This window comes from Uranotaenia lowii, chromosome 2 (genome assembly GCF_029784155.1).
Source record: "Uranotaenia lowii strain MFRU-FL chromosome 2, ASM2978415v1, whole genome shotgun sequence".
Classification (NCBI taxonomy): Eukaryota; Metazoa; Arthropoda; class Insecta; order Diptera; family Culicidae; genus Uranotaenia; species Uranotaenia lowii.
The window spans coordinates 27,626,546-27,770,724 of NC_073692.1; the positions used below are offsets into that span (position 1 = coordinate 27,626,546).

Genomic DNA, 144,179 nt, shown 5'->3' on the forward strand with positions numbered 1-144,179 from the left:
ATATTCTCAGAACTGGAACTGACTGAGAGAAAATAATTTCGGACGAATTATCTTGATCGTCATTAGAAACGGGTGAGAAGTCTTCGCGTTCTCATATTTATCACTAAGTGTTTTACAATTGATAAACCACTTATTATTATCAGTTCTGCTCGATATGCTTCCCTATGCACGTCTAGGTTAAGATTTGTAGAATTTCCGTCACATGTGTAAAATTATATCAAATTTCCATAAAAAAAACCTGAGTGTCGTTGAGCGACTCCTTAGAGGTTACCAGATATTCCAGGAACGGTTATATGAAATTTTCTGACTATTCCCAAAATGAGATGCTCTACAATTTCTCATTTCAATTTCTCAGTTTTGAATAGGGTTACCAGAGTCTATTAGCCGGTTAGGGTCATGTAGATCCGGATTATTGTTTTGGTTATGAATTTAAAACTGCTGAACCGATTTTCATAAACTATACCATTTTGAAATTGTTTAAGTGTCTGCTATCAGACGATTTTTGAAAATTTGAGTTTTTGTTTGAATGGTATGTATGTTGTATGTTGGTTATCCACCATGGATGCACGGATTCACCGCAGTTTCTGCCTAAGTACCTATGTGCTCACATGCATTCTTAGATTATTAAGTTCCGCAAATCTCCAATGCAGCGCGTACACCATACCCGGACTCCATGGCTTCATACGAACTGTTATGAATGAATGCCTTGTGTTGATGTAGATAAATTTTTAAAAGAACAAGTAAATCAGATGGGCTAGTTTACTTACAGGTATTCCGGCATCCGTGTATATACCTGGCCAGCTGGCAGTCTTATAATATAGTCAGTTATATGAGGAAACAACACATCTTACCTGTCGGCAACTTATGGGATTCGAAGCCAAAAGTTTTTTTGCCGATACCGGGAATCGAACAAAGTACGCCTGGCACACCAAAAACAGACTCGCGCTAGCCTATCCACTAGACCACATCGGCGTTTTTAAGTTTTGAGTTTTGATTTTAAAGGTCTTCAGAATTTGACCTAAAAGCCCAAAAGCTTTCAAAATTGAGCGTTTTGCATCAAAGATTACTCATTTTGTTGAAGTTGTATTGAAAGTCTTTGGATTGATATGAATTCAAATAGATTGAGAGCTCATATTGAAATAATAAAAGTGCTTGAATTTACAGGACACATCTGGTTATGTTAAAAGTCCCTAGAAAAAATTTCAATTATTTAATAGTTATATTTTCATGAGTATCAAGGAATTTTGACGCAAAAAACTGCCGTTTTGTTCATTTACATTCAATTTAAACCGATAGTGATGAATTAATAATGAAGAAAGACCAATTCTAGTATTAAATCATAGAATTTCAATCTGAGGTATATAGAATTTTATGTTAAGCTTTTTGCTACACTGAGCACAACTACTCTGAAATGTAAATTTTTTTTTAATAATATCAAAGAAATTCAATACGACACTTCAATTAACTCAATATCCAGCACATCTAATCCATTTAAATGCTAAAATACGGTTTAGCAAATTTCTGAAATCTCTTGTTGTATGTTTTTCGCGGCGTGTGTGGCCTGAGAAACAGTAATTCTACGAAAATCGGACTTTTTGGACTTTTCTCATTCAAACTGCAATATCTCAGAAACTACGCTATATTTTGTATTGAAATTTTGCAGAGTGATTGTTGCAATATAAAGCTAGCATGTCTGAAGTTTTTGAAAAGTTCTATTGATGGGATCAAAAGTTACGCGAGGTACAATATTTCAGGCATGAAGCTAGAAATGCGATTTCTATAGAATTTTGGATGATTCATGAGAACAATATCTTTTCCATCTTTTCCATCAGTCAAAAAATGTCTGGCAAAAGCAATGAAGAAATCAAAAAATGGAATAATCGATGCATTTGTGTTTTGAAATCAGAATCTCACGATATTGTTTAGATTTTTTGGTTGAAATAGATTTACTGGTGGTTAAACATTAAATAGGATTTTTCTATGGAAACAATCGTCCAAATTCTATAGAAATCGCATTTCTAGCTTCATACCTGAAATATTGTACCTCGCGTAACTTTTGATCCCATCAATAGAACTTTTCAAAAACTTCAGACATGCTAGCTTTATATTGCAACAATCACTCTGCAAAATTTCAATACAAAATATAGCGTAGTTTCTGAGATATTGCAGTTTGAATGAGAAAAGTCCAAAAAGTCCGATTTTCGTAGAATTACTGTTTCTCAGGCCACACAAACTCCAGGAAGCTCAAATTTTGTGATATAATAGTGTGATAGTTGATGTATTCAACGCAGAGAATTTGATAAAAAAAAATATCATCAGAGTAAAAAGTTATGGAAGTTCAAAGTCGAAGTGACAGTGCGCGTGCTTCCAATTTCTATACAATTATGAACGGTACTGTATATGTTTCTTAAGCTAAAATAGTTCTCAGAAAGTAATAAAATATGGGTAATTGAAATTTGTTTAGGAAGTCTCAATAAAACTTTCATATTTTTATACTACGAAAACTTAAGTCGAAAATGTTATAGTTCAGAGGGATTTAAAATCCGAAAGTTGAACCATTGGATAGGAAACCATTTTTTTTTGCTCAGTTGTCTTGTTCTATTTTATCCGGATTTTGTTTTTAAGCTTTAAATTCAAGGGATTCTGTTAGGATTTCGGAGAAACATCTGGAGCCATCATCCTTTGGAAGCATTTTACATAATATATTTTTCGATCGAAAAATATTAACATCGCTAGAACTTGCTCAAAGATCGCTCAACTGAACCAGATTGTTATGGTGATGCTAAGATAAAAATGCCAGATTACTTGCCCCGGATATTTGACACAACATTTAGGAAAAGTTCGGGACGGCCCGGATTTCGTAACATAAAGTTCGAACTTCGGACTGATTTATTCGCTTTATATCCACTACTCAAAAAAACTTTAATTGAATTAAAAAAGCATTTTAGAACACGTTTATCAAGAAAAATTGTGCAGCCTAAAATACGATTTAAAACCTGCTGATGTGTTTTGATGTTAAAATATATTTTAAAATGTATTCTTTTTCATTTTTCATCAAATAATTCCGTGGTTTTGATCAAACTTGCTCGGATATTGCCCGAATTTTGGGTTGAAAATTTTGAAATCTGATGCCCGGTTTTTTCCAGGTTTTTAGATAAAATTACCCGGATTCGTCCGGTCCTAATATGTCTGATAAAAATTCTGGCAACCTTAAATGCTAAGAACTAAACGAGTTATTTACTCTTGTTTTTTATAAAAAAAAAAATGCTGCTTATTTTGAGAAAACAAAACACCAAAAAAACATAATGAACGAATGATTTATAGTGTTGAACCAATAAATTTAAATTGAAGCTAAGGTTTTTTCAGTGTAAGTCGGTGAAACTTCATTAAAGTGTTACCAATTGAATTAATTTTAAATGTCATGATCTATAAGTAGGATTATTCCTAGTTTTCAAAATCATAAATGGATTAAAAAAAAGATTAGAAAAAAAGTACAGAAGTTGAATATGATCGAGGAGAGATTTTTCAAGAAGCGTTTTTCATCAAGCACTAACCAACTATTTTGAAGTGTTAATTCGAAGAGGGTTGAATCTACAACAAAAAATTTTTTTTAGAAAAAAGCGGGACATTTTGAGAAAAAAGTGGGACGGCGGGACATTCTCTAGAAAAGCGGGACATGTCCCGCTTTTGCGGGACGGATGGCAACTCTAGGTTAAATAGATACTACCTACTGAGGAATCCCAGACGGCCCATTTCAGGGTTCATCCGAGATGGATTCATAACTGACATTATTGATCTGTACATTTTTTTTCCTTGTAGGGGAGAGCCCACCTATAGTTGATCTAGTATGGTAATTACCCCGCGTTACTGTATGCTATCAAGCTCACCTGCACTATGGGTTGAAGTGACAGTTGATTGCTGACTAAGCATTTTATCCCAATCGGGTATGATATCAAAGATGTATGATATAACCTTCTTAGGGCTGATATGCAACCATATGTCTAGTGCGCTTATTAACTTTGCCCCAAGAACACGCTCTCTCCTATTAAGGAGGGCGCAGCAGTTGCATAAAAGATGCTCTGCAGTTTCTTTTTCAAACCAGCAGAACCGACAGTCGTAGTTTTGAATAATGTTTATCCTTTTGAGATGCTGTTTTGTTGGACAGTGTCCTGTCAATAGACCAGTGTAAGTACTTAACTCGTGCTTATTTAAGTTCAACATGTTTTTGGAGAGTCGTGCGCTTGGTTCAATGAATCTTTTCGCCTAAGTTGCTCCCTCTGTTGTTCTCCAGTTGGAGACAATAGTGGTGCTTTCCCAGTTCTAGAGTTCCATATTCAAGGCACTCCTAGATACTCCGCAGAAAGGTTCAGGTCCAATTAACAGGCCCTTCTCTAGCTAGCTGGTCTGCTTCTTCGTTCCCTAGGATACCGCAGTGGGCTGGAACCCAGAATAAAAATACTCTGTTCCGTATGGCCAGGTTTCTTAGTGCAACAATACACTCCCATACTAGCTTGGAGTAACATGTGAAAGTACTTAGGGCTCGAAGAGCGGCCTGACTATCAGGGAATATATAGATACTTGTGTACTTGTATCCTCTTTTCAAACAGGCTAAAGTGCAGTCTAAAATTGCTTGAACTTCTGCTTGGAACACTGTTGGCCAGTTTCCCATAGGAATTGAAATCCTGAGTCTAGGTCCGAAGTCCGAAGACCCCTGCCCCAGTTCTATTATCCATTTTTGACCCATCAGTAAAGAATTTTATTGATCCGGAAGGAACCGCAGGTCCACCTGACTCCCACACGTCCCTATCATTGATAGTTACATTGTATGGTATGTCTAGATTGAAAACGGGTTCCATCCAGTCATTGTTCTTTACAATAAGTGAGTTTATTTTAAATATCCTTAGGATTTTTAGGTGTCCTGTAAGATCCCCCTCATAGAGAATTTTGTTTTTGGAGAGTCTCAAGGCACTACGTTCTGCCTCTAACTCAATAAATTGATGTAGTGGCAGGATAGTTAGTAGTGCATTCAGAGTCTCGTTTGATGTGCTTCGCATAGCGCCAGTTATAGCTAGGGTTGCTATTCTTTGAAGCTTCGCTAGTTTCTTCCGGGCCGTGTGTCACATCTACTGATTGACATCCAAGAATAACTCAAACGAACATTTTTTTTATAACAATCTAGAGAATGCGTATAAACATTTGAATTGTTCCCTCACCAATTTATTCTCCAATCAAAAGCAAGAAATCATTTCGATTTTTTCAACTAGGAAATCTTTTATTTTCCTTCCGAAAAATACCGGGTGGACCTTCAAAACCTTCAAAAAAATGCTCAACAAAACAAAGTATGAACAATGTGAAAATTCATTTCATCAATTTAAAATGCTCGCAGATAACGCAACACATTTTGTAAGGTTAAAATATTAAGAAAATTGGATTGATCTCACCAGAGGCAGCTTTGCTAATGTTCTTTTCAGGCTTCCACGATTTCCCATCGCTCAGTCTGATTTCAAAAACACTTCTTTACGTTATTCTAACACAGACACTCAACTTTGTTTAAATAATTGTCCAAATAAATATAAAAATTAAAATTTCTTCACAAAACAAAACTTTTATCAAAATTTTCACCGGGGCACAAGCACACGCCTACTTCTGTATTCCTCTTGGACTCGAACTAAATACATGTGTTGAAAAAATGAATCAAATTTTAAATATTGGTAAGGACCTGAATACCCCCAGCGCAACCCGTCAGATAATAAATAAATTCCCCATAAGTATATTACATGGATTTCCAAAGTATGATCTAGACACGAATACCACAAGATGGTGAAGTTTCAAAAATAGAACCAAAAAAATTTGATCGAATGCTTTACATTCAATTACACAATGCAACACAAGACTTTGCAACACATGTGCGAAAAACGCACCATGTCGAGCGGGGTCTGTGATGTGTGAATTATCCTGATATTGTATATCTTCCCGAAACTTTGGAAAACTGCTGCAATTACACTCATCCATAAATCCGATAATATATTTCTACGGTGAATGGCTTTGCCTTCAACTGGGTTTGCCTTTAACGCGAGGAGCCAAGTTTCGAGAATAAAAAGCAAATAGATGCTATAAACGTGGATTTTGCCAAGGCATTTGTTCAGCTACCCCACAAGCTCCAGATCGACAAACTGGACAAAACAGAAGTCCGCAACTTCAATGTTTCTCCTGAAGTTCCCCAAGGGAGTCATCTAGGTACACCATTGTTCAACTGATTTATGAACGACCTTTATGAAATAATCAATTCTGAATTAGTATTCTACGCATATGGAGTGCATATGTAGTTAAATTTTACGCAGGGATAAAACTCCAAACACTATCAGTGAAGCAAAAATAATTTGAACTCAAATGTGTGTTAGATTTTTTATTTATTAAAAATAATTAGAGCTTCAAGTTTACAAAAATACTCAGAATCGTAGTTGTTAGTTTGTTATACAATATAATGATTTTATATGAAACCGAATAAAGAAAAGGAACTATAAATATACTAAATCTCATAGAATCTCCCACGTCTCTTTCAATCGCTGTAGTCTTCGTCGCTCTTGAGCTCATACTCTTCAACGTCGAACTCATCGGTCGAGTATTGTGCGCTGATTGCTTCCGATTCCGCATCCAATCTTTGTTCGGGTAAACAGTCCCCCGAAACTACCCGCCGGATGCACGAAACCGGCACCGAAGACACCGGAACCTGATCTTCCTCGAAATTCCACCCGGCAGCGATCTGCATCAAATCGTCACAGATCTGATTCCACTGTGCCTCCGTCGGAAAGTTCCACTGATACTCGTACTGGTCATCCTCCCAAGAATGGGAAGTGCTCTCTGCTTCGACGAACTGAACTTCGCCGGCACCAGCTAGCTCGTTGACCTCCTCCACTTGTACGTTACGAATCAGCACTTCCGGGTTTGCTACTCCTTCATCGGCGCTAGGGATGCTTTCCGTTTCATCGCTGTCCGACACCGACAGATACTCATCGATGCTGCTCGATTCAGCCGTTTCGTCGCCTTCCGGGGCCTCCGGATACTGGCCGTTGAAGTAAACGTAAGAGCGCAGCGTGGCCTGGGAACGCAGCTGACAGTGCTGGAACCACTTCCATCCGCTGATGGTGGTCTCACATCCACCACAGATGTATCGTGGAAGCTCACATCCAGCTCCATTGGCATGCGTCGAATACTCCTCGATCATCTGAAACCGGCGAAAATCTCCGTCCAAGATATCCCTCAAGTTGTCTGGTCGCAGACAGAAGCGACAAATCATCGCCTGGCGCACTTCTTGGGCACGTTCCTGGGACTGATCAGGGAAAAGTGCTTCGATGAATTCAGCCATGATGATACAGGGATTATTTCTGTTTACTTTATGATTACTTGGAAATGAAATCGATTTGTGATACTGGATTTTGGATTAACTCCACATCTTAAGTAGCGCGTTGGTAAACTCAATAACACTTGAATTGGATTCACCTGTTTGGTCAACAGGCTACGTTTATTCAGCAGGTTTCTCAAATTGATGAGTTTCGTAAGTATGTAACAGGTAAGGTAATTAGACTTCTAGGATTCGGACATTACGGGTATAGCGTCGAAAACGCCAGGTAAAACAAAATGACAAATCAAGATCTCAAGTTCAAGGGTTCTCGAAAAAAAAACGATAAATAAAAACTTTAAGCCGACTAAGCTCGTAGCAATAAAACTTTTCCGTTGTAACCAACAGTTTTTTTTCTCTCGATTTCCCAAAAATACACACCCACCTGAAGTGATTCGTCACACCTTTCCTCAGCCTTCAGTGTGGCAACAGACGCAAACAATTGCCAAAACGAGTCGTCGGAGCGCCGGAAGAAAATCGTCCCATTTCCGGTTGTTTGTCCTGTGGCACGCTCTCAGCAAATGGCTCCAATCCGCAAAAGATAAATTTAATTTAATTGAGGGTAAACAACAAGTGTCGAACTCGGAAAACGTCGCTGCTTGGCATTGGTGGTGATTTCACGAACGAAAGCTGAACCACCATCATCATCATCATCGGTGAAAATTCGAGGAAGGAGGAACAATTAATCGGTCCTTTTCCCTTCCCTTGGCCCGCTTCTTGAAGACCTCTCTTTGTTTGGTCGTTCAATTTGAACCATCAGTATCAAATACAGAGAGTTGGAGGCTATCAAAGGTTCATTAACAGCGTGGCGAAGGATTTTGTAGCTGATTTTCCACCGCAATCAAGAAATAAACCCCCTAATGATCTCCGGGAAGCGTGGGTGGGTGTCCGTGTGTGGAGGGTTTTTGGGGGGGAAATCATTGTAATGGCACCAACCTGAGGCAATGACGACCAAGTTCAAGTCAGAGGGACTGATTTACGGGCTATTTATCACCTGTTGACTGACGCAAAGTGAAGAGGAAAGGTGCCTTGAGCAAACTCTTGATTAAGTGTTTGATTGCAAACAAAGCACTATTGGTTGGGGAAAAATTGCCTGGTCATCTAGACATAAGAGTTTGTCAAAGTTCGTAAAACTATACGGTCAGGGTTAACAACCAATTTGCTAAATTTAAACGATGAGTTCATTCTTTAGATTAGCTGGTTAAAACAGCAACAAATTTCAGCAAACGTTTCAAAGAATGGGTAGTTTACCCTATCAGAGCAGGTTAAATCAGCAATTGATACAGATTGAAAGTGACATCGTATAAAAATGATCTCGAACTAAATTTTTGGAGTCTGATAACTGAATAAATAAACACTTTTGACATTTTTGACAGTTTTTGAAATTTTTGACATTTCTGACATTTTTTGGAATTTTTGACATTTCTGACATTTTTTGAAATTTTTGACATTTTGACATTTTTGTCATTTTTGTCATTTTTGTCATTTTTGTCATTTTTGTCATTTTTGTCATTTTTGTCATTTTTGTCATTTTTGTCATTTTTGTCATTTTTGTCATTTTTGTCATTTTTGTCATTTTTGTCATTTTTGTCATTTTTGTCATTTTTGTCATTTTTGTCATTTTTGTCATTTTTGTCATTTTTGTCATTTTTGTCATTTTTGTCATTTTTGTCATTTTTGTCATTTTTGTCATTTTTGTCATTTTTGTCATTTTTGTCATTTTTGTCATTTTTGTCATTTTTGTCATTTTGTCATTTTTGTCATTTTTGTCATTTTTGTCATTTTTGTCATTTTTGTCATTTTTGTCATTTTTGTCATTTTTGTCATTTTTGTCATTTTTGTCATTTTTGTCATTTTTGTCATTTTTGTCATTTTTGTCATTTTTGTCATTTTTGTCATTTTTGTCATTTTTGTCATTTTTGTCATTTTTGTCATTTTTGTCATTTTTGTCATTTTTGTCATTTTTGTCATTTTTGTCATTTTTGTCATTTTTGTCATTTTTGTCATTTTTGTCATTTTTGTCATTTTTGTCATTTTTGTCATTTTTGTCATTTTTGTCATTTTTGTCATTTTTGTCATTTTTGTCATTTTTGTCATTTTTGTCATTTTTGTCATTTTTGTCATTTTTGTCATTTTTGTCATTTTTGTCATTTTTGTCATTTTTGTCATTTTGTCATTTTTGTCATTTTTGTCATTTTTGTCATTTTTGTCATTTTTGTCATTTTTGTCATTTTTGTCATTTTTGTCATTTTTGTCATTTTTGTCATTTTTGTCATTTTTGTCATTTTTGTCATTTTTGTCATTTTTGTCATTTTTGTCATTTTTGTCATTTTTGTCATTTTTGTCATTTTTGTCATTTTTGTCATTTTTGTCATTTTTGTCATTTTTGTCATTTTTGTCATTTTTGTCATTTTTGTCATTTTTGTCATTTTTGTCATTTTTGTCATTTTTGTCATTTTTGTCATTTTTGTCATTTTTGTCATTTTTGTCATTTTTGTCAGTTTTGTCAGTTTTGTCAGTTTTGTCATTTTTGTCATTTTTGTCATTTTTGTCATTTTTGTCATTTTTGTCATTTTTGTCATTTTTGTCATTTTTGTCATTTTTGTCATTTTTGTCATTTTTGTCATTTTTGTCATTTTTGTCATTTTTGTCATTTTTGTCATTTTTGTCATTTTTGTCATTTTAGTCATTTTTGTCAGCTTTGTCAGTTTTGTCATTTTTGTCATTTTTGTCATTTTTGTCATTTTTGTCATTTTTGTCATTTTTGTCATTTTTGTCATTTTTGTCATTTTTGTCAATTTTACCATTTTTATCATTTTTGTCATTTTTGTCATTTTTGTCATTTTTGTCATTTTTGTCATTTTTGTCATTTTTGTCATTTTTGTCATTTTTGTCATTTTTGTCATTTTTGTCATTTTTGTCATTTTTGTCATTTTTGTCATTTTTGTCATTTTTGTCATTTTTGTCATTTTTGCTATTTTTGCTATTTTTGCCATTTTTGTAATTTTTGCTATATTATTTATAGTATGCAATTTCGCCATTCAATTTTTTTTTGACTTCTGAAGAAAGGCATATCAGCACTTCTAAGTAAATAAGATAAAAAAAACACATTTGCGGAAGGAAACTGACACCCTAATTTGTATCATTCTCAAGAAGTTCGGAGTGTAAACACTATCTTTTTGGAGAAAACAGTGTCCTAACTTTTGCACCTATTTTCCTCATGATCACCAAAAACCGTTTGATGACCACCAGTTAACTTTTAATTGTCTTCTTTATGAATTTTCTTCTAAAAACAACATAGCTTTGCAAATGAATTGCTTTTCTTTCAAGGCCTCCAGCGAAGGTACACACATTTCGAAAAAGTCGTACGCCATTATCTCGTAAAGAGTTTCCTTAAAGTGTAGTGTGTACAGAGATGCCTCCAGGAAGATTCCCACTTCCAGATAAGTTAATAAATCATAACAATTTTCGGCTTGCAAATGACCAAATGAACCTTTGCACAAGTCATGCACAAACACAAAACGGTCGCCCCGGAAGCAATCAAAGTGAAACATCCTCAAAACAATCTGAGATAACAAAATCCTGCCCTCAAAGCTGATGTATGTGAATGTCGACTGGGGCGAGAATGGTTTTTTTTCTTCTCTGGGGTGGTGGGGTACCCACTGGTAAATTTATACTTTGGGGAGAGAAGGCAGGATTCTGCGGAAACTTTTACCATAAAATATTTTGCATATCTCCAGCGAAACCGAGGATCGTTTTCTCAGTGACGCAGCACTTTCTGGCTGGCTGGCTAATGGTTTTCGGGGGTTTCATAATTACCGGTCTCCGGACCAGTCGGAATTCCAGCCCGTGTCCAGCCTCCCAGTTTTCCCTTCGTTTATTTAACGTAGGTTGGGCCATTCAGTTAGGTGGATTATGGCAACCTTTGGCCGATGCGATGTACGTTTCACTTTGTGGGGGTGAGTCCATGAGGGTAAAATTTCATTCCGTTGTTGAGCTGGATTGGAATTTTCGATTCTCATATTTCTTGGACGGAAGAAGAGAAACTTGACCCATCGACTTCCGTCTGCCCACACCTTCTAAGTAGTGATAGTGAAAGAGGTGCTTCTTAAATAACCTATAGTTTAAGCTCTCGAGTGCCACAGGTCAGTGGTCGATCTGACCGAGACATCATCACATAGCTTCTCTTTTAAGCAGCTTTTTGCTGTTACGAGGAACAGCTTGGGGATACTGGGAGGTAGGTTTCTAATGGTAATTTAAAAGCTCTGGCTTTAACCATTGAAGGTTCAAATTGGTAAACACATCAACAAGAGATAGCAGCAATTGTCAGGCGACTGAAAATTATTTGTCACTATGCAACCAAGAGGCAATTCAGTAAGAAAGGTTTGCAAACGTCTTGCCACGTGATTTGACACTCAACAGATTTTAACAAATAAAAAAAATACTTTGTATTAGAAGTCAGTTTAATTACACATCATAATCTTAAATGAGATTGTAGAGTTTCAGCACAGCGAACAGACGTACAAACTAACCCAAGAAAAATTTGTAAAAACGTCCGATTAACTATGTCATGCTCGAGGGAAATATTTGTTCCTTCTTCAAAATCTTTGTTTTGCCAAAACTAGAACAAAAATATAGCATTGTATGTGCATTTTTAGTTCTGAACACTATATGGCCCTGTAAGAGTTAAGAATGTTTACCGGTTTAAGTCAAACAGACTATTCTTCAGAATCTGAACCCGATCGCCAAAAATATTCATCAATATTAAAACGGCCAATCAATAATATCCCAACAAAGTAGCGGAAATTATTGACGCATTCTTTTTCTTTCAAGAACAGATGATACACATCGTGTCACAGATCCTTCCTCTCAGATCCTTCCCTCAATCTTTGGTACCATCATAAGACGAAGGTCAGACACAATCCGGCGTTGTCAACAACCGGAATCCAAAGCTGACATCTTGACACATTTGAGAAAGTATTTTTCCACCCTTTGGGTCTGAATTTGATGCTGTCTAAAGCATCCACGCACACAAAAGCGCACCATCCAACAGACGAAAGGGCCCACAATTTGTGGCCACTTGTTGAGTCCGGAACAACACAGTCTAAAACCGCCACAAGCTCAAGCCACACAAATGCTCCAACCCCTCCTCTCGATTTTACTTACATGTCGTCCCTCCTTGTTTGAGAAAATGGTCCTCCGAACGTAGGGACAGAAGAACATGTGTTCCAATTTTGTTGTGTGGAAATTTTGCCCTCCCTTTCGGACATGAATACGAGATGAAGTGAAAACCACACTCGAAAACCTCATCGCCACATCTCCCCCTGCTTTCGTATTTTCACATATCCACCCTTTTCGTATTGATAACCACAAAGCCCGACACATCAGCTCGACAGAAAATATCAAGAGAGACATGTCGTTCGGTGGTTGAGCCAGGGAAACATCATTTCGTCGAATGCATCTGCCTGCAAGTAACAAATCGATTGAAGGTTCTTTGGAAATATTTACAATTTGACACGATGTCGTTTACATTGTATGAAATTTTCGGCGGACTACATGTTTTTCTGGCATCGAAAGAAAAATAGGTTTATGAAAATATCTGAGTTATTCTTAAAAAAATGAATGAATAAATCCACAAAATATTGCTGAACGATATTATGCTGTGTTTTTCCAGAATAACATTCCAAATGCATTGAAAAACAATGAAAAACTGGAATCTTCAAAGTACAATGTTTACAGTTTCATTGGGTAGACGGGAATTTTGTAGCTTCCAAATCCTATAAAATATTTCTTTTTTTACTTTCTTTTACTTTATTAGAACTAAACATAAATAGCATATCATAGCATAGCATAGGGTGACTACACACATCTTGCATTGGCTGATACACGAGGTACAACTGATAATCAAGAGCAACGCAAGATGCCAAAATGAGTATCTGGATTCAATATTCATTCCAAGTGCTGCTCTTGAAGATCAGTGTGGTACCATGATGCACACCGTGACAAGTCAATGTAATCATAGAAGGGATTATCTGAAACAGCAAAAAATAACTCTTTAGGTGCAGAGAACTCATACGACCCATAAAGCTGTTTCAGAAAGGAATGGAAGGGATGTTTTAGTGGGAAATCCTACATGGCAAATAGGATTGACAAAATATGTTTAAATATAATCAAAATAAAATGAAACAATCTCACCAAAGTCCATTGATAGGCGATGAGGGAAGGAAGCAGCGTGGGTTGATTTCTATTTGATGGTCCTGTTGCACTAATGATGGTAATCCCTGCACCTTCCAGTCACTGTTGTTTGATAATCCAGCAAGTGCTTATGGATGATTTTTCGGGATTTGAGTGCTTCTTTTCTTCTGCTGATTTTTTTTAACACAATCGTCACTGCTGCCCTTACACAGATTTCGAAAAAGAAGCCTTTATTAGAACTAAACATAAATTAAATTAATTTCAATGGAGTCCAGCAATAGCCTTAATATTGAGAAGAAATTTGAGTTGTTGAACGAGGTCATTAATTTTGTGAAAAGGTTAATAGAATGGTGCTTGGGATAGGCAGTACATCCTGAATGCAAAAATCTGTGACCTTCTGTCTTTAACCAAGGTTGGAGGTTGAATGGTTTTTTATGACATTTTTTCTTAAACTATTCATGAATAAAAAAAACTTTGAAATAAAATGTTTACTTTTTGGATTATTTATTTCGAAATTCTATTAAATTTGTAGTTTCTAGTTTTGAATCGCTTTTTTAAAATAGGTACGTATTAAAATCTTGATAATAATAAGCTAAATTTGGTGTTTTTTTTTAAATTAAGTTTATGAACAATTTTTTTTCGTAAAACTAATAAAAAACGATTCTGTAAAATTCGTTTAAAATATGAATTTATTAAAAATTTAGAAGGAATAAGGAAATAAATATATCTTACCATTTCAAAAACTTATTGAAATAATAAACAGCATTTGAAGCCTTTGTTTTAAAAATTTGATAGATTTTGGCGTCCTGAACTCTTATCTTTTGTCAAATTTTTTCTGTTGTGTCTAGTTTTGGTGATATGATGTTAATAAATTTGAAAATGAAGGTGAGTTAAGTTTTGAGTGGAATCTAAAGTGAATGAGTTCTTATTTTTTTTAATACGCTTCATTCAATTTTTTTATGAATAAAATTGAAAATGATCTTTAAAATGCTAAATTGTACAGTTTTCAAAAACTTGAAAACATATTTTTATTATAGTATTACTGACATTACTGAAGAATGTTCGAAAAATGGTTTTATTTCTTTGAACAAATTTGATAAATCCTGCAAAACGATTTGATGCGTTAAAAAATATCTAAAATTCAATTTTATTGAAATTTTTTTCAAAAAATCCAAAAAATACATCCCTTGAGAAATTTTCACCTATTTTCAAAAGTTTCTTAAAAAATAAATGCTGATAGAAAAAAATACTAATTCAGGGCACTCAAATTGATCATAAAGTTCTTAAATTCTTGCACCTCGAAAAATGTGAATTTTGTATCATTGAGTAATTTATCAAAACCTTTTTTAATGTGAATTTCAGTATTAAAAAATAAAAAAAAAATATTGAGCTTGAGCTTGAGCTTGTTATCAACTACGGTCCACCTGCGGCCCCATGGCCAATGGCATAATGGTTGCACTCCGTGATTGGTTCGAGATAATCAACATTGCACAATGAATCAAATGAAAGGCATTACAAGCATTACAATCTCACTGTACAGTTTTGAGAATCTCACTATTCAATATGAACCAATAACGACGCCGGCCAAGTCCATGTAGTCGATAGGGGGAAGGGAAGTGCAGCACATGTGATGATTTGTTTTGCGGAGACCGGCTGTACGCCATCCCTCCACAAATCTCACGCTGAGTGTTTGGGGGTAAAGGTAATTTGGCATGGACTTTCACCTTGGTAAGCGACGTAGCCACTGAAGCCTACGCTCCTATGCTCCTCAAATTCCTAAGTTTCCTATCGAAACTCCTATTTTTTCCTATTGAGGCTAATTTAGTAAACGATGAGATTTTTATTTTCAGAGAGTGTAAGCAAATTTTAACAAATCTTACTAAGGTTTTTTTTCGCAATGTAATATTGTGTAGCTCATTCCCTAAACTTATGGAAACCAACTCCAAATAGTGCTTTATTTATAACCAATGTTCTTTAGATAACACATTTATGCAATTGATTTGATTGGGTTATATCAATTTAGAATTCTATGGTGCTATAATTTATCATTTTAATCAATAAATTTTTCGTTGGAACAATTACTTTAAAAATCAAGGAAAGAATTATCATTCATGAATCAACCTAAATCAGAATCATATTCGAATGCTGATTTATTATTCATTTACCATACTCAAAATAATTCATAAGTTTTACGATTATTTTATTGAAATTGGTTTTCCATATGCTATTGTAACTAATCTTGGCCTCGTTTAAAAAAAAAATACTCAGAGAGATTAAAATTGTTTTCGAATTTCAATGTAATGTATAATAAAAAGTCCTCCAATCGAAAAACTGAACTATCGAATGTCTCTTTTTTCTAAAAGTTCTTGTAAAATTTTAAACAAAAAGATTTTTTATTAAAAATCAAAATCTTCCTTCGGAGAAGGGTAATTAGAGCCGTGTTTTTCAGAAGAACGATTTCGCATTTGATTTCTTTATTTTTAGTAAAACAGCAAGATGAATAAGAAAGGCTATCGGTTAGCAAGATCAATAACAAACGGTTTTTTTAAACGTATGTGATCGTGGTATTTTTTTTTATAAAATAATAGATGATATCATTTGCCTGATCTGATATACGAAATTACTAGGAAATGCATCACGACAAAGCCTAATATTTTTTTATATATTTTCGAATAACTATTTTTACTTATCCTTGGACAAAATTGCCCTAATACCTCATAAATCTTTCAAGTCCAATCACAAATCTGCGTATGGTTCTAACGATGATATTTAATTTGAATTAATGTCAATCAAAATGGGATTTTCGTTTCTGGTAATTTAACTTGATATCTGGATTGGTGTTGATTTTTAAATGTTGCTTTTCATCCCTTGTAATCAATCACTTGGAACTTTTACTCTCACCTATTTATATGTATTTGCACGTTTGGGATTCTTCACAGTTCAAAAACGAAAAATAATAGGTGTAAAAATATTTCATGAAATTATCATATTTTTGAAAATGTTGTATTCAAATCTCCTAAGTTTAGAAAAAGTAAAAACCAAATAAGATTTCACCGAGAACTCTAATTATGCAATTTAAATAAAAATTACAAAAAAAGAACTTTCCTGGCGTATCAGTAAAAACTAGAAAGCAATCAAAGTAAGCCGTTGGACGATTTCGCAGAACGCACGTGCACACACCACACATAAAATATTTTTCTATTCGAAACCACACTTTCCTGCCGTTTTACGATGAAAGCGTACCTACTGGCAGATTCATGCCTTAAGAATAGTTAGAATAATCATGCTTATAAAAAAGATCATCAGTTGGGAGAAAAAAGTTGAAATTTGAAATAAACTTAGCTTGTTAATGGTGTTAATGCCAGTAGGCCTCCATGGTTTGATGATGATCCTTCGCCTGTATTATGTTACTCAGCAAGCATTTCACACTCACTATCTGGCATCATTGAACTTAACACTTTCTAAATTACTGGTTGATTTGATCAAATGATTCTAAATCGCAAATTTCGATTAGCTTTAACACCATTATGCAGCAGAAACAAACAAATTTACACCCGTTCGACCGAATATCCAAATCGCAAAAATGACGACGTCCATTCGTAAAAGTTTCAATTTTTACTTTTTGTATATTTTGCACTTTCAACTTTCCGTTTCTTCTCTTCACATTGTATCATATCATACTTCATTTCCATTTTATTGCATTTTTCACAATTCAAACAATGAGCATCGTGGAAAAAGAATGCATTTAATACACGAACGCTGTTCTCGAGAATCCGGGGAAGGAAAAAAAATACGAGGAATAACGATGCAAAACGCGACCGCCGAAAATAAACGCGACTGCACTCGAGCAAGGCCAACTTAGTCTCTCGGTTTCTTGAAGAATATTTCATATTGGCGATTTGCAGCTAGAAACGACACTCAGAGGGCACTGCGATCAAAATGATGATGTTAGAAGCTCTAATGTCAAAACGCATATTATTTTTTCAAAACAAAGTTGAAATTTTCAAAGTTTCGGTCTCAAATATATTTAATATTGGATTTGACAACACAATAAGGTAAGAAAAAGTGAATTACGTTGATCTGTTAAAAATTAAATCTTAATCTTATTTTAGTTTCTGAAAAGTTTGGGTGCCAGGAAGTCTTCCTGTGGTAATCGTGTTTCTGTGAAAAATTTTGGAAGCAAGGTTATTAGAAGGGACTAACTTTTTGAAGAAACAACTCTAACAAAATGTTCTAGTTCGAAGCATTTCAGAGGCGCTGATTACATCACTGGTATTCTTGAACAACGATAAAATTCCTAAAAAACTATTTTGTAATTTCTGGAACGTTCACTTGTAGATATCCACCGAGTTTACAAGAAGACATTTGTTTGGACAAAAAAAAGCAACCAAAAGCATTCGGGTAGCAAGTAATTGCGTGTGTGAACGAACAACTTATTTTGCTTTCCCAAACTAACGGCAACTGGCTATATGAAAAGTAATCAAAATGTGAAAAAAAAATGAATTGGATAGTAACTACCTTAGGATTAATTCGAATCATTATTATGCGCGTAATTCCAACAAAGGTACACTGATTTCTTTAATTATATGCAGTTGAATTAATACGTAATTTCTATCCGTAGCATCGACTTCTTCAAACCCCTTCGCCAAAACGCTCATTAAACTTCGAAGAAAATAACATAATAGCGAAGGTGGAACATGAAATCCAAAACTTCAATCATGGAGATGAAAATTGTTAATTGTTAATTTATTAATATGATTTGGAAATCATATAATTTTATGTTGAACGTTTTTTCACTAGTTTTATAACAAAGGAGATTTTCTGAGGAAGTTATTAAAATTTTGAAACCAAATTCTAGAAATAAACTAAGAATCCAAAGCCGTCATGCGTATTAGTTATGCAAGTTAATCAAAATTGAAAATAGTAAAAGTAACCTAAATATGACAAATTTTATCAGGTTTTTGGAGAAAGAGCGATCAGAGATCTTTTTTTTTATTTTGAATTATTATTCGCATGATATTTTTGAATCTTGAACCTTAAATATCTCTGAATGAAACAATGATCCGTTTAATCGTCATGTCACTTAGTCTTTTTTTGACGATTTAAATGGCCAATTTCTAGTCTTCTCTTCTTAATGGAGATTCTTCAGCGTTTTATGCTATCCACTCTAGTGCTGAATGTAATGTTCTTTTAAACGTTGTCCGGTATAAAATCACGCTATTTTTTGATAGAAAAGGGACCAAATTGTCAAAAAAAAACAATTTCTTCTGAAATAGATTCTTCATGATTCGAATTCAAAATCTCGATGGATTATTATTAGAAAAATCACAAAAACCTTTATTTACAAATGCAAGAAGCATTGAAACTACTAAATTAAAGATTTTCTAAAAAGATTCAGTCATTTTCATTATCTGAAATTTTGCAGTTTTTTTTAGAAATCTCCTTTTTAGAAGCCATTTGTATTCACAGCCGTGTTAAAAAACAGCTATCGTCACCCTTTTGTTAGTTCTATATGTGAAATCCAGTTGGCGTTGCAAGTCAAACAGCTTTGCTGCAAATCGCCAATTAGCTTAAAATTTATAATGTCATACACGATTATTTTTAAAATCAAAAAGATAAGTAACAATGTAATGGGTATTATTCGATGAGGATCCGAAAAAGCAAGCGAGGTATTCTACTCTAAAAACACTGACAATTTTAAATTCAGATACAAATTATGATAATAGAGTAAAGTTAATCAAGAGTAACAATCTAGACTAAAAAATAATTCCAAAACCTCGAAAACCTATCCCAAGCTCAAAATTCTACTACACTTTTACACTTTTTCAAAATTTTCTCACTTGAATTCAGGACTGAATATCAAATTTTAAATTCAATTGAACCCATTTCGGAACCCACTTCTGATACCATAATTCTCATAACCAAAATTCAACTAAGTCTGATCTACCAGACTACACCAGACAGATTTTAACCATCGTTGAAAGCGAATTTAGCTCACTTTTAGGTTTAGGACAAATTATAAAGTTATAATTTAATACATAGCTTCCAATTTGTTTCTATATAAAATTATTTTGAATTAAAATTTTGAAGTTGATATGTTGGGTTTCAAATTCTTAACTTTTTCAGTTACACTTCATAATAACAACCCAATCTTAAGATAGGGTTTTTGTGTGTCAAGATTTGATTTTGTATACAACAGATTTGTGGAATTACAATTCCAAACTTACAATAAAGAATAAATTTCGATTCGAGAAGGTCAAATACTTAGGTATAATAAAAAGTCTTTCGCCTAGAGTTATTGAGGACTAAAATCCGCCGGAGGGAAGCCAATTTTCTTACATGTTTGTTTACACTTATTTTAGGACACTTTTGGGATCAAGAAATTTCTGGTTACTATAGTAAATTCATCTTTTGATCTGAAAATTTTAGTTGGAAAAAATCTCCACCCCGTTCGCACGGCGTTAGAGCGAATTCAACTCTATGATGTCAACTAAAGTATAGAGCTACAGCTTGACTAATTTACTTCTGACGATTTTGACTATTGGTAAAGTGTCGAAGGATAATCAGAAGCATTAAAATTGCAATTAGAAAACATTCACAATGAAATTCAAATTTTCATATTATATTGATGGAATTATCCAACAATATAATATGACAATTCGAATCTCTTTTTGAATGTTTCCAAATTACAATTTTAAAACTATTCCAAGAAGAATTTTTGCAATTAAAGATTTTTTACTTAATTTTTTATTTTATTATGTTGCATGATTCAGGTAATCATGGAAAATGACTTTGATTTCTTAATGTGGATGTGGAGATGAAACTATTTTCTTATTTAAACATTTGCTATATGTACTTAACCCTTCATTTCATGATTTTTTATTTTTTCTTAAAAATCATTTTTAACAGTTGCAAATGATGAGTACATCAAGAAAAAAATTTTAAATAAAACACGATTTTTCACTTTTTCCATACATTAATTGTCTCAAATTTGTTACTTTATGAAACGAAGGGTTAAATACTTAAATGTCTGTTTGTCAACTGGATCGTTCACACAGCGTGAATATCATAAAAATGTAAACCGCTCGATCACCAAGACCAACCGAGTAAACTTTGATGAAAATCTCGACATTTGGTTCGAGAAGTTCTAATCTAAATCAAAAAAATACATTTTGTTCGGGCCACCTGAAAAGTGCTAAATAATTCTATGCTTTTCTAAGCTATTGAATTTATGTAGCACATCACTGAAGGTCATGCAACTCTGCAAATGAACTGTTCAAATCACGTTGTTTTTAAATGGGATGTATGCATAAGTGAATCAACGATTTGATTGAAATCAATGAAATTCTAGTAAGTCAACCTTAATTGACTTCTGATGAAGCACGCCAGGAATTCACAAGAGAAAAATGGTAACTTTCCGTGACTTATCAACACCGTAGAGTGGAGTGGCATTTCCGATTTAAAATTGTTGCAAAAAAAACGCCCAAATCTCTCAGCACTCGCTCGCTGGGAGGGCTCCATCCATAATTCGATTCATTTCAATTGCTGGGGCCGGTCATCCATAAATCATTTCCCAATTAAATTGACCATATCATTGCCCGAGGCGGTGACCTGACAGCCGGGGACAGCCAGAGCAGGGATCGAAAAACATAAACGTCCAAGCGCGATGGAGGAAAAAATAAAAGCGCAAGCAGCCCTCGTCAAAATCTGTTCGGCAACAGCTTCAATTATATTTTTTTTATCTTCACTTTACTGTAGGGAAGTTAGCGGAAAAAAAATCATCAGCCCGATATGAAGCGGAGCGAGAAATGTTCGTCCCAACTCACCACCCAAAACGGAGAAGCATCAGTTTTTCAACGTTTTTACACGAATCAAGCGGGAAAAATCTGTTCAGCCAAAGTACCACCACACCGCGGCGAACAGACAGTTATTCCAAACAGTTTAGCAACAGCAACGAAGAATTTCCATACAAGTCATAAAGTGTCAAAAGTTTCTTTTGCCGTTTTTTTTCTTTTTCGTGGGTCGTCGTCGGCGAGAGAGATTAGCATGATCGCCGTTGAGGGGAAGAAGCTTGGGGGAAGTTTAAAAGGAGCTCGAAAAAATTCATAGGGATTGAAGGATTTTTTTTCTCCAAAGTTTCCCTAAAGGTGACATGTTTAGACGGCTTTTCCATGTACTTTCACGTTTTCTTTAACGATTGAGGTCTATTCCTTTTTTTTAAATATAGAGTGGATTTAAATGTCCCCTGATAAGAATGTACATACTGGGATTTTTTTCAAGATACCGGCAAAGCCCCACAGGTGATCCATTCAGCATTAATTGGCACATATTGAAGTGTAAAAAAATAATGGTATTAAACTCTTCGAGGTTCTTACTTCCTTAAACCGTTATTCTTGGCACTGTTGGAATTTAAAAGTTTAGTAATTTTTATTACACACATTTTATTTTCTCGGTCCCTGAAATTGGAAAATCATTGATGATGTATCTTAGCTTTTTATGGACCCTAGGAGCTCAGACATCAGCTCAGAGAGCATCTCGCCGATCTGAGAATTTTTACTTGTTTTAAGAAAATATTCTTCTTTGGTAGTTTTTTTTTTCTATTATTCTGTGTCGAAGAATAAATAGAAATACATCAATTTAATTCTGTAGTGCGAAATTGACACTGCTAGATCTGATAAGGGTGGCGGAGAATGGTTCTAAAGGAATTTTTTTTACAATACGGACCCTAAAGCTATTTTGAGCCCTTCTGGGAAGCCCTGAAGGTTCTTAACGGTTTTAGGAAGAAGAAGAAACCACTTTGAAAATAATTCAATTTTTGTCATTTTTGTAATTTTATAATTTTTGTAATTTATGTCATTTTTTTGTAATTTTTATCATTTTTGTCTTTTTCGTCATTCTGAATATTTTGACAATTTTGACGATTTTGACAATTTTGACAATATTGACAATTTTGACAATTTTGACAATTTTGACCATTTTGACAATTTTGACAATTTTGACAATTTTGACAATTTTGACAATTTTGACAATTTTGACAATTTTGACAATTTTGACAATTTTGACAATTTTGACAATTTTGACAATTTTGACAATTTTGACAATTTTGACAATTTTGACAATTTTGACAATTTTGACAATTTTGACAATTTTGACAATTTTGACAATTTTGACAATTTTGACAATTTTGACAATTTTGACAATTTTGACAATTTCGACAATTTTGACAATTTCGACAATTTTGACAATTTTGACAATTTTGACAATTTTGACAATTTTGACAATTTTGACAATTTTGACAATATTGACAATTTTGACAATTTTGACAATTTTGACCATTTTGACAATTTTGACAATTTTGACAATTTTGACAATTTTGACAATTTTGACAATTTTGACAGTTTTGACAATTTTGACAATTTTGACAATTTTTACAATTTTGACAAGTTTAACAATTTTGAAAGTTATAACAGTTTCAGTTTTGACAATTTTGAGAATTTTATTTTTTACAATTTTTTTTTAGTTATGATGATTAGTGGAAAACAACACCACCACAAACATCAAAAATCAAACGAAATCACATGCCAAATTAGGAACACCCACCCTAAAAGTAGATGCAAATCTAGTTCACTGTTCAAAATATTCGTTGCTATTTAAAGACATAGATCCATAACAAAATGAGCATTTAATGATTGTAACAGTCAATTCCATTGAAATAATCACTTTGTTTGAAAATCTGCTACAATAACCATGAATGGAAAAATAACTTATTCCCTTTTTTTAATTTTCCACCGGTATAACAACCGTGATTTGGAGACCCACATCTTAACGTAGGTCCCCCAAAAGACTTTCCCTAAGCACCGCTTTTCAATGAATCGGAATCAGTTCAATTTCACTCATTGCCTTCAAAAGTATTCGGGGGTGGTTTCATGTCGTATTTGTGTGGTGGAAATTTCAAATACAAACGGGAACAAAAGGTACCCCAAGTTGAACCGTCTTCGCCTCAGGAGGTGTTGAAAATCCCGCCAACAGTTTTGACATCAACCCAACCTGGCGCACAAAGTTGATGGTGATGATAATGGGACCCCCACCATCCCCACCGAGTTTCTTTGAGAGGGATCAATTGCTGCCCCAAATTATATGGTGAGTCAAATTTCCTTGAATGTTTGAAAATGTGTTGTTTTCAAAGCTAAGATTAAAACTAGTTAGAAATTCATTGAAATTTATTCTAAAAATATAATTAAACGAACTTCGCGAAAAATATAGAACGGAAAATCAAGATAACAAAAACTCAAGTAAATATTTTATGTTTTCATAAACTGAAACATCCTACGCTACAAAATGCCAACCGTAATTTTCCACTCCTGGACCATTGCCAGCATCAATGGAACTCAATTTATGTATCTTTTGTCGGGGAGATGACCGTTAGCATGGTTGGCACTTCTGTCAAGATTCATGAATGGAGCCGAAAAAGGAGCTTTGGAGTGGTTTACGCTGGTTTCTAGATTCGTTAATTAAGTTTTGGTACGAAAAAAATCATTTCGAAAATAGTAGATTGAAAAGGCTTTGCATTTTTAAACCTTTCAAGCACATATTTTCCGAAAAACCATCATTGAAGATGATCGATGAACATTAGACTGGCAGCTCAAATGGCCGTATATAAATTTTAAAATTCCGACCAAAATTGTTGATTTTGCCAAAAAATGACTAGTGAAAAGTTTAAGTAAATGTGAAAAATGTCAAAAATATCAAAAATTGTCGAATATAAAATAGTTAAAATGTCAAAAATGTCGAAATGTCAAACATGTAAAAAATGTCAAAAATGTCAAAAATGTCAAAAATATCAAAATTGTCAAAATTGTCCAAATTGTCAAAATTGTCAAAATTGTCAAAATTGTCAAAATTGTCAAAATTGTCAAAATTGTCAAAATTGTCAAAATTGTCAAAATTGTCAAAATTGTCAAAATGGTCAAAATTGTCAAAATTGTCAAAATTGTCAAAATTGTCAAAATTGTCAAAATTGTCAAAATTGTCAAAATTGTCAAAATTGTCCAAATTGTCAAAATTGTCAAAATTGTCAAAATTGTCAAAATTGTCAAAATGGTCAAAATTGTCAAAATGGTCAAAATTGTCAAAATGGTCAAAATTGTCAAAATTGTCAAAATTGTCAAAATCGTAAAAATTGTCAAAATTGTCAAAATTGTCAAAATTGTCAAAATTGTCAAAATTGTCAAAATTGTCAAAATTGTCAAAATTGTCAAAATTGTCAAAATTGTCAAAATTGTCAAAATTGTCAAAATTGTCAAAATTGTCAAAATTGTCAAAATTGTCAAAATTGTCAAAATTGTCAAAATTGTCAAAATTGTCAAAATTGTCAAAATTGTCAAAATTGTCAAAATTGTCAAAATTGTCAAAATTGTCAAAATTGTCAAAATTGTCAAAATTGTCAAAATTGTCAAAATTGTCAAAATTGTCAAAATTGTCAAAATTGTCAAAATTGTCAAAATTGTCAAAATTGTCAAAATTGTCAAAATTGTCAAAATTGTCAAAATTGTCAAAATTGTCAAAATTGTCAAAATTGTCAAAATTGTCAAAATTGTCAAAATTGTCAAAATTGTCAAAATTGTCAAAATTGTCAAAATTGTCAAAATTGTCAAAATTGTCAAAATTGTCAAAATTGTCAAAATTGTCAAAATTGTCAAAATTGTCAAAATTGTCAAAATTGTCAAAATTGTCAAAATTGTCAAAATTGTCAAAATTGTCAAAATTGTCAAAATTGTCAAAATTGTCAAAATGGTCAAAATTGTCAAAATTGTCAAAATGGACAAAATTGTCAAAATGGTCAAAATTGTCAAAATTGTCAAAATTGTCAAAATTGTCAAAATTGTCAAAATTGTCAAAATTGTCAAAATTGTCAAAATTGTCAAAATTGTCAAAATCGTAAAAATTGTCAAAATTGTCAAAATTGTCAAAATTGTCAAAATTGTCAAAATTGTCAAAATTGTCAAAATTGTCAAAATTGTCAAAATTGTCAAAATTGTCAAAATTGTCGAAATTGTCAAAATTGTCAAAATTGTCAAAATTGTCAAAATTGTCAAAATTGTCAAAATTGTCAAAATTGTCAAAATTGTCAAAATTGTCAAAATTGTCAAAATTGTCAAAATTGTCAAAATTGTCAAAATTGTCAAAATTGTCAAAATTGTCAAAATTGTCAAAATTGTCAAAATTGTCAAAATTGTCAAAATTGTCAAAATTGTCAAAATTGTCAAAATTGTCAAAATTGTCAAAATTGTCAAAATTGTCAAAATTGTCAAAATTGTCAAAATTGTCAAAATTGTCAAAATTGTCAAAATTGTCAAAATTGTCAAAATTGTCAAAATTGTCAAAATTGTCAAAATTGTCAAAATTGTCAAAATTGTCAAAATTGTCAAAATTGTCAAAATTGTCAAAATTGTCAAAATTGTCAAAATTGTCAAAATTGTCAAAATTGTCAAAATTGTCAAAATTGTCAAAATTGTCAAAATTGTCAAAATTGTCAAAATTGTCAAAATTGTCAAAATTGTCAAAATTGTCAAAATTGTCAAAATTGTCAAAATTGTCAAAATTGTCAAAATTGTCAAAATTGTCAAAATTGTCAAAATTGTCAAAATTGTCAAAATTGTCAAAATTGTCAAAATTGTCAAAATTGTCAAAATTGTCAAAATTGTCAAAATTGTCAAAATTGTCAAAATTGTCAATATTGTCAAAATTGTCAAAATTGTCAAAATTGTCAAAATTGTCAAAATTGTCAAAATTGTCAAAATTGTCAAAATTGTCAAAATTGTCAAAATTGTCAAAATTGTCAAAATTGTCAAAATTGTCAAAATTGTCAAAATTGTAAAAAATGACAAAAATGACAAAAATGACAAAAATGACAAAAATGACCAAAATGACAAAAATGACAAAAATGACAAAAATGACAAAAATGACAAAAATGACAAAAATGACAAAAATGACAAAAATGACAAAAATGACAAAAATGACAAAAATGACAAAAACGACAAAAATGACAAAAATGACAAAAATGACAAAATGACAAAAATGACAAAAATGACAAAAATGACAAAAATGACAAAAATGACAAAAATGACAAAAATGACAAAAATGACAAAAATGACAAAAATGACAAAAATGACAAAAATGACAAAAATGACAAAAATGACAAAAATGACAAAAATGACAAAAATGACAAAAATGACAAAAATGACAAAAATGACAAAAATGACAAAAATGACAAAAATGACAAAAATGACAAAAATGACAAAAATGACAAAAATGACAAAAATGACAAAAATGACAAAAATGACAAAAATGACAAAAATGACAAAAATGACAAAAATTACAAAAATGACAAAAATGACAAAAATGACAAAAATGACAAAAATGACAAAAATGACAAAAATGACAAAAATGACAAAAATGAAAAAAATGACAAAAATGACAAAAATGACAAAAATGACAAAAATGACAAAAATGACAAAAATGACAAAAATGACAAAAATGACAAAAATGACAAAAATGACAAAAATGACAAAAATGACAAAAATGACAAAAATGACAAAAATGACAAAAATGACAAAAATGACAAAAATGACAAAAATGACAAAAATGACAAAAATGACAAAAATGACAAAAATGACAAAAATGACAAAAATGACAAAAATGACAAAAATGACAAAAATGACAAAAATGACAAAAATGACAAAAATGACAAAAATGACAAAAATGACAAAAATGACAAAAATGACAAAAATGACAAAAATTACAAAAATGACAAAAATGACAAAAATGACAAAAATGACAAAAATGACAAAAATGACAAAAATGACAAAAATGACAAAAATGACAAAAATGACAAAAACGACAAAAATGACAAAAATGACAAAAATGACAAAAATGACAAAAATGACAAAAATGACAAAAATGACAAATATGACAAAAATCACAAAAATGTCAAAAATGTCAAAAATATCAAAAATGTCTAAAATGTCAAAAATGTCAAAAATGTCAAAAATGTCAAAAATATCAAAAATATAAAAAATTTCAAAAATGTCACAAATGTCAAAAATGTTAAAAATGTCAAAATTATCAAAAATATCAAAAATGTCAAATATGTCAAAAATGTCGAAAATTTCAAAAATGTCAAAAATATCAAAAATGTCAAAACTGCCAAAAAATTTACAAATTGTCAATAAATGTCATAAAATCTACACAGAAAGACAGAAAAACGTCAGAGAGAGGTTATAAAAATGTTAAAGTTATACCAACAAAATGTCACCCAAATCTTATGAAATTGTCTCAAAAAATGAGTCACAAAAATTAATTTTATTTTTTTTTTAATTTGGTATTAACATTGTAAGTGGCATTAGGAACAATGCCTAAAACACAGAGATCAGACGTACAAGCTAGCCCACGAAACTTGTGTAAAAATCTCAAAACTCTTTTTGAATCAATTTTTGTTTCTTGGCTGGGGAAAGTTAATAGCATTTTCCTTCAAATTTGATAGAAATACAAAGTTTTAAACAGCGGGATGCTAGAATGATAAGTGAAAGCAACCCGCGTGGAGGTGCCTAGATTCAGTACTGCTAGGTGAGACTGATCGTCAAGACTGTTCTTATATTTGACTGGACATAGGCGATGCGTTTTCTAATGCTGATTTAATCAACCCAGCAATAAATTAAAGCCGTCCATTCTACTGAGACATTGGATTGATTTTTTCTGATGTCATACAAGATTACACCTTTTCGAAAACTACGCACTTTAAAGTTGATTTGTAACTTTTGAACGGCGCAATAGATGGCACTGTTTGTAGTCAATTTCTAACGTATTTTTTGGTGATTGGTGAAATTTTACACAATTTTTTGTCGATTTTTTGTTCGAACTTGTACGTCTGTTCTCTGTGCCTAAAAGTATCGTTGTGTCCTGAAGGAACTTGAGGAAGCTCAACAAGTCAGACATTAGTGTATGGACAATTTGTTGACATCATTTTCAAGACTCATAAACTTATAACTCAACTTATAAACGGGTATATTTATGAGTGAAATAATTATTAATTTTCAAAGATGACAAAATGAAAATATTGTACTGACGTTTAAGCTTGAAAACTAACCATTATGAACGTTTGGCGCTAAAATTTGTTCTGCACAGATTTTTTTTTGTATTCACAGTATACGTAACTTTTGAAGGATTCCGTTATAAAACTTTGTATTCAATTTTAAGTGATATTACAAGTTTTGTTTAAACATCTTAAATTTACTTGAATGGGAATCACGTGCTACTTTTCTTGGTACAAAAAACAGCAGCAAAATAATGTCGCTCTTTATCCACACAAAACTCAACGATCATACTCAAATGGTTTTGTTCCGTTTAGCCTTTGCTATCTTTACAGCTTGTTGATACACACACCTAAATGTAGACGCTAAACTTTTCAATGGACACACGCGGAGATGTCCTGCGAATTTGTTTCTCTTCACTAACAGCCACATATGCATAAGTATAAAAACGATCTCGAAAGTAGATACAGGCGAAATAAAACCTACAATTGTGGAAAACTCTTCCGGATCCGTTCAGGAGCTGCCACTAGGGAGATTCCTACTAGGTTATGCATACCCCGGCACTTTGTCGCTCGAAATCGCTTGGGTTTTTGTGAGCAATATCCTGCCGCTTCACATATTCATGGAGCAACAAGGAAGTGAAACTGCAGCAACGAAGAGAAAGCAATTCAGTTCAATGCACATTTTGCAGCTATCAATTCGGTATCCTGCTGTGGGTAGTTAGAGAGAAAGGCAATGCAACGGAGGGTGAAAAAAGCGGGCTGGCATCCGAACCCTCGCAATGCTGATAGAAATTGTAACAATACCAAATTGGAAAATGATGTTTGTCAACATGTGGGTTTGCTCTCTTTTGTTTCAATGTACGATTTTCCATTCCCATGGGGGTGAGAATTTTATTTTAGTGTTTTTATTTTCGTGTATTTTTTGCATATACATAGCTATTTGACGCGGCTCAATCGAATCGGGTGGCTCCAGAGAGTGCTCTTTAAATCGGAACAATCGTCAATTGGTGCCTAGGTACATGAGGCTCTAGTTGACAATTATAGTGTTACGATTGATTTTCTTTGAAATGTGATGTTTTGTAATCTTGTTTGTGAAATTAAATCCGATAATCGATTCCACTGCAATTCCCTTATCATTGATTTGATGCTTTGAAAGTTGGAAGGAATGACATTTTTTGTTTGAAATTCTGACTGAGTTGATCTCCTTTGGCTTAGCTCATGCTTCTGCGACATTAACAAATAATAAAATTTACCCTTCTCGAAATTCAAAGAATACGTCTGTCTAAGACTGTGAACACAGTGGAGGAAATTTCGCTATGCAATAAGAAAATCGTTCATTTTTCTGAATATTTACATGTGGAGTTCATAAAAAAAAACTCAATCAAATGCTTCTAAGAAAATCTGAAATATGTTAATTTTGTAATTTTTGTCACCTTTGTCACTTTTGTCACTTTTGTCATTTTTGTCATTTTTGTCATTTTTGTCATTTTTGTCATTTTTGTCATTTTTGTCATTTTTGTCATTTTTGTCATTTTTGTCATTTTTGTCATTTTTGTCATTTTTGTCATTTTTGTCATTTTTGTCATTTTTGTCATTTTTGTCATTTTTGTCATTTTTGTCATTTTTGTCATTTTTGTCATTTTTGTCATTTTTGTCATTTTTGTCATTTTTGTCATTTTTGTCATTTTGTCATTTTTGTCATTTTTGTCATTTTTGTCATTTTTGTCATTTTTGTCATTTTTGTCATTTTTGTCATTTTTGTCATTTTTGTCATTTTTGTCATTTTTGTCATTTTTGTCATTTTTGTCATTTTTGTCATTTTTGTCATTTTTGTCATTTTTGTCATTTTTGTCATTTTTTTCATTTTTGTCATTTTTGTAATTTTTGTAATTTTTGTCATTTTTGTCATTTTTGTCATTTTTGTCATTTTTGTCATTTTTGTCATTTTTGTCATTTTTGTCATTTTTGTCATTTTTGTCATTTTTGTCATTTTTGTCATTTTTGTCATTTTTGTCATTTTTGTCATTTTTGTCATTTTTGTCATTTTTGTCATTTTTGTCATTTTTGTCATTTTTGTCATTTTTGTCATTTTTGTCATTTTTGTCATTTTTGTCATTTTTGTCATTTTTGTCATTTTTGTCATTTTTGTCATTTTTGTCATTTTTGTCATTTTTGTCATTTTTGTCATTTTTGTCATTTTTGTCATTTTTGTCATTTTTGTCATTTTTGTCATTTTTGTCATTTTTGTCATTTTTGTCATTTTTGTCATTTTTGTCATTTTTGTCATTTTTGTCATTTTTGTCATTTTTGTCATTTTTTGTCATTTTTTGTCATTTTTGTCATTTTTGTCATTTTTGTCATTTTTGTCATTTTTGTTTTTTTTGTCATTTTTGTCATTTTTGTCATTTTTGTCATTTTTGTCATTTTTGTCATTTTTGTCATTTTTGTCATTTTTGTCATTTTTGTCATTTTTGTCATTTTTGTCATTTTTGTCATTTTTGTTATTTTTGTCATTTTTGTCATTTTTGTCATTTTTGTCATTTTTGTCATTTTTGTCATTTTTGTCATTTTTGTCATTTTTGTCATTTTTGTCATTTTTGTCATTTTTGTCATTTTTGTCATTTTTGTCATTTTTGTCATTTTTGTCATTTTTGTCATTTTTGTCATTTTTGTCATTTTTGTCATTTTTGTCATTTTTGTCATTTTTGTCATTTTTGTCATTTTTGTCATTTTTGTCATTTTTGTCATTTTTGTCATTTTTGTCATTTTTGTCATTTTTGTCATTTTTGTCATTTTTGTCATTTTTGTCATTTTTGTCATTTTTGTCATTTTTGTCATTTTTGTCATTTTTGTCATTTTTGTCATTTTTGTCATTTTTGTCATTTTTGTCATTTTTGTCATTTTTGTCATTTTTGTCATTTTTGTCATTTTTGTCATTTTTGTCATTTTTGTCATTTTTGTCATTTTTGTCATTTTTGTCATTTTTGTCATTTTTGTCATTTTTGTCATTTTTGTCATTTTTGTCATTTTTGTCATTTTTGTCATTTTTGTCATTTTTGTCATTTTGTCATTTTTGTCATTTTTGTCATTTTTGTCATTTTTGTCATTTTTGTCATTTTTGTCATTTTTGTCATTTTTGTCATTTTTGTCATTTTTGTCATTTTGTCATTTTTGTCATTTTTGTCATTTTTGTCATTTTTGTAATTTTTGTAATTTTTGTCATTTTTGTCATTTTTGTCATTTTTGTCATTTTTGTCATTTTTGTCATTTTGTCATTTTTGTCATTTTTGTCATTTTTGTCATTTTTGTCATTTTTGTCATTTTGTCATTTTTTGTCATTTTTGTCATTTTTGTCATTTTTGTCATTTTTGTCATTTTTGTCATTTTTGTCATTTTTGTCATTTTTGTCATTTTTGTCATTTTTGTCATTTTGTCATTTTTGTCATTTTTGTCATTTTTGTCATTTTTGTCATTTTTGTCATTTTTGTCATTTTTGTCATTTTTGTCATTTTTGTCATTTTGTCATTTTTGTCATTTTTGTCATTTTTGTCATTTTTGTCATTTTTGTCATTTTTGTCATTTTTGTCATTTTTGTCATTTTTGTCATTTTGTCATTTTTGTCATTTTTGTCATTTTTGTCATTTTGTCATTTTTGTCATTTTTGTCATTTTTGTCATTTTTGTCATTTTTGTCATTTTTGTCATTTTTGTCATTTTTTGTCATTTTTTGTCATTTTTGTCATTTTTGTCATTTTTGTCATTTTTGTCATTTTTGTCATTTTTGTCATTTTTGTCATTTTTGTCATTTTTGTCATTTTTGTCATTTTTGTCATTTTTGTCATTTTTGTCATTTTTGTCATTTTTGTCATTTTTGTCATTTTTGTCATTTTTGTCATTTTTGTCATTTTTGTCATTTTTGTCATTTTTGTCATTTTTGTCATTTTTGTCATTTTTGTCATTTTTGTCATTTTTGTCATTTTTGTCATTTTTGTCATTTTTGTCATTTTTGTCATTTTTGCCATTTTTGTCATTTTTGTCATTTTTGTCATTTTTGTCATTTTTGTCAGTTTTGTCATTTTTGTCATTTTTGTCATTTTTGTCATTTTTGTCATTTTTGTCATTTTTGTCATTTTTGTCATTTTTGTCATTTTTGTCATTTTTGTCATTTTTGTCATTTTTGTCATTTTTGTCATTTTTGTCATTTTTGTCATTTTTGTCCTTTTTTTCATTGTTGTCATTTTTGTCATTTTTGTCATTTTTGTCATTTTTGTCATTTTTGTCATTTTTGTCATTTTTGTCATTTTTGTCATTTTTGTCATTTTTGTCATTTTTGTCATTTTTGTCATTTTTGTCATTTTTGTCATTTTTGTCATTTTTGTCATTTTTGTGGAGGTCTTTTACCACGGCCCTATGCACCGGAGGATCGGCGCGGGATCATTAATTAATTAATATTGTCATTTTTGTCATTTTTGTCATTTTTGTCATTTTTGTCATTTTTGTCATTTTTGTCATTTTTGTCATTTTTGTCATTTTTGTTTTTTTTGTCATTTTTGTCATTTTTGTCATTTTTGTCATTTTTGTCATTTTTGTCATTTTTGTCATTTTTGTCATTTTTGTCATTTTTGTTATTTTTGTCATTTTTGTCATTTTTGTCATTTTTGTCATTTTTGTCATTTTTGTCATTTTTGTCATTTTTGTCATTTTTGTCATTTTTGTCATTTTTGTCATTTTTGTCATTTTTGTCATTTTTGTCATTTTTGTCATTTTTGTCATTTTTGTCATTTTTGTCATTTTTGTCATTTTTGTCATTTTTGTCATTTTTGTCATTTTTGTCATTTTTGTCATTTTTGTCATTTTTGTCATTTTTGTCATTTTTGTCATTTTTGTCATTTTTGTCATTTTGTCATTTTTGTCATTTTTGTCATTTTTGTCATTTTTGTCATTTTTGTCATTTTTGTCATTTTTGTCATTTTTGTCATTTTTGTCATTTTTGTCATTTTTGTCATTTTTGTCATTTTTGTCATTTTTGTCATTTTTGTCATTTTTGTCATTTTTGTCATTTTTGTCATTTTTGTCATTTTTGTCATTTTTGTCATTTTTGTCATTTTTGTCATTTTTGTCATTTTTGTCATTTTTGTCATTTTTGTCATTTTTGTCATTTTTGTCATTTTTGTCATTTTTGTCATCTTTGTCATTTTTGTCATTTTTGTCATTTTTGTCATTTTGTCATTTTTGTCATTTTTGTCATTTTTGTCATTTTTGTCATTTTTGTCATTTTTGTCATTTTTGTCATTTTTGTCATTTTTGTCATTTTTGTCATTTTTGTCATTTTTGTCATTTTTGTCATTTTTGTCATTTTTGTCATTTTTGTCATTTTTGTCATTTTTGTCATTTTTGTCATTTTTGTCATTTTTGTCATTTTTGTCATTTTTGTCATTTTTGTCATTTTTGTCATTTTTGTCATTTTTGTCATTTTTGTCATTTTTTGTCATTTTTGTCATTTTTGTCATTTTTGTCATTTTTGTCATTTTTGTAATTTTTGTAATTTTTGTCATTTTTGTCATTTTTGTCATTTTTGTCATTTTTGTCATTTTTGTCATTTTTGTCATTTTTGTCATTTTTGTCATTTTTGTCATTTTTGTCATTTTTGTCATTTTTGTCATTTTTGTCATTTTTGTCATTTTTGTCATTTTTGTCATTTTTGTCATTTTTGTCATTTTTGTCATTTTTGTCATTTTTGTCATTTTTGTCATTTTTGTCATTTTTGTCATTTTTGTCATTTTTGTCATTTTTGTCATTTTTGTCATTTTTGTCATTTTTGTCATTTTTGTCATTTTTGTCATTTTTGTCATTTTTGTCATTTTTGTAATTTTTGTCATTTTTGTCATTTTTGTCATTTTTGTCATTTTTGTCATTTTTGTCATTTTTGTCATTTTTGTCATTTTTGTCATTTTTGTCATTATTGTCATTATTGTCATTTTTGTCATTTTTGTCATTTTTGTCATTTTTGTCATTTTTGTCATTTTTGTCATTTTTGTCATTTTTGTCATTTTTGTCATTTTTGTCATTTTTGTCATTTTTGTCATTTTTGTCATTTTTGTCATTTTTGTCATTTTTGTCATTTTTGTCATTTTTGTCATTTTTGTCATTTTTGTCATTTTTGTCATTTTTGTCATTTTTGTCATTTTTGTCATTTTTGTCATTTTTGTCATTTTTGTCATTTTTGTCATTTTTGTCATTTTTGTCATTTTTGTCATTTTTGTCATTTTTGTCATTTTTGTCATTTTTGTCATTTTTGTCATTTTTGTCATTTTTGTCATTTTTGTCATTTTTGTCATTTTTGTCATTTTTGTCATTTTTGTCATTTTTGTCATTTTTGTCATTTTTGTCATTTTTGTCATTTTTGTCATTTTTGTCATTTTTGTCATTTTTGTCATTTTTGTCATTTTTGTCATTTTTGTCATTTTTGTCATTTTTGTCATTTTTGTCATTTTTGTCATTTTTGTCATTTTTGTCATTTTTGTCATTTTTGTCATTTTTGTCATTTTTGTCATTTTTGTCATTTTTGTCATTTTTGTCATTTTTGTCATTTTTGTCATTTTTGTCATTTTTGTCATTTTTGTCATTTTTGTCATTTTTGTCATTTTTGTCATTTTTGTCATTTTTGTCATTTTTGTCATTTTTGTCATTTTTGTCATTTTTGTCATTTTTGTCATTTTTGTCATTTTTGTCATTTTTGTCATTTTTGTCATTTTTGTCATTTTTGTCATTTTTGTCATTTTTGTCATTTTTGTCATTTTTGTCATTTTTGTCATTTTTGTCATTTTTGTCATTTTTGTCATTTTTGTCATTTTTGTCATTTTTGTCATTTTTGTCATTTTTGTCATTTTTGTCATTTTTGTCATTTTTGTCATTTTTGTCATTTTTGTCATTTTTGTCATTTTTGTCATTTTTGTCATTTTTGTCATTTTTGTCATTTTTGTCATTTTTGTCATTTTTGTCATTTTTGTCATTTTTGTCATTTTTGTCATTTTTGTCATTTTTGTCATTTTTGTCATTTTTGTCATTTTTGTCATTTTTGTCATTTTTGTCAATTTTGTCATTTTTTGTCATTTTTGTAATTTTTGCCATTTTTGTCGTTTTTGTCATTTCTCTCATTTTTGTAATTTGTGTGATTTTTGTCATTTTGGGTATTATGGTTAATTTTGTTATTTTTGTAATTTTTGTATTTTGTGCATTTATTTTATTTGTAATTTTTGTTGTTTTTTACGTTTTTGTTATTTTTGTATTTTCTGTTATTTTGTTATATTTTGATTTTTTGTGATTTTTTGTAATTTATAAATTTTGTTATTTAAGAATTTTTTGTCATCGATTAATTAAATTTTTGTAACTTTTTTAATTTATGTAATTTTTGTTTTTTTTTTTTGGAAATTTTTGTAATTTTTGTAATTTTCATAATTTTTGACATTTTTAACATTTTTGACAATTTTGACAATTTTGACAATTTTGACAATTTTGACAATTTTGACTTTTTTGACAATTTTGACAATTTTGACAATTTTGACATTTTTGACATTTTTGACAATTTTGACAATTTTGACAATTTTGACAATTTTGACAATCTTGATAATTTTGACAATGTTGTCAAATTAACAATTTTGATAATTTTGACAATTTGTTAATTTTGACAATTTTGAAAATTTTGACAATTTTGCCAATTTCGCCAATTTTGACAATTTTGACAATTTTGACAATTTTGACAATTTTGACAATTTTGACAATTTTGACAATTTTGACAATTTTGACAATTTTGACAATTTTGACAATTTTGACAATTTTGACAATTTTGACCATTTTGACAATTTTGACAATTTTGACAATTTTGACAATTTTGACAATTTTGACAATTTTGACAATTTTGACAATTTTGACAATTTTGACAATTTTGACAATTTTGACAATTTTGACAATTTTGACAATTTTGACAATTTTGACAATTTTGACAATTTTGACAATTTTGACAATTTTGACAATTTTGACAATTTTGACAATTTTGACAATTTTGACAATTTTGACAATTTTGACAATTTTGACAATTTTGACAATTTTGACAATTTTGACAATTTTGACAATTTTGACAATTTTGACAATTTTGACAATTTTGACAATTTTGACAATTTTGACAATTTTGACAATATTGACAATTTTTACTTTTTTGATATCAACATATTTTAGCAAAACTCTGGTTGGGTTTAGGCAAACATTTCGTGTTAACAAATGTTTACAGGAGAGGATTTCCGGCTTCCATCACACCTCCAGAAGGTATGTAATTTTCGCTGATAATTTAGAACCCGCCCCAAGGTCAAATGACGACTATCAAATCTTTTTTCGGTTAACCATACCTACATGTTGGCGATCCATCAGCAAACCGCCATCAGCTAACCAACAACACCCGACACTTGATTATGTTAGGACAGCGAGCTGCCATTCGTTAGTGCTGCTGTTGGTCACGTTGATGTTGATGGCGCTGACGGTGATGATGATGATGATGATGTGTGATGTGCAGATGGCCGCTGGCTGACACGGGCAAGTGTGATGACAATTATCCCCTCTCCTCTGTCAAAAAAGGACATACGCCCTCTGATGATGATGGCATGGCATGGCGGTCAACATTTGCTGTCATCAAATGTCCTGCGACGACCACAGATTTCCCGCCTCGTGCTTGACATGCAAGTGGACACGGGTCAGATTTACTTTCCCACCCTACATGTGGCCCTAAGTTTGAACTTGAACATGTATGCATACATATGTTAGGTGGAACGTATTCTGATGGTCACTTACTTGTAACTTGTTGAACGTTCGGTCGTTCGTAGCAGTTTTCGGAATACAAAATCGTTCCGGAATGGTGGTAAGAATGGAATTTTCCTTCTTTCCTCGGGCTTAACGGTATGATTTATTGCCGGGAGACATTCCAGAGCAGAATATTTCACAAATATTCCGTCAGTTTTGTGTACCCGGTAGGTACCCTACTCAAATATTGTCACACAGACGGGCTTCTTCTTGAGTTTGCAAAGTGACATATTGCTCGGTATTAAAAGTTACCGGCATCAATGAAAATAATGAAAATCATTGGAAACAAATTTTACTTTGCTTTCCTATGTGCATCAGGTTTTGCTTTGTCTACCAAATTACGATAAAATGTATTCTTCATATAAAAAACTTCAGTGACAAACGAGTATTCTATCGAAAAATCGAACTGAAAACTTTTATTAAATTTTGTAATATGAATGCTTACTACTCACTTTGAATCTGTTGTTGGATGTACAATAAACGATAAGCTTAGTCCGGGTTTGACAAACTTTCGAGAAAATTTTCATTACATAATCTGTGTCACAGAATACAAAATTTGGAAAAATCACAGATTTCATAGATTTTTAAGAAACCTTTCCAGTTGGCTGTTGTATGGATCCAAATCAAACGTTTCACACAGGGGTAAATGTACCTAAAAAGCGATCAAAATTATTTGCGGGCAAACGGTAAACGATAGACAATTTATGTCTTTGTAGAGAATATGAGAGTAAAGATTAACGAAAGTATGAAAGGAAATAAGACTTCTTGCGAAATAGAGTTGTTCACTAAATTGTGAATTTATTCAGTAACTTCACATTTGAGGGATATGTCATCTATGAACTCACGAGTGACTTTCACGTATACTATCTTGCAAAAAACAGAAAAAAACCGCTCGAATGTAAGCGAATCGGGTTCTTAAGGGAAGAAACTTGACGAAATGAAAATAAGACTGCATGTGTGTACTCGAAGTAGAAAAATATTTCAGATCTCTGAAGATTGACGAAAGAAATCAGTTCAAAGAATATTGTTGAATCGAACGCGTAGTACGTAATTTTGCCCAAAGAAATAATTGCAAAACTTGTGAATATCGGGATTTAAAAAGAATCCGCCGGACTCGACAGTCTTCAAGGCATTTTCATATTTTTTGATGATCTCTCAAATTCTTGAGGGGAAAAAGTGATTTTTCCACCTGGAAGGGAAATAATTTTTTTTTAAATAAATAGTTTAGAGACTTGATGTCTTCACTAAAGTTTTAGATCTTATTATTATAAGAAATTGTGTTGAAGACACCATTAGATCGCATAAAAATCATAAAAGTTACGACCATTTTATATCAGTAAATGGATTGGCTTCAAAGCAGCACGTGTCTCCTTAAATTTGGTAACTTTGTGCCTAGCCTTTTTTTTTTGTATATTTCATCATTTACCTGTTACGATGAGAAAACACATTAAAATTTAATCACGATGCAATTTTTGCAGTTGCATAAAGAAACCAAGGGGTCTCAGCTGCAATAACATGAGGGTATTTTGTTTGTTCGAGATGTAAAAACAAAATTTTTTTTTCTTTTTGGCACATGAGTGCTGAGACTATATTTAATCAAAAACAAAGGTGGAATAAAATAGATCTACATAATGTTTAGCGTTTATCTAAAACAAATATGTATATTGTCGAAAATAGGAAGAAAAGTTTACACTTTTGATCCTTCAGCTCCATTACGGATTTTTCATCTATTGAAAAAATGACCAAATATCGATTATTTGGTCTGCGGGTAATTTTGTGGACCTTCCAGAAACGGACATCCAAAAAGCGGTTTTGTTTCGCTATGGTTTGGAGAAAGATTTTTTCGCCTACCTTTTCCAGCAGCGGAAAACCTGGCACCGTTGTCCTGGCTTGCCGTAACGGTGGAAGCGGCGAAAACGGCAGCACGACCAGGTCAGGAATTTTCCCATTCTTTTTCAGTTCGGCCAAGGTGTTCCTCAGCCATGTAAGACTTTCCATTTCGGCCGCATGGTACCATCCGATTCCCGATAGAAACCCAGATCCGTAGAATCTCGACTGGAAATCGGTTTCAGCAATCATCTGAATCAATCTAACGAGTTCTGCAGATAGGTACCCGATCGAAGTACCGTTGGTCGATAACAGCTCCGTCCATGCGCTTTATCGTTAATTTCAATTTCATTGAATTACACGTACGAGCTTTCTTGTCCCTGTTGGCGGCTGGAGACTTGGCGGGGCGTTTGGCTGTTTCTTCACACGGATTTGCGAGTAGTTCGTCTTCACTAACGGTGTCTATATTAGGATCAACTGAAGACATTTAAAAGTTTCTAAAGATTTCAAAACTACTACTGCACACCTTTTCTCGAGAAGGATCAAAGTACTAATGAAAGCAATATACATTGCCACGTTGGGCTCTCAAATTAGTTGTTTACAATATGTAGCAAAATGGATTGATTAAAACAGCAACACAGTGCAACAACTTTGCATACGCCTACCTCGAGTTGACAATAGTAGTGCCTCACTACTAAATCTCACAAGGAGAGAGAATCCAAACTCAATCACAACTCACAAGGTGAGTTATTGTGAAGAGCTGAACGGACGCTCGGCCCACGTTAAGCATTAAAGCTAATTCCTACGAATAATGTTTTTGTTTCATGTATCGGCATGTAGCTTTTCTTCAGAAATATGTTTACACATATTTTCTATTTCCACATTTGGGTTGAAATTATGAAAATATTTAATCAACTTAAACTGTTGATCAAACAATCACTCGAAATGTCGGCGGTATCGAAACCTCATTTGTACCTACTAGAGTGAATATCAAAGCTCACTTCTCGCCACAAGTGGAAACTCACAAGGTATTTCATATGGAACACCAATTTTTTTGGAATCACGTAAAACAAAAAGGATGTTTGCCGTAACTATAGCAACTTTACACTTAACGATGGGATAAATTATATTGCCCGTTCACTTATTGAAACAAAACCGACGAAATTACGCAAGAACACACATTTTATCAACAGTAAATTGCTATTGTTTTACCGCGACGCAACAAAGCGACCATGACCGGGTTAGTATAGGGTTACCATATGTACTCTTTTAATGGGCGTACTCTTCTTTTTGTGAAATTTTGGGAAATGTACTCTTTATATGACAGCCATTTAATCAGAAAAATGAACTTGTTTGTTTCATACTTTCAATACCTCTCCTAAATATTCCGTATTTATGAAAACATCTTTGAATCGTAATTTTTAGTGAGCGCAATAAGCGCCTTTGAGTATGCAATGAACCTCCGAACAGTTAACAAAAAGCACATAAGACACATTCCACCGTGACGTGAAATCGCTTTTCCGGACTTTTCTGCACTGTTATCGTTCTAGAAGTCAACCAATTTACTTGAAAATGAAAAAAATTATAGCAAACAGTCGCAAATAGTATTTCCTTCAAAATGAATATAATGTACACTTTCAAAAACGATATTTTGTTGTTCCGACTTTTACAATCATAAATTTTTAGTATCTGCACCTAACTTTTTCCTTATTTTGATTGACACTTGAATAGCAACATATTGAGGGATCATATGTTAAAATAACTACTGTCTTTATTTAAAGATTCACAAAAAAAAAATTATTTTTTTTCAATCTTTTTATATTTTTATTTGAAAATAATGAATTTATTAAAAAATTAACTAAATTATGCTCGATTTGTCAAAATCCGACCATCTGGAGGGTCAAAACAGCTTTCAGAGCACATTTTCATATAAAATTTAACGAAAAATCAAATTTTGTGTCGTGAATTCACTCATTCGCGCTGTTGTAACTCAGCTAGATTCCAACCGATTTCTATAAATTTTAGTGTTTCAGAATCGTCTTTTCATTTTTAAAGAAAATCTCATTTTTTTATTTAAAAAAAGTCAGAGTTTTCTCGTAAAATTAAAAACTTCCCTTTTTTGTGACGTGAATTCACTCATTTGCGACTGTTTTTGTTCGCTTTTCAAACCAACCATATTGGATATAAACAAATTCTTTTTTCTACAAAATGAAGCCGTGTTTTTTGGCTTCTGAACATACTAAAAATATTTCCGAAAAATAATCATCAATATATTAAAATTAATGATTTTGTAAAAGTTGTCAAAAACACCACTTTTTTCAACAAATAAACTGATTTTCAAAATCATCTAACACATCCCAGACAACCAGAAGTCGTATTTTCTTTTACAGATTACATCGTATAGAATGTTATTTATACTCATTTTCGTATATCTGCACCTATAATGTGCGGTCCATGCATATTCTTTATCGTATTCAAAAGCATTGCATGATTTTATTACGACAAGAAGAGAGACTCGTATTTATGTACATATGAACTCGACCTTTGTGTACGACAATTCGCAAAAAATCCGTGAAACGACCGATATACGGTAATCAGCCGTGACTGAGAGATTTTGTCGTGCTATGCATTAAATAATTCGAAATAAAAAACGTATATAACTACATTGATTCGTAATAATGTGCATGCAATCGTATATCTGTGCAAATTGTCTGATTTTCGTAAAACGTATTTGCTGGCAATCGTAAAAGAATACAAAAAAGTTCAATAAAATCGTTTATGATAATGGGACATCGATGATTGGAATCGAATTAAAGGAGGCTTCAAAATGTTGGTCTATTTTTAGATCATCGATGGCGTGTTCTACGATTTAAAAGATTTAAGTTATAGAAATATACGATTTGCTTTTGGTTTAATGCCTTTGAAGCAAATCCCCTTGAATTTATATATTCCAGATAGCGTCGAGGAACCATCATGAGCTGCAGATCGTATGGTCAGGGGATCAAGTCCAGGTACTAACAATAAAATCACCAATCAGGCAAATAATAAATTTGTACGATATAAACTTAAATTTGACAGCAAAAAACGCATTTCTTTGAAATAATCTTATTTTTATGGATGAATAAACTGATTGGTTTAAAGTATAAAAAATAATAATAATCTTATTTTTATTCAACTGACGGAAAATGGTAGCCCTGCACTCAAGTCGCAAAAGACGACCAAATAAGTCGTCAAACTTTCCATATTGTTACGAAAAATGTCGTATATTACAACCTCAATCATCTATATGATGATGTAAATTGTCATAGTATATTCCAAAAAGAATCAGGGTAGTCGTAAATGATGCGCATGACAAGTCGTGCAAATCGTAATTTAATACAATCCAAATCAAGAATATGTTTGCTAATACACCTATATGGCCTCCAAAATGATACGTATATACTGGTTTTGCTACATTATATACGATATGTTTACAGGTATAATTGCATGTATATTTGCGTTGCAAATTCGAAATACCCACCAAATGGTTGTTTGAGATGTGTAAAAAAAATTTTTTCTCTTTTTTCCGTTGGTTTTGTGTGATTTGAATTATCAAAATTATAGACAATTTTGAGATTTTTTGATACGCGAATGGATGAAAATCACTTTTGAGCGGTACAAGCGCGTGGAATGTGTCATAAGCAGTATACTCGAATGCTTCGTTGAGCACAAATCTAACATATTGAATGTTCAAAGAAATAAACGCGCCTTAAATCTTTTTTTTGAAATCAAGCATTCTATCGGATTTTCGTGTGGTTTGTCAGTATAACATTAAATGCTTCTTTTTCTTCGAATAATTCAAATAGGAATACTAATTCCCTGACTTTCCTCTTTTTATAACAAAAAAAAATTAAGACAAAATTTATAATTTTCATATACGTCATACCTAAGCCTGCCAGAATTTTTTTCTGAGCGTATTCGGGCTCGGCAAATCCGGGCATTTATTACACAAAAACCGGACAAAATGCGGCCATTGGATTTTGAAATTTTCAATTAAAAAACCGGAAAATAACCGGGAAAATCTGACAAAAATGCAGGCTTTTCTCATGTAAATTCAAGATGTTCAATTTATGTAAACTCTTTGTTAAGAAAATGTAGTTTTGATTTGAATTTTAATTCTATTTAGGATTAATCCGGAGATTTTACGGACCAGAAAAAAGCAGATAATCTGAAATGTTTGCTCATAATAATAATAAAAACAAATTGGCAGTATTTGAATGACTTCAAATAGCTGTTTTTTAATTTTTTCTTACTCTTTTAGATTTTTTTTAAAAATTGTTCTCTTTTTAGCATTGCGAGATATGGTAACCATAGATTAACAGTCAGTGAATGAAATGAAAAGTTTTAAATCATATTATTATAAGAAATTGTGTTGAAGACACATTAAGATCGCATGAAAATCATAAGAGTTACAACCATACAAGAAATTTTAAGTTTTTTTATCATCTTTTTAGAAAGGAGATATACTCCAAACAATTAAAAGGAATCCTTAGATTGCTTCGATTCAGCAAAATTTCAAACAAAAACAAGTGTTGTTTGGAAACACTGAAAATAATGATGACCAATATCTGCAAGTTGATGTTCGGATAGATTAACTCTTATTTTAAAGCCATCAATTCCAATTTTTCTGGTTTCAGCTGGATTACCAAACAAAATGATTGATTTTTCATAATTTAATACTAAAACATCTCATTTCTTAACAACTTATCTCTTTTCAAGTATTTTTTCCCAAAATAAAGCAGAGAAATATTGCTAAAAATGTGTGAGTGAAAATTAAATGAAAATCCAAATGATTGCTTTGTTTCTCTGGCGTGTAGAATTGGAAAATAAGGAATCAAAACAGGAACTACGAAGTGTCAAAAACAGTGAGGTCAGCCAGAGTACACCAATGTGGTACAAAGAAGGTGATGAACAAACACGCACACTATTACAGAACTCGTTATTCAAAAAGTAAAAAGGTAAACAAAGCCTACGTCACTTGCCAGGATGTTTATGTATCCTAGGCGAGAATCGTAAACAGCAGTTGACAATGATTTTTTTCTCTAGTTTTTGCTGGGACAGCGATGATGGTTGTTTGTTCGAAAATGCAACTGACGTCACGATGGTCATGGTTACGATGTTTACAAAAAAAAACTTTTACTAACATTTGGCACGGGATTTCCATCGCCACCTGAGATGGGTATACAGGTTGAGAGTACCCTACCCTAGTAACAATTTTATTGTCAGCAAAATATCGTCAGGACTATAGTATTAATCTTCATAAAAGCTAAAGTGCATTCACCAGCAACTCTAATAAAGCTAAAATCTGGCTATTTGGCCTTATCCTAGAAACGTCATCATCACCAATTTTTTAAACCTCGATGAAATCATTATGCTTTAAAATTTTGGTCACCAAAGCTTTTATAAAGCTATATTAAACATGTTAGCAAGTTTTGTTTTTCTTTCGATTCTGTAAGTTATCGGAATTTTTTTATGAGCATTGTATCTACTGCCAGTCAAGATTTTGGGTAAAATGTGTATGAAATAGTATCTTAAAATAAATGCGACTTGTCAAATCTGATGACCAATCATGATAGAATGATGGAAAATTGGCCTGAAAATATATTTTCAAATACTTATATTGTGAATCCATCAACATGGCGTCATTTTGTGCCCTTCGATTTTCCAATTCAATGCTTAATTGCTTTGTTATGGTCAGATAAACGGCATATTGGTGGTTTATAATGGTTGTTTGTAAGAGCCATATAAAAAGCTAAAATATGACATTTCCTTTGCAAGCAACCAATTACACGCTAAGAATGAGTTACTCATTTCATCATTAGAACAGTAAATAAGGACAGACTTTTTAAATGAAAAGGGATTTGTTGTGAATGGCCAGTGGAATAATCATGACTTGAAGTCGAATTTCGTTGTCTGACGCCATTTTGAAATTCAAGATGGTGGCTTTCGCTTAACTATAAGATGTTGTAAATGACGGCATTTGAAGTTAAGCGAAAGCCACCATCTTGGATTTGAAGATGTTGGCTTTCGCTAGCGAAATTTGACTTCTACTCGTTTAGCCCTTTCACCCAATTCTAATATTGTTGGGATTTCAAGCGATTCTCAGTGATTTACAACATTTTAAAGTTCAGCGGAACCCACCATCTTGCATTTCAAGATGGCGTCAGACAACGAATTTGACTTATACTCGTTGATCTCTTTCAACTAATACCCATATTGTAAGGATTTTATGCGATTCAGAAGCGGAAGCCGCCATCTTGGATTAATGATGACGTCAAGCAACAAATTTGTGTCCTACTAGATGGGCCCTTTTACTCAATACTCATATTGTAGAGATATTCATACCACTTCCAGAGTTCTAAAGTATTCAAAGATTTTTATATTTTTTTGTATTTTAACTCAAAACCAACACACATAACTTATCTAAAATGTGTAAAAATGGGAATTCCAATTCAAATATGTGTAATCTAACCTGAGCGTGTCCTAATTTGACATCTTGATCGAGAACCGTCACTAAGTTTTATGGTGGTTTAATAATTACGCACTGAGTGCTATTATAAACCATGCAAAAGAAAAATTGGAGCAAACTTCTAATTTTGTGTGTTATTGAAGTTTTAACAAAGCATTGATATTGCTTTAAAAAAAAACAGTTCGTTTAGTAAAAACTTTATTAGCGTTTTTAAAACTATCTGAACACATATGGTCGAAATATAAGCATTTTGCATGACTATAACAAAACTGTCATAAAACGAGCTGCACAAAAAAGCTGCGATTCCTAATGCTAGTTGGCTTATTCTGTTTTACTTGGGTATGATCATGGGAAATAAAGAAAAAACGAAAGCAAATATTCATAGACCTTGAAAATTTCAAGTTAATCCTAGCATAATCTAAGTATTAGTCTTTGCTGGAAATTTGGAAAAAAAATTATATGACTATTTTCTGCCTCTGGAGTTCTTTATTGATTGTCCACGCTCTTTGACAACTCAATATAATTCAGATTGGTTACTTCATCTAAGCTCAAAACTATACTTTCATAAATTAAAATCAAATCTCATATATACTTCGTTGAACAATCTTCAAGACATATCAAAGGTGTTTAAAATTCATTTCTTCTAAAATTTCTTTATTTGAAACAGCTCGGACCTATCGGCTGTTTAAAAATTGATAGCTGAAAATCCTTAATATTTTTTAAAAAATTCTTTGATGTTCTTTTTATAAAAGCACACACAATCAAGCAAACCATGGGCTGAAAAAGCTAAATTTGATAGAAATATAACGAAAAAAAAATCCGAAAACTGTCCAGATTCGCCCCGTTTTACGGTTAGAAAATGCTGAACGCTGCAGTACATTGAATCCCAATATGAAGTTCCTCAAAGCGAAAGAGTACATCTACTGAAAACATATTCAAACGCTAATCAAAGTTTCATCCAAACCAAAACATACAAAAATGTACATCATAAAACTATCGAAAGCGCCTACATACTTTTCACTGAAGGAATCTTCTCCGCAGATTTTTTTTCGAGCAGTTTCCATCCTAATTCATCCAGCTAAGTTAATGCTTCCGATGCACTGATTGGCCGTATCGTATGATGAAGCCAATGCTTACGAAGCATATCACCAAAAGCATCCCGAACTGATAGAACTACTAGAGTGACATTATCGTTTCAGCTCTACTATCTACTATCTACTCAGCCTTTGAAATGGAGAAAGAGTAAAAAAAAACCCATCAAACTGCAGAGAAAGAAATGTGATGATGCTTCTTCCCTCCGATAGATAGAGAAGAACTGAGTGTATCTTCGAATCAGCTCAGCTCAGATTCCTTCCGAGACCCAAATTGATATTGATGGTTTGCAATGTGGACGAATTATCCTAGTTCGAAATTGGAATTTGTGAGCTTCGCTGGGATAAAAGTCAAAAGAAAACGATAAACCGGAAGTTGCGGGAAAAAAGAAACAAAAACTTCCGGAACAAGAAAGAAAAAATATATGGTACAAACTATAAAACTTACCGATTCTTGGAAGTACGGATTGCTGAAAAAGAGAAAGAAACATTCCATAAGTGATAAGCTTAGTTCATAGTACTCAGTAGCTGAACTGTTAACAGGCGACCCAGGAATAACAATTCACTCCTAAGTAGTTTAACAACTCTTGCCGAATTACCCTAACTGGCCCAAAGTTTCAACCAGTGCAGTTAGATATGTATGTTGGAACGTTAGCACTGTACTATTGGGGGGGTGAAAATTTCCAACTACAACTAGCCAAAACTCGTTGCTTCCTGCATTCATCCAGGAAAGTTTTCCTTCGAGCCACTGAAGCAACTGGAAAACTGTGTGCAGTTCTAACCATTTTTTGCTTCCTTCTACGTCTACCTCATGATAATTCTGTTTCCTTCCTGGTTTGAAAGCACATTCACACATACGATACGACACGGAAGAACCACTTCTGTACAATCTAATTGTCGTACCAAAAGCGAGAGCTGAGTTTATCTTCCTTCCGGCAAAACCGCACGGTCCGGTTTATGTTTCCATCCATTGCATTGGGGCAAAATCTGGCCAGTAATTTGGTTTTGGATTGTGTGTAAGAATAAAACCAACAAGTTGAAGTTGAAAAATCGGGCACAGGAGGACACACAATCATTTGTCTGACTTTTGCTGCTGTTGGAAGGTAAAGTTTTGTAAAGATTTCTGATTCTTTTGAAGTTTGCTACCGGTGAAGAAAATTGCTTCAAGATGATCTGATCGATAATTCATTCATGATATGGATACCAGAAGTGAATGAAAAGCATTCTCAGATATGGAAGATGATTGATATCCACAGATTGATACTGATCAGATGAGCATAAACGATATTTTTGGAACAAGATTTCTCAAAAAATTTATTGATTCAAGTTTTTTTAATTGAACAGTTTTTATTTCAAGAACTTTCAACCACGTTAAAACCTTTAATATGAAACCAGAATCCACTAAATCGTCAAAACTTTGAAAATTTGAATATTTTTTAAGGAAAAAGCATAAATCAATGACCTGATTTTAAGTATAAGTTTGTAAGAAATCGATGGACCGAAGACATTAAAGCATTGCCAAAATCTTTAGCCATCCCACCATGTTTACCAAATTATGAATATGAAAATGTCTGCGAACTCCGAGAATGCCTGATAAGTAATCAATTCCGAAAAGCGGGGAACGCAGCAATTATCTTTCTCATTTAATGTTGATGTCAGTTTCGCGTGCTGTCAACTTTCATTATCACTTCCAGGTAGATAGGAATAAAAATAAATAAATCTAGAGGGAGTGGCGTGAAAACAGTGAGAAAGATATTTCTCCCAAAATATTTTGAGGTAGAATACCTATTACATATTTGTCAACAGAACATTTTAAATGAAGTTCAGCGTGACTTAAATATTGAAATTTTTTAAATTTTAATTTAAAAAATAAGCGAACTCAACTACCACTTGGCTGACACCACTGTGCGACAGCAAAATAAACGGTAGCAGTAAACACCTGTAGCAGTTAATTTAACATCATTTGCGTTTCCCGGTCCTACCACCACTGCAGGTTTTTTTCGTGCTTCGGTCTTCCGGATTCCGGCGGCTGTTTCGGTTCCCATCGAGTGGAAGTAGAGCGAAAAAAAGCCTACTCCCGAAAGCTTCTGCTCACAAGTGGATTTATCGGATTAGCCACCCCAAATTGAATGAACTGTTCCGCTTCTGGTATCTTTTTTTTTGTTCATTTTTGCCGTTTGACACCTCTTAAATTGTAACGGAATCCACTTAGCGTGTCGCTTAAACGGTCGGAACCTTTTAAATCGTTGATAATTTCTGTAGAGAAATGTGTGTAAAAAAAATCCTTGCCAGAAATAAAGAGAAGTATGACAATAAATGTGTCCTTTATATCTTTCATTTAATGAGATTTTTTTCGTAAAATTTGGAATTAAAACTGTCAATCCAGCCGAATATGCAAAAAAAGTTATCAACAATAGTGAAATATGAAAAGTTTAAAACAGTTGAAAGAGCCGTAAGTCAAACTGTAAAAGATGGAAACTAGAATAACCTTTTTTTATTCGAGCATATTCCAAATTTTCGATTAAAATGACTCGATTTTTCGAATTTGTGCAATGTAGATTATACGCATTTTTGTTGCATGCAAGCTTCTGTCAAATTTATTCCAATTTATTGAAAAATTAAATTAATTTCTATTCAACCACCAACCCCTTCCCCCTCTCCCCTGATGATGTTTCAACTCGAAGTTACAAAAAGAGGATTTCAAATTTGTTCCGGTCTTGATTAAAATTCTCACGAAAAAAAAATAGAATTTTAGAATATGTCTAACATAGGGTTGCCATCCGTCCCGCAAAAGCGGAACATGTCCCGCTTTTTTGTTGAGTGTCCCGCAGTCCCGCTTATTCCTCAAAATGTCCCGCTTTTTTCTTAGAAAAATAAGTTAACTGACTAACACTGGAAGAAATCAAACTTAAGTCTCAACTTGAATTCTGTGATGAACAGAAAATCTTTCAAATACATCTTTTCCAAGTAAAACTGATTGATTTATGAGAATCTTCAGGCCACATATGAAACTTAAATTTGGTCTTCTAGCCTGTTATGAAATGTTGCTTGATTTATCTCAAAATAAGCAGCATTTTCCATAGTTTTTTTAAGGCAATACTGAATAATCCTGAAGCTCTAGCATTACAGTAAGATTCTGATTCAGTTGAGTTCAACCAATGTATGAAAAAAATATTGTTTTACTTACTTAACTTAATGATCCCGCGCCGATCCTCCGGTGCATAGGGCCGTGGTAAAAGACCTCCACTGTTGACGATCCGGAGCCAGCGTCTTCACCTGGTCCCAGTCAAGATTCTCGTCGACAGTTCGGATTTCAGCGGCTAGGCTTCGCCGCCACGAGTTTCTGGGTCTGCTTCTTCTTCGATGTCCTTCTGGATTCCAGTCTAGCGCCTCCCTGCAAATCTCGTTTCCATCTTTTCGCAGCGTGTGCCCCATCCATCTCCACTTACGTTCCCGAATCTCGATTTCTAGCGCCCTTTGATGACACCGGCGATGTAGTTCCTCATTCGAGATCCAGTTGCCAGGCCACCAAGCGCGGATGAAGTTCCGCAGGCAGCGGTTTACAAATACTTGCAGTTTTCGCGTCGTCACCGCATATATGCACCAAGTTTCGCACCCATACAGCAATACGGATTTGACGTTTGAGTTGAAAATTCGGATTTTTGTTCGTAGAGAGATCTGACGTGACCGCCAGATGTTTCGGAGACTCGCAAACGCAAATCGGCCCTTTCTGATCCGGATTTCGATGTCTTTCCTGGTACCACCATCAGGCGTTATCTGGCTACCAAGATACTGGAAGCACTCCACTTTCTCAACTTGTTGCCCAGCTACCATGAAACTGGAGGGATTTCCTGTGTTGATCTCCATCGACTTGGTCTTTCCGACACTGACTTTGAGACCTGCTGCCTTGGAACTTTCGGTGAGGTCGTCGAGTTTGCTCTGCATGTCCGGTTGTGTTTGGGCGAGCAAAACAATATCGTCAGCTGGGTCAAGGTCGTTCAGTTGCTCCATTGTTAAAGGATTCCACGGCAATCCTCGGTTCGGTGCACAGTCGATCGATCCAGTCAGAATCTCATCCATTACGATGAGGAAAAGTAGCGGTGATAAGATACATCCTTGTATCACTCCAGCAGTTACCGGGATTGGTTCGGACAAGACACCGTCGTGCAAGACCTTGCACGAAAATGCCTCGTATTGTGCTTCGATGAGATGGACTAGTTTCTCTGGGACCCCTCGTCGTCTAAGAGCAGCCCAGATGTTTTCGTGGTTCAGTCGGTCAAATGCTTTTTCGAAATCAACGAACACCAGCAGAAGAGAGTCCTGGAATTCGTTGATTTGTTCCAGTATTATTCGTAGCGTTGTGATGTGGTCCACACATGATCGTCCGGATCGGAATTCAGCTTGTTGCCGTCGGAGTGTAGCGTCGATTTTCTCCTGGATCCTGTTCAGGATCACTTTGCAGAGTACTTTAAGGGTTGTACAGATCAAAGTTATGCCACGCCAGTTACCGCACTCTGTCAGGTCTCCTTTCTTCGGGACCTTTACAAGGATACCCTGCATCCAGTCGGCCGGGAATGTTGCAGTATCCCAAATGTCAGTGAAAAGACGATGCAACATTTGTGCTGACAAGGCAGGGTCGGCTTTGAGCATTTCAGCAGAGATGCAATCGATCCCAGGTGCTTTGTTGGATTTCATGTTTTTGATTGCCGCTTCTATTTCAGCCAGCGAAGGCGCTTCCGAGTTGACGCCATTTATGCGACTTACTGTTGGCGCTTCGAGCTGCGGATTCTGTTGGCCATCGCTATTCGTCACTCGGAAGAGTTGTTCGAAGTGCTCTGTCCATCGTTTGAGCTGATCTGTTCGATCGGTCAATAACTGACCTGCTCGGTCTTTCAGCGGCATTCTTGCCTTAGTCCTTGCACCACTGAGGCGGCGAGAAATGTCATAAAGTAATCGGAAATCTCCATTGGCGGCGGCTCTTTCTCCCTCTTCGGCTAGGGAGTTTGTCCAGGCTCTCTTATCTCGTCTACAAGCTCGTTTAACTGCCTTTTCCAGCTCCGCATATCGTAAGCGGGCGGCTGCTTTGGCTGACCCGGTACATGCCTGCTCAATTCCGACTTTCGCCTTTCTCCGATCATCGACCATCCTCCAAGTTTCATCCGACATCCATTCACTTCTTCTTCCACAAATTTTACCGAGAGTACCATGGCTCGTCGTGATAAAGGCAATTCTTGATTCCACACCACTGTTCTTCGACTGTTCCGTCTGTCGGCAGCTCCGAGGCTCGGGATTCTAGCTGTTCAACGTATGCCCTTTTCACCTCTGGATTCTCCAACCGGCGAACGTCGTATCGACACCCGACTTTCTCCTCGCGCCGTTGGACACGCGCAACTCTCAGTCGTATCTCGCCAAGGACAAGGTGATGGTCAGATGCAATGTCTGCGCTTCGTTTGTTGCGGACATCAAGAAGGCTCCTTCTCCATTTTCGGCTGATGCAGATGTGGTCAATTTGATTTTCTGTTCGGCCATCTCGGGATACCCAAGTGACCTTATGTGCTGGTCGATGGGGGAAGAGCGATCCACCGATCACCATGTTGTTGTTGCCACAAAATTCTACAAACAGCTCTCCGTTTTCGCTCATCTGTCCTAGGCCATGGCGCCCCATGATGCACTCAAGGTCCTGATTGTCGGAGCCAATCTTTGCGTTGAAGTCGCCCAAATGGATTTGAATGTCACCCTTCGGAATTCGCTCAACCACGCTGTTCAGTTGACTGTAAAACTGCTCTTTCTCCTGCAAGTCGGCAACGTCAGTTGGCGCATAACACTGGACCATTGTAAGGTTTCTAACCCGTGTTCTGAATCTGGCTACGATTATTCTTTCGTTTATCCCATCTAATGAGGGCCGCGTAGGCCTGCGGGCTTAACAGGAAACCAACTCCTCGTTCCCGAGTAGCATGTTCTCCTCGTATGCCAGAGTAAAGCAGGACTTGCCCGGACTGTGTCTTGTGTTCTCCAGTGTTAGGCCAACGGACCTCGCTCAGTCCCAGAATTTCAAGCTTGAGGCGGTTAGCCTCTCTAGCAAGTTGTTCCAGTTTGCCTTGTTGGGCAAGGGTCAAAACATTCCAAGTTCAATTCGTGTCCGTGTTTTCATGCTAAAAGTCGTCGCCAAAGTTCCAGGTCGGTCATTTCTTTCGGATTCCGTAACAATTTCAAATCGGGAGCAGTAGGTTATTAGCCTAAAGTCCCTATCCCGCGATGGGGCTGCCATCTTGGACTTAGCTGGCGGGAGCCGCATTTCATAAATTCAGCCGCTTGCTGCAAGACAGACGCTGTTTGAGCCGCCCCTGACCTGGAGAACAGACGCTCGTTTGTTGTTGCACGCCGCCCCTGACCTGGGGAACAGACGCGTGCGGCCACCTTCTCAGTCTGCATGCGACCAAAGCATCCACCGGGGTTGGGTACCCGATCTTCGCTTAGGTTACTCGCATCCCAGCCGGCACCGCGGGGAGGTAGAGATAGGAGTTGTGAATAAGAGGTGATATGACCACTATGGGGTCTCGTGTTGCACATTATCCACCGTTTACCAGCCAGCTTTACAGTGTGATGAAGTAAACATTTGTATCGTATCATCGACAGTCGAACAGTAGACGAATTGACCAAAACAAACGTTGAACCAAAACAATGTGTTTTGGTTTGTCGACGGTGCAGCAGAATCTTCTGCTCCCGGAATACGTTTTCCTCTGGAGGATCCGAAAACCGTAAGTTCAACAACAACAAATTCCTTTATAATCATATGAAGCGTTTGTCAGGGAACTCCACATTTCATTCCTCCCTCGTTTCTGTAGGTATCTCTTGCGTTTTTCATCACATGGTTGGGTTGGCCGTTGTAGTTTCTGCAATGCATATTTTATGTATCAGATATTTTTAAGAACGCAGGTTTCTCATTGGCCAGAACGCATACCCGTTTTTGTCGTGTTAGTATTACAAGAAGAAAAAAGTAAAATTAAGGACGTACACGAAATTATTGCGACACATTTAACAGGGCATAACTTTTTTTGCCATTGGGTAAAAATCAACCAAATTTTGCACACTTTCTCATTTATGTGTATTGTTTACATGCTGTCAAACTCGAAGTCGTGTTTTTGATTCAACTAAAATGGATGTGAACCAACTCGAGTCGAGAGAACAAATTCTTTCCAAACTTTCCAGTTGGGAAAAATGTTGAAAATTCACCATACAACCGTCTCCAGAGTTTTGAAGCGATTCCAGGAGCAGTTGACGTTGAACAACGGCAAAGGAGCTGGAAGAAAACCGGAACCGGAGAAGAAAAAGACCGAGGGAAAGGTGAAGCGAATGATTAAAGCAAATTCCATCGTCTCTAGCCGTGATTTGGCTAAAAAGATCAACATGTCGCAGAGCTGCGTCCAGAATGCAAAGAAGAGAGCTGGACGACATACATACAAGATACAGAACTTCCCAAACCGTGATGAGCGGCAACAATCGACGGCTAAAACTCGGGCACGGAAGTTCTACGAGAAGATGCTGACAAAATATTGCTGCTGTGTGATGGACGACGAAACGTATATAAAAGCCGATTTTAAGCTAATTCCGGGGTTGGATTTTTTCACCGGCAAGAGCAAGTTTGATGTGGACGACAAATTTAAGAAAAATAAAATGTCGAAGTTCGTCCCCAAACGTCTTGTTTGGCAGGCCATCTGCTCTTGCGGACTTAGGTGAACCCGCCAAACTTTCCATAGCTGCGCCAGGTGGGCAATAATGAAGCGGGAAGGACATGTTAATAAATTGGAAAAAAAAAACTGATAAACTGGTACCAGATAACACTGTAAATTTTGATTCGATTCTAAACATTATAAGAAAATTGGCATAAGATTTTCGGTGTCGCAAAAATTTAGTGTTCGCTTTTTATAGTAAAAAATTCAAAAACAAGCAAAATATAACAAAACATCATGAAAAGTAAAAAATAACAGTAACAGGTGAAAAATTCTAAAGACTAAAAACTGAAAAAGGAAAGCAAAGACCAAAGCAGCGAAATATCAAACCAATAGAAAATCAATAAAATAAAAAAGTAAAAAACGAAGTGCGGATAAATTTGTCCTTGTTTTTTCTCAGGAAGGTAAGAGTTTCACTTCAAATGTTGCAAAACTGCAGAGATACTGATTTTTTCCCAAGAAAAATTTGAAAAAAGGCCAATGAAGGAACAATTATAAGATGTTTTGATTGAAGTTATTCTTTACTAACATTTCGTACAAAATTAGAATATATCATCCTATACAGAGATTTAATAACCTTTTCGAAAGACATGATACGAGTTGAAATGCTAAAATTTCAGAATTTGTGGTAATCTTCGAATGTACCTCTACTAGACTACGCATACATACATACATACATACGGTTTGATTTCCACAAAACCACAACACCACGTTTCAACCTTTTGCCACCGGGAGACATGGGAACATGGGAATGTAAATTACTCCCGTGGCGAGAGATCCGACTCGAAAACCACTCCGGACCTAATTTAGCATATTCTTGCTTAGCGAAAATCAACCCTCGACGGGCTCGCGCAAAATTTCCCTTCGAGTTAAACCATTCCCACTTGACTTCCACAAATGGTTGTGCGCGTTTTTCCACCGCAAGCCCACACTCATTATCATATTTTCATTAAAAAGTTAACCACAATCATCTTCAACCGGCAGCAGAGTCGAGCTGGGCACAGAAAACATCATCAGTAACAACAATTCAACAAATTAACTCCTCCGTTTGGAACCCAGTTAGTTCGTGCTCTCTCACGCAGTTTGCAGCACGTGCCTTTTCAACTTTTGTGTTTCATTTTTCCCTGCGCTTTGGTTTTGGTTCTGCTTACGCAATTGCGAATTGCGATGGCGTTTGTGTTACCTGGAATTCGCCAACTCGTGGCATTATTTTTGCGGTTGTGACTTTTCAGGATTTCAAGCGTTTAACCGCCAATTTGGGACTTCGGAAATTGCTTGTTTGCATTTTTCTTTTAATTTTGTAATTTCCGTTTAACAGATTTAAAGCTATAATTTACTTTGCTTCAAAATTTTCTCAATCCTTGAATCACGATTAGAGATGCATTAGAGATGCATAAGTTTTCAAACCATTCTCTTAAAAAAGATTCCTCGTGGCAGCATAATCCAATTGAAGTGAAATTTTAACTCCCAAAAAGTGGTGCTCGTTAAAGCAACAAACCGGAAATCGTTTGCTGAATGAGTTTTTCCTCCTTTCCACCTGTCATCTAGTTTGTTTTCCGGACCGGTATTTGCTGAATGCATTGCTGGAATTCACCGGAACCGAAAAGAGTAAACATTTTGGCTGCTTGGTATCTACTGTTTCAAAGGAAAAAGTTTGAAACGAAACTAGATAGCGGAAAGCGGAAATGTTTTGTTTGTTTTGGGAAGTTCAGTGAACAGTTCACTTACAGCTGGTCGGTCAAATTGAACTCTGAAAGTTTTTATGAATAAGTCACATAATAAAATTAAGTTTGAAACCAGATAAAATTTAAAAAAAAAATTAAAAACAGAGAAAAACGATAAACCGATTTATGCCAAAAAGGCATATCAGAACAAAACAAAAATAATGTCATAAAACAACAAAACTCCAGAAATTTTGAAGAATATTAACATGTCAAATGTGTGAAATCTTTACAATGTCAATCATATAAAAAATGTTCGAATGATCAAATCTGTCAAAATTGTCAAAATTGTCAAAATTGTCAAAATTGTCAAAATTGTCAAAATTGTCAAAATTGTCAAAATTGTCAAAATTGTCAAAATTGTCAAAATTGTCAAAATTGTCAAAATTGTCAAAATTGTCAAAATTGTCAAAATTGTCAAAATTGTCAAAATTGTCAAAATTGTCAAAATTGTCAAAATTGTCAAAATTGTCAAAATTGTCAAAATTGTCAAAATTGTCCAAATTGTCAAAATTGTCAAAATTGTCAAAATTGTCAAAATTGTCAAAATTGTCAAAATTGTCAAAATTGTCAAAATTGTCAAAATTGTCAAAATTGTCAGAATTGTCAAAATTTTCAAAATTGTCAAAATTGTCAAAATTGTTAAAATTTTCAAAATTGTTAAAATTGTCAAAATTGTTAAAATTGTCAAAATTGTCAAAATTGTCAAAATTGTCAAAATTATCAAAATTGTCAAAATTGTCAAAATTGTCAAAATTGTCAAAATTGTCAAAATTGTCAAAATTGTCAAAATTGTCAAAATTGTCAAAATTGTCAAAATTGTCAAAATTGTCAAAATTGTCAAAATTGTCAAAATTGTCAAAATTGTCAAAATTGTCAAAATTGTCAAAATTGTCAAAATTGTCAAAATTGTCGAAATTGTCAAAATTGTCAAAATTGTCAAAATTGTCAAAATTGTCAAAATTGTCAAAAATGTCAAAATTGTCAAAATTGTCAAAATTGTCAAAATTGTCAAAATTGTCAAAATTGTCAAAATTGTCAAAATTGTCAAAATTGTCAAAATTGTCAAAATTGTCAAATTTGTCAAATTTGTCAAAATTGTCAAAATTGTCAAAATTGTCAAAATTGTCAAAATTGTCAAAATTGTCAAAATTGTCAAAATTGTCAAAATTGTCAAAATTGTCAAAATTGTCAAAATTGTCAAAATTGTCAAAATTGTCAAAATTGTCAAAATTGTCAAAATTGTCAAAATTGTCAAAATTGTCAAAATTGTCAAAATTGTCAAAATTGTCAAAAATGTCAAAATTGTCAAAATTGTCAAAATTGTCAAAATTGTCAAAATTGTCAAAATTGTCAAGATTGTCAAAATTGTTAAAATTTTTAAAAATTGTCAAAATTGTCATAATTCTCAAATTGTCAAAATTGTCAAAATTGTCAAAATTGTCAAAATTGTCAAAATTGTCAAAATTGTCAAAATTGTCAAAATTGTCAAAATTGTCAAAATTGTCAAAATTGTCAAAATTATAGAAATTGTCAAAAATTTCATTAAAGTCGAAATTGTCCAAATTTTCAAAATGGTCAAAACTGTCAAAATTTTCAACGTTGTCAAAATTGTCAAAATTGTCAAAATTGTCAAAATTGTCAAAATTGTCAAAATTGTCAAAATTGTCAAAATTGTCAAAAATGTCAAAATTGTCAAAATTGTCAAAATTGTCAAAATTGTCAAAATTGTCAAGATTGTCAAAATTGTTAAAATTTTTAAAAATTGTCAAAATTGTCATAATTCTCAAATTGTCAAAATTGTCAAAATTGTCAAAATTGTCAAAATTGTCAAAATTGTCAAAATTGTCAAAATTGTCAAAATTGTCAAAATTGTCAAAATTGTCAAAATTGTCAAAATTGTCAAAATTGTCAAAATTGTCAAAATTGTCAAAATTGTCAAAATTGTCAAAATTGTCAAAATTGTCAAAATTGTCAAAATTGTCAAAATTGTCAAAATTGTCAAAATTGTCAAAATTGTCAAAATTGTCAAAATTGTCAAAATTGTCAAAATTGTCAAAATTGTCAAAATTGTCAAAATTGTCAAAATTGTCAAAATTGTCAAAATTGTCAAAATTGTCAAAATTGTGAAAATTGTCAAAATTGTCAAAATTGTCAAAATTGTCAAAAATGTCAAAATTGTCAAAATTGTCAAAATTGTCAAAATTGTCAAAATTGTCAAGATTGTCAAAATTGTTAAAATTTTTAAAAATTGTCAAAATTGTCATAATTCTCAAATTGTCAAAATTGTCAAAATTGTCAAAATTGTCAAAATTGTCAAAATTGTCAAAATTGTCAAAATTGTCAAAATTGTCAAAATTGTCAAAATTATAGAAATTGTCAAAAATTTCATTAAAGTCGAAATTGTCCAAATTTTCAAAATTGTCAAAACTGTCAAAATTTTCAACGTTGTCAAAATTGTCAAAATTGTTAAAATGGTACAAATTGTCAAAATTGTCAAAATTGTCAAAATTGTCAAAAATGTCAAAATTGTCAAAACTGCCAAAGTATTCAAAATGTGAAAATTGCCAAAATTGTCAAAATTGTCAAAATTGTCAAAATTGTCAAAATTGTCAAAATTGTCAAAATTGTCAAAATTGTCAAAATTGTCAAAATTGTCAAAATTGTCAAAATTGTCAAAATTGTCAAAATTGTCAAAATTGTCAAAATTGTCAAAATTGTCAAAATTGTCAAAATTGTCAAAATTGTCAAAATTGTCAAAATTGTCAAAATTGTCAAAATTGTCAAAATTGTCGAAATTGTCAAAATTGTCAAAATTGTCAAAATTGTCAAAATTGTCAAAATTGTCAAAAATGTCAAAATTGTCAAAATTGTCAAAATTGTCAAAATTGTCAAAATTGTCAAAATTGTCAAAATTGTCAAAATTGTCAAAATTGTCAAAATTGTCAAAATTGTCAAATTTGTCAAATTTGTCAAAATTGTCAAAATTGTCAAAATTGTCAAAATTGTCAAAATTGTCAAAATTGTCAAAATTGTCAAAATTGTCAAAATTGTCAAAATTGTCAAAATTGTCAAAATTGTCAAAATTGTCAAAATTGTCAAAATTGTCAAAATTGTCAAAATTGTCAAAATTGTCAAAATTGTCAAAATTGTCAAAATTGTCAAAATTGTCAAAAATGTCAAAATTGTCAAAATTGTCAAAATTGTCAAAATTGTCAAAATTGTCAAAATTGTCAAGATTGTCAAAATTGTTAAAATTTTTAAAAATTGTCAAAATTGTCATAATTCTCAAATTGTCAAAATTGTCAAAATTGTCAAAATTGTCAAAATTGTCAAAATTGTCAAAATTGTCAAAATTGTCAAAATTGTCAAAATTGTCAAAATTGTCAAAATTGTCAAAATTATAGAAATTGTCAAAAATTTCATTAAAGTCGAAATTGTCCAAATTTTCAAAATGGTCAAAACTGTCAAAATTTTCAACGTTGTCAAAATTGTCAAAATTGTCAAAATTGTCAAAATTGTCAAAATTGTCAAAATTGTCAAAATTGTCAAAATTGTCAAAATTGTCAAAATTGTCAAAAATGTCAAAATTGTCAAAATTGTCAAAATTGTCAAAATTGTCAAAATTGTCAAGATTGTCAAAATTGTTAAAATTTTTAAAAATTGTCAAAATTGTCATAATTCTCAAATTGTCAAAATTGTCAAAATTGTCAAAATTGTCAAAATTGTCAAAATTGTCAAAATTGTCAAAATTGTCAAAATTGTCAAAATTGTCAAAATTGTCAAAATTGTCAAAATTGTCAAAATTGTCAAAATTGTCAAAATTGTCAAAATTGTCAAAATTGTCAAAATTGTCAAAATTGTCAAAATTGTCAAAATTGTCAAAATTGTCAAAATTGTCAAAATTGTCAAAATTGTCAAAATTGTCAAAATTGTCAAAATTGTCAAAATTGTCAAAATTGTCAAAATTGTCAAAATTGTCAAAATTGTCAAAATTGTCAAAATTGTCAAAATTGTCAAAATTGTCAAAATTGTGAAAATTGTCAAAATTGTCAAAATTGTCAAAATTGTCAAAAATGTCAAAATTGTCAAAATTGTCAAAATTGTCAAAATTGTCAAAATTGTCAAGATTGTCAAAATTGTTAAAATTTTTAAAAATTGTCAAAATTGTCATAATTCTCAAATTGTCAAAATTGTCAAAATTGTCAAAATTGTCAAAATTGTCAAAATTGTCAAAATTGTCAAAATTGTCAAAATTGTCAAAATTGTCAAAATTATAGAAATTGTCAAAAATTTCATTAAAGTCGAAATTGTCCAAATTTTCAAAATTGTCAAAACTGTCAAAATTTTCAACGTTGTCAAAATTGTCAAAATTGTTAAAATGGTACAAATTGTCAAAATTGTCAAAATTGTCAAAATTGTCAAAAATGTCAAAATTGTCAAAACTGCCAAAGTATTCAAAATGTGAAAATTGCCAAAATTGTCAAAATTGTCAAAATTGTCAAAATTGTCAAAATTGTCAAAATTGTCAAAATTGTCAAAATTGTCAAAATTGTCAAAATTGTCAAAATTGTCAAAATTGTCAAAATTGTCAAAATTGTCAAAATTGTCAAAATTGTCAAAATTGTCAAAATTGTCAAAATTGTCAAAATTGTCAAAATTGTCAAAATTGTCAAAATTGTCAAAATTGTCAAAAATATCAAAATTGTCAAAATTGTCAAAATTGTCAAAATTGTCAAAATTGTCAAAATTGTCAAAATTGTCAAAATTGTCAAAATTGTCAAAATTGTCAAAATCATCAAAATTGCCAAATTGTCAAAATTCTCAAAATTCTCAAAATAACCAAGACTTTCTAAATTGCAAAACTGTCAAAAATATCAAAATTATCAAAATTGTCAAAATTGTCAAAATTTTAAAAAATATCAAAATTATCAAAATTGTCAAAAATATGTAAATTGTGAAAATTGTGAAAATTGCCAAAATTGTCAAAATTGTCAAAATTGTCAAAATTGTCAAAATTGTCAAAATTGTCAAAATTGTCAAAATTGACAAAATTGTCAAAATTGTCAAAATGGTCAAAATTGACAAAATTGTCAAAATTGTCAAAATGGTCAAAATTGTCAAAATTGTCAAAATTGTCAAAATTGTCAAAATTGTCAAAATTGTCAAAATTGTCAAAATTGTCAAAATTGTCAAAATTGTCAAAATTGTCAAAATTGTCAAAATTGTCAAATTGTCAAAATTGTCAAAATTGTCAAAATTGTCAAAATTGTCAAAATTGTCAAAATTGACAAAATTGTCAAAATTGTCGAAATGGTCAAAATTGTCAAATTGTGAAAATTGTCAAAAATGTCAAAATTGTCAAAATTGTCAGAATTGTCAGAATTGTCAAAATTGTCAAAATTGTCAAAATTGTCAAATTGTCAAAATTGTCAAAATTGTCAAAATTGTCAAAATTGTCAAAATTGTCAAAATTGTCAAAATTGTCAAAATTGTCAAAATTGTCAAAATTGTCAAAATTGTCAAAATTGTCAAAATTGTTAAAATTATCAAAATTGTCAAAACTGTTAAAATTATCAAAATGGTCAAAATTTTCAAAATTGTCAATATTGTCAAAATTGTCAAAATTGTCAAAATTGTCAAAATTGTCAAAATTGTCAAAATTGTCAAAATTGTCAAAATTGTCAAAACTGTCAAAATTGTCAAAATTGTCAAAATTGTCAAAATTGTCAAAATTGTCAAAATTGTCAAAATTGTCAAAATTGTTAAAAATGTCAACCAAATTTGAAGTAATTTTTTCATCTTTTTCAAAGACTTCAAGGTAAAAATTTTAAAGTTTTGACACAGGAAATTGAATTCAAATTTCAAACACAAGATAAATGTGGCAATGGTTTTGACAGTTTGAAATTCGAACCGTTCTGTTGAAGCAAAAGCCTCCGACATTTGAAATGCAAAGGACAACAAAATTAATAATTCAAACGACAATCATCTCCGAACGTCTCATAAATGACTTTCAATTGGACTTTCTATCGGACCCTCGGAAGAGTCGAGGAAGGTTGTTTCGAAAAACGTTAATTTGAAACAAACATCTTTGGCCAAGATAGCACCAACTATTGTTTAATATTGAATCACTTTCAATTTGGTAGAGGTGCACACCAAGTGCCTTAATAATTCAAGAAGTTGAATCACAATGAGCGAAAATCTGATACGACGAGGCCTTATCTACTCCTGAAGTGTCTGCCTTCTTTAGTCCTTCTTCCATTACGTGAATGAACATTTTAGGGAACCGGAAAATGGGGTTGTTGCACACAGGTGGGTAATAGGTGCTTCATTAATTTGTTCGGCTCTGCAGCATCAAAAAGATCCAGGGCAGGTCGGAGCAGAAGTGCTAACATTTTCTCTCGACATAACACACTTATCATCAGCTCATCATCATCTTAATTTAGATAGGTGTCTGTCTGACAGCAGCCCCGAAAACCTGCCAAGCCATGCCTGTAGTGTAGTAGACATGCCGTATCAGGAAGGCCTAAATTTCATCATCATCCTTGAACCTCCAACTTCCTGCCTCGGAAGCTTAGCTCAGCAACATTGTAGGTTTGCCGGAATAAGGCCAAGAGGAGAACGAAGCTTGTTAAAGGAAGATTTGCCCAAAATCCTGGATCCGGACCAGGGAACACGGAGCTGAAGATGGCATGGCAGATGGCACCGGGGTAAAGTTTCCAGCTTCCAGTTTCCTCAAGCACTTTAGCGAAGCAAGAAGAGAAAGAAAAAAAAAGCTCCAACATCTCTCATCTAGCACCTAATTCATTATCGCTTCATCACACCATCACATCTTCGTCATCTCGACGTCTTCTTTTCCTCCCGAGCTCCCAGTTTTGGTTCCCACAGAACCCCCACCTCCCCCCGAAAAAGATGGTGTCGTAACGTGATGGACCAACGAACGTAGGACTTTTCCAGTTTTCCGACCGAGGACAGACAGACGGAAAATTTCGGAGAAAACTACAAGACGGCCAATAAGCCACGATTTTCGGTGGGCCCCAAAGTGTGGAAAACCACCAGCCAGCCGGATGATGGCAATGTTGGGAGTTTTGTCTGGTCCCACATGGGAATTTTACTTAGTCGCATGGATTCTTCGCGTTTTGATGTTTTGATTACGTTTCAACCCGAACGGAAGCGTATACACAAACATAAACATACGGACAAAGGCATACGCACCATGGGAAGATAACCGTCGAAGCGTGTCTTGCTCCTGTCAAATGATAGTATAAGGGAGGAAGTCCCTCGTTGTTGATGCGTTATGACAAGTGGTGAAGCTAGGTTAGGTTAAAGTGGCAACACGATAAGATATAGAGTTCTGAAAGAATATTGGAAAAATTTAAGAGAATAGATATTGTTCTGAGCTGAACACAGTAATACATTTTCTCTCTTTAAAGTTTCAGCTTTCAGTAGATTTCAAATAGATTAAGGAGGTATCGAAGACCACATCCAGAAAAATATTTTTTTCAATTGTCGATTTTTATAATAGAAGTCTCATTGATCCAACGATTGAACATTCACAATGGAATGTTGGTCATGTTTTTTTTGTGATGAATAAGATTTGCTTCGGATGCTTTTACTAGGCTCGAATCTAAGAATGGCAAAATTCAAAAGCTTTTCTTAACTACTTGTATGTATGTATGTATGTAAGGGTCCCCCATCGGTAGCAAGGTCCTGCCTATGTCTGTGTGGTTGGCCCGAAGGCTTCCACGGCCGATGGTTCGTCGAAAGAAGGCATCCAACCCTCAAAAACCTGCAATGGCTGGCTACCACTCCGCTTGCAAAAGTTTCTTCAGGTTATCCCCAGATGCATTCCCTCTGGTAAATATTAAAGTAGAATATATATGAAATACAATGAATACAAATACAAAATATAGTCAATATGCAATGAAAATCAATATAAAAGAATTAATATAGATATAATAAAATTTAAAAACAAACCTTTTGGTGAATAATAATAATAACAACATGATAAAAAAAAAGAAAAATCATAAATAAGTTATTTGTATTGAAAAAATAATAATAGAGAGCCAATTAATATTTTTTCGTTTCTGATAAAAAATAACGAATTTAGATGTAAATTTAATCAACAAAACATTCTATAGAAAAAAAGTCATCTTATGAATGATGATAACTTGAGAACGTGAATAGCAAAAAAACTAAAACAAAAAAACTAATGATAAAAATGGGAAAATAAATAAAAATTATGAAAAAAAAAATTTTTTTTTCCAAAAATTCAATTATAGGTTGGCTGTGATTATCAGATCATTTCGGATTTGACCTGTAAATGCAATCATAGATGTACTTGGCAGAATATTTAAAAAAATAGTTTTTAACGCGATATGAAGTTGAAACAATTTTACCCAAGATGATTTCGATCTTCATGATCGTTGAGTAATTTATGACTACAAGGAGTGATAATGATATTAAAAATAAATATTTAGAAATATTAAATAATGATAAATATTATAAGATAATTTCTGAATAAAAAATTAAAATTTAGAAATTTACAGTTTAACACCATTTATATAAATATCATTTCACAACGTTGATGAATGTAGTTTCTGTGAGTCTGGTGAAAGATCGGTTATAAAAAAATAATGTGTTAACAGTCGTTAAATTATATTGAAAAAGAAAAATAATGTTTAACAACTTATGTTTTACTGATTAATGAATTCTGAAAATTTGGATGCAACCGAAACATGGAACCTCTACTTAACTTATCTGTATCATTGTTGTTTACACATGGATTATTTCGGAAAGAATTCATATAATTAAATTAATAAAGAAACGCAATAGCGTTTATAATTTTTATAAAAATAAAAATCAGAAAATATTTAAACACAAATATGAATCATTATTATTGGTAAAATGTGAAACATTAAAGTTGCAAAAGGTGTGAGAAACCAACAGAAGCATTAATAAAGTTGACCATTAAAAACTCTCTGTTCTCAGCTAACTTAGTAAACAGTTTTGAAAATGTTTTTTTCATTATTTAAACTGCCCAAATTTTAAATATTTTGTTATAATTTTGGTAAAGCTGTAAATGTGGCAACGCTGAATTAAATAATTACTGTTTCAGTCTTTTCACCATCAGAGTGCACTATCCGAGCTTTTTCTACTCGCCACCGTTGTATGAAAGGCAGAAGCGTCGTTTTACGAGCAGGAGAGAGATAGATATAAACATTTAAAGTACATTCAAATAAGAAAGATCTCACCAAATTAGTTTCGCCAACAGCACTCAACATGCTCAGCTTGTTACGATGTCCTTGAACCGAGTGCCTCTTGTTGCATCAGATAATTGAATATCTTAAACTCATTGAATATTTGCTTCTTGAATTTCTTTCACGTTTGAAATCACACACAACCTTCCTCTCTCACTCGCACCCATACTAAGTAGTTCGAGGAGGAGAATCTTCCCGAAATGCCTAATCAGGGCAGCCATTTTTCTTCGGGCATTATTTTCATCACTTTTGCCATTCTTCACACATTCAGGACACTTCATTGCGTTAACATTATTCGGACAGTATATCAGAAAAACAGCACACATATTCCATCAAACCAAGCAAATTTCCCACACAGAACCGGACAAGCGAGAAAAAAGAACCGTACCGTACGGAGTCACGCAGACGAATGAAAAAAAAAGCTTTTCTTAACTACTTAGATATAAAAAAGCACGAAGAAACATTAACATTACACCTCTATTTCTTACGTCTCCGAATCTCGATTGTGTAGAGAATAGATGAAATAGAAAAAAGAGGTCAATAGATAAATCAATTAAATGAAATAAATATTATTGTTTTATTACTAAACGTTTTTAAGGAATGAAATAGGAAAAAAGATCAATAAATACATGAAGTAAAATAAAATATTTATTATTGTTTAATTTACTAAACGTTTATCTTGGAATGTGGGTTTCTGTTTTAGCGTGTACACTTCGATGGTGCATTGTTCCCATGGAAAAGTCAGTTGTTTAGCGGCCATTAGTGAAAACGGTTGTATTCCACTTAAGCTAGTGATCAAATTTGAAAAAAAGAAGACGATAATTCTGAAAATGGACTCCACCGACGGACTCGACAGATTGCAGTATCGCCGATATCACCGGTTCAACGTTTGTGATGACAAGGCAGGATCGGCTTTGAGCATTTCAGCAGGGATGTAATCGATTCCAAACGCTTTGCGGGATTTCATGTCTTTGATTTCCGCTTCCATTTCAGTCAGCGAGGGTGCTTTAGCGTTGACGCTACTATTGCTACTGACTGTTTTCGATTCGAGCTGCAAGTTCTCGGAAGAGTTGTTCGAAGTGCTCAGTCCATCGTTCGACCGGATCTGGTCGGTCTGTCAACAGTTGGCGTACTCGGTCTTTCAGTGGCATTCTAGCATTTGTCCTTGCACCACTAAGGCTTCAGCTAGAGCTTGTTATCAACCACGGTCCACCTACGGCTCCTCCTAGCCAATAATGGCATAATGGTTGCACTCCGTGATTGGTACGAAATAATCAACATTGCACAATGAACCAAGTGAAAGATTGCTGGGAACAAGCAACACAGCCTCACTGTACAGTTTTGAGAATTTCAGACTTATGTTTCAACCTCCCAGTTGAAATGCCTTTTATACATTGTGAAATAGATTTAAAAAATGTCACTTAGCTTTGAATCCTTGTCCAAGAACTGTGAAATCCAAACATCCAAGATTTCTACATCGTTAGTGAAGTGTTTAGTCCAGAGGTTCAAGATGTCTATGTTTGTGCTTGGTACAAAATCCCCTCGGCTTAACCACAACGAACCCTTCATTCCACATTCCACCGCAACTTCAAACCTTGTTCAATATTTGGGAACAAGTTCAAACGACATTAACCCTCCAAAGCTGTTCGGTTCAATATGACCCGAAGCGCACATTTCGAACATCTTTATCATCGTTTCAATATACTGAAGAACTGGGAATTTTGACAGACCAAGTATGTTCAATGTAAATAATGATCAAATTAACGAAAAAAAATTAAAATTTGAGTTTTGAAAATCGGTTTATTGGGAATTGAAATACAGCTAAGCAAAGCTAAAATTGGATGTCGGTTTTTTAAAGTAAGATTTTTTCTACCGGAAGTTCTGAGATAGCGATCAAAACTTTCATTGAACCCCAACATATCTATACATTGTCGAAAGGATGGATTCTAAATTCCATTTATCCTTGCACCACTAAGGCGGCGAGAAATGTCAAAAGCAATTGGCTAGGGCAGTGGTCGGCAACTTTTTGAGTCAGAAGAGCCGATAATTACAATTTTTCAAAACTTGTATGTTCGAAAGAGCCACAATTGTTAGTTGCAATGAAATATCTATCTAATTCTCAATTTCGATGATAAATCTATATCTATATATATAAAAAGCAATTTCTGTGGGTTTGTTTGTTTGTTGTCCTCTATAGGCTCAGCCGCCTTAAGAGCTAGAGAGCTGAAATTTGGCCTGGATGCTCATTAGGACCAGGAATGATGAAAAATGTTTTCAGAATTTCGGATGACCCCTTCGGAAGGGGGTCGTCCAAACAAGAGGAATATTGTTTTCCCGTTATTGACATTATTTTTCGTCGGATCGTGATGAAAATTTGCACATGGAGGTTTTGAAACATAAGAAATCGATTTCAGGTATTGAATTTGGAATCAGGGGTCGGCAAAAGGGGTTGTCCATATTAACTTTTCAGTATTTTTGTGATATTGACGTTAGTGTACATCGGATTGAGATGAAAATTTGCGGTCGGATGTTTTAGGGACGGGAAATCGATTGCCGGTATAAAATTTTGTGTAAGGGGTCAGCCAAAGGGGTCGTCCGTATTCACTGTTCGCTATTTTTGCGATATTGACGTTACGGATTCAGATGAAAATTGGTTCACGAGAGTTTCGAATGACAAACAATCGATTTCAGGTATCGAATTTAGTGTAAGAGGTCGGCAAAAGGGGTCATCCATATTCACTTATCAATATTTTTGTGATATTGACGTTATTATTTATCGGATTGAGAAGAAAATTTGTTATCGGATATTTTTAGGGACATGCAATTGATTGCTGGTATAGAATTTTGTGTAAGGGACCAGCCAAAGGGGTCGTCCATATTAACTGTTCGCTATTTTTGCGATATTGACGTTATTATACATCGGATTCAGATGAAAATTGGTACACCAGAATTTTGAAAGAAGTGCAAACGATTTCAGGTATCAAATTCATTGTAAGGGGCCGCAAAAAGGGTCATCCATATAACTTTTTAAATTATTTTGTGATATTGACGTTATTATTCATCGGATTGAGGTGAAAATTTGTACATAGGAATTATTAAGGACGAACAATTATTCTAATTATCCAATTTTGGGTCAGGGGTCGGCCCAAAGGGTCGTCCGTATTAACTATTCACTTGTTTTTGGGATATTGACGTTATTATGCAATGGATTGGTTAGAAAATTTGCACACGGGAGTTTTGAGGGAAGGGCAATAGATTTCAGAAATCAAAGTTCGTAAAAGAGGCCACCGATCTGCATTGATCGAGTCGAAATTTATACACGGGGGTTGGGACGGTCAATTGAGTTCTGATTTCAATATTTATATCAAAGAACAAAAAAGGGGGTCTTTTATATTAACTGTTAAATTTTTTTTCTGCAACAATTCTATCGATTCAAGACGAAAACTCATAGACGGGGGTTTCTTAGCACGGTCAATTGATTCCTGATTTCAAATTCAGTAGCAAACGACAGAAAAAGTACTCGTGTTCCACATTTTTGCAATGATTGCTCAACAAGTCATTCGAAAATGCGTCTGGAAAATGCCTGACAATTGACATTCATTCGAACTGTTCGTGACTGAAATTGAAAGCGAAACGGAGTTCGTATGGGATCAGCTAGTTCTAAATAACAAAAGGTTTTCATACTTTGTCTTCAGCAGCTCTAGTTTTTGAAAACCAAGGGTTGATTCAAAAGAAAACTTTAAAAATTCATTTTATTTTTTCTGCAATACTGTGAAATTTAATTCTGTTTTTCAAACTGAAGCTTGAAAATCAAGAATCAGCATGCTCTAAAATCAAAATTGACTTTTCTTTCTGTTCTTTTGCCTTACTCAGTTTAAAATGAGAATTTCATGAAATTTATGAGCATGTTGAAACAAATTATTATTTTAATATTTATAAGCATAAATTTTAACTTACTGTGGTCAATCATATGGTTGCCAAAAAAAATATAATCTTCAGTATAAGGGACTCAAAAGTGTTTTGTGAAATTTTAGATTATTACTCTGAAACCAAAATATTAAAGTCTGCTTCATTTAATATTGGAACACAAACAATTGCGTGTAGTTCAGTCATTTATTAACGAATTCATAATTTGTTTTTCATACAAATGTAGCATTTTCTTTACTCTTTCATAAAAAAAATAAAAAAAATATTCATTGCTGTTTCGAAGAAATTCTCGTACTTTTCCCGTAATACGGCACATTAGGCGGCGCACACCCTTTTCGTCCACCGTTTTGGCGATTTGATTCCACCAGTTTTTCATTTGAGTCATGTTCCTAACAAGTTTTCCCTTTGCCTTAAGCCTCCGCTTCGTGATTGCCCAGTATTTCTCTATCGGCCGGAACTGGGGGCATTTTGGGGGGTTGAGGTCCTTCGGTATTACGCTGACCCCGTTCGTTGCGTACCATTCCATAACCGTTTTGCTGTAATGGCAGCTTACGAGGTCCGGCCAAAACATTACTGGACGGTCGTGGGCACGAATAAACGGCAGAATCCGTTTCTGTAGGCACTCTTTTTTGTAGACTTCTGATGTCATTGTCTTGTCAGTGAGAAAGACTTTGGTTTTCTGTCCACAACTGCATATCCCCTGCCAAATCATGTACTTGCGGGCGAATTTATCCGCAAACACGAACTTAAATTTTGCAGGTACATCCCCCCGAGCCGTCGCCAAATAAAATTTTTGACCTGGGATTTGCCCAAAGTCCGCCTTCACGTAGGTTTCATCGTCCATCAGAATACATCCGTCGAACTTGGTCAGCACTTGGTCGTACAGCTTTCGAGCACGGATTCTGGCCACATTGTTCTGCTTCAGCGTCCGATTTGGCTGTTTGCTGGCTCGGAATGACCTTATTCCTTCCCGGAGACGAATTCGTCGCACCGTACTGTGAGCGGCCTGGAACTTATTGGCCAAATCGCGGTCTGAACGATTGGGATTCCTCTTGACGGCCTTGATGACTTTCCCACGCAGTTGCCGGTCGACAGTTCCACTCCGACGCTTCGAATGCGGCTTCCGAGCCGTCGTCAATGTTTCCTTGTACTGCTTGATAACACGCCATACGGTATTTCTGGGCATTTTAAGCTGTTTAGCTAGCTTCGATGCCGACAACAATGGATTTTCAAGAAAACTGTGCACAATTTGATCTCTCCGTTCGGCTTCCATGGCGGTTGTTTACAAAATGCTATCGTTTGGTGTTATGACATAAATACATGGTGAAAGGTAATGAATTTCCCGACACGTGGGTGAAAAAAGTTTCCAAATCCGTCCACTAGGAGCGCCACAATGAGCAAAAGAATTTGTTCCAATATTAAATGAAGCAGACTTTAAGTAAAACATATTTTGAAAAATGTTGTGGATAAGTTCCTCCAATAGAATACATGTTACAATACTGTTATGTGATTTGTTTGAGCAATCTTACGTGAACGTAAGCTTTCCTTTGTAATATTTGGGAACTGATATAAAAAACCAAAAAACAAAAAATATTTATATAAACCATTTTTTGCCTATGAACTAAAATTTTCAAATTTTGTTTTTTTTATTCTAAAGTTGTTTGGATTCTAAAGTTCTATAATTTAGATTGGTACTAAAAAAATGTTTGAATTTCCAGAAGAGTATTGATAGAGCCCCACAAAACTGGAGTCTTGAAAGAGTCTTGATTTATGTCTCTAAAGAGTTTAAAGTTAGTCTGAAAATAACATCAGAGGATTTAAAAGAAAGTCGAAAAAATATCCAAAGAATGGTCTTTGAGTTTCAATCTTTTCTGCGAAAGTTCAAAAAGGGTCTCAAAAATTCCTAGAAGATTCTCAAAATTTCCTAAAAGAGTCTCAGAACAGTCGTAAAAGTATCTCCAAAATATTTTAAAGTGTCTCAAGAGTCCTGAAAGAACTGTACAAGCGTCTGAGAAAAGCTTTGAAAAAGCCTCAAAACAGTCAAAAAAATCCCGAAATAATCTTTAAAAAATTTATGAGAGTCTTTAAATTGTCCTTAAGAGTCTCAGAAGAGTCTGAAAATAGCTCTATAACAAGCTCAAAAGTATCATGTTAAGTCCAAAGACACTCAAAAGAGTCTCAGAAAGGGCTCCAGAGAGCCTCGAAATTCCCTCAGAGAGTCTCAACATGTCCAAAAATAGATTAGTTATTTTAATTTTATACAAAAACAAATTGCTTCTCGTTGAAGTTAGTGCTGTTTATTTCGATTTGGTATTCATACTTAACATTTCTGGAAAAATGGCAATTTGTATCAGATTTTCCACGTGGTACGATTATTATTTGGTTTAAGTAGGTCTAAATTTGACTCAAATATACAATATTTGAAATTGACGTTAAAGAGCCACAACTTCTCATTCACAGTACCGCATGTGGCTCGCGAGCCGCAGGTTGCCGACCACAAGGCTAGGGAGTTTGTGCAGGATCTCTTATCTCGTCTATAAGCTTCACTCTATTATGTGTTGTGAGCCTACTTGGTTGAATAATTCTACTGAATTAAAGCAATCGAAAGATTCCCTTTAATTGAACCACAGTATAACCGTGGTGGAATTACAGGGAATCTTTCGATTGTTTTGATTCTACAAACTCGTTTAACTGCCTTCTCAAGCTCCGCATATAGTAAGCGGGTGACTGATTTGGCCGACCCGATACATACCTGCTCAATTCCGACTTTCGCAATTTGTTTCGCCATTGATCAATGTTGTCCAATTAATAAGCACAACGCGAATGCATTCTACAATTCTTTGGAAGTCACAGAAGATTCATAAATCTTAAGTCTTAGCACAGACTGATACAGACATGACTCTCCATAGAAAATTCTAGCGAATTTTTCATAAAAGTGATTTCAAGTGATTACACTGTCATCTTCTAACAACATTGCCCCTTACCATTATAAAAACTAAAAATTGTCAAGTAGCCATGAAAAATCTGGATAAGTCAAAAAAAAAAACAAACAAATGTTTTATGAAAATCGTCTCCATCGTGGCTTTACTCAAAGTGGTCTAAGTGTTACGGCCGAAAATGTATCCACCAACCCCTCGATTCCTGACGGTTCACCGAAGGACAAGGATGGCAACCCGGCAGGAAAGGATAAGTAGAAACATATGATCAAAACAAAGATAAAAAAAATAATCAGCGTGTTGAACAGTTTGCCAATGGTGTTTCTTTTGCGGCAATTATTTAAAGGCTAGTTAAAATACTACAGAACATCAAATTGTAAGTCAGAATCCAATATTATTCAACCTGGAATTTCATTAAAATATAAAATTATCAATTGCTGAAAAGAGGATGTTTTTCATCTAACGTAACCTAGTCACAGACAACGCCGTGAAACTAAGTGATCTCATTCCGAAGAAATGGAACATCGGAACATCTTTCGGTGATTGGTACATGAAGGATGCATGACGGTAATCCAAAATTGTGAACATCTTACATTCTCAGTGGGCAATATTTGATTTTTTAGACTGGAAATCGGCAACCAACCCATCAATCTTAATTCCAAACCAGCCCATCTTGCTCGGGCCGGTGTACGGTGCTTGACGGTGCCCGGTAGGGACAAAAAAAGCGTGGTACAATACGCTCACGAATGGTCGATACTGTTTCTGCTTGCATGGGCTTGCACACACTTTGGGCTTCGGTGATGGTTGGCCCGAACGGTCAAGCCTTGTGCATAGTGCAGGATTCTGAATTCGACGATGACCGGTAGTTGAAATAAAGTGAGCTGCCCCGTTTGTTTTCGGCAAGATGTTGCAAGATGCACTTTGCGAGCTCTTGCGTTTAATTTCTTCGGTTGGACCTAACAAACAAAACAGTCACTCCATGGCAACTTGCATTTCACCTTTGAAAATTCGACCAAAATAAAATCGCCAGCTTCGATGATGTCAGTTATTTTTTTTTGCGATCGAAGTGCCTCTGGTGCCGACATTGCCCATAACATTTGCGAAAAACTAAAAAAGAGCGTCCTTTCGGATTTACCGTGTCATCCGGTACCAGTTTCCCAGTTTTTTTTCATTTCCTTAATGTGTCCTTCTCGTCTTTGACTGTCTTATTGCTCTTCCGAAGTTCCCGCTTCATTATTTCTCAGTACTGCTCCACCGGGCGCAGCTCCGGACAGTTTGGCGGGTTCATGTCCTTTGGAACAAAATGGACACAATTGGCCTTATACCACTCCAGGACTCTTTTAGAATTGGCATGATGCCAATTTTGGTCAAAATAGCTTCGTCGTGCTGCTGCAAGAACGGCAAAAGGCGCTTTTTGAAGCACTCAGATTTGTAGATATCGCCATTTACTGTGTCCTTGGACACGAAAGGCTCACTCCTCAGTCCGCAAGAGCAGATGGCCTGAAAAACTAGATATTTGGATTTGGAGGCGAATTTCGACATTTTCTACTTCTTAAATTTGTCGACTGTTGCCGCTCATTGCGATTTGGGAAGTTCTGTATCTTATATGTATGTAGTTCAGCTCTATTATTTGCATTCTGCGATATGCTGATCTTTTTAGCCAAATCACGGCTTGAGACGTTGGGATTTTCTTTAATCATCCACTTCACCTTTCTCTCCGTCTTTTTGTTCTCCGGTCCTGGTTTTCTTTCAGCTTCTTGCCGTGGTCCAACGTCAACCGCTCCTGGAACCGCTTCAACACTCTGGAGACGCTTGAATGATGAATGTTCAACATTTTTCCCTACTGCCGGTGCGACAAGTCAGGAAATTCCAGGTGTTTGGAAAGAATTTGTGCTCTCGACTCGCGTTGGTTCAGCACCATTTTCGTTGAGTCGAAAAACACGACTTCGAGTTTGACAGTATGTAAACAACACAAATCAATGAGATGTGCAATATTTGGTCGATTTTTACCCAATGTTAAAAAAGTTATGCCCTGTTGAATGTGTCGCAATAATTTTCTTTTAGTTCTTCGAAATAGAGTTCCTATAGGTAGTAGATAGTGATAAAAGTGAGGTTACCTTGCCATCTAGCGATGATAAAATTTTTTATAACAATTCATGTCGTCAGTGAATGTCGCCGGCGCTCATATTGACAAAAACTACGGTTTAGAGGTTCAGCGACAATATCCAATGTCAAACTGGTACTGTACGGCATGGTCGTTGATTTTCAAAAATTTCAATTAACCTTTAAAAAATACTTTTTTCTTCCTAACCAGCGATGAATTGCGTTCGAATAGATTTCATCTTCAATACTTCATATCAACACCTCCTGGAAAAATAATCATTATATCTTGACAATTTCCATGAAAGTTGGAACAATGTAACAGTAAAAAAAAAATGTACGGTATATTTGTCCATTTATTTACGAGTATATAAGTAAAAACTGTCAAACTCTTAAATTCTCATATTACTTTGATGTTTTTTAAGGTGGCCGAGTGGGCCGCATGTCACTACGTATACTTATTTAGATTAAGAAATGTGTTGGGCACCACTGAAGAATGCGCCCCCTTCGATAAGGTTGGGTAGAAACGCTTATGTATAGTGTAAGACAACGACAACGAATGTCAGACGTAGAGATCAGAAGAGAATTAAAAGTCATCATTTTATGTTAATTGGCAAAAATTCCTAGAAACGTGCACACTATATTCCTTACATCTACCTAATTACTATTATCACAGTCTAAATCAGTGGTTTTCAAAGTGGTCCCTACCGCCCCCTTGGGAGCTTCCAGGGGGGCGGTGAGCTCAATTTTGAAATTTGGGGGGCGTTGGCAGGGCTCAGGGGGCGGTGAGGTCGAATTAACATTTTCACGAATCACGAAACAACGTAGATTTGAAATAATAACTAAGATCGATGCAGAACAATGAAATTGCGTAACAGAATTAAACTTCAGGTTCAAGATCAAAATATGTAGAGTTTCAAAGAGCTGCAAGCAAATTTCTGTTCTAGTATCTCATTTTTTTTCTCTTAAAAGGTAGATACCTTATCTAGAAAGTTTTTTGAAATGGTCGCAGATTTTGTATACGCTCTACGTGTTGATCTTGTTTCTTAAGATTATTTTGATTTATACTAAAAAAGATTGTTTTAAGATGGCAACGTTAAAATTTATTGCCTTAAAAAACTGCTCTTGTATTCAAATATGCCTTTTGAATTTTGTTTACCAAAATTTAAGGTATATGATTTTATATCAAAACAAATTGGAGGGATCGAAGTAGTCAACGACAGGAAAATGACGTGTTTTTCCCAGCTCCAATTTTCTTAAGTGAATTTGAAAAGATTAAATATTACAGAAATTAAGTGTTATTATCGTTATTTTGTCGATATGGAAGGCTTTTAGTGGAGCAAACGATGTGTGTGGTGTGGATTACAGAACAGCCCGACTGTTATAAGCCGTTGCAGCAGTCAACAATTCCGAGCGAGCTAGTCAAGCGGCATAAAGTTGTTCCCTGCTGCCGGTTGAAGTCTTGCGGTACAGCATTGGTAATTTCTGCACACCATGTGGGTCCTTTCAAGCCTGGTTCAAACATGTTCTTGGAGGAGTAGTAAGAGATCCTCAAGCTAAGTATTCAGTATTTTATCTACTTTTAAATCCTTAGTTTTATCTGTTGAAATGGGTCTTTATTTTGTTTTTATTTAACCCCGATTTGAATTTAATTAATATTACTTTGCGGTTTCATCTTTATTTTGAGATTATAAAATATAATTTTAACTACTCTTGTATGAGATTAAATAATAAATTGAGGCTAGCTAGAAATTGTCCCATAAAATTTCAAAACAATTATGTAATCATAATTTTAAAGATCGAGTTTTCTACTACTTTGCTCAGGTAAACATTAAAGTTTCTGATTCATCATGAATATGTTTAGCAAAAATTGATTTGGAAATTTATGAGTTTATCAGGGAAAATAAATAATAGATTTCGATATATGTAATATATAATTATTTTTTCGGGGCTTCATTTATGTTTTCTTTGTTTTTAAAGTAAAATAGGTTGTGCGCTTTAGAACGCTTCTTTTTATCATATTAAAATACTAATGCGTTTCATAAAATATCACTTTTTCATGTAAACGTCTCGAGATTGTTGTTCATAAGCCTCACTGTTAGTTATAGGAGTTTCAGTAGGAAACTTTAGGTGCATAGGAGGTGTAGGACGAAATGATCACCCGCAATGCTGGCCTAGCATCTCCCAGGGTTTACCTTCCCCAAATGTTACCCCTCTAAAACCTCCCCACGTTTATGGGTGGATCGTAGAGATCTCTGCATCTACCGTTTAAGTAAACGTGAGTCACTTAAAGCGACTAATATACCCTTCCCTATCCTCACACAGTCCGCAGGGTTCGGCCAGGGCACCTTCAACATTCTGTGGGGGCAAGTTTTTCAATTTAAGAGATTCTATAATCTGAGGCAACGAATTGGAAGACCTTGCTTCTTTTGAAATTGCAAGTCAGGAAGTGTAACGCCATCTAGAGAAAAAGGTGATGCAATTCTTAATGACAGTAATTCATAAAACGGAGAGTTGACGAGTAGCGCCAACCGAAGTTTTAGGCGACTGTTTCTGCGAATGCGGATGCGAATGCGAATGATTTTATATCAAAACAAACTAATAAATCAGTTTAAGTAATTGTTTAGGAAACTTTACATAGAATTAAGTGGAAATAAGTGTTTACAGGAGGTTATGCAATATGAGACTAATTTTGAGAACATACGCTTTTTAGTGGTTATGCTTGATAATTTTCCATACATTTATCTTTGAAAAAACATGTTTTTTTATCGAACGATATAGTATGTAATTAAAATTCTAAAAATCTTAAAAATCACATAATATAGTTTAATTATAAAGAATCGTTTGACGTTTTTAAATCAAAATCTACCTACCCCTTTGGCTCTGAGCGCCTCAAATAGATTTGAATGAATTTGGAGTTATGTCTTTAACAACACAAATTCAAAAGCTAATGGTTTCTACCGATCCAGATTATACACTGCCGGCCAAAAGTTTGAGATCACCCCATGATTTTGATCGGTTATATCTCAGCCATCTTATGACATATTTCAAGTCTCTTGATCTTATTCAAGAGATCGTGAGCAAATCCTTCTTTGTATGTTTTTGACAAAATGTTAATGTTGAGTTTATATGACTTATATTTATCTTAAATTGGGGACAGCTTCCTGCACTTTAAATTCAAACCCAATCATCTCAGTGTAAGGTGGACCAAATTTCAAAATTCGAATTCCATTCGAATCCTTTTTTCATACTTATGAAAACACATTTGTTTCATTTTGTGGAAAAAAAGCAATGTCCCAAAAATATTTTAAACAGCTACTTACATAATTTATCGTCCAAAAATTTGAGATCACCCCGCAGTATGGTGTAACGGCAAAAAGTTTGGGATCAGTCTTGTAAATCATGCATATTTATTTCACGCGTTTCTCTGTTACAAAACAACGTATTGTTTATCTGGTAAGCTGATTTGGAAGCTACTGAGTTGAACTTGCTTTATGGATATTTAGTAAGGTGGTAATCCCAAACTTTTGGCCGGCAGTGTATTTTTTTTTTTTGAAGATTTTCAAAAAAAAATGGCTGAGGGGGGCGTTGAGCCTGAAAATTTTGCAAAAGGGGGCGGTGAGTGAAAAAAGTTTGAAAACCACTGGTCTAAATTCTACTTAAAACTAGTATCACAGATGGTTATCACAGTTAGCTTTATTTAATAGTGATTTGTACGCTGAAAAGCTGTAAGTAACCAATGAATTGTACCGAAACGAAATATTACATTTTAAGATGATTTTTTCGAAGCTGACGTCGGGCTGTTAGAATCGGCACTGCATGTTTTATGATTTCTATTTGCACCTCTGATTTTACTATACAATTTTCTAGAACCACGTGAGATCTGTGAGATAGGTTAGAAGTGACAGATTTGACGAAGTATTCAGTTCATTCCTTAAAGTAAGGTAATATTACCATGAAAATTATACATGTAACTAATGCTCCAATATTCTATGCAGATCCTACTGTAAATTAAGTAGAAAACAGTTACCCAAAAGCTACTCCCGCAGAGGATCGGGAAACTTAATGTAAGTCTAAAATTTATCCTATTATTAGTACAATTTGTAACATTTTGTATATCTTGTAAAATTGTAAAATCTGAAACAAAATCAAAGATTAATTCGGATCTAACCTCAAAATGTGTAGCGACAATGGGACCGAACCTGCATTCAGCGATGCAACTGAGAATGCAGAATCAACGATGATCCAACGCAGTTGTATGATGTGCGATAAACCCAATAGCTTGGAAGACATGGTCGGCTGTGACCACTGCGACAATTGGGCGCACTACGGATGTGTTGGAGTGACCGAGGAGATAAAGGACCACCCGTGGAGCTGTCCTAACTGTAGCCTGTAGCCCACCAAGAGGGTTGGGTCGAAGAAAAGTGATACCGGATCTGTTCGGACTGCTGTGCCCGCTAAGGATGCTACCCTTTAGCAGTTAGAAGAAGAGCTACTTGCCAAGGAGCTAACTCTAGAAAGGGAAATGGCTATGCAGGAAAAACGTCTGGAAATGGACATGATCCTGAAGGAAAAGCGCTTGCAGAAGGAGAATGCCTTGCGTGAAAAAGCTCTTAAGCTTGAAAAGGAAATGCATGATCGACAGCTTTCCCAACAAAGGCAGATTTACGAACGTAAATTAGCCGAGCAGCAGGAGTTCGAAAGGAAAATGCATCTGTTAAAGAAACAGTTCTAATCGCACGATGTAGCAGAAGATTCATTAGACGACGACAGCGAAAATGAAGATGAAGTGCATTTAAACACGGTTGATTCTGCTGGTCTAATGGCAATTGGCAAAGTTTCTGTGAATTTTTAAAGTTTATTTATGTTCATATTAGCTGGTGATTTATTTCTGTTTCTGTATATTTAAAATTATTATTTGGAGTATGCGGGGTCGAGAGATTGCTAGTTGATCTTAAAGAGTATCTTACTAATATTCCTTCCCTTTAACCCCATTGACTCATAGGACGTGGCCGGCGCCGCCATCGATCATTTTAAAAAGAGGAGAGCAGCAGTTTTTTTTATTGAGAATTTACTGCTAATCCAAAGCACCCAGTAGCAAAAAAATGATGGCCTCGATCAAAAATGGAGAAACAACCATTGGCGAAATGAGACTTGTTTCGCTGACTTCGTGTAATCCGAAGTGCATGCGAAATTCACATAAAACAGAATAGCATCACCTCGGTTTCAATGATTTAAGGTGGATATGAGAAATCAAACAAACTAAGCATAGCTAAGCTTTATTTATGTTCATATTTGTAAGCTCATACAAAACAAACTACTTTGTGACAACTCTGCCAAGTGCCAACCACGGACCGCCATGAAAAACTACCCCATCCACAAAACCATCATAAACTGAACCCAAAGTAGTTCGGTGCGGTCCCTAAAGAAGAGACTAACAGAAAACTTGAGCCCATAAAGCCACTAAAATCCGGTAAGCTTCGAGAGAGTTCCGATAGAGTACTTACTTACTTAGTGCACCGTCAAACATAAACATAAACACTCACTCCCATTCACGACGAATAGCCACATTCAGCCATTCTTGGTCTCTATCTTTTCACGTCTATTAGAACAGAACAGGATGTGAATATGTATACAAACAGTCAGGAAATACATATTGTTTGCCCCTTGTTCTTGTCCCTTTTTGGAACAAGTTGACTAATATTTACCAGGACGTTGTCCCACTCATTCCCCACTTTCGATTCTAACCTTGATCTCGTGAGTGTGGTTTATCATAGATCTACCTCTTTCCCCATTTAACGAATTTCTTAGAAAACTTTCAGGGGAGCTCCGCTGAGAGAACTAACTGAAACTCGGGTCCCGCATTAAAGCCCGATATATGTGCGGTGCATTTTCCTCTGAACCCACAACACCACATGCGCTCTCGGCTACATTCGTGGGAAAGCTTCCGTTGATGACGGCGTTGATGATACCACCATTGATTAGGGTTCATTAATTCAATCGCTTAGCTCTTCGGGCACCCAAGCTAGAATGAATTTTCAGTTCCATTCTAGTAATTTAAGTTACTGTTAGCTATCTGTTACAGTCTACGAAACGGAAAATTAAACTTGCCCCGATAGATTCCTTCCACCCATTTTGTGGATGTATGTAGAATGTGATTCGGTAGGTTCCTACCCGGTTTGGGATAAACAGTACGTGACTTGGTTGTGGAGATGAGTTTCGGGTTGCCCCTAATTCTAGACTAGACCCCTGAAGGCATCCAGTGATGCATCCAGAATAGAATGATACATTTCAGCAAATTATGGAAGGGTACCCAATCATTTGTTTTCTGCTTCAAGTCAGTTCGATACAATGTAGCAACAAATTAAGCCAGATTTTTGAGGCTGGTCTTTCGAAAACGTTTGAATTAAACCGAAAGTATCAAATTCCTAAATACGCACATAATTTTTGACATTTTTGTTCCATTTTGTGTCATTTCTGTGTCATTTTTGAGTCGTTTTTGTGTAATACCTGTGTCATTTTTGTGTCATTTTTGTGTAATTTTTGTGTCAATTTTGTGTCATTTTTGTGTCATTTTTGTGTAATTTTTGTGTCATTTTTGTCATTTTTGTGTCCTTTTGTGTCATTTTTGTGTCATTTTTATCATTTTTATCATTTTTGTCATTTTGGTCAATTTTATTATATTTGTCATTTCTGTCATTTTTGTGTCATATTGGTGTAATTTTTGTGTCATTTTTGTCATTTTTGTGTCCTTTTGTGTCATTTTTGTGTCATTTTTATCATTTTTATCATTTTTGTCATTTTGGTCAATTTTATTATATTTGTCATTTCTGTCATTTTTGTGTCATATTGGTGTCATTTTTGTGTCATTTTTGTAACATTTGTGTCAGTTTTTTGTCATTTTTGTCATTTTTTGTCATTTTTGTCATTTTTGTCATTTTTGTCATTTTTGTCATTTTTGTCATTTTTGTCATTTTTGTCATTTTTGTCATTTTTGTCATTTTTGTCATTTTTGTCATTTTTGTCATTTTTGTCATTTTTGTCATTTTTGTCATTTTTGTCATTTTTTGTCATTTTTGTCATTTTTGTCATTTTTGTCATTTTTGTCATTTTTGTCATTTTTGTCATTTTTGTCATTTTTGTCATTTTTGTCATTTTTGTCATTTTTGTCATTTTTGTCATTTTTGTCATTTTTGTCATTTTTGTCATTTTTGTCATTTTTGTCATTTTTGTCATTTTTGTCATTTTTGTCATTTTTGTCATTTTTGTCATTTTTGTCATTTTTGTCATTTTTGTCATTTTTGTCATTTTTGTCATTTTTGTCATTTTTGTCATTTTTGTCATTTTTGTCATTTTTGTCATTTTTGTCATTTTTGTCATTTTTGTCATTTTTGTCATTTTTGTCATTTTTGTCATTTTTGTCATTTTTGTCATTTTTGTCATTTTTGTCATTTTTGTCATTTTTGTCATTATTGTCATTTTTGTCATTTTTTGTTATTTTTGTCATTTTTGTCATTATTGTCATTTTTGTCATTTTTTGTTATTTTTGTCATTTTTGTCATTTTTGTCATTTTTGTCATTTTTGTCATTTTTGTCATTTTTGTCATTTTTGTCATTTTTGTCATTTTTGTCATTTTTGTCATTTTTGTCATTTTTGTCATTTTTGTCTTTTTGTCATTTTTGTCATTTTTGTCATTTTTGTCATTTTTGTCATTTTTGTCATTTTTGTCATTTTTGTCATTTTTGTCATTTTTGTCATTTTTGTCATTTTTGTCATTTTTGTCATTTTTGTCATTTTTGTCATTTTTGTCATTTTTGTCATTTTTGTCATTTTTGTCATTTTTGTCATTTTTGTCATTTTTTGTTATTTTTGTAATTTTTGTCATTTTTGTCATTTTTGTCATTTTTGTCATTTTTGTCATTTTTGTCATTTTTGTCATTTTTTGTTATTTTTGTTATTTTTGTCATTTTTGTCATTTTTGGCATTTTTGTCATTTTTGTCATTTTTGTCATTTTTGTCATTATTGTCATTTTTGTCATTTTTTGTTATTTTTGTTATTTTTGTCATTTTTGTCATTTTTGTCATTTTTGTCATTTTTGTCATTTTTGTCATTTTTGTCATTTTTGTCATTTTTGTCATTTTTATCATTTTTGTCATTTTTGTCATTTTTGTCATTTTTGTCATTTTTGTCATTTTTGTCATTTTTGTCATTTTTGTCATTTTTGTCATTTTTGTCATTTTTGTCATTTTTGTCATTTTTGTCATTTTTGTCATTTTTGTCATTTTTGTCATTTTTGTCATTTTTGTCATTTTTGTCATTTTTGTCATTTTTGTCATTTTTGTCATTTTTGTCATTTTTGTCATTTTTGTCATTTTTGTCATTTTTGTCATTTTTGTCATTTTTGTCATTTTTGTCATTTTTGTCATTTTTGTCATTTTTGTCATTTTTGTCATTTTTGTCATTTTTGTCATTTTTGTCATTTTTGTCATTTTTGTCATTTTTGTCATTTTTGTCATTTTTGTCATTATTGTCATTTTTGTCATTTTTTGTTATTTTTGTTATTTTTGTCATTTTTGTCATTTTTGTCATTTTTGTCATTTTTGTCATTTTTGTCATTTTTGTCATTTTTGTCATTTTTGTCATTATTGTCATTTTTGTCATTTTTGTCATTTTTGTCATTTTTGTCATTTTTGTCATTTTTGTCATTTTTGTCATTTTTATCATTTTTGTCATTTTTGTCATTTTTGTCATTTTTGTCATTTTTGTTATTTTTGTCATTTTTGTCATTTTTGTCATTTTTGTCATTTTTGTCATTTTTGTCATTTTTGTCATTTTTGTCATTTTTGTCATTTTTGTCATTTTTGTCATTTTTGTCATTTTTGTCATTTTTGTCATTTTTGTCATTTTTGTCATTTTTGTCATTTTTGTCATTTTTGTCATTTTTGTCATTTTTGTCATTTTTGTCATTTTTGGCATTTTTGGCATTTTTGGCATTTTTGTCATTTTTGTCATTTTTGTCATTTTTGTCATTTTTGTCATTTTTGTCATTTTTGTCATTTTTGTCATTTTTGTCATTTTTGTCATTTTTATCATTTTTATCATTTTTGTCAGTTTTGTCATTTATGTCATTTTTGTCATTTATGTCATTTTTGTCATTTTTGTCATTTTTGTCATTTTTGTCATTTTTGTCATTTTTGTCATTTTTGTCATTTTTGTCATTTTTGTCATTTTTGTCATTTTTGTCATTTTTGTCATTTTTGTCATTTTTGTCATTTTTGTCATTTTTGTCATTTTTGTCATTTTTGTCATTTTTGTCATTTTTGTCATTTTTGTCATTTTTGTCATTTTTGTCATTTTTGTCATTTTTGTCATTTTTGTCATTTTTGTCATTTTTGTCATTTTTGTCATTTTTGTCATTTTTGTCATTTTTGTCATTTTTGTCATTTTTGTCATTTTTGTCATTTTTGTCATTTTTGTCATTTTTGTCATTTTTGTCATTTTTGTCATTTTTGTCATTTTTGTCATTTTTGTCATTTTTGTCATTTTTGTCATTTTTATCATTTTTGTCATTTTTGTCATTTTTGTCATTTTTGTCATTTTTGTCATTTTTGTCATTTTTGTCATTTTTGTCATTTTTGTCATTTTTGTCATTTTTGTCATTTTTGTCATTTTTGTCATTTTTGTCATTTTTGTCATTTTTGTCATTTTTGTCATTTTTGTCATTTTTGTCATTTTTGTCATTTTTGTCATTTTTGTCATTTTTGTCATTTTTGTCATTTTTGTCATTTTTGTCATTTTTGTCATTTTTGTTATTTTTGTCATTTTTGTCATTTTTGTCATTTTTGTCATTTTTGTCATTTTTGTCATTTTTGTCATTTTTGTCATTTTTGTCATTTTTGTCATTTTTGTCATTTTTGTCATTTTTGTCATTTGTGTCATTTTTGTCATTTTTGTCATTTTTGTCATTTTTGTCATTTTTGTCATTTTTGTCATTTTTGTCATTTTTGTCATTTTTGTCATTTTTGTCATTTTTGTCATTTTTGTCATTTTTGTCATTTTTGTCATTTTTGTCATTTTTGTCATTTTTGTCATTTTTGTCATTTTTGTCATTTTTGTCATTTTTGTCATTTTTGTCATTTTTGTCATTTTTGTCATTTTTGTCATTTTTGTCATTTTGTCATTTTGTCATTTTGTCAATTTTTTCATTTTTTTGTCATTTTTGTGTAATTTTTGTGCCATTTTTGTGTCTTTTTTTGTCATTTTTGTGTCATTTTTGTGTCGTTTTTGTGTCATTTGTGTGTCAATTTTGGGTTTTTTTTTGTGTTATTGTTTTGTCATTTTAGTGTCATTTTTATGTCATTTTTATGTCGTTTTTCTGTTGTATTTGTGCCATGTTTGTGTCATTTTTATGTCAGTTGTTTCATTTTTGTGTCATTTTTGTATCATTTTTGTATCATTTTTGTATCGTTTTTGTGTCATATTTTTCTACTTCTGTGTGATTTTGTTGTAATTTTCGTGTAAACTTTTGTTATTTTTTGTCATTTTCGTGTCATTTTTGTCATATTAGTCAAATTTGCCATTTTTTGTTATTTATGTCATTTTTTTTTAACTTTTATCATTTTGGAGTGTTGTGGTTTTCTTTTTCAATTTTAGCCGTTTATTGTAAACTTTTACAATTTTTATATTTTTTTTACATTTAGCTATTCCTAAACTTTGACGGCTTTTTTAAGATTTATCCATTTTCTATATTGATGCTTGCCTTAATAAAGGGGCAAGGTTTAGGTATATTGAGATGTGGTTCAAAAAATCTTTCCAACAGCCCTAAATCACCTTCCGATAACAGACAGATTTAACGAGTTTAATCCATCTCGACACCCTTATACCCACAGAAATAATCCGCCAATGTTTTCCTTGGGTGAGAGAGCTGATCCGCTTCTTGTGAGCGGGACGCCTCGAAAAGAACCCTGCATCCGACCATGAAATATTCAATGAATCCATAAACCACCGAAAGGAACAGCAAGTTTTACATCTCGCCGAAAGTAAAATCTCAGTAACGAAAAGCTGTGGGAAGCCGGAAAATTGGAATAAAGTTAACCGAAACCCGTTAAGACAAAACAGGAAAAAAACGGCCAACAGCGAGCTGCATTCAATTTTTTTTTCACTGTGGTAAGAACGATTCCTTTTTTTGTCATAATTTTTGAACGGGTTGTTGTTTTTTTATAACTGACTTAAAAAAGGGCACTCGACCTTTTTTTCTACCTTTGAGAAGTCGAAGGGTTTTATTTATGCTTCATGAAATTGGAATATACTATGCTCATTTTAATAGTACAAAACTTTTAAATCTTTTGAAAACATATTTTCGAAAATTATGGTTTAACCACAGTTCTTCGCTTGAACACATTCAAGCGAAATTCTTTTAGTTTAGGTACACATTACAGTCTTCGTGAAACATAAAACATTTTTTGGATTAAGCTAAACCTATAAAATAATGTTTCTCCACGATCAAATCGCTTAACCGGATTCACCGGATTGGATTTCCTTGTTGTTATTCCGGGGATGACCTTTTATTGCGATCCAGATTTCGGGGGATAAAAAGAGGTCGGCCGAATCAACCGAACGGGACTGATTAGAGGGCCAACTGATGGTCTTGTTTTTGAATCATGTTCTTGGCAAATCGTTTGGATGGGAAATAAAAACATAAAAAGGGCAACCGTATTGACCTGGTTTCGGTCAATGGGGGGACATCAATGATTTTTTTTTTCCTTCGGAGGCGTTTATTCTGCTATTTTGCTATTTGCCTGTTAAATCGTGACATGAAAAGCTTTAAGCGAGACTTTGGGGATCGGATTTTGGGGAAGAGAATTTAACCGACAGCATGAAAAACCAGACGCTGCTGTTCGATTTTGCACCAGGGAATAACCAATGTAATCTGGTTAGGATTAAGAGTCTTAGCATGTTTTCGCCATTTTAACTTTGCAGGATAAAAGCAATGAAAAAAGTTCAATTTGAGCTTGATTATTACAAGTGGAATATTCGTGCCTTGAAAAACTTAAGGATCAAAATTATAAATAGGACAGACCAGAATTTGAAAATCAAACGAATTTCTTTTTTCAAAATTTGGTTCTTGGCTTATCGATTTGAAATTAATAACTTTAAAAAAGTAAATGAAAATGAATTCTGAATCTGATTTCTGAATCTGAAATCTGAATCTGAATTCTGAATCTGAATTCTGAAATTTGAATCTGAATTCTGAATCTGAATTCTGAATCTAAATTCTGAATCTAAATTCTGAATTCTGAATCTGAATTCTGAATCTGAACTCTGAATTCTGAATTCGAATTCTGAATTCTGAATTCTGAATTCTGAATTCCGAATTCTGAATTCTGAATCCGAATTCTAAATCTAAAATCTGAATCTGGATTCTGAATTCTGGCAGTCTTGGTCGAGACGTGGACGCGAACAAACGTATTCTGTGCAGCAATCCGATTAAGTTTCGTTTCATTTCCACGTGTGTGGGAACATTTTTTCTCTCGCTTTTTAACGGAAACTATCGTGTGTAGTTAAACATGGACAAGACGCGTAAAAATACGGTGAAAATGATTTTTGCAGCAACCGCTAAAGCTCCAGCGCATTTGGACGTTTTGCGGTTCACCATGAACGTTCTTAAACTGCCGGCCACATGTGTTCACTCCGTCTATAAAGATGAAAATGAGCAGTGTTTTTTCATAAAATTTCTTGATGAGCTCGGTTTTAATCAGTTTTTATGCAACGTGTCGGAAGAGTATTTGTTCCAGTATACTGGTGGACAGACAACAATGGTTAAAATTGTAATTGCAAACCGACTATTCAGATACGTACGCATCTTCAATCTTCCTCCCGAAACCGAGGATAGAGAGATCGCCGCGGCGCTGATCAAGTTTGGGACGATCAGACAACATGTGCGGGAACGATGCCCGCTGGACTACGGTTATGCTGTCTTCAGTGGAATCCGAGGTGTCACCAAGGAAATACCTGCAAATCTGTTCATCGGCCATTGTAAAGCTCTATTACGAAGGTCTTAAGAACAGATGTTTCCAATGTAACCAGGAGGGACATCTGAAAGCGGACTGCCCGAAAACCTCGAAGCTTCAAGGTCGACTTGAAGACGGTAGCAAATCATCCCAACCAGCAGCCGAAAAACAAGAATCGTACCGAAGCATTGTAGCTGCCGCCATCGCCAACAATAATCGACCCGAATCACCGACTCCTCTGGCCTTCACATCTCTACGAGCAAAAAATAGTAGCATCGCTTCGAAACCGAGTGCTAACAACCAGATTCAAGAAAAATCGCCGAACACTAGGTAGGCCACTAACGCGAGTAAACAACTCGTTTGAATGTAAACAAGTGACGTCATTACTATCTTCGAATAGCGTGCCAGGCAAAATGCATACACCGAGGATCACTAGATGGATAGTAATGACGACATTATCGGGAAGATATCACCTTATTATATTGTACACCGTGGAGTACAGCAATCATATTCGGAAGGAAGCCCCAAATCGGATAAATTGGTTCGTGGCCGAACGAATCCCGCACAAGATCACGCACGAGATCGCGCACACGATCGAGCAATAGTGTTCATTAATCACAGATTGCAGGCCAAAATTTTGAACTTCTGATATTGATTCCCGTTTCATACTTTGTTTGGATTCTTGCAATGTGTAGTACTAGATTTTCCTCTCCTGTTTTTTTGTTTTCAAAGATTGGCATAGGAAAGATGTTCATAAGAATTTTTGAATTGTGTTTTGTAAAACCGTTCATAACTTAGAGGATGTTTCTTTTATCTATTATTTGTTTCTCGTACATTTAACATTTAATCATTCGAAAAATAGCTACAGTTAATTTAAATGCAATCAATTCTGATATGAAAAAATCCCTTTTTCGCGACTTTGTTTGGAATTACGACTTGGATATTGTTATTGTTCAGGAGCTATCTTTTGAAAATTTTGCTTTTTTGCCCTCACACGTGGCTCTCGTTAACATCAGCTCTGACAAGAAAGGAACTGGAGTTTTAATTCGTAATAACATTTTTTTTTTCTAATTTATTATTCAGCTGTAGCGGACGGATAACATCTGTCCTTATCGATTCAATTAATTTCATTAACATCTATGCCCACTCAGGCAGTAACTTTAAAAAAGAAAGAGATAACCTATTTCAACATGAAATTCTCACCCATTTGACTACCGATTCCGAAAACTTTATAATTGGTGACTTCAATTGTGTTTTGCTCCCTGATGACATGACAGGTACTGTAAAAAATTATAGTAGTGGTCTCTTAAATATTATCAATGGATTAAATTTTAAAGATGTAGAGAAAGAAATTCTAAAATCCAGAGTAAATTATACTTATATTCGAGGTTCAACTAAGTCTCGATTAGATCACGCGTATACTTCTGATTTTATTTTGAAGAATGTGAACAATATACAAACTATACCATTAAATAGCCTTTTCAGACCATTACAGTTTAAATTTTAAACTCAAACGGATATTGGAAATTAAATTCTTACTTTTTGAAAAATGATGAAACTTCCAATGATTTTGAACAACTTTTTCAAAACTTAAAACAAAGAAATTCATTTAGAAATCTAAGTTTTTGGTGGAGCTCTGATTTTAAAGCCAATGTCAGGAAGTTTTTTAAGAAAATAAGTTACCAAAGAAGTTCACAAATGAGTTGTGAAAAAATCGTTTTATTATAAGTGTTTATTTGAACTCATGGAAAAACAAAAATCAAACGAATTAGTAAATGATGAAATAGTTTTTGTAAAAAGCAAACTAATGGAAATAGAACAGCAAAATGTAGATTTTTATAAAAATAACTTTAAACCCTCTTCTATTTTAGAAGACGAAAAAATGATATATATCAAATTTCTTCCAGAAGAAAACAAGTCACATCTTCAAAGTTGTTATCTCTTCGCATTAATAATCAATAAGTAACGGATACACTTATAATCAAAAAAACAATAGAAGATTTTTATAAAAATGCTTTTCAAAAAAACGATTCTTACACAAATAATAATGATGACATTTTAAATTATTTGACTAGAAAATTAAACGATGAAGACAAGCAAAATCTTATAAGACCAATTGAGGTTGAAGAAGTTAATCATGTGCTAGATAACGCCTCAAAAAATTCATCTCCTGGACCCGATGGTCTAAGCTACAGTTTTTATAAAAAATATTTTAATATTCTCAAAAATGACATGGTAATGTTTTTAATATGTATCTCCGAGAAAACGTTTACCCACCAGGAATATTCACCGCGGGAATCATTACTTTAATACCGAAAAAAGGAAACTCTCATGAGCTCGAAAATAGAAGGCCCATTAGCATGCTGAACACGGACTATAAAATATTTACAAAAGTTTTGTGGAATGGGCTACAACCCCTCTTGAGTAAATTAATTGGTTCAGGCCAAACAGCTAGTCTTCCAGATAGCTCGTGTATAAGAAATCTTCAAAGTATTCGAAACATTCTGATACAATCCCAGCGATCAAGAAGTTTTAAATATTTACTTTTGAGCATAGATCTTGAAAAAGCCTTCGATCGCGTCGATCACAATTATCTCTGGCAAATCCTCGAAAAATATGAATTTCCACCTGAATTTGTTACATGTTTAAAGCGACTTTATTTGAATGCCACATCCAAAGTACTTTTTAATGGTTTTTTGACAGATGCTATCCAAATAAAATCATCAGTCCGACAAGGTTGCCCTTTAAGTATGGCATTGTTTTGCTTATATATTGAACCCTTAATTCGAATGTTATATGATTCAATCAGTGGATGTTTGATAGACAATGAATTTAGAAAAATAATGGCTTATGCTGATGATATCACCTTGTTCATAAAAAATAATCACGAATTCGACAAAGCTTTAGAAGTTATCAATTACTTTAGTATTTACGCAAAAATCAAAATCAATATCAAAAAGTCACAAAACATGCGATTTAACAACTGTTTGTCAGGACCGCATTGTATAAAAGAAGTCGATCAAATGAAAATATTAGGAATTAATTTTAACAAAACGTTTCGCCATACTGTAGATAATAGTTATTCTGAATTGATAAAACAACTTTGCTTTACTATTTCTGTTCACAATAGACGTCACCTTAACATTATCCAAAAAGTTTTTATTTTAAATACTTATATACTGTCCAAAGTTTGGTATATTGCTCAAGTTTTTCCACCAGAGAATAAGTACATAGCTAAAATCAGACAAATGTGTAGTAATTTTATATGGAAAGGATTCATATACAAAGTATCGAAACAACGATTGTATCCCATTTACCCGAAAACCATTGCCCAGAATGAATTTTTCCCAGAATGACAAATACCCGAAATCAAACCCCAGAATGAACCATTTCCCAGAAAATTATTCCCCAGAATGCACCATTTACCAGAAATTTGTTTGCCAGAATGGACCATTTCCCAGAATTTTTTTCCCCAGAATGGAACATTTCTCAGAATGGCACAAATCCCAGATTTTTCCTCTTGTATTTTTATTTGTTTTTTTTTAATGAATTCTTGTGAATTTCATGATTCGAAATTCATTTTTCCAAAATGATTTTTTTTAATGAAACTACAACTTTAAAATATTTCAACTAAATTTATTTTAGAACCAATATTGTGCTTTGTTTATGGTTTATGGTACTTTAATTGATTCAATGCTTACCATGGTACTTTAAAAAACCGTGTTGATATTCGACTCCTCACGCTGCGCGTTCGAACTTGAAAGACGATTTGTCCTTCACGCTGTCGCGTGGCGGACGGGGCTAAGGGATCACCCCTAGCTTTCACGCAGACCTAGGAAGCCCCGGCAGACCTAGACCAATGTAATGGGGCCGCCGCTTCCGACGGCGGGTCGGCGGCCACCTCGGATTTGGGAGCTTCGGCGGCTATGTGCCGCCTCAGCCCCTTCATCCTCGTTGGTTGCGGCTTTGCCGCAAAAGAATTAAGTTATGAAATCCCATTTTTTTGTAACAATTCCTTTTTTTAAATTATTTTCTAGTAAGGATACCTGTTTTCAATTTTCTGGGAAATGGTTCTTCTGGCGAAAAAATTTCTGGTAAATGGTTCATTCTGGTGAAAAAAATTCTGGGAAATGGTACATTCTGGCGAAAATTTTTCTGGGGAATGGTTCGTCTGGGGAAAAAAATTCTGGGGAATGGTTCTTTCTGGCGATTGAAATTCTGGGGATTTTTCATTCTGGGCAATGGTTTTCGGGTAAATGGAGTACAACCCGAAACAACAACTGTACCTTCCTACATTCAAAGGCGGTCTATCTTTGCAAGATATTGAAACTAAAGCTAAAAGTCTTTTTGTTAAAAATATATTATTTAAAAACAAGCATTCTGAGCCAGATGATGATAATTTCATGTTGAATCAATTAAATAATACCAACCTTACAAGAAACGCTCGAGAATGGATATCAATTGCATTAAACTTAAAACCATTTACTCATCTGTGTACAGTAGTTTTTCGATTTTATCACGGTCAAAAAAAAATTCACCGTGAATATGGCGGAACCGTGAATATGGCGAAACTAAAAATTGAAGAAGAAAAAAGTATTTTTACTGTCTTTTATCAATAATCAGAAGTGAAAACGTTTTGTATCAATAAATTTCGATCATAAGGCGGTATTATTAAAGATTACTAAACAAAAAGGATCGTTTTCAGTTCTAATTATTCTTCTCTAAAGCAAATTTTTAGACTTTTTCTTGAAATAAAACCATGTTGTATATCCATTTGATAGTCTACATCTAATTAAAGTGAATTATTTTGTTTTGATGGAAATTTAACAGTCGTCATCTCTTATTTCGATTTTGAAAAAAAAGTTCAAAAAAATTAGCATCAAAAAATTTGTTTCTGCCTATTTCAAATTTCAATATTTTAATCTTAACACCTTTGCTGAACTAAAAAGTTTATTTATTCGAAAAATATTTTAAAATTTGCTCAACTTAGACTTTTTCAGTGTGTTTTTCGAAATTTTCTTTATAGGCAGATAATCTTTTGTCTTTATATGTAGAAAAACAGAAATCTTAGTCATATTTTCAGACAAAGCTAGCAGAATTTCATTTTATTCTTCCAAAATTATCCATTCAGACAATACTAAAGGCTATCCAATAAGGATTACGCACGCCACCCTTTAAAATAAACAAGTTTAACAAAGAAATCAGAGACACTTATCTCTTTTCGAAAACGCTTGAATTCACCCACATTTTTATATGATTCGCATAACCAAAAAAGTTAAATTTTTTAAAGCGACTAACCAACCCAAGTAACAACACTAGCATCAGCGTGACGTTAAAATACTTGTGTCGATTACTACAAGCGTTTCTAAAATCCAAATGACGATTTTAAACACTATACAGATAAAATAAGCAGTTCAATGGCATTTTCATATTATTGGATACCTATATACTATAACATAAACCATAAAAAATATCATAAACAAAGACGTTCTATGCTTTTGAATGAAAATTAAGGACCTGGTAATGGTTTCTGAATGATTTCTTAAAAATCGTGATAAAATCGAAACAATAACCGTGATATAATCGAGCGTGAATTTGGCGAGTATTGATAAAATCGAATAGTGATAAAATCGAGAAACTACTGTACTTCTAAATTAATATATGACTATCTCTTAAATGAAATGAACATAGTTCCAAAAGCTGTTAACGAATTTCCGTACATGAAGTGGGATACAATGTTTGAAAATTTCGTTTCAAGTGATAGCAAAACTACACTTTTCACAGTATTCAACGATGTGGTTCCAACTAATAGTAAACTTTTCAATCATAAAATAGGAGGGATATCTTCACCTAGATGTGGGTGCGGAGAGCTAGATTCAATTAAACACAGAATCAAACTTTGCGAGAATTCTAAAATTGTTTGAAATTTTATAAAAGACGTTATTTGAGATAGAATTAAAATTTATATTAATGATCCAGAAAAAATTATTTCGATAGTAATTGGTGAGAATAGTTGCAAACTTAAAGCAGGGCTATGGTTAACAGTTGAAGCTATGGCTTACAACTTAAACCATCACGGAAAAACGAACATCAATCGGTTAAATGATTTCAAGAGACAAATACGCGAAGTACGTTGGAATAATAAATCTATATTTGAAAAGCACTTCAAGTATTTTTTGAACATCTGTTAGTTTATAATATGTAATAGATCAGAGTAGGAAGTACATGTTTTGCTAGTCGTAAGAAAGGGAGAAATAAAGAAGTTTGGAAAAAAAAATTCTGTATCTGAGTTCTGAATCTAGTTCTGAATCTGAATTTTGAATTATAAATTTTGAATTCTATAGTTGGACTTTGAATCGGAATTCTGAATCTGAGTTTAGAATTATGGAGTTCTGATTCAAAATTATAATTTGAAGCAGCATCTTTCCACTCTTTCTTGAATCTTGATAAATAATGATGATGAAATATTATGCAAATTTCTCCAAACGACACCAGACACAATGTCATGTACATAAAACCAAATAATAAGAGCGTAATGTAATTATTTTGAAATAAAATAACTTCCATAATCACTCTTCCTTGACGTCTTCAACGTCAACGACAACGACGATATCCAGGTGCTGCTGGAAAAAGTTGTTTCGAAAGCTCTGCAAAAGTCCCACCTCCACGACAATAAAAGGGAATAATTTATATATTTCCCCGACATGGCCACATTTTTGCACGTTGTCGGTCGTTCGTCCGGCTGGAGTTTTCTTTTTTCCGCTTCTCCTGTTGTTAAAGTCCGTAATTTTTCTCTGTTTTGCTAGTCCAATCGCAAATAAATGGCCATCCGTCGACGAACAAAGATCGATCGGCGCAAGATTTAATTTTCACTGCCGTTGAAAATTCGTCGCAGCACCCAGCGGGACCACTCCGAAGAAATAAAAATACTCGTGGCTCGCTCGCTGATTTTGAATCGAGATGGATGTTTTATGGACTAAATGGGGGAGGTGGTCCTTTTCACACCTCCACCAGTTTTTCCCATCCCACCCATCAGCATTGATCAAGCTCTCCTCTGCCATCATGATGATGTTGAACAGCCGAGAAAACAAACTCTAATCGGTGTTATCGAATTTCAATCCGGCTGCCCCGTCTGCCTGCCTGTTTCAGTTTTCAGTTCAGCTGCTGGAGCTGGAGAGTTGATCAAATGACGCCAATAAATGTTGAGAAATCGCACGCGACGGGAAACTCTAAATAGAAGTTGATTTTCGTGGGAGGAAAAGTGCTTTTTGATCACTAACTGAGAGAGCTATGTTTATAAAGCGTGCCAAAACATGACCGACCACTCCCGAAGAAATTTGTAAGTTCATGATAGCTTTAATTTCGGCTGACAGGCGTTTCGAAAACTTTATCATCTATCGGTGTCTGAATGGGGGAGGTGAATGGGGAAAGAAGATTTTCACGAATGATAAGCCTTGCTGATAACAAACTGGTGACAAGTACCTACTGTGAAGTTCAACTCGAATCAGCGTAATAAATATTCATGGAGCATGGAAACGATTAGTTCGGCTTCTGATACCGGAATGCTTGATGGTTTTGGGGATTATGATTTATTTGGGAATACCGTAAAATGAGGAGAAATTTGATCGCCTTCAAATTCGAAAGTAGGTATGTAAATTTAAGGAATAGTGTTGATGATATTCTCAAAATTCTTAATTGTGAAACGAAACGAACTCAGTTTCTCCTCGTTTTCGTTTCACTCTAGCCAATCTCAGAAAAAAAAAACTAAATCTCCTGAGAACGGAAACTATTGAATTGAACCATTAATGTTGACACGTGTTTTCGTTAAGCCCGCCTCTGGATATTTCAAATAGAAACATCAAGTATTTACTTGATTTCTTCAGATCAGCTGTCTTCCGCTAGTGATGTCATCAACTGAGTTTCTGGTTGATCCGTCGTTACCGATGCGCGTTTTTATTTATTCGTCTTGTTCAAATGTGGCGATTCTTTCAACTGTTTTATTAGCCTGAAGTAAACAGCTGATATTTCTATGTATGAGGTCCCGTTGTGCATACAGTCAGTAAAAAAAATTACCGCACATCACTAATATCAATATCAAAATCTTTTGAGAGGTACTTTTTTTTAAGTGTAGAAAAATATTCTCTTTTTGATCAATGATAATTTAACTTATAAATATACCTGATTTCATAATATACTTTAAACCACCAAAGTGAGTCCAATAACTATATTTAGAGTGATTGCGCAGCTAAGCACATTATTTTAGTCGATTTGGTTTGCTCGACACCATCCAAAGGTTCACGGGTTCGAAAAATTTGTCATAAAAATTAAAAAAAAATCTTTTAAACAGGTTGTCTGTGTCCAATAGTTGCACAGGCGAATTTCATGTCGTGCCTAATGTTGTTCGATTTTTTCTAAAAGTTGCACAACTTGAAAGCCTTCTTAAGGCTCAGCCTATATGTGAATTAAGAAGCTGATATTTTGCACTGAAGCCTATTATGATATGCTTTAGCTCAAATGCAATCCAATTTGGAGACGGCCCCTTTTTAAGGGGGTTATCCGTACAAACCATTCGATGCACAATGGAAAAAAATGGGTCTAAAATCACAAAAAATCGATGCCGCTGTTTTGAGGGCCGGCATAAAATTTACTTTACGTGAATTTTTCTAAGAAATTTCGGATTTGACCGGAGTCGGCTGAATGGAGTGTTATTTGACCTTATTTGCCCAGTAATGAGATTTTTATTCTTTATTTATCCTAGCATGTTTTAAAAGATTTTTTCGATTCAACGAAAATGAAGGTGAACCAACGCGAGTAGAGAGAACTAATTCTTTCCAAACAGCTGAAATTTCCTGACGCACCGGCAGTTGGGAAAAATGTTGAACATTCACCATTCAACCGTCTCCAGGGTGTTGAAGCGGTTCCAGGAGCAGTTGACGTTGGACCACGGCAAAAAAGCTGGAAGAAAACTGAGACCGGAGAACAAAAAGACCGAGGGAAAGGTGAAGCGGGTGATTAAGCAAATCCCAACGTCTCAAGCCTTGATTTGGCTAAAAATATTGGCATGTCGCAGAGCTACTGTGTCGGACAATAGAATAGGACCCCTCTTATGCAAAATATTCAAATCACCTTTAAACTGCCAATTCAAATATAATAATATGCGACACCAAGCGGCAAGCACTTATTGTAGTACGCCAACTTTGTATACTGCACGTTTGTTGCAATCAAAGCAACCCGTTTGTTCTACTCGACCAGAAAGCTGTCAGAGACCAGCAGCTCATCGGTTCGTCTGTTCCGGCATTTTCAGCGCTCTAGATTTGAAGAAAAGGTGTTGTTTTCGGTGTTGTTTGTCCATTTTCGTGTCCTGGTAAGTATTTCCCATAAAATTAATCATGTAAATCATGAAAACAAACGAAAAATAAAGAATTCCTTCCTCCTACTCTGTTTTCAGCGAAGGAGGAGGTAGCATCATGGTGTGGGGGTGCTTTTCTTGGTACGTTGTGGGTCCCTTGTACTGGATCGACCGGATTATGGACCAGCATCTCTACGCCCAGATACTTCGGGAAGTAATGCTGCCACACGCCGAGTGGGAGAAGTGGCAGTTAAAGCAGAACAACGACCCCAAACATACCGCTAAAACGGTTAAAAAGTGGTCCAGGATAATAAGGTAGACGTTATGGAGTGGCCAGCACAGTCCCCTGATCTCAATCTCTCAATCTCAATAGAGAACCTATGGGAAATAGTTAAACGTAAGGTGTACACCGAAAAATCAAAAAACAAGCAGCAGCTGTGGGAAAGAATCCAGGCGGTGTGGTACGCTATCCCGGTGAGAACGTGCCAAAAGCTGGTGGAGTCGATGCCGAACCGGGTGCGAGAAGTGATGCGTAATAAGGGTTATACCACCAAGCACTAACCCTGCAAATCGATCAGGGTATGAATTTCTTTTTTTAAATTTTTTTTTTACCATGAATTCTAAAGCGGTCCTTTTTTATGTCGCGTTATTTTAGCCAGTAAGTATGCTTAAAGCGCATTTTTAAATAAAGGACAATTGTTTTAACTACGGATGATTTTAATTTCCTCGAAGAATGGAATTTACAATTTGTAAATGGTTTGATGCATTCAAATGGAAATTTTTTTCTCAAAGTTTTGCCACTTTCTGTTTTGGATTGAGCTGTGGTCCTATTCTATTGTCCGACACTGTACGTCCAGAATGCAAAGAAGAGAGCTGGACTACTTACATACAAAGTACGGAACTTCCCAAACCGCGATGAGCCGCAACAATCGACGGCAAAAACTCGGGTGCGGAAGCTCTTCGAGAAGATGCTGACAAAATATGGCTGCTGTGTGATGAACGACGAAACGTATACAAAAGCCTATTTTAAGCAAATTCCGGGGTTGGAGTTTTTCACCGGCAAGAGCAAGTTCGATGTGGACGACAAATTTAAGAAGAAGAAAATGTCGGAGTTCGCTTCCAAATATCTCGTTTGGCAGGCCATCTTCTCTTGCGGACTGAGGAGTGAGCATTTAGTGATAAATGGCACAGTGAATGGCGATATCTACAAATCGAAGTGAATCGAGAAGCACGACCGGGCTCCACTATTTTGGCCAGATTTGGCATCGTGCCACTATTCTAAAAGTGTCCTGGAGTGGTATGAGGCCAATTCTGTCCATTTGTCCAGTACTGGGCAATAATGAAGCGGGAACTTCGGAAGATCAAGTAGACAGCCAAAAACGCAAAAGACATGTTTGGAAAACGGAAAAAAAACTGAGAAATTGGTACCGGATGACACTGGAAAGACTTTGATGGAGGGCATCAAGCGAAAATGCGTTCAATTTTACACTCAAGGCTCCATTGATTAACTTTTGATTTTTGAAGTAAATATATGTATAAAACTAGACATTTACTGGTTGTTGGAGGATCAGGTAGTCATTGACTGAAAAATGACGTATTTTTTTCACGGTCTCAATTTAAATTAATTGCAAAAGTGATTTTTCTTAAAATATCAAGTACCTATAGAATCATTTTTCCGGTGCCATAGACCACAAATATGAGTCGAATAGTTCTTTCGAATTATCAGGCACGATCATCCGCCACGGTCAATCAAATGGGAAGTCGAGAAGTGTTAGCGGCGGATTGTAGTTTCCTTCTTAGCGGAGAGTAGTTCAGTGGTACTTGGATGTTGGTTGCAGCTTCGATCGAATCTACTCACGATGAAAAAATTGATACCTGAAGGACTTTTCAAATCTTCAAACAGAATCCGTTTGAAGATCAGCAGTAGAGCTAAGTATTTGCTTTGATTTTATTTTCTTCTGTGTTATAAATATGCATCCAGGACTAGTTCAGATGAATAAATTGTTGGTTATTGATCAACGAAGTAAATTGTTGCACTTCATTGATTTAGATTTTATTAGAGTGATATGGGCTTCCTTTTTATTTTATGTTTCATTCTCGTAAACATTGTGAGAACATTCAGAGAAACTTAAAGAAATTTTTTATTTGAATGACAGGTTTCTAGAACAGATACAAGTTAAATAATTTATCGAATTTTATTTACGTATGAACTTCAGCTTGACATTAATTTGAAATTTCTTTTTGATTCAGTTTCGAACACAAAGTCTCTAAGGTGATCGAACTGTTAGGATAAGGTTCAGGCTTTCTAAAGCAAAACTTTCTACAGATTTTTTGAAACTAAATGATTGAATTAATTTAATTTTTTTAATATATTTTTAAAATATAAAATATAATTTTGTAACTAATGATGCATGAAAAAAATTTTTTGAGGCTAGTAGTTATAACATCATACTATAAATTTTCAAATAGTTAGCTAGTACAATTGAAAATCAATAATCACTCCAAAACTCCTAATAAAAATATGTTAAAGAACATTTTCGTTAATGCTTTTTTCTTTCGAATAAATTTGCAAAAATTAATAAAACAACGTATCTTTTGAAAATTTATAGGTATGAACATAAGGGAAAATAGTAAGTAGAGTTCCGAGTAGGCCTTGGTCGAGTGCGGACGCGTTTTTCTATTTTCTCAGTACGCTACGTTTTAAGAGTTGTCTTTTCTTAATAATTTTTGTAATTTTAGGCTAAAAAAGGCAAGAAATCGAAAAAAGTTTTGGTTGTGTCAAAATGGTCTGATATGATGAGTGAAATTGAAAAAAAACCGACTAATATATGCCTAGGAAAGTCGGGAATGCCAGAGAGTTTACATTGTGCGTCGCGTTGAAATTCTGTTCACGTGCGCTGTTGATTTTATTTTCATCAAGCGTGGGTCAAATGAACTATTATTTTATTGACGAAATTACGACGAAGTGGGTGAAGCATTCCAAAATAGTTCTGAATTTTGTGAAATGGCTTCGAAATCTGCGGAAAAAAGTTAATTATTTTAGAAAAATGGCCAAGCCATTGCATTGAGAAGATTTGCGAAGGTAAAAAATTGCTATAAAAGTGCCGTTTGTGTGTTATGTTATTAGGAAATGTTATTTTTGTCCGGAAATTCCATACCATACGGATTTCTAAATATTAAAACAGCTCGGATTTTGGCCGGATTTTTTCACTTTATTTGGCAAATAAAAAAAAAACAAATTATTTTGTATTTTTTTTTTATTTATGCCTCCAAAACGAAATTTTTCGAGTAAGTTTTGCAAAAACTACCATCAAAGGTTTTTTGGACGCCTGTCGATGAGTTTTGATAAAAAGTTATTTTTTTAAACTTTTTTTTGTTTTGTTTTTTTTTTAATATCTTCTGGGTTTTGACAAAATTTTTCCGGATATTTCCCAGATTTTTGTCGTCAATTTAGAAATGAAATGCCTGGATTTTGCCAGGTTTTTTATAAAAAATAGCCGGGATTTGTCCGGCCCGGATAAGTGCTGAAAAAAATCTGGCAACCTTAGTTTACAGGGAATAATCACGACGTTAAACTAAGTAAGAGGATTTTGTTGTTTATGAAGAAAAGGTGTGCCAGTGGAAAATAATCGAAAACGCTATGATTACCAATATGTCGCGTCTGGTTTGGAAATTGTTGATGCATCATTACATGAATGCTAGAGCGATGGAAGCGAAAAGTTATTTTTTCTCTCCTTAAGTAAAGTTGGGTGGAATTTTAGCTGCATCCCACTGTAGAGAATATAGGTAATGGATAGTAAATGAAGAGATTAGACTTAGACAACTGAGATACTTACAATAAAATAAGAATTAAAAAGCGATATTGTCCCACTGTGTAAAAATGTACGCAGCCATATAAACACAAATTCAAATGAGAATAACCTATCCCATAGATAGAAGTTTAAGAGAGTATGAATGAGAGGAAAGGATAGGAAGTCGTCAGTTTGTAGAGAGTTGTATAGAAGCATGGACGTCATTTTGATCAATGGCGATAAAAAAAAAAATAAAACGAAAGTTAGGAGCCGGAAGATGGAATAGCGTCTGAAAGAGGGAAACAATCTATGTTTCGGGCTACGACAATCCGGTCGGTTACGACAATGGCGCGGTCCCACGCTCCCAAGAAACGGTATGTATTCTTTTAAGAGATTTGGGAAGCTTTGAATTTGAAAGTTTACAAAATGGCGGCCATGATGCGGGATGTTGCTACGGGTTTTGATAAACTTTGTAGGTGAAAACTATTTTCGGTGTGAGAATGATGACAGAAATATAGTTTGAGGCATTTGGGTTTTTGACAAATGGTAATCTGCAAATGACAAAAAAAAATGTGTTTACAGTAAATGAACTAAATTGATCATTAAAACATTGAGTATTGTAACGATAATTGATTGGAACAAAACAATTGTAATTTAGAACTTGAAGCAAAATATTCATTTGGGATGGAAAAGTCTTCAGTAGTGAGAAAAAAAAACCTTGGATTAGCAAAATTTTAAAAAAAAAAAAATTTAAGATTAATCTTCTACAATTGTTGAAAAGAGTCCCGTTAAAAGATAGTGATTGAAAGCGTAATAGTGAGCAGAAATCATTCGTCACATAAAATATGAACATAAAAAGAAATTCATGTATAATACTATGAGTTAAAATGAATTACGTACACCTGAAATAACTTAAGTGCCTTTAGGGTAAATAATAGTCCCTAAAGGTGGTGTTATTTTTGAACCAATAATGAAAAGCACTGTTGTGGTTACTAAAGTTCTACTAAAGATGATTTTTAAAAAAAACTTAAAAAAGTCCTTTAGGGTTGACTAAAGTCCCTTTGGGTTATTATTTCTTTTCACAATAATAATAAAGTCCCGCTGGGGTTATTAGAGTCCCCAAAGGGTAAAAGAGGTTGTAAAAAAAAATAATAGTCCTCTAGGGTTAGTAAGTCCCTAGGGGTAAGGTTATTTCTAAATAAAAAGTCCCGTAGGGGTTAGAATAGTCCCCTAGGGGTTAGTCAGTTTTTGCATTTATTAATAACAAAGTCTCTTAAGGGTGAACAAAAGTCCCTAAAGAGTAAATCACGTTCCTTAACCAATAGTTAGAAGCTCCGCTTAATTAAAATAAGTCCCGCTGGGGTTATTAGAGTCCCCAAAGGGTAAAAGAAGTTGTAAAATACGAAGAGGTCCTTTCGGGTTAGGAAGTCCCTAGGGGTGGTGTTAATTCTGAAAATAAAATCTGAAACAGAAATCTCATAATGATTAGAAAAGTCCTCTTTGAGTAATCTGGTTTGCATATTAAAAAAACAAAGTCTCTTAAGGGTGAACAAAGTCCCTTAAGAGGAAATCACGTTGAAACGAGCAAAAAGTAAGTGCACGAAAAGGTTTATATATTAATTTTGATTCAAAGATGTAGTTTTTTTTAAGTCTCAATGGAACAACTATTCTCTGCGTATAACAGCCACTAAGAGTATTTTTTAATAAAGTAAGATGAGTTAACAGAATTGAACTCCGCTTGAGCGTGTTGAAAGTCTCCATAGACATGCATGACATTTTTACGAGAAAAAAATATCAAATAAAATCATTGAATGATTTGAAGTTATTAAGTGTGAAATAATGCTAAATAAATGCACTACCATAGCGGATCACGCTAATAGGAAAATGAATTTTTAAATAAAAGCTTTGATATTCAATAAATTGTACTATCCGGAAGGATATTATTCATAGACCTGGGCCAAACGGAGAACACCGAGTAAAAAGTTTGAAAAATGCTCTGAAAGGTTACTGTCTTCGTGAAAGCCTAGCTCTGAGAAGCTTGTGATAATTTTTGCTATGGTAAGCAAATCAATTAGTGGTTCTGCGAATTGATTAGTTTGGAAGAATAAAGGCACTCAACAGCTTATATAAGTCCCTGTGAGGCCACCTATATGCCCTGTGGGGCCAATCATAGTCTCTAGAAAGACGAAGCTTTAAGAAGCCAATCTTAGCTTTAAGAGGTTTATTATGTTCCCGTGACAATCCAATTCTTTGAGAAGCTGATAGTTATATTTGCGAATGAAATCATTGCAGTTAAAAAAAAAATTTGAACGATTCTTCAAGTCCCTGTGAGGTGAATAATAGAACCTGTGAGGTCAACCATAGACTTTATGTTGCTACATATGTGCCCTGTGAGGTCAATCTTAGTCCCTGAGAAGATGAAGTCTTAAAAAGCTAACTTAGCACTGAGAGGCTTATTACTGTTCTTAGGATAATTCAAGCTTTGAGAAGCTGGTAGTTATAAAAGCGAATGAACAAAAAACGTAACTGAACAATTAATATAAGTCCCTGGGAGGACGATCATAGATCCTGTGAGGTCAACCATAGACTCTATGATGTCAATTGTAGTCTCTGGGAAGACAAAGTCTTAGGAAGTTAATTTAGCTCTGAGAGGCCTAGTATTGTACTTGTGATAATTCAAGCTTTGAGTTAGCGAATGAAATCATTTAAAGAAAAGAAAACTGAACTGATTATATAAGTCCCTGTGAGGTCTACATAGACTATGTTGTTAAAAAAATGCCCTGGGGAGTAATTTTTAATCCCTGAAAAGACGATGTCTTAGAAAGTGACCTTAGCTCTAAGATGCCTATTATTGTCCTTATGTTAATGCAAGCTTTGAGAAGTTAGCGAATGAAATCGTAAAAAAAAAATTAACTGATTATATAAGTCCCTGGGAAGTCAATCATAGACAATCATAGACTATTGTCACCAATATACCTTGTGAGGTCCATAATAGTCTCTGGAAAGACGAAAGCTTTGAGAAGGTTATCTGAACCGAGAGTAATTATTTAACAGCATCGTCTAGAAAAAAAAGTATATTATTGAAAATAGATAATTATTACGAATAATGCTTCTTTTGAGATACTAATTTCAGCTTATTTCGATAATATAAAGTAAAAGAAAAAGCTCTGTTCCTAAAACCACTGGAATACCTTTAATTGTTTAGCTGAAAGAGAATAACCAAATAAATTAATAAAGAAGTAAATTTGGGAATGAAACATCACGTATGACCTATATAACAAAAATTAAATAACTCGAAACGTCAATTTTATCCTGAATAAAATATAAGATTTAAAATTGAACATGAATCAAATAGCTTCGGCTAGAAAAGAAAATACAGTTAAAGTCTGAAACAAGCAATTGATATTGATATCTGAAACAAACATTTCAGTTGCATTCCAAATAAAAAAAAAAAATAACCTAAATCTGAAATAAATTCAAATAAAATAAACAAAATATTGGAGAGTTGCATGCTACCAAAATTCTTAGAGTTGAAGGAATATTTTAACTTGAATTCTGAACTAGAAATTAATGCTGGATATAATTAGATTGATATGACCATTTTGAGAATTATCAGTAATATCGAAGCTGGAAATCCTAAATCAGATCGAAGGCGTGAAAACCAAATTGTAATCGAATAGCATAGTATCCAATGTGGATCGTCTAAGATTTGAATTTTATCTGGCATGACAAGATTTCGAAAGTCTGGGTGAGAACGAAGCACAATGAGATTTTGGCTTGAGGTCTGATTTATAATCCCGCATCTAAAAAAAATAAGGAAAAGGTTTTTATGTTGAATCTAGTATTCTGTTGAACCTATTAGATTTGAGATTAAGGAATGATAGTTCCTTTTATGTGAAATTTGTAAATCTAATTGTGAATATGAATGATGCACTTCTGGTAAACATACATTGAAGAAATATAATAGTAAACAACTCATCTGATTTGGGGAAAACCGTGGTTCTCCATTCAGTAGCGTAGTATCAATAAACCATCGTACTACTGACGATCAAGAAATTACACCTCATTGTGATAAAAGTAGAGAGCATGCTTCTTAAGTTAAGAATCTCAACTATGTATTTCAATGCACAGTCAAAAAAAAATAAGGAAAATAAAATTCGTTTACTAGATATTCCGTCTAATTTCGTCAACTAGAAGAAAAAACAAATGAAAAATGTTACAACATAATGTGTAGATTGATTCGTGTTTTTCAATTAACTAACTGATTCAAACAAATTAAAAATAATGAACTTCAAAGATTAAAGCGCTGAAGAATTATTACACATGAAAGTACTCTTATAATGAAGCTGAATGATTTTATTTTTCGAACGAATTATCGATCCGGCTGACGACGTTCGGAATAGAAAATTAACCAAAATAAATATACTTACAGTATTTTATTTGAACGAACTCCAGCTGCCTTAGGTTCATGAAGCATTTAGCGCACATTGAAAAGGATTTTTGCGTATTTCCGGTAAAATTTTTCGAAAGGTTTCTAATAACTTATTCTCTGCTATTGAACAATTTAATGAAGCAAATTCATGAATGAAAATTAGTTGTTGACAAATATGTTATGCATTGTAAAGTAGTACTAGAATAGCTCATTCCGCGAGATACAAGAAGAGGTGAAGTAACGCGCAATATGCGCTTGTAGTAGTAACTACCCTGATGACGTCAGGTTTAGGTTGTTATATACGGTTTTGGTTAGCAAAACGAATCTCGGTGCTACTGGTTTAGAATAAACCATGTGAAATCTTGCGTTATTTTACAATGCTTGACAAGTTTTTTTTTCCTTTGATGTTACCATGTAGAATGAGAGGGGAATTCGTAAAAATGATCAGCTTAACTACTTACTTCAGGGATGTATTTTGAGAAGGTTGTAAATGTCAGTAGCTTGAACCCAAAAACAAAAAGTTTTGCATGAAATAAACAGTTGACTTATTTTCAAGAATTGTTAATGATTTATCATAGATCGTTATCGTTACGCTGTCATCTGAGTTCACGGTTGAGAGTAATAAGTGTACATGAAAAAGCCTAATATTTTAAATTTGGGCTTTCAACCTTATCACGTTATACCGTGTATACTAAAATGAGACGAAGGATAAAACTCTGCAAAATAGAGCATTATCTCGTTCGATATCAAAAATGACTATTCAATTTGGCAAAATAAATGAATGAATGATAAATATGACTCATTGTTAGATAAGTTCTATAATACATTCATGAAATTTTCTTAAATTGCAATGCTGCTGAGTTTAAAAAAAAACTAAGAGGACGGTTCACTAAAAAAAAATTTTGAATGGAAATTAATGAGATAACAGTTTAAGGTTACTTAGGCGCATATTAATTCGGTAAATATATTTGTATGACGTAAAATATAAAAAAAAATCCAGGAAATTAAATTGTTAAGGTTACAAAGCAATTAATCAGGTAATTAAAAGGGGAATGTTGGTTTGTAACAGTCGAGATAAAAGGGTCAAATTCAATTAAGTTTACTTAGGCGTAGATAATTTTGGTCAATATATTTGTATTGACGTGAAATATTAATGCAAAAAATATCAGGAAATTAATTTAGTAAGGCTACAAAGCAATGAATCAGGCAGATGAAAGGGAGCTACTGGTTTGTTACAGTCGATCTTAAAGGGTCCAATTCAACAACCTTATTTTGAGAACGTGCAGCTGCATTTAGATGAAAAGTTAAAAAAAAAAGTCGGTTGAGACATATACATGAAGTTTATCGAGAATTTGAAAAAAAAATGCACAATCCTCAGGAATCAGGAGCGTCAGCTGCGTTCTCAAAAAGAAATTAAAAATAAGAAAGAAAATTAAACAAATGATTTTGGGAATTTAATGTAGAGCTTTCAATTGATGAACATTTTTAATCCTTAAATTTGCTGTTCCATATATTTAAAAAAATCGTAGATATTATTCAATAAGTATACGCTATTGTTTTTAAAAGGTTCTGTTGGCAAAACAATTAGTTAAATATGAAAGTGTTGCATAAAAATAAAAATTAGTAAGAAAACAATTATAATATATGGTCATGTGATGGATGATAATGTTAATAACAATTTTTAAAAAGCGTTCAATACGACATAAGCCGATTATTTTTTGAGAATTTTATAATAGTTTAAAGAAAAATCAGTCAAATAGCATCATTTACCATAGGGGTGAAGGCGAATGTAGAGAATATAGGTAATGGATAGTAAATGAAGAGATTAGACTTAGACAACTGAGATACTTACAATAAAATAAGAATTAAAAAGCGATATTGTCCCACTGTGTAAAAATGTACGCAGCCATATAAACACAAATTCAAATGAGAATAACCTATCCCATAGATAGAAGTTTAAGAGAGTATGAATGAGAGGAAAGGATAGGAAGTCGTCAGTTTGTAGAGAGTTGTATAGAAGCATGGACGTCATTTTGATCAATGGCGATAAAAAAAAAAATAAAACGAAAGTTAGGAGCCGGAAGATGGAATAGCGTCTGAAAGAGGGAAACAATCTATGTTTCGGGCTACGACAATCCGGTCGGTTACGACACCCACTTGCACTAATGTAAATCCATCACCAAAATTCGTCATCGCTTCCATCGCCTAGTGTATACATTTTTTGTTTTATTTAGCCTACTTTATAGATACTATAATTTCATATGGTCTGGCAAAGAGAATGACGGGAGCCAATCGAACTGTCATTCGTGGGAGCCAATCGAGCAAACTTTCTAAATATTGGAGAATCATGGTAGAAGTATTGTGATTCACAAAGCTTTTTTGGCTTTTTGATAACATTTACTAAAGTACTTAGCATAATTTTCATTATTTTTTCACCTATATATAATAATATATTTTTCAAAAGCAATTTCGAGTTGAAGAGATAAAAATAGCATGTAATTTACGAATCTGAGAAACTATTTTTTATTTTGTAACTGGAGAGAGTTATGAAGAGCTTGAACATTATCGTAGAATGCTCGATTGGCTCCGCGCGAATGACAGTTCGATTGGCTCCCGTCATTCTTTTTGCCAGACTATATGAAATTATAGTGTCTATAGCCTACTTTGAAAAGGTGATAATCCTGAATAAACTTCAAATTTTAAATAACATCAATTTAAGCATTGGTCATGTACAGTGGTAGCGTGTTCAGTTCTCACTACGAAAGTGCAGGTTCAAATCTAAAAACGTTGTTGATCGACTCTTTTAAGGCAACCTTCAACTCGTAAAGTGTCCAAAGAGGCCCATTATAGGAAAGTCGTCCAACCTTCATTAATTCAATTGTTCATCATCATCATTAAAAGGAAAACGCTGGCAAAATCGTTATGGATATATTGGGTGTGTTGATCTAGGTATATTTTGGAAGAAAGAATCAATCAGGTGGGCTGGTTTACTTACAAGTATTCCGGCATCCGTGTGTATATACCTGGCCAGCTAGCAACTGATTGAACGTTTTTATTATATAATCAGTTATAAGAGGAAACACATCTTATCTGTCGGCCTCTTATGGGATTCGAACCCAAGTACACCTGGAATACCAAAACCTTACTTGCTAGACCACATCGGCGCTACTCTTCTGACATGGTGCTTCTACGTGAAAAATGTGATACAGTTGTAATTTCACTGAAGTAGATAAATCTGCCAAATAAATCAAAATATATTAGAAACGATTATTCTGGGCTAATTGAAAGGTAGGCTCCAGAAAATAAGAAGAGATTTATAAAGTGCCCATAATTAAAAAAAAATGGTTCACTGTAAGAGAGAAAGATTGCGCGGTAATGCACAATATATGATTTCTATGTTTTTCTATTTTGGAAATTATCTCAAAATCACTTGACAGATTGTCACATCAAAATTTCATCAAATTGTATTCACGTAGTCAAAAGCTATTCACTTAAAAGGGGTGTATTTTTTTCTAGTACAGGCGAAATCTGATAAACTCGTAAATTACCATTCAACGTTTAAAGCTTGGTGGTGAAATCAACTAACTTTTTTCTCCTTAACACTTGTCCTGGTTTCTTTTCATCAGTGTCCCAAAACAAGCAACTCGCCAGCCCCTAATGACGAATTCCATCTTCACCGTATCGCTAGATGCTACCAGCAAAACTAGAACGTTTCCAAGTTCACTTCCCCAATAATATCGAAAGAAGGGAGTGTGCTATATAGGTACTGCTGACTCAAAACAGCGAAACAATCGCGAAATCTGAAGCTCTACTGATGGCAAAGAAGCTCAGCCAATTCCTTCTAAATGGTATTCATGTTTTTTTTTTTTGGTTGGTTCTTCGAAGGATGAAAGATGTATTTTCAAGTGAATCTTCTACTAGTGCCAACGCCTAGAGCAAACTATGTGTTTTATGGAAGGATGGGGACGAGGAAGTCTGTCAGCGACATAAATTCAGCTACCGACATATTTTGTTTCGTTTGCTCACTTCCTCCAGGAGGGGGGAGGAGGAATATTTCGGAACGGAATTTAGGTTGCATCCTTCGATAGGAACCAACTACATGTGCATTTGGGTGGATACAATTTCTGTCGAAAGTTTTCCCGATTGGATAAAGTTTCTGACGGGCTTTGACACTCGCTATCAGTGATTGAATTTTTCTGGAATATTTCGCTCAAGCTTAAGCTAGAATGTTTCGCATCGAGAAACTTTCTGAACATTAGCACAATTTGCTTTCAATTGAGTTGTGATGATCAGAGAAACGCTTCTACCGTTTACATCAACTTATCTATTCCCAAGACTGATAGCTTTTAAAATATTTACCGAAAAAGGGGGCACAATTCGGCTGAATGACACACGCTCAAACCTTCTCGATGAATGAAAACGATATCACACCCATTATCCTATCCCTCTATCAGGAGGACCCATATTTTCAAATTGATCCCTTTTTAATATTTATGGCATATGTTATCCACTTAACTACCACCGGAAAGTGCTACATCATAAAAGATTGAGCATAATATTAAATCGTATCAACAATCGACAAAGCTGTTTGTTGACGACACGGATCTGGGAACAAAACGATTTTTTGGGTGACAACAAACAAAACCACAACTTTTATGTTCTGAGCGACCTCGTCATAGGTAGGTAAATCGTAGGCACACCCACATAAATAAATAGGTGTGTAATAAAGGTAGTTAACCTGGTGGTTTATTATGGCACAGGCACATCATTAAGTCCTCGTCTTGGTTGGATCCCCCTCATCGGGTTTCGCTTTTAAAAATTCAGCGCACATCCGAAATCCATCAGAGGTCGAGTGGTCACTCTTCGAAGTGTGAACCAATTTTCGTTGAAAGAGTCATTCGATTGATTAACAATTTAAAATAAGCTATTGTTAATTTTTCAAAGAGATGTTTCTATACCGATAATAAGATTGTTAATTATACTTTGTTCTCAGTGGATACGAAGCAGCCTTTCAACCTTCAAACCTTTAATTGATTTAAATGGAATTTAATTCGATTCCATTATTTGTTACTGGCCTCGGGGCGGAGCTGGATTAAGTGCCTTTTACTTTTATCTTTCTGTTTCACTTCGATGCCCATGAAATAACTTCAGAGTACCTTAAAATGATTAAGCAGTATTTATTTATGCCCAACGTCTTTTTTACTAAAACAAAGAGCCAAGAGATATTGTGGTAAATTTTTCGCAACCTCTTCAAGCAAAAACAAAAACACACTTAAACGATTCAAAATTCTTCAAGCTTTGGGAAAAAAAACCTGGTTAGCCCTTATCTGTTCTTGCGCTTGAACGACGGGCTTCTGCTTGAACACAGTTCAAGTAAAATAAGCAATGCAACTTTCACGACACGTGTTGATCGTGCTCAAATCAATTATCGGTCGGCGGCGTGCCGCTTTATTCGCGATTTATTGCGGCAGCAAAATCTTCAAACCATGAAATGAGAGGAATGAATTCTTAACTAAAACCAACCTAGGTAGTTCCGATGGATCTCATTCTTCAACCAAAATCAGTGAACTAACTCATTTATTCGGCATTAACTTTGGTGATTACATCGGACCACATGCTTCGAATTTGGACCGCCCCATCGGTGCATATTTCAAACCGCTCCTTCAGTTAACTACTTTCAGGGTGGTCATCACTTTGTCATTTTGGAAATTCCCCGTTTTTTCCTGGAATTCGAATTCAGACATTTTCTATATTGAAAAAGTCAATTCAAAAATTAATAAAAAAAAAATTGAATTTGTACAGAAAAGCAGCTACAAGATATCTCGTATTCGTCCTCAACATGATAAGTTCCGATTCTGCATAATAATTTAAAGTAAAAATTTCCAATTCATAACGTAAAAATGGTCTGGAATTAAAAACAAAATTCTTTTCATATTTCGAAATGGTGTGTTTCGAATATGAAAAACGCATCTAGTTTAAATTTGAAATAAAGTGGATACAGAAACCAAAATCTGTTCACACATCGAATTTAAATGTTTATAAGGAAATTTGGAATCACAAAATCTATGAATGAATCTAACCTAGGGTCACCAGATCCTGCAGCACCAAAAAGAGTACATTGAGATCATTTACTCTAAAAGTCAGGAGAAACGATACATTTCCGATTTTTTGAACTCCCAGCCATCGGGTTGATACAAGATCCATTTAATTATCGAGCTTTGTGCCCGGATGGTATGCAAACACAGAAGGAAAAGGATGTACATAAATCGTATTATGTGAGGAGGGGAGGCCCCTAATACTTCTAATAAGCGAATTTCTACTGTAATTGCAATCCAAGATATTTCAATTAAATGAAACAATGACAATTTTTTGAAGTTTTACAAAAGTTGGATATTCGAAAAGATAGCAGTATTTGGATGTTATACTGGCAAACCAAAAAAATTGAAATAAAATAATTCATTGCCATTTTTTATTGACGTGTACATTTCCTTTACAATCATTACATAGTCTACATTTGGGCGCATTTAAGTATATCGTCTAAATTGTGTACGTATTAAATTCTGTTTGCATACTCAAAGCATTTTAATGAAAACAAGATGTTAAAGAAATTTGTTGTAAGCTGTACTCCTTTCGTAATTTTTGCATAAGATGTGAAAAAACCTCATAAAATGGAAGAAATACATAGGTTTTACAGAGCAAATGTCTTTTAATAAAAAAAAAGAGTACATTTGGTAAAATTTCATGAAAAGAAGAGTACGCCCATTTCTCGATTGAAAAAGAGTACATGTACTCTTAAAAGACTACGTATGGTATCCCTAAATTCTAACCTAAACTTTACTGAAACCTTTATGAAATTACTTTACTTATTCATGTTTTTTTTTTCATAAAAATCATAAAAAGAAACACTTGAAAAACAAATTTTCTATTGGAACAGATCAGTCAATTTTAAATATTATTCTTAAATTCCAAAAAATCTTTCATGATCTGATCATTTTGATACCATTTGCTCAAGAAATTTGGACGCAAAATACATAATTCTTAATATAAATTATTGATAGGTTTCACACAACATTCATTTTTGGTTTTAATAGCGTTGTAATATTTTCATTTATAATTTCGTTTAATTAAATTTAAATTTATTAAAACTTGAATCAAACAGAACACGTGAATTGTGAATTTAAAGAAAAATTGCAATTTAATTTTTTTGTAGCAGCTATAAAAGTTTGAAAAAATTCCAAGTTTGCAACAAAGTGTATCTACTGGATTCCAAATTTAACTTTAATTTCCTTGTTTTTATATGATTGATAGTTTTTTTTATGATTGTAGTTTTTTTTTATGTGCGATACTTGAACAAATTTTAAGGGACTGGGTTTTGTGAAATTTATGAGTCTTTTTTCAATTTAGAAGAGTAATTAAAGAGAGATCAGAGATGTTAATAAATTTCTTAACTTCTTATATTCTTCTTACACATTTTCTGAACTGTTGAACTTCGGGTTGAATATCTGATCTGGAAACCAAAACTGAATTTCGGTTTATTTTACAATTTTTTTTTTTCGTAACTCAGTAGCAATCAGTTTAATGAATTGCATAAGTATGACTTAAAAAATCCACTTTAGAGTTTATTTGATAAAAATAATAAAAACAAATAACCATCAGTTAAAATGACCTTGAATGGTCTTGATGATTTACTAATCACGATTTCCATACTTTTTTTGTAAGGTTTTGGTGTTATTTCGGGGGTGGGAGAATCAAACCAGACCAGTAAAAAGCTCTTTTTTTTTTATTCTAAACATAATTTTTATTCCCCTTTTGGTTCAAAACCGTCCACAACCTCTTGATAGAATTCTCTTTGGTGTTGTTTGGGCCATGTAGAACCAATGAAAGCTGCTGTTTTCTACGCGTTTTGGTTCGGGTCATTATTTTTCTAAAGAATGAATTCGTCCTGCTATCCCACCTCACTAATAATGCTAATCACAGAGAACAAACGTACAAGCTCGAACAAAAAATCGTCAAAAAAGTGTGTAAAATTTCAAATGCTATCACCAAAAAATACGTTAGAAATTGACTACAAACAGTTCCATATGTTGCGCCGTTCAAAATTTACAAATCAATTTAAAATGCCCAGTTTTCGAAAAGACGTAATCGTATATGAACTCACAAAAAACCAATCCAATATCTCAGTAAAAAGGGTGGCTTTAATTTATTGCTAAATAAATGAAAACAGAGTTGCTTTGACTGGGCGAAATTTCACTTTCTTTATTTTTGCACAACAATGACAGTTAAGATAACTAACAGCTTTGGTATAAGTTTTCGCACTTCTTGAACAGTAATTTGTGTTAGAAAATGCATCACCTATGTTCAGTCAAATACAAGAACATTCTGGACGATCAGTCTCACCCAGCAGTACTGATTCTAGGCATCTCAAAGCGGGTTACTTTCAAATATCACTTTAGCATCCAGCTGTTTTAAACTTTGTATTTCTAACAAATTTGAAGAAAAAGATAATAACTTTTGTGATTATTTGTTTCATTCAATATGATGAACGTATTACGAAACTTCAACAGCGATTTTCTTGAAGCATGCTAAGCAGCACATACGACCTATAGAAAACTGACAGAAAGTTAGTCATTTTTTCTTAGCTTTGTTTTGACAGTTCTCTTTGATGTGTTTGGAAACATCTGGTGGCCCAGCCAAAAAACATAAATTGGTCCAAAAAGGGTTTTGGAATTTTTACACAAGTTTCGTGGGCTAGCTTGTACGCCTGTTCTCTGTGCTAATAGTAACATTTTCTCGTTAAACATTTAAAAATTTAAGCAAACGTATTGGTTCAAGATGTTTGAAAACCAAAATTAACTTTGAACGCGTTGACGTCCAGCACGCGTTTTTGATTTCTTATAATATTATTTGAAAATAAACTTTAACATTTCAGAGTACCGTAATCCGAGGTAAGATTGATCACTTTTTTCAATATATTTCGATTATTTTATCTGTTAAGGAGAATGTAGCATGTTTTATATTTCTAACACCAGTACTCGACTCCTATGAATGTAGTACATGGTTGCAGAAATTTATTAAACTACTTTAAATTCGATTTAAAAATCGTTTTCGTCTCTGTTCAGAATTTGATGCTTTGGGGTGACATTGATCAGTCTCTATTCTGAAGGTTATAACGAGTTTTCTTGATCATAAAGGATACAAAACACCTTCATAATATTTACATGTACTAGTTTATCAGTTTAACCTTGGTCTTTAACGTTTTATTTTAAAAATATTCATAATCGAAAAAATAACTATGATACTGCCTACATTTAGGGGCAAAAATTATAATAATTGCTAAATAGTTTGTGCTTCAAAATACAAATGAAATTTTACCTTCACACATTCCCCTAGGCCCTCCCTCTATTTCCATTTTCATTTATTCTTCAAAGTTAACGATTTGATAGGGTTCCTATCCATTTGACCAATTTGTGCTTACTCTCGGAAAATGTCCTTATTTTTTAAATATCAAAAATTTATCATTAAATGACTATTAAAATAGCACTATAAATGTTCATATACAAAGGATAAAAGTTGTTCTTTCACATTGAACAACTTGTTTGCTTCTAAATGCTTTTTGGTATCATTAGGAGAGCTGTTTGTTTGCGAGCCTTGGAGAAAATAGATATTTTAAGATTTTAAAATATGATTTTTACTAACAGAAAAAAATTTCAAATACAAACCAAATTTTGCCTATTTGATACTCAATTAATAGGGTTTCAAACGTAGCAAACAGTTTTCAAAAATTCATTCTATAGACTGAGTTGTTGATGATAATGTGAAAAAATTCATTGTTGGTCAAAGTTACCCCGTTTTACGGTAGTTGTGGGTAACTAAAAATACCTCAGATTTTGGTCCTTAAAAGGTTGAAATTTTATGATTTGATATTAAAATTGGCCACCCAAGAAACACAGATTTAGGCCAATACCGTTAGAAAGTTTTATGACTGTTTTATTATGGTCATGATAAATGCTAAGATTCTTGTTTCAACCATTTTTTCAGGTTGTTCTGATAACGCTAATAAAGCTTTTACTAAATATAGAGAAGAATGAATATGCGTATCCCTGGGGTTAATAAATTCCTTCGCTAGATCTCGAAACCGAAATGTCTTGCAAATATCAAACGTTCTAGAAAAATGTGCTAAATAGAATAAAACAACAAACCTGTTATCTCAACATATTTTGAAAATTATCTGTTAAAAAGGGCTCAAAATACTGTATTTATCGAAAAACTAGATAAATGCGCCTTAAAGAATGCAATGACTTTAGGGTAGTAGACAAACTTTTGGAATTATTTTTGTCTGATACTTACAAACTGTGAAATGAGAACTTTTATCGCGGACAATTTTCAACGAACCTTTTATCTTTGAATTTTGCAAGATTTTTGTCTAGGGTTAGGGCACCCTGAATTAAGGATCAAATCTCCTTTAACCTAAAAAATATAACAATTTTTCTCGTCTCACGAAAATGCTTCAAGTATACCTACGGGTTCATGTTTCGTTCGAATGGGGATCGAGTATTCTCATTCTCCCCTACTGTTGATGTAGTTAAGAAGAGTTCTGGATGCTCTGTTAAAACTTCAATAAAGCATTAACTAAAGCTTAGTTCTTTTAGAAATGGGACAGTTACGAATGCGTGTATCTCAAAAACCTTTCGTTTGATCTAAATACTTCCTATGAAGGAAATGAAGGTAATCTTATGATAATTCATGAAAAAATTTGAAAAAAAATATTTATTGTTTTTTCGTAAAAATAAATTCTACTTTATTCTTGATACCTCCCATCGGCTAGCGCACACTTTTTTCACTCATGATATTGATCAGTTTTTCAAACTCATACTTCGTCTTATCTGTATTTTAGGTAGCTACATCCTCCTCCTTCAATTTCTGCTACTTTTCGGACTAATACTTCTCTTTTAAAAGAAACTGAGGGCAATATAGTGGAAACAGCTATTTCGAAATTAACAAATTTGATTATTTTTGAGCCAATTTTTGAGCGTTTTTAATGGAATTTTTGGTGGAAAAATCTTGCAATAACTGCAATCTTGCAAATAAAGATCGCAGGTTGCGAAGGGTACATAAAAGATTACTCTTTTTAGGCTTTTAAAAACAGTGAAAACCATAGTTTTCGTTTTGAAAATTGTTGTTTTTTTCCCACATGAGCAGAATCTTGGCAAATCATTATATTTTTTTGAAAATAACCAGCAAATACATACTTTAATATACTCGGGACCTTGCCATGAGCAGACATGGTATAGGATTCAAACGCTGGAATTTGTTTGAAATAGGGTATTTCATAACATTTTTCGTTCATCAGAAATCATCTGTCCCATAGCCTCGAGATCGGCTATACAGCTTACGAGCTGTGGAATTAGCAAAAAATGTTGTTTGAGGTTAGGTTTGAATGACTCATTACCAGGCAATACTTTCGGCTTATCGGAGAAAAAAAAATCAAATTTTAGCGATCTACCCTTAGTTTTCGCTTATTGAAAATAAAAAATGCTGGTATGACACTTGACTTCCCTGATGACCCTTAGCCGAAATAGCCGATCATGTGCTTTACTCCAATGCTTGATTTAAGCTTTGTTGACACTTTTGACAATATTTGCATACTTTTCCACCACTCATACACAGTAATTTTTCGAATATTCAACGGTTTTGTCAGCCAGTCTTTGATAATGATGGATTTGAATGTGCAAAATTATTTTTTCCTCTTTCTCTTACATAGTAAGTATCTCCAAAACGCTTGAATTTTAAAATTTGAAAAAAATAGGCCAGGTAGTACTTTTTACAAGCAACAAAATGCTGTCAAAATTTTGAATGTCCGATTACTAGTAAACCAGCTATTAGCAAGAGAAAGTGTCCCATTTCTTAAAGAACTAAGCTTTAAGAGGTTCCAAGCTTTTTTTGCATGTTTTATGAAGGCACGCAGTGCTTGATTTTAAAACCGTAATAAAATTAGGAGAGAGTTCTCGATCAAGATGACAAAACCGGACACGCTGAACAATTATATTTATTGTAAAATGTTTTTCTCGGCATATTTTTAAATTTATTTTTCCCACAAAAAAAATGAAAATGTCTTTATTCTAAAGATTTGGCGCATTTATTTTAAGATACTATTTTACACACATTTTACCTAAAACACTGACTGCCAGTAGAAAAGATGCTCATAATATGGTTCAAAAAACATTGTTTTTTCGATATTAATTTTACCAGATCATAATTCAATAAAGCAATCATCATTCATCAACCATCATAGTTGCTGGGAAAAATAAAATAAAAAACTCGAAAAACTCACGGGATCGAAAAAAAAATTCTTACAGATTTCATATAAGCTTTGGTGTAAAAACTTTACAGCATAATCTGAACAAAGCAATCGGAAGATTTCCTTTAATTCAACCATGTCATTACCGTAGTTGAATTAAAGGGAATCTTTCGTTTGGTTTGATTCAGTAGAATTATTCAACCAAGTAGGCTCACAACACAAATTAGTCTTCACTTGTTGTTGTTTACCAAAAAAAATTGAAGGGTATGAAAAACCATCAAATGAATTTGAAACTTTCTTGTAAAGTGTTATGTATTTTGAACTTTTTTGTAGTACAGTCAACAGGAGCAATTCTTTCGTTTTATAATAGTGTGATTAAATCTGAAAAATATGTTCCTTGAAGCACAATTTTCCACACAAGAAAAAAGCATTTTTAATTGAGACTACGCCTTTGCTGAAGAAACTTCACACCTGGTAAAGGCAAACATGCAGCTATTCAATTAAATGTCATTTATATAAATGAAAACAAGGCTTATTTTGTTTTCTGATGGAGAATGAAAATTTTTAATTCCCAACTTCTTAAGAGCAAAATTTATTCTCACTTATTTGAATCTTGAGGAGCATTGTTTCATTCAGCTTACGTATGAAATAGATAAAAAGGACATTGAATTTCTTCAACCATTATTCAAACGACTCTTCGAAAATAAACGTTTTCAAAAGACATTAAGCCAGTTTAAGATTTTATCAAGAACCCTCATATTCCTGCAACTCACCTGTTCAAATTTGCTCCAATTTCATCGGGTGCAAAAAGCAGCGTCCATAAATCGATTACCACTGTGTAACAGTTTCCGGAATCACTTGCACTATCTTCGGAAGTTTTGAATTGTTTTTCCGTCGGCCCTCACCCAAATCCACTTCAGTACCACACACTCAAAAAACCATGAATCACCGCTCGCTGGGGGACAAACAAACAAACTTGCTGCTAGCTAGTATGTAGGTAGTAGGTAGCAAATACTTCAGAGCCAACTTTCAACTCAAGCCACCCTTTCACAAGCTAAAAAAAAAACTTCACTGACCGTGACCGAACCGAAGAAATTTGCACTTTCCGACTCACTAGTAGTGGGGTATCTTTAAGTTTAAGTTCACATGCACAAGTTTGCCGCCGATGCCACCAGGAATCTTTGGTCGGACGAATTTCCCGACGAAAACTCCCCAAAAATGTGCTGAATGGCGATGACGATGGCCAGCAGCTACGACAATTTGCGAATTTTCTTCTCAAGACAAAATTGTCAGCACCAGCAGGAGGAAAACCGCATCGAACTTGACTAAAGTTCGCTCATTAATTGTACTTTCGCCACGATTGCTTGGGACCCCAAGACGATTTTCAACGACTCGATTTGGCAAGGTGTTGTTTAATGGTCGCCGGATCGAATTTTTGGAAAGATTTAATTTTGCTCCGAACACTTGTGGGAGGTTTCTAAATTGGTTTTAAAACAGGAGAGTCTCTTGGGAAATCTAAATCAAATTTATGTTTCAGAAACTTTCAGATCAATTATCTATTAATGGATTCATTCAGCAGCTCACAGTTTGGGAACTAAATTTTTTTTTTCACTGATGGATGTTTGATCCAAATTCACACTTTTTCAATTTTTTCAACCTTAGGATTTTATTAAATTTGTCTTCTCTAATCCAGTTAAACTATTTTTCAACAATTAAAGTTATCACTTAAATTTTGTTTACCTAAATCAAAAAATCCCAAACAGTATATCACACTTTAAGCACTTGGCTTGGGATTCTCAAGAACACGCCACGAGGAAAAAAAAAGCTCAACAAAAACTGCAACACTTTTCCCACGAATTAGAATGCCATTCAGTGGAAAAACACTTGAACATGTCAATCACACCGTCACCGACGGCTGGGAGCGGCTGGGAAATTTGTTCAGACTTGCTTCGGGCCCAAAGCCTGATGAGCAAGACCAAAATCCCTCCACCAAAAACACCTACTAAGTAGAGGAGACTCTATCTCTGGAGCCACCTGTCTGCTGTTTGCTTCTAAGTATCTCTGGAGCCACACCACAAATTGTAATATAGAAGGTACTTTTCCGCGAGCTTTTCCGAGTTTTAAGTCACCGATGCGAACGCTGCCGCTTCCACGATACTACTGGCCAAATTAACCAAAGACGTCTGTATTTTACTGGATTCGCGCGCGTTCAGAATCAGACCCCACCCTTTGGATCCAGCCTGGCCACCCACCCACACCTGCCCTCGAAAGCCGCTGCCAGGAACCCACAACCGAAAACCGAGCAGCAGCAACAGTATAGGAGAACGAAAAAAGCGAAACAAATCCATCCAACCACCACCCAAGAACAGAACTGCAATCATGTTATGCTGCCTTTAAGCAGAAGCATACGCACAGCATCAGTTGGCGGCCACCCACACCAGCCACCCACTGTTGGGTGTTGGAACTGTTGCTTCGGTTCAGGGGTGCTCAGCGATTGCCGATCGTGCCGATGGAGCGCTCTCGCATCCGAAGAGTTAAAATGTTTGAGCGTGGGTTCCGGTTTGTTATTGCCACTCAACATCTCGGACCGTACCGGTTGACTTTGCTGAGTGGACATGTGGTTGGAATTAATTGTTTGCACTTGAATGGAGAAGATTCAGTGAGAATGGAGAAAGAGTTTTTTTATTTCACTCATTATGAGAACCATGTTGAGTATAACAGTTTGGAAATCATTAAAGTTTTTGCCGTCTGTTAGATAATGTAGCGATCCGGTTGGCATAGCCTAGAAATAAGGTAAAAATCACGAACATCAATATACAATTGTGACAAGTCCGTTAAAGTCGTCAACGAATAAAGATGTATCTTGCAAGTCCTAAGTCTTTCAATTAAACCCGGCTTCCTTCAAATCTCGTAAGTGGGATAGGAACCAAGAAGTTCGTTGTTGTAGAACCAACAGCGAACGAAAACCCAAAAAAAAACAAGAAGAGATCAAGCGATTACTGTTTCTAGCTCTACGACGTCTTAGAAGAAATAGAAAAGGTTCAGATGCCACGGTTAGGAATGAAAGAGCAGTTTTCGCTGTCGAGGGGACAGGCTATGCTGGAGCCGTTGATCGCGGAAGCCCGTTTTGTCTTCAGGCAGACGATTCAAGGTGCAGAAAAGGACGGTTTGGTTCGGAAGTCATTTAGGAAGCTGAGTTTCCAGCTGATGGTAGTTAGCAGAAAGGAACTTTCCTGAGGATGCCACGCTAGGTAGAGTTTCCTCTACTAGATTAGATGGAATCGTTCCGGATGCAACGGTCTAACTGATGGTGCAATTTTCCAGGCATTGACGCTGCCAAGAAGGCAGGTATTGCTGAAACTGAAGATCGCGGAAGTTGGCCATTTAGACGGAGGAGTTTATAGGGGAGCAATCTGGACACGGACGGACACGGATCTGAAACAGAGTACCTTTTAATAGTTAGATTTTTCTAGAAGGCTTCTATGAGAGTTCTGCAATTTATTTTTTAACTTTAAATTTTAGTTGAATACTTGTAGTTTTTTTTTTTAATTAGATACGGTAGGTAACATCGAGGACGATGTTTAGGTCAGAATGGCCGAGCATCTGCAGAATTGCCGGCGTTAAATAAAACCCTTGATATAAGTTCCCGTCGAACATGCCATTTAAAATTCCGAATCATAAATAATAACGGCGATTAAAATCTTTTAGCAAACAAAAATTGGTAATAAAAATGCATTTTCGTTGAAACGTGAAGTTACGTCTATTCAAAATGGGGTTAATTTTTCTATTCGTGTAGGGTCAATAGGCGTAACTGAGTTGACCGTGTGTGACAAAACGGCCTAATTAGTTTTTTCGGGTGGAACTTGCAGGCGTAACTCAAATCGAAAACAAAAAAAGGCGAAACACGAAAATCTCTGAAATTTAGTGAAAACAAGTTAAAGTTCTTGATAACCAACGAACAATAAGTGAATATCATGCACATTTTTTTGATTTTGTTGAGCAAAAAGTGGTCGATATTTTTAAATAGGATGTTCCGAAATTTCAAACGCGTTTTTCTCGTTTCGAGCTTACTGCTAGTTTCATCATTATGAAATGTTACGCTAGAACTTCCTACTCATCCGAGTGGTGAGCTTAGCAGACTCGCAAGGAGCTTGAGTCTGATGGGGGAAAATCCGTAGAGTAAAAATAAAATCCGCCCTCAGGTAGTAGGTTGATTTTAAATCCTTGAGTCGGAAAGAGTCTCTTGGTTTTGACTAACTTGAGTATTTTTTTTCTCGCTTGAGAATTTTTGTGCTGACTCCGATTCTTTTCGGCTAACTTGTTTTTTTCACTAATCACTAATCACTAATCGTACTTCCACAGCCAGAACTTATGTCTGAGTCCCAAAGAATAATAAAAGCGAGTTATTATTCTTCTTATCTTTGTTCATGTTTTCGATTATTTTAACATAACAACATTAAAATGCTAAGGAAAATGCTCCTTGACGGAAAAACCATGCGTCATGTAGAGTAACTCCACCAATAGGACAATTCTTCAGTGGCTGGAAATGATTCATTTTGTACACAGGAATCACAAAACTTAAGAACCTTATAATTTTTGTAATTAACAATAATGATTTTAAAATTCTATTTTTTTTTTTGTTTCGATTATAGTCGTTTTACCATCTTTGTGGCATTCGCGACTTTATCAACGTTGCAGTTGGCGGAAAGTTATTGAAAAACTTATCCGGTACAACTGTTTTCGATGTTTACTCTTGGGCTCGAACTCACGGACATCTGCTCATGAAGCAACTGACTTGCCAACTGAGCTATATCTCAAGCCCTAATTTGAAATTCTATGATTTGTTATTTTTGTTTAACTTCTTCGGATTTCAATGAACAATCATTTCTGGTCATCGACCAAGGTTAAAGCGCTTTACTCGCTCTTGAAAATAAAAACAAGAATCAAAAAATATTAATACCTAAAACATAAAACCTTTGAGGTCTGCTTAGATCTCGAAGGGTTTTTCAAAAATGTTACCCTTAAAATAGTAATAATGGGAATGATCTGATACAGCGAAAAAGAAAAACTTTCCAGGTGCACTTATGCGACCCAGGATCTGTATTCAGATAGATAGAGAAAGGAACATTTACAAAGCAGATCTATTTGACAAACGGGATTGGCAAGCAATTAAAATTAATAAATTATGGTGTTAAAGCATAAAACATTTTTATATAGAAACGATCTCACCAGAATAAATTGAAAGGTACAAGGTTCCATCGCTGCTATCTTCCGATTCATCCTGATTTCAGTAATCTTGAAGCGAGTCTTCACTGCATATTTTCCATTTTAAATATAACTATTTTCTGCCAATCACTGCATTTTTTGTTGTTTAAAAAATTGCTGTCAATCGCAGCAACCACCGACTAATTACAACAAGATTTAAATTTTCATTTCTGCCAGTCGTGGGACGAAAATAAAATACGGGAACTTCAAAGTAGAATACTGCTTTACCATCGTCACCTCCCCCCTTTTGTCGATAACCTTTCATTAACAACTGAACTTTCTGCTTCCATTCGAGGTGACACAATTCAGACACATTTCTATCGAAAACTTCACTTGAAAGCGGCATTGATATGGCACTAAATCTTCACACCAACCAAAACTACCTTTTTCGTTTTAAATTCATATTCAAGACCAAACCAATCTTCGGAAACTGATATCCATGAAAATTTCGGCTAACTTGTTTTTTTTTTAGATTTTAACTCAAGGTTTTTCTGGCTTGCTTGAGTCGTTTGATTTAGACCGGCCTGAGCCTTTTTTTCTACTCGCTTGAGGCGTATGGAGTTTGGATTCGGGCTCGGCTCGTCGTTCGTGTGGAGTGCACTGCCACTGGCGAGCACAAACGATTGCTGGCGGAAAAAACAAAAACCCACTCCACCCCGGCTCTCCACCCCGGCTCTCCACCCCGGCTTGTGCCGTCATTCAAGCAGTGCCATACACGTTGCAAATCGTATTCACAGCGACAGAATTTCTTCGAATTTCATCGCATTTGTACAAATGTGGTGTAGTCTGTGGCCCGCTTTATACAGGCTGTATATTAGACTGAGTCGATTTGGGGTCATTTTTGAATTTCTCAAACCCTGGGGTCTCAAAAGCTTCGTTTTGGTTCAAAACTCATCCATGATTTTTTGCAGAATTTTTAAGTAATGTTTACATGAGTAAATTTCAACTTTTAAGTTTGTATGGGAAATGTTAATATTTTGTACTGAAAATTCAACATCATTTTATTTTCTTCTGTGAAACCGAGCCTGTTAATGGTTTTTGTGCCAATTTATAAATTCTCTCAAGGAAATTTTCCGCTGAACAACTTTGTCGAAGACCGTAACTTTGTATCTTGACAAAAAAGTTGTTAGCTGACCAATATGGGTATATCTTTTAGCATTGAAAAACAATCAATTCAATGGACAACACTGCTGGGTGCATAGCGAGGTATTGCAAGACAACTTTTCATGCATTACTTCGCGGGGCACAAGCAGTGGTGTCCATTTAATTTAATGTTTAGCAATGCCAAAAGACATACCCGTATTCAACAGCTAATAACTTTTTTGCCTAATAAGATACGAAGTAACGGTCTTCGACTAAGTTGTTTAGCGAAAAATTTCCTTGAGAGAATTTATAAATTTGCACAAAAACCACTAGCAGGCTCGGTGGCACAGAAGAAACAAAAATGATGATGATTTTTCAGTACAAAATATTCGATTTTCCCATACCTAAAACCTAAAAGTTCAAATTTACTCATGTAAACGTTACTTAAAAATTCAGCAAAAAATCATGGATGAGTTTTGAACCAAAACAAAGCTTTTTAGACCCCAGGGTTTGAGAAATTCAAAAATGACCCCAAATCGACTCAGTCTACAGTGTATATACCGGTACAAGCGTTGGGTGTCTGGTTTGAACCAAATTTGTTCTATTCGCACTGTTTGCTTGTATCGCTGATTGTAGTGCGCTTTAAAAATTACAAGAGAATTATTGTTTTCTATCTGTAAATCTAACACATGTAGAAATTGTTATAAAAAATTACGGTATTAGTCAATTCTGTTTTTGATCAGACAAGAAACATTTCGTTAACGTAATTATTTATGTATTATGGTTCATTTTAAATTTTCATAACTACTTAACATTTTGAATAATCATTGCAAAATTGCATTCAGAAATTTTTAAACTGTAATTCAATATAAGGAATTCACTTTCAAAAATTCTAAATTTGACATTTTTTATACAAATTTTATGATTGACAATTAAAATTTTAAAATTCGTAACTCAGGGTAAAAATAAGCATTCAAAATGAAAAATTCACAATTCCAAATTCCATATTCAAAATTCAACAGCTAACGAAATTCCAAATTATAAATTAAAAATTCCAGAAAAAAATTTCAAAATTCAACATTTTAAATGAAATATTTTAAATTTGGAATTCAAATTTCAACCTTAAAAAATGCATAATTATAAATTCCAAATTCCAGAATGAAAATTCAAAATTCTATTTTCAAAAACAAAAATAAAAAATCTTATATTTCAAAATCCAAATTGAGGCATTCAAAATTCAAATTTAAGTATGTACTTAAAATTTAAAACTGTTAAAATTCAAAAATTTTGAATTCAACATTCAAAATGTTATATGCAAAATTCAACATTCCAAATTGTATATTTAACATTCATAACTCTATTTTAAAATAGTTTCAAAAGTTTATAGAATACACCTAAGCCACTCTAGGCTCACCGTGAAGAGGATCTGCGATTGCTTCACCTCCTCTACATAGTTAGTCGGTGAGCCTAGCAAAAGTTTATCCGATCAGTTTTGAGCTTTCTACACAAATCGCCTTCCGCTTACATTCTTCACCACCTTTTCACTTCTTCTACGAAGCGCACTGGCTTCATCTATCCAGCTATATTCTTCACATAGTCTTAAACATTTCTACCTTCGAAGTTCATCTCGCCGCAATGCCATTAAAATAATATAATCAATAATTATATCGGCGATAAAAATCCTATCTCACTTCTTTATTTAAAAAAAACCAATTGATTTAAAAAAAAGCAGTGATTGAATTTTTGATGTAAACATATGTATATTAGACTGCCCCAAATTTGTATGGGAAATTCAAAACGTGTGAAATGTTATGCGCTGCAGGTTAAAATTGACCCTAGGCCTAGTACAAGATCTCATGCCATGGCCGTAGGAACGGGGGGGGTTTTGGGGGTTAAACCCCCCCCATTAGGATCCAAAACAGCAAGCGAGATATTCTACTCTACACTTAATATTTTGAATTCAGAACCAAATTATGATAATGGAGTAAAGTTAATCAAGAGTAACAATCCAGACTCAAAACTAATGCCAAAACCTCAAAAACCCATCCCAAATCCAAAATTCTACTACAATTTTTCAAAATTTTCTCACTTCGTCATCAAAATTCAGTTCTGAATATTAAATTTCGAATCAAATTGAACTCATTTCCATAATTTCCATAACCAAAATTGTATTCCTATTTTCGTATTTCGGATTCTGTATTCTGTTCAGGATTCTTGATTTTCAGTTCAAATACTCATAAGGAATCAGAAAAGAAAAGCTGCTTTGAAATACTGGTTCAAATGTGGTTTTGCATTTCATATTAAATTTGAATCATGTTTTTCGAGATCAAATGTATTTTCAATATTTTGATAAAAGTTTTCTGAATATAAAAAAATATATTTTGTTTTATATTCAAATTCAAAGCGCTTGAACTTAATTCTTACAAAAAATTCAAAAAATTCAAAAAATTTAAGACTTCAAAATAGCAATCCTAAATTGAAAACTTGAACTAAAATTCAGATCTTTGTGAATTTATATTTTATTCTGATTCACAATACAGATAAAAATAAGTAAATTAAATAGTGAATTTAAATTAAACCTGAATTGTAGAATTTAAACAGAAGATTCGTGAATGAGGACTCTATAAAATGGTTCATAAAATTCTGATCTGGAATAAGATTCAAAATCGTATTTTTTTAACACTTCAGAAATCGTATGGAAATTCGAATACAAATTCAAAGCGCAATTTTTGAGTGTGCTACATACACTTCGAAATATAACTCGAATGGACTGAATTTAAGTGTTATACTTTATTTGACAAAATTGAGCACAACATTTTCTGTTATTTTAAAATGCTTAGTCCAGGGGTTTCTTAGATATAGAATGTCGAATTTCGGTGTTTCTCGTCATAGATTTTTGGCGGTTCTTAATGTGCTAAGATTGCTTGTCAATTCAATTTCCAGATTTCAATTTTTGAAACAAAATTAGTTTAAAAACACAATTTAGCTGAAAATCACAAATATAAGGTAGAATCTGAGATATTTTTTTTCTTTTATCCCCATAAAGACAAATTTTATTAAAAAAAAATAATAACCACAGGATTTTCATTATGGAATTGATTTTCTTTAATAAATATTTACTGGTAAAGAAAAATATTCACTTAAAGATCCTGCAAAAATTTTTATATTTTCCCGTTGTTTTGTTTGACATTATTTACACATTAAAAGCACCAAAATCTAGCATTTTATGTTTCAGACAGAACCCAATAGATAAAATTCTACTAATTTATTATATATTTTTGAGTAACGGGAAGTGTTGTGTTCCATTTTGTAAAATGAGGTTTGATTATTAGATTTATCTCATTTGAATTATGCTTTTTAATAGACCATACTAGCGAAAACACAAGATATCTCGTATTTGGTTCGCAATGTGATATTATTGCAGTTTTTTTTAAAGTCAAATTTTAAACTAAAACCATTACTTTGGTTCACGTTTGCATCAAGAAATTTTGATCCGAAAATCTGATGATTTTTATCTTTTACTATTTTCGAAAATATGATTTATTTTCATCAAAGGTTAAATTCTTTGAATTCGAAGATTAGTTTGAACTTGTTTGATTTGAGTATAAAATAAGTTTTTTTTAAAGAAATGGAAGACTTTCCTAAAAAAAAGCTTATTTTATGCTCAAATCAACTAAGTTTGATCTACCAGACTTTTCAACAAATTCACAGATTTTAACCATCGACAAAGCGAATTTAGCTCACCTCTTAGTATAAGGATCTGTTTTCTAAAGTTACGATTTAATACAAAAACTTTTAATGTCAAAGTACTTGAAAATGAATAATCATATAGTAACAAACAGACGCGAATGCCATAAGAATAGTAAAATGCCTTTTATAAAAATAACAATAATAATAAAATAGTAACAAACATAATTTGTTTTAATTTTTTCGTATTCGTGCATTGTTGAGCAAAAAATCATAGGTAAAAATCAGTCACCAAAACCCCCCCCATGAGTCGGTTCTTCCTACGGCCCTGTCTCATGCCAAATTTGGGCCAGATCGGATCACGTTTAGGGGTCACTCAACGAGCCTGAAGTTTGTATGGGATTTTGAGACATTTTGTTTGGGCGAAACATGAAATACCAGTTTTTCATCAATAACTTTGGTTTCCGTCGGCCGATTTCTTTCAAAAACGGGTTTTCTTAAAGCCTGAATTATTAAAAATATTTCACCCGAAGACTGCATTTCAATTAGAGTTAAGATAAGAAAGTTATAAGGCTTCAAAAATGGGTTAACTTTTTTAAGGATGGTATTCATCACTGTTAATGAGTCGAGGCGATCGAACATATTGACGCCTCATTAACAGTGCTGAATACCACCGTTAAAAAAGTTAGCCCATTTTTGAAGCCTTATAACTTTTTTATCTTAACTTTTATCGAAATGCAGTCTTCGCATGAAATATTTTTCATAATTTAGGCTTTAAGAAAACCCGTTTTTGAAAGAAATCAGCCAACGGGAACCAAAGTTATTGATGAAAAACTGGTTTTTCATGTTTCACCCGAACAAAATGTCTCAAAATCCCATACAAATTTCAGGCTCGTTGAGCGACCCCTAAACGTGATCCGATCTGGCCCAAATTTGGCATGAGATCTTGTACTAGGCCAAGGATCAATTTTAGCCTGCAGCGTATAACTTTTTCAAAAGTCGGGTCATTTGGGGCACTCTAATGTATATTCTACTATGAATACAAATTTACATACATATGAATGTTTGAAGTTTGATCCAAATAAATATGAATATAAGAGAAATTGATAATTTATTTATATTTATTTATTTATATTTATATAAAATAAAATCATCTGACAAGGGTGTCTTAATGATCATCTTAATATTAGTTGAACAAAACATGATACTTTTACTTAATTTCGTAGTTGTTCACTTAATTCAGATTCAATACGGCGTTGAAAGGTTAAAGCGGATACATTAAAGTTAAAGATAGTATAATAACTTAAGAAGCATATTTTTGCTGAACGTAGAAGGGCGTTGCTGCCATAATGTGTACTTCTCGGTTCCAGAGATAACCAGTTTCTATTTCGTAGAGTTCGTTCTGGCGCATAAATATTACAGCGAGAAAGTAGCCAGGAGCAGTCAATTTCGTTCCGAAGGTTTTTTGCCACGAACAGCGATTGACCGATGGAACGATGATCCGACAGCTTATGAAGTCCAAACAGGGCACAACGTTGTGCGTATGGCGGTAAATTTAAAGGATTCTCCCAAGGTAGCTTCGAAGAGCGTAACGCACGAACCGACGTTGAATTGCTTCAAAACGCGCTGTCCATGCAGCTCCAAAAGACCACCATACCAGATTCGCGGATTCCAGTATTGATCGCACCAGACAGCAATACAGAGCTCGCAAGCAGACCGGATCTGTGAATTCTTTGCTCAAAATACGTTTGATAAATCCCAACATTCGGTTAGCCTTCTCGAGTACCACAGAGTAATGCCGCTTAAAAGTCATTTGACTGTCCAACAAAACGCCAAGATCCTTAATCTCCTCAACACGATGCAACTGCTCGCCCATAATATTGTAATTGTACACAAAAGGATTTTTCCTGCGCCCAAATGTGATAATACAGCACTTCGCAACACTCAAAACAAGTAAATTGTAAGCGCACCAGTTCACGACTGTGTCTAAGAAGCGTTGCAGCAACTCGAAGCAGTCAGATTGACTGTTTATGACTGAGAATATTTTTAAGTCATCCGCATACAGCAAAACTCCACACCCAGTCAGCAACAAATTGATGCCATTACAGAACAGCGTAAACAATAAAGGACCCAAATTGCTGCCTTGGGGTGCCCCGGACTTTGGAATAAAGTCAAAGGATTCAGCAGAACCAATAGCCTCTGCTCCACGCACACATTCGTTCGGAAAACCCCAATCGATGTAATTTTTTCAGAAGAATATCGTGGTTTACAGAATCAAATGCCGCCGAAATATCGGTATATATCGCATCGATTTGTTTGCCGACATCCATATGTGATATGCAGAAGGATGTGAAAACCATCAGGTTAGAAGTTACCGAGCGTTTAGGAACAAATCCATGCTGGTTCTCAGAGATCCAGTTCCGGCAAGCTGAAAACATGACATCGTTGACGATCCTCTCAAATACTTACGAGCAAGCAGCTAGCGATGTGACCCCTCTGTAGTTAAGAACATCTTGTTACTAACTTACTTTATAATTCCAAATTTGTGTTTCTTACACACTTTTACTGCTCTTGAGAACTTAATGGACTTGAGAGATTTTATGACTGTGATCATAATAAAGTTCAACAAAAGTTGCTCATTTTTATGTAAACAGTCGGTAAAATACAAAAAATATTTCAAAAATATGTGAGTAAGGATAAAATTATCTTTTTTAACTCAACCCTTGAAAAATTGAATTGAATTTCGTTTTAATATTTTGTATAGCTACGCAAGCAAAATTGTTTACTACATTTAAAAGCCTGATTTTTTTTTAAATTTAAACACCATTGTATTTGTAATCAACCGATACTATCAATCCTCGTCTTGGTTATTAACATTTTTGAATTTTGAATCAAGCCGTTCTTGCAACTATACATTGAAAAACTAAAGTCGAAGTGGTGTTCACAAAATTCATAAGGCAATGTTTTGTACAAAAAAAATTATTTTTGTAACCCAATTTCCACAAGATTTATCACTTTCGGTTTCAGTATCAAAATGTTCAATAACTTCAAATCCTTACCGGGCTTTCGTAAATATGAAATCATTCATGTTGGCGCCCCGTTAGTGAAAAGAGCATTTCGAATTAATTTACGTGAAAAAAAAACCAGGGATCTTTATAGATTATACTTTCAGCAATAATATCGTAGGGTAAACAGTGGGGAAAACAGCTGACGATTTCTCTAATGGGATGATCAAAACAAATCTGAAACCGTGATTTTTTTCTCGATGTGATGTTCAGCAAATTTCGATTGACGTTTGAAATTCCTTGTGCTGCCGTAGTGAGTATCAATTTCAAATGATAATCGTATATTTTGCAACTCTGTCTCAGGTTGAAAAATTGGATTCTGAATAGTATTTTGCGGTATTGCATACAATTTTGTATGCAACTCGTTTTTTCTTCAGCACTCGACGTAATTATCCAACCCAGCAAGCCAATTTTTGCATTTTCCTACATAAACAACAATTTTGTCATTTCTTCATTTTTATAGTATTTATCATTTTGGACGTTTTTATCTTTTTTTTTCAACTGAGCTAAAATTTTGCTCAGTCTATAAAAGGTGTAAGGTTCTTGAAATTGGACATGACCCTTTTCTCTGCCCCTGTAATGCACGTAGATAAACTTTTCATTTTATTTGTGTGGATTTGTAGAGAAGCAGGTGTTTTTCCGATTTTTTAATAGTTGTGGTATATTTAAAATATCCTACAAGGTTAAATAGTGATCAAGTTAATAAGTAGTTCAATTAAATGGGTAATTCGACTTACGTTTACAAGTTTTTGTTTCTTTTAATTCTGGTTCTGTCTACCATAAATCTTCCGTTGTCGAGAGCACTCTGGTGCAACTAATGCTGTTTACGAACCTGTGATTAACATTTGTTTTTCTTTATAAATTGATAGTTTTCGCTTTATCATTTTAGGATTCACATTCTCCACGGAGTCAGTGAGCCGGACTTCCGTTTGTTCTAAGATGGTTACTGGCGGCGAGGATTACTATCGGGATGATCGGCGTTTCGATTAGCTCTAGTGTCCCATATAAATAAATTCATTTTTGAGCGTTTGCAATTTAGGATAAGCAAACATGAGAAAAATAGGGAAATAAACTTACTTATGCTTCTTGCACTTTTAAACGTAACTATTCTAACGAGGGCAACCGTTCTTACTAGGTGATTCTCTACCACTTCCGTTTAGCTTCTTCTTTTTAATCGTATGTTTGTTACTTGTTGGTTTACTTGGTTCAATTAACATCTATCCTTTTCTACAATCGACTATAACTATAACCCCAGTGATAAAGTGTGGATTAAATAAAATTTAAAAAAATATTCGTTTAAAAGTGGATAATGCTTATACAAAGAGAAAAATACGATGCTGTCCACATGTTAAATGGTCAGTTTCAATTCATTGTGGATCGCTTTCGTTTCCTTTTTTTTCTAATCGCAGATCAGCTTCCTTTGAATACTGAAAAACAGAGGGCAGTGGGTTGTAGGCTACATTCAGCTTCATCTGAACCTGAAGTCCATTAGCTAAATCCCTTCTGAAGAACAACACACCCCGGATCATCAGCAATATAGTTAGTGGTCGGTAAAAGAAGCAGGGAGTTAACATTGTTAACTTGTCAGCTTTAATCACCTGGCGCTGCTGGCTGGCTGGCTGGAACACCGGAGCAGATTCTTGGGTCGGTTTACGAGCCTCGGTTCGGTGGCGCACTTGACCGTCAGACCATATAGGCTAAAGTTTTATACTAGAGGTGAGTGGGTGGTTGGTTTTCATTCATTCCCTCCGTGAGACATACAAAATGGTTCGGGATCAGGATTTTGCCTTTTCTTCTAGCTTGCTTGTCTGCCTGCCTTGGGGGAGCCTTGGGGCCGACAATCAGAGCTTGTCTTGACTTGTTGCTGTTCGTTTCTGCTACATGTGCTCTTCTTTGTCTGGGGTAGCACAGTTTGACGGTACAGAGTGCTTACTTTTCCAACAAAAATATAAAATATAGACTTAGTATACTCACGTATTTTTTAAAGAATTTCTTCATAGGCAAACATACTTTGAATCCTACCTACCGTTGAATAATGAACTTTTTTTTTGGCTTTGAGTCAAAATCTAGACTACGTTTATATTGAACATCCTGTAACTAATCACTTGAAGGACTGGGCAGTCGGTCTGTTTGCAGGTGGATTTAAAGTGTAACCGATACTGATAATTTAGTTAGCCGTGGGTACTATACGGTTTGATCCTATTCAGGGATTCTGTCGAGCCACACCGCCCCCCCTGGGAAATCTTTGATAGCCGACCGGTTGAATGCAATTTTGAGCAAACAACGCCGCTTCCCGGTCTTCAATCTTTGTCGAATTGTTGCTGCCCGAATTGTTTTCCCATTGGAAGAATGTTAAATTCTTATTTCGCCTCCCATAAATCTCACAGTTGGGGGTTGGCGATTTGAGGGAAATTTGGTTGAGGGGATTGAATTTAACCGATCCAATCTGGCAGCTGTGAAGTTTTTTATTCACCCCGGTTCTGATTGAAAATAAACGTAAAAGTAGGTATCCATGTTTAATAAATCAGCCTCAGATTCCGGTGAGAAAATTCGAACAAGATCGATCGAAATGGTAAATTGGTTCCTATTTGTGGGAAAAAGTTGTGGGCGGAAGAAAAACATCGATTAAACGGTTTTCGTCCCTTACAATTTCCTTTCGGTGTTCATTTTTACGCTTTAATAAACTCGAGCGTGTGTTTTCGAGTTCGTGCTAACCATTTTTTCCTCTATCTCTCACATTTCCTAAGGCTTGTTCTTCCTGAACATTAATTTTCTGTTTATTCTTTGCGGATTTCGACAAAGGGAGGTAATTTCATGGTTGATGACGGTAGGGTTTAGCCGCCGTAAGGCGATGGGAAAACACAAAATCCCTATTTGTGGGTCCGCTCCTTTGAAGGATTTGAATTTGAAGGAAGATAACCTTAATTCAATGAAACATGAGAATTCGAGAACACGAGATTCGCATTCAGATTTCAAAGTTCAGTTGAAATATGACATCTAGGTTTGGTTTGGCAAGACCTTAGTGAAGATTTTGAATTTCTGTTTGGTATTTAGCATCTGTGGTTATGCAAGTTTTGAATAAATTGTTAAAAAAAAAATCCTTAACGATAAAGTTTTTCGTAGAACAATAGCTGTTTTATTCATGAAATAAACTTAGTTTAAGAATTTAGATTCTGATTTCGGTAATTATAATTGAATTTGAAACACAAATATGGATTTAATTCAGAGGCCAAATTCAGAAAAGGGTCAGAACCAGCCGAAGAGTCTTGAAAATTAAGTTCTTTATCCCCTTTGGTTATGCAATTTTTGAAAAAAAAAATCTTCAACATTTTTCCTTAGCGAAAAAATGGGTTTGAGAGAGTTTATTATGAAGGCTTCTGTGGTCGGTGCCACGAATGAATAAAATCTTTCGCAAACATATGATGGCAACATTTATTTAAGGTTGCTTGAATTTTACACCCATGTTATTTCCCACCTCACATTATAAACAAATCGACTTCCGTGCATCTTCGCTGCCTTGCGGGTTTCGCCTCGGTTGCTTTGGAGCGGCTCCCTGGATCTATTCGGCACACGCCTGGGATTCGCCCCAGTCAACGCCCTCAGCAATCCGTAGGTTCACACCTGTTCTCGTCACCCACGCTGAACGATTCGCACCACCTGTCCGATTCACTCTCGTTCACCTTCGATACGCGTGCAATACCGCTTGCTGGCACACTTGCAACACCGCTTGCTGGCACACGTGCAATGCTGCTCTCTGGCACACGAGTGATGCCGTTTGTCACTCGACGAATCTTGGACACCGCCAGGTGCACCTCTAGACATGCACTCTCACTCGTCGTACGGAGATTCGGACCACACCACGGATTTTCGCTCGTGTCCCCGCAGAATGTCATCCGCTGACCGATGATGCTTTGATACCTGCGGCCTCGTCTTACCGAAACCACACCTTGTCGGCCCACACGAATAGATGTGCAGCACCTAGTCACTCCTGGCTCTAAGAAGGGTTGTCTTTTCGTGGATTTCTGCCTCCCTCGTCGTTCGTCGATCGCCCAGCAGAAACTTAGCACACCCCGTGTGCTCCGAATCGACAAGCCTTATGCCTTTCTAGGCCGTCGAGACAATCCGGACTTCGATCGAGCTTTCGGTCGCAAAAGTGCAACAAAAGTTGTCCCCGATGTTGGAACAACAGGATGATGAAAAGAATGTCACGCAAAGAAAAGGTTTGCGCAAACAGGCTTGCACAAAGAGATTGCGCCAAAGGAAGTTGCATAAAAGGTTCCGTATAACAGGTCGTAGATGAACAAAGAAAAAAGAAGGGTCGCTCTCGACCTCTTTTGATGGTTGTTTCCTTCTTGGCTGGCAATTTTCCGGGCGTCTGTGGCCCTTTTCTTTGTTGGCCGATAGCTTTAGCAAGCCTTTCCGGTTTGCTCGGATATCTATCCGCTGAGCCACCCTCGTGCTTCCGGATGTGCCTCCGGATGTTTACGGATTATGATGATGAGTAGAAAGGCAGTGATGGCTAATTTGTAGCCCACGTTTTTTCGCCCGTTCCGGCAGTCGTCCTGCTCGGAAGAATCCGATGGCGGCCAATCGGTGGAGCGAGCCTGTCGATGCCTGCTTTTCCGGGGACCAGAATGGGTAAAATCGACGACGGCTTTTCCCTACCGATGGCGCACCTTCACGACGCGTGTTTTTTACTTTTCACCGGAAACACGAATGAGCAAGCAATGTTGCCAAGTTTCCTAATTTCCTCGTGTTATTTTCGATTGACGGCTCTTCACACGCTAAACGAAGTCCACTCAAAAAGTGCGTTTTTCTTCGTCGTATCTTGTTTCAGTGTTTTTGCTTTTTACACTCCGAGAAAATTTCCAATATTTGTGCAGTGCGTATTTGTATCTGTATGAGGGGAATGGGTAAACAAAAATGTTTGCAAAATGCGCTCTTATCGTATCGTCAAATATAAGGAATAATTAATTGTAACAAGTTCAGAACAAGAATTTATAATTCAGAACTCAGATATAAAATTTAGATTCTGAGTTCCAAATTAGAATACATTTTGAGATACAGATTCGGAATTCAAATTCATAGGTCAAATTTTGAACTTACCATTCTTTTCAGAATTTAGATTAATAAATTAAGTCCGCCGGTGGAAGCAAAGCCAAACAAGTCATCGATAAGGAATACAAAATGATTTTTTATACCCTCTTAGTTTTAAGTTTAAAAATTGAGGTTTTAGATTTTTCCCAGATCTTTGTTTTTTGTTAAATGACTTCTTCAGCTGAGCTTTTACTTGAACTGAGGATTCGAAACTAAAAACAAATCTTTTTTTTGTTTCGATTATAGTCGTTTTACCATCTTTATGGCATTCGCGACTTTATCAACGTTGCAGTTGGCGGATCGTTATTGAAAAACTATCCGGTACAACTGTGTTCGATGTTTACTCTTGGGCTCGAACTCGCAGACATCGGCTCAGGAGACAACCGACTTGCCAACTGAGCTATATCACAAGCCCTAAAAAACAAAACGATTTTATAAAATTACAAATATAGTAGATTTCGGATTCAGGGTCCAAATTAGATTTTTTTCTGAAATTTTGAAAAAAAAAGACTTTAAACAAAGAATTTAAATCGCAATCCAGATTTTAATGTTGCATTCACCTTCAGAATTCAAATTCAGATTCGGAATTCAAATTAGGACATCAAATTATAATTTCAGATTGAATGTGAGATTCGGGTTTTTTAGTTTAGCTAGGCTCTTAGTTTAAATTTTGAATTTCTGCTCGGAGTTCAGATCAAGATTCCGAAATAAAATTCACATTCAGAACCCAGATAAAAATTTCAATTCAGATTGGGAAGTCATGTTAAGAATAATAATTATGAATTCAGAATTAGAATCAAGCTTGAGAAGTCATATTAACCCTCTTAAACCCAATCCCAGATTCAGATTCAGCTTCAAATTAAGAAGACAGATTCATAATTCAAATATAGAACTTGTGTTTAAAATTTAGTGTTTTTCGCACAGCTCAGGGAATTTAGCAAGAGGAAAAGCGAATGATTTTCCGGCTAGATACGGTAGAACAAAAAACACGTCTGATTTGCACAACGGTTAGATTTATTCTAGTCCTTTTCAAATGGGAAGTGGTGCCAATAGATTTATAGCAAGGATATAATATTATGGAAACACAGGGGTGTATTCAAGGGTACATTTATTTTTCAATCGTTCATTTAGATAAAGATTTTTCATTCGAAATTTTAATTTCGAAATCAGATTCAGATTTAAGAGATGATGAGTTGAGTTGTTAATCAAATCACTATCCTCTTATTCTGAACCATTTTTTAGTAAGGTTGAGCTCTTGAAAGGTAACATCCTAGGCTACGCGCCACCGCCAGCCTTCAATATTGTAGTTCACTTAATTTATCCAGTTGTAGAAAAAACACATAAAAAAAGGAAGACTCGAACCTGCGATAGCAGCGCGAGAGTTCCAAGCGCTACCCTAACACCAATTCAACATGTACCTATTTCAATGACATTATTTAACTGTTTGATACGTTCGTCGCCATGGGACCCATATTCATGTGACGGGTAAGTATCCAAATATAATTTACACTTCCACAAGCGGAAACTTGCAGTACTTCATAATTTACACTATGTAGGAAAAGCCGAAGGCCGATTGCCCGAAAGATATTAGGCCGATGGTCGCTAGGCCGATGGTCGCTAGGCCGAATGGGTTAAAAGGCCGACGGATGTTCGGCCGAATAGAACAATAGACCGAAAGGGACATTAGGCCGAAGGTCATTTGGCCGAATATTATCTGGCCGAATGGATGTTCGGCCGAATGGTCATTTGGCCGAATGGTCGTGAGGCCGAATCGTCGTAAGGCTAAATGATCGTAATGAATAGTTGCTAAGTCAATAACAAATCTTTTACACTTGTCTGTATGTTAGGCCGAATGGTCGTTAAGCCGTATGGCTGCTAGGCCGAGTGGACGATAAGCCGAATATTCATAAAGCCGAATGGTCATTAGGCCGAATGGTCGTAAGGCTGAATTCAGCCTTATGACCATTCGCCCCAACATGCAAACATGCGTTAATTTGTCTCATCGGCCTGGCATACATTCGGTCTTATGACTATTCGGCCTTAAGACGATTCGGCTTTACGATCATTCGGCCTAATGACCTTTCGGACGAACATCCTTTCGGCCTTGCGTCCTTTCGGCTGGATAACCGTCAGCCGAATAACTCATTCGGTCTATTGGCCTATTCGGCCAGATAACCCATTCGGCCTCACGTCCTCATGACTTTCGGCCGAATGACCCAGCCTCAAATACTTAAATTTGTGTTTTTTTTTTCTAAACACTTAATCAGCGATCACACACAGGAGAACGCAAGAAAAAGAGCCATAATTTCAATTGCATATAGGTTAAGGTTCAAAGAATTTGTTCATCACATATCCGGGCCGGACAAATCCGAGCTATTTTATCTTAATACCTGACAAATTCCAAGCGTTTGATTTCAAAACTGACAGCTAAACACCGGGTCCCAGGAAAATAAAATTAGAAAAAATCAAGGAAAAAAGACTTGAAAAAAAGAGGTTTTCATCCAAACTCAACAGCAGATTCGAAATCGTATTTTAGGCTTCCATAAAAGCGTTCATGGTTATTTTTATGAAACTTGCTCGAAAAATTTCGTTTTGGACGTTTACAAGTTTTGTTTGATTGATTAGATCCTAGTCTTCAGCCATTCAACTTATTCTATAATATGACTTATTCTATAAATGACACTTCATAACTACAGTAGATAATTGTTAATTTGTAAAAGAGCTTTTCACAATTCTATTTTTGATTTGTTCTCTGGGCATGCTTAGTTGAGAAATATCGACGTTTGCGTTGTGAAATGCCCACATTCGGTGCATTGGTTCGTTTCTGGCGTAGTTCTGGATCTGATTTCCTAGTTGAAACGGCCTTACGCTTCGTACGGAGATATACAAGATAATGAATACGGCGAATGATATCTTCCACAGATTAAATTCACACTGCCCTTGATCATCGAAAATTCATGGGAGTATTGTTCCGTTCGATACGATCGACCATACGATCGATCGACGATACGAACGACCGATCGACGAAGGCGTTCGATACGATCGACCATTCGATACTGCTCAAGAAGCTGGATGCGCATGGAATCAGGGGTGTAGCGAATTCTCTCTTTGCAAGCTATGTCACGAAGCAAGCCTAGGATGGTCTCAGAGCCAATTACCAAGCTACGAATCACGCTGTTTACTAATAAATATTGAACCATTAAGTGTTAGAAGAGAATTTGCTGCAATCTCCTTTGTAAACGACATAATTAATCAGCGTGTTCAGTCTACTTATCTACTAAATCAGTTAAACTTTTATTGTCCAAGTCGCCAGTTGAGAACCAGAAATCTGTTTATTTTAACCTCTGCTCGAACTGATTATGGTAAAAATAGTCCAATCAATTGTCTAATGCAGAATTATAATAAAAACTACCAGAACATAGATTTTACTATGTCTAAACAGCAGCTAAAAAGTGCTTTTTACGGCAACAGGCACTTAGGAACCAAATATTGTAGTATTTAAAGTAATATTAAGATTGTACTACTAGTTTTAAGTATATAAATGTAGCCTACGATGTTTGGCGAAATAAATAAATAAAAAAAATAAATAAAAGAATAGGAGACAGTTTGTGCAAATCAATCGCACGACAAGCGATCTAGGAAACCTACCTGTAGGAGTTCCTCAAGGCAGCAATTTGGGGCCCCTCCTGTTCATCCTGTACGTAAACGATTTAAACAAACTTCAGTTGAATGGTAAACCTAGACTTTTTGCTGACGACACTTCATTGTCGTATGAACACACTGATGTTAGCAGAATAATATCTCAGATGTCAGAGGATCTCGTTACCCTACAAGGATACTTCGACGCCAACCTACTGTCTCTGAACGTTGATAAAACTAAATACATCATCTTCAAATCAACAAATCGACCAATCGACTGTCATAGCCACCTACAAGTTGGCCAAACGGTGATTGAATAGGTCCAAAGTTTCAAGTACCTCGGGCTAATCTTTGACGAGCTTATCAAATGGGATGTCCAGTCCATATAGAACGATTACGGAAGGAACTTAGTGCTATACACAGCATAATGTGGAAGATATCGAGATTCGTTCCTACCAAAAATCTTATTTGCCCGTATCATGCATTTGTGCAATCTAAATTGCAATACATGGTTTCCATTTGGGGAGCCGCAAGAAAAACCAATATAAGATCACTACAATCTATGCAAAATACATGCCTCAAGGCGGTCTATAAAAAATCCAGACTTTTCGGCACGCTTAGCTTGTTTCAAGATGCATCGCCGTCTATTCTACCTATAGCCGCACTAATAGAACTTCAGAGTATCGTACAGATCCACAACCTGCTGCACAATCCGTTGTTCCACCACAACAAACAACTTTTGTATCAGGATCATAGGTTTCCAACACGTTCGAGAGGAAATCTAACACAGATAAGGGCGAACACCGAGCATATGAAGAGATCTCCTGAGTATTTTAGCAAAATGAAATACAACAGTCTACCACAACACCTTAAACTCATAAAAAATAGAGCCAATTTCAAACGACAAGTTACAGTTCACCTGAGGACTAATTTACCTAACTTTCTAGTGTAAAGTTTTAAAAACAAACTCGATCGCTGTACCAGCTACAGATCAACCAATTCTCCAAAGCCTCCTTAACAGAGAGTAATCTCACTGGAGGCTCAGAAAATGTCAAGTTCCTCACTTGGAAGATTACTGTCACTAATTGCCACAAACCATTTTTATCTCGTCCTCTCCACCAGCCACCTCCGCCACAACCACCACCGCCGCCACCCTCCACAACCGCCACATGCCGCTAACCATCACCACAAAACTGAAAAATTAAAATTATGAAAAGTGAAGAAAAGAAATATTGTTAAACTTTACAATTGTATTAAGCAAACAAAATAACTAATAAAAATGAATAAAAAGTGAGGAGGTTTTATGCCTTCGGGAGAATGGTCTTGAAAGTAACCAACTCCCGGGGGCTTTTCCCTGCTCAAATAAAAAAAAATTGAATCCTTTAGAAACAGTGCGTTGATCAATTTTCTACGGGTTTCCAGCGTGTCCAAACCTACCAGCATGAGCAAGACTCGATACTCCGGCATTTCTGCTTGCCACCCAAGGTTTCTCAAAGTGTATTTCAAGAACTTCTTCTGAACTCTCCTTAGTCTGTTGTTGTGTATGTTGTAGTACGATTGCCATACAATGCCGACATATTCAATGACGATCCTAACTAATCCAGTGTAGATTGAGACAATCGTGTAGGGATTATCCAGCTCATGACAGATTCTACTAACCATTCCGAACATAAATAGAATTAGTCTTTGCTAAAACTTTTACGATGCTAGCCCAGCTAGCAAGGCACAGCCGGTAGCAGCGAGCAACTTTTGCTTTATAACTTGTCCAAGATTCATCAGCTATATAAATCCAAAATGCCTTTGAGTGGACTATTCCAAGGGATAGAAATGTAAGCAGAGGCACTTACATCTCTAAGAAGGGGGTCAATCCTTCGGGTGACGAATAGGCAAAAACATTTTTAAATCATCGGCATAAACCAGCGCAAATACATCAGTAAGCACTTCAGGAAATTCGTTCATAACAGCGATGAAAAGAAGAGGACCCAGGTGACCCCCTTGTGGAACATCACTGTTGACTAGACTGGCCCAAATTTGTATGGGATGATTTTTATAACATTTTTTTCATCGCGGTACCCCCTAGATTGGTGCATTGGAGGTGAAAAAATGACTTTCTGAAAGTTTCAGGTCATTTGCCAGAAGCACAACCTGGCGCAAAGGACTCGAAATTTGTAAGGAGATTTTCGGCAAAATGTATGAAAAATCGACATGTTTTCATTCTTTGTGTTCTGTTTCCAGTATGCTAGAATGCTCAGAATTTCAGAAATTGTAGTTCAAACAATGACATCAAGTTTGTAGAAGATTGTGACGCGATACGAGTTGACTGTGATGAGTTATACGATACTCTCTAAAAGTTTGGGTATTGCAGAGAGAATTGCAACACCACGATAGTTTTCTACGGTGAGCCTGGAACCTTTCTTGAGTATCGGTATAACATGCGAGATTTTCCAAAACTTCGGAAATAAACGGCATGAATCGATGAAGTGAAGAGGAATTTTAAGGGCTCTCCGATTCCACTCACACATATTTTTTTAAATGAGTTTGGTATTCCATCAGGGCCAAAACTTTTCGATTCGTCGAGCATTAAAATCTTTCTTCGTAAATCAGATACCGCTATGGTGAATTCGGGTAAGATTTCTACTGGTAATTGGCGCTGTGAAAATATTCGGCAAAGAGCTCGGATGCATCTTCCAAAAATTCTGCTTTGTTGTTTTTATAAACATTTTTTGGTATCAAGTTAGACTTACGTTTCGAGTTGACAATTTCCAAAATCGTTTTGGTTCGGATTGAATATTTTGTTGAAGTTCGTTCAAATAGCTGCATCGTTGGGCTTTATGCAAACTATTGAAAAAAATTATAGTAAAATATTATTCACTATTTTTTGAAGATTCCGGATATGACCTTTCAAGTAGATATAGTGTTTATCAAAAAGCTCTCTTGCTACAGATATCAGGTTTATTTTTATTATTATTTTTTTTTTTTTTGACAGCTTATGATTAAAAAAATGTTTTAATGTGTTTCCCTACACAGCAAAAAAAAATGTAACGCTGGCCGATGTAATTTACGGAGATGCTAGTAAACCGGTGTATTTTTTTGGATTATCGTTTCAATATTACATCTTTTCTATGTACACCATGCGAGCACGTCTTTTAGTGTAATATTGCAACCAGCGATGTTATATCACATCAAGTAGTCAATGTTTATCCAAATTGACATTTGATTTGCTAACGTATGAAAAAGTTGGTGAAGGATTGCAAGGCTCAGGAAAATTTGTTTTTCTGGTGAGTATGATCAATCTTCTCAAAAAAACTTAGCAAAACCATTCAGCAAGGTTTCATTTTCTTTTTTTCTCTCCAGGACAATTTCGCCCAAGAACACCGGCATGAATGAAAAATAAAGAAAGATTGAACTTGAACATCCGGAGAAAAGGTTAGTATATTTTCCGATCTCATTATCCTCAAAGAGCTCATTTCCTATTTATGCTTTTAGGAAGGAAATGTTACACACACTAGCTGTTTCTTCGTCAGGATACGGAACGATACGGAACCTCGAACTTCAAATCTTATTGATACGGTGCCTTAGTTATATTGCTCCATTTCCGATGAAAAATCGTCAGCAATGGAAGAAAGTTTGAACAGCTATCGATTCATGGCAAATAATGTGATTAGAAGTTCAACTGCAATGTTTCCATAGTTCCAGCTCAATCGGTGGCCACGGGAACCTGTCTTCTTAAAGGATGAGTTAGAGAGTATTTACTTCCTATCCGGACGACCCACAAATGGCAGTTATCACTTAGGATAAGAATTTTATTAAACAGAATGATAATAATTTCAAATAAATTATCCGCCAAAAGTTTGAATATAATTGCTCAGTTTAATTCTCATCCGATTCCCAGATACTTATACTGATACTTAAAACTATAATCGTGCTCGAATTTGTCTACTACGTACGATACATACTTTTGATGTAATTTGTTTTACATCGTTTAGATGTCATTTCGTAGTCACATCAAAACAATGTAATATTAGAGACCTTTTGCAACTCAAGTTATGTGCACGTTTTTGATGTAATATCGCAAAACTTTTTTTGCTGTGTATAAACCAAGTTCCGATCCAGAAGATAAAAAATCTGAATTCAGATCTAGAATCAGAAACTGCTAATTTCTTAACAAGATTTTTTTTTTTTGAAGCCTCAATTTCTCATGTCAGCTATAAGAAATTTAGTTTCCAAAAATTTCATCCAAACGAAGTTTTCTATCAACCTTAGTGCCCCTTTTTTGAAAGCTTCACACAACGAGAATAAATGTTGGTTTTATTTTTGACATACTCTCCCGATCAAACGGAACACAAAAGCCGCACCCGGAAATGAGCTTTTCGGGAAATTGTATTCTCCAATTTGTCGCACATCAAAATCGGAAGGCCTATGCAAAGAGCAAAACACTGTTCTTTTCAGTTCAACCGTACTTTTCTAAATGTGTTTGAAAAGTTTTGCGAAGCAAATTTTTTGTTTTAAAGACTTCAATAGAAGACAATATCCTCTGTATTAAATTTAGCAGCACATTTCGTTTGGAAAATTGAAATTTCGATGTATGATTTAAGCAGAACAATAATTCAAAACGATTTCAACTGTTTGCAAGTTGTTTGAGCAAACAGGATGTTGATTGAAATTTCACTCTCAATTTAGCACCCGATAATATCAGGGGGGAAAAATGGTAAAAACATGTCAACAATCTCACACTCCCCGTCCTAACAAAACAACCGCCCCAGGATGTTGTGTGTGGCAAAAATAGCAAAACGATATTTGGAGCACATGTTTGTTGATTTGGTGTAA

General features: G+C 34.0%; 1 long non-coding RNA gene across 1 annotated transcript; it reads right to left on the reverse strand.

The window, feature by feature from the left end:
• Nucleotides 1-47,407: 47,407 nt before the first annotated feature.
• On the reverse strand, nucleotides 47,408-119,664 carry LOC129748208 (uncharacterized). Its single transcript, XR_008737682.1, has 3 exons — nucleotides 119,516-119,664; nucleotides 118,290-118,495; nucleotides 47,408-47,430 (listed from the first exon to the last, which is right to left on the reverse strand). It is a non-coding gene; the product is annotated as an uncharacterized LOC129748208 (long non-coding RNA).
• Between the last annotated feature and the right edge of the window lie 24,515 nt (nucleotides 119,665-144,179).